We start from the raw sequence: 144,179 nt of genomic DNA, 5'->3' as shown, positions 1-144,179 counted from the left end.
GTCTGATTGGTATAGCACTAAATAAATAGATTAGTTTAGGGAGTATTGTCATCTTTATTATGTTCGCTCGGCCGATCCAAGAGCACTTAATATTTTTCCAATTATTTAAGTCTGACTTTATTTGTGTGGAGACTTTTTTATAATTTTGCTCATATAATTCCTGACTTTCCTTTGGTAGATAGATTCCCAAATATTTTATGGTATCAACAGTTATTCTGAATGGAATTTCTCTTTGTATCTCTTGCTGTTGGGTTTTGTTGGTGATGTATAAAAATGCTGAGGATTTATGGGGATTTATTTTGTAGCCAGCTACTTTGCTAAAATTATGAATTATTTCCAATAGCTTTTTGGTAGAATCTCTGGGGTTCTCTAGGTATACCATCATATCATCTGCAAAGAGTGATAGTTTGGTTTCCTCATTGCCTACTCTAATTCCTTTTATATCTTTCTCGACTCTTATTGCCGAGGCTAGTGTTTCTAATACGATATTAAATAATAATGGTGATAGTGGGCAACCTTGCTTCACTCCAGATCTTACTGGGAAAGGTTCCAGTTTTTCCCCATTGCATATGATGCTTACTGATGGTTTTAAATATATGCTCCTGACTATTTTAAGGAAAAGTCCATTTATTCCTATGCTCTCAAGTGTTTTTATTAGGAATGGATGTTGGATTTTATCAAATGCTTTTTCTGCATCTATTGAGATGATCATGTGGTTTTTGTTTGTTTGGTTATTGATATAGTCAATTATGTTAATAGTTTTCCTAATATTGAACCAGCCCTGCATTCCTGGTATAAATCCTACTTGGTCATAGTGTATTATCCTGGTGACAATTTTCTGTAATCTTTTTGCTAATATTTTATTTAAGATTTTAGCATCCATATTCATTAGGGAGATTGGTCTATAATTTTCTTTCTCTGTTTTCAGCCTACCTGGTTTAGGTATCAGTACCATATCTGTGTCATAAAAGGAGTTTGGTAGGACTCCTTCAATCCCTATTTTTTCAAATAGTTTATATAACATTGGAGTTAATTGTTCTTTAAATGTTTGGTAGAATTCACATGTAAATCCATCTGGTCCTGGGGATTTTTTCTTAGGGAGTTGATTGATAGTTTGTTCTATTTCTTTTTCTGAGATGGGACTGTTTAGGATATTTACTTCTTCCTCTGTTAGTTTGGGCAAGCTGTATTTTTGGAGGTATTTTTCTATTTCATTTAAGTTGTCGAATTTATTGGCATAAAGTTGGGCAAAGTAACTCCTAATTATTGCTCTAATTTCCTCTTCGTTAGTGGTGAGTTCTCCCTTTTCATTTTTAAGACTAACAATTTGATTTTCCTCTTTCCTTTTTTTAATCAGATTTACTAAGGGTTTGTCTATTTTGTTGGTTTTTTCATAGAACCAACTCTTAGTTTTATTAATCAATTCAATAGTTTTTTTACTTTCAATTTTATTGATCTCACCTTTTACTTTTAGAATTTCAAGTTTAGTGTTTGACTGGGGGTTTTTAATTTGTTCCTTTTCTAGCATTTTTAATTGCAAACCCAATTCATTGACCTTCTCTTTCTCTATTTTATACAAATAGGCCTCTAGAGATATGAAATTTCCCTTATTACCGCTTTGGCTGCATCCCATACATTTTGGTATGATGTCTCATTATTATCGTTTTCTTGGGTGAAGTTATTAATTATGTCTATGATTTGCTGTTTTACCCAATCATTCTTTAGTATGAGATTATTTAGTTTCCAATTATTTTTTGGTCTACTTCCCCCTGCTTTTTTGTTGAATGTAATTTTCATTGCATCGTGGTCTGAAAAGGATGCATTTACTATTTCTGCCTTACTACATTTGAGTTTGAGGTTTTTATGTCCTAATATATGGTCAATTTTTGTATAGGTTCCATGAACTGCTGAAAAGAAAGTGTATTCCCTTCTGTCTCCATTACATTTTCTCCAGAGATCTATCATATCTAGCTTTTCTAGTATTCTGTTTACCTCTTTGACTTCTTTCTTATTTATTTTCTGGTTTGATTTATCTAATTCTGAGAGTGCAAGGTTAAGATCTCCCACTATTATAGTTTTACTGTCTATTTCTTCTTGCAGCTCTCTTAGTTTCTCTTTTAGAATTTAGATGCTACCCCACTTGGTGCATATATGTTTAATATAGATAGTGCTTCATTATCCATGCTACCCTTTAGCAAGATATAGTGTCCTTCCTTATCTCTTTTAATTAGGTCAATTTTTGCTTTAGCTTGATCTGAGATCAGGATGGCTACCCCTGCTTTTTTGACTTCACCTGAAGCATAGTAGATTTTGCTCCAACCTTTTACCTTTAACCTGCATGTATCTCCCCGCTTCAGGTGTGTTTCCTGTAAACAACATATTGTAGGATTCTGGCTTTTAATCCATTCTGCTAACCGTTTCCTCTTTATGGGGGAGTTTACCCCGTTCACGTTTATGGTTAGAATGACCAATTCTGTATTGCTTGCCATCTTGTTAACCCCGGTTTATGCTTTCCTCCCTTCTTTCCCCTTTCCCCCCCTTCCAAGTAATAAGCTTGTGAGCACCCCTTGCTTCTCACAGCCCTCCCTTTTTAGTGTCCCTCCCCCCGCCTTAGAGTTCCTCCCCCTCTCTTACCCCTTTCCCTCCCAGTTCCCGTATTCCCTTCCACTTAGCTTATTCCTTCCCTTTCCACTTTTCCCTTCTCACTTTTCAATGAGATGGAGAAGTTTCACCATAGATTGAATATGTCTTAAGATTTTTCACTTAAAGCCAATTCTGAAGGCAGTAAGATACCCACTATATTCATCCCCCTCCATTCTTTCTCTCAGATATAATAGGTTTCCTATGCCTCTTCATGAGATGTACTACCCCCACTTTACCCTTTTTCTGGTACAATGTCCTTTCCACATCAATTTCTAGAACAAGGTATACATGTATTCTTTATACATCTATATAGTCAAAATATAGTTCCCAAGATTAATCTTTACCTTTTTAGATTTCTCTTGAGTTCTATATTTGTAGATCAAACTTTTTGTTAAGTTCTGGTTTTTTCATCAGAAATAGATGAAATTCGCTTACTTCGTTGAATGTCCATCTTCTTCCCTGGAAAAAGATGCTCATTCTTGCTGGGTAAGTTATTTTTGGTTGCATACCAAGTTCCTTAGCCTTTCGGAATATCATATTCCAGGCCCTTCGATCTTTTAATGTGGATGCTGCCAGATCCTGGGTGATCCTTATTGTGGCTCCTTGATACTTGAATTGGGTTTTTCTAGCCGCTTGCAATATTTTTTCTTTCACCTGAGGGTTCTGGCATTTGGCCACTATATTCCTTGGTGTTTTGATTTTAGGATCCCTTTCAGTGGGTGATCGATGAATCCTTTCAATGTTTATTTTTTCCTCTGTTCCTATGACTTCTGGGCAGTTCTCTTTGATGATTTCCTGGAAGACAGTGTCCAGGCTCTTTTTTTCATCATGTTTTTCTGGGAGTCCAATGATTCTCAGATTGTCTCTCCTGGATCTGTTTTCCAGGTCTGTTGTCTTCCCCAGAAGGTATTTCACATTTTTCTCCATTGTTTGATTTTTTTGGATTTGCTTGACTGATTCTTCTTGTCTCCTCGAGTCATTCAATTCCACTTGTTCAATTCTGATTTTCAGTGAAGTATTCTCTTCACTCACTTTTTTAAAATCTTTCTCTAATTGTCCAATTGAGTTCTTTTGTTCTGTGGAATTTTTTTCCATTTCGCCAATTTTGTTTTTTAGAGAGCTGTTTTCTGTTTCCAGTTCACTAATCCTATTTTTCAAGGATTTTACTTCTTTATCCACTCTCTCTTTAACTGACTTCTCCAGGCTCTTTTGCCAAGCCTCCCTCTCCTTTTCCCAAGCTTCCCTCTCCTTTTGCCAAGCCTCACTCTGCTTTCCCCATTTTTCTTCTAGCTCCCTTGTGAGAGCCTTTTTAATCACTTCTATGAGGTTCATCTGTGCTGAGGAATAGACGATCTCCTCCTTTGGGGAATCACCTGGGGACTGCCTGTTTTTAGTCTCCTCAGGATTTAGAGTCTGCTCTCTATCTGTGTAGAAGCTGTCTAGGGTTAAAGTCCTCTTCAGCTTCTTGCTCATTCTGTCTATTAATCAGAGACAAACTACCAAAGAAAAACAGAAAAAACTGGAGTCTTTCTTTGGGGGGGGGGCTGGGTGTGTTATCGAGCTTCCTCTACAGACTGCAGGGGGCAGCAGTGAGGCACTAGCAGGACTGTGCTGCGCCTGCGCTCTGAGATCCCAAAGCGTGCTGAGTCACTGAGGGGGGGGAAGGGGGGGGGCCAGGTCCTGAGAGAGTCCAGCTGTTTGCGGTTGTATTCTTCAGCCCCCGGTGTTTTTAGCTTCTCTGCTGGGCTGTTGACTTGCTGCAGGTTCCAAACCTGTAGCGAAGCTCTCCCCGCAGAGACAGCTACGATCACTCCCCACCCCCTCTCAGCTCTGCTCCCGTGCTCTCACTGCCGCTGCCCGCCGCCTGCGCCCGATCTAAAACCGCCCCAGCCCTCCAGTAAAGACAGACCTTTCTTGGCGGATCTCAAGGATGGCTTCTCTTGGTAACTATATGTGGGTTTTTTTCAGTCAAGCATTGATTCAGAGGCTTGTAATGAAGTGGATAGTGAGAGAAAGCGCGGAGCTTATGCAACTGTGAGCCTCCTCTCCGCCATCTTAACCGGAAGTCCCTCAATATTCCTAAAAGAAATGAAAATGAGAACTGTATGTTGGGAACTTTTCTGGTGGAAGTGTTCTGTGTCACGGAGGTGCTAATTAAAAGGATAAATATGTAGGACTTTCCAGCTTATGAGTCTAGCGAACTACAAATCTGGGTTCATTGGCTCCAGGTAAAGTTCTTGGGTAGAATTATGTCCGTTGGTAATACATCTGTTTTCTTTTTATGTCTCATTTGAATTTTTTTAAAAGTGCAGTTTTGTGTAAAAATCAAATTTTCTTTTTTTTTTCTTTTTTTTAATCCTTCTGATGGAAATTCTCTAGCAGTAATGGGTTTGGTAACAATCTTCAAAATTATTGTATGGTTTTAAAATTGTCAGATTTCTTTCAGGACAATTCTCTTCCACCTTGTTAATTCCACAGAAATAAATAATTTCTAACAATCTTATAAATAGGACCCTTCTCTAAAGGTACCAGTTATTCTTAATATTGTTACATAAAAGTCAGAAACTAATAGGATTATTAGTAGTAGTAGTATGTGAGGCAGCATGATGAAGTGGATAGAAGACTATCAGAAAGGCCTAAGTTCAAGCACTTTCTCTGGAACTTCATGTGACTATTGGCAAGTTATTTAAATTCTCATTGCTTCTTTCACTCAACAATTTGGAGTTGTTAAATGACAGATAAATTGTAATATATGTGCATGTGCATATATGTATACACTCATGTAAATATATGCATACATGAGAGGCAAAATGATATACTAAATCAAGAGATGGTCTTGGAGTCCAGAAGACTAAGATTCAAGTCTGTTTCTGATAGGTGAAATCAATTACCTTCTAAATATCTAATCAACTCTCTCATATTTTAAGTTTCAGAGATATTGAACTCCAGCAGTAGGAGTTTCCCTGTAATCAGTGAAATAAAAAATCCAGTCCCTAATCCTATAATACATATACATATACATCTATATTTTAACAAACACAAAGCATATTATAAATATATATGTATGCATGCATGTGTGTATATATGAATATATATATTCATATATACACATACATAAAACAATGATTGTGATAATATAAGGAAGCTTGGAACCATTGTTATGTTATTTTTTTCATTATTGTTAGTAAAAGACCAAACCCTCTACTTATGTCCTTGATTATATCCTCTTCCCTTTGCCTTTGGAACTTGCTTCATTTACCTTCTCTCCTTAACTACTGGTTGCTTTCCTGCTCTTTACAAATATTCCCAGGTCTTTGTAGTAAAAATAAATATTCATACCCTCTTTCCCTTTGTTCTTTCAACTCTCTTCTTTCTCCATCCGTCTGTCTCAAGAAATGGCATCTAAGCACACAAATGAAACTAATGACCCTTCAAAAAATATATTCAGTGCTTTCTGAATATCCCAGGAAGCTTTGCCATAGGAAAAAGGATTCTGGGCAAAGGTCAAAAATTCAGTTTCTCCATGACCTCTAATGTTTTTGGAGGTTCCAGAAATTATTTGCACAAATAGACATATTCACCTGCAAAGACAAAGAGAAAATGAATCTATATTTACTGAGAGCTTCAGAGAAACTCATGGAAAGAGGAGACTACTTTGCACCTTGAAACATGAAAGATGTGAATGTCTTAAATTTGCCTTGACTCATATATTACTAAAAACTGAGAATCTTTTTTAGGAAGGGGTGACCCAGAATAGCCCTAACTGCTTGAGTGTGCCAGAGCAGGTCTGTGGGGCTGTTTAAAGAAGAGCTAAGATATGTAGATTAGATCAAGGCATGTTGCCCTGGGGAGATCATTCTAAAGAACAGTAGTCTCCTTAAAATGTTAGCAGCATAAGAACAGTCTCAATGGACCTGAATAGTAGTGGAAGGAAGCCAACAAAGGTGAAACATGTTAGCAGAGGGTAGAGTTTCAGTAGATTACATCTGCAACAGCTTCTGGCAAGTTTCCCAGATTCAATGAACATAGTGAAAAGCACTGAAGCATATTGGATAAAGTGTTGGATAAGCAGAGAGAAGATCTGAATTCAAATCCCATCTCTAACACTTCCTAGTTATGTAACAATGGGCAAATCACTTTACCTCTGAGCCTCAGAAACCTCAACTGTCAACTGTCAAAAATGAGCAACTTGGACCAGACAACCTCTGTGATCCCAAATATCTCTAAATCCATGATCTAATAATCCATTTGAACTTCAATGACTGGAAGGGAGAGTGACTGTCTCACTTAAATACAATTCATATACAAGTCAAGACGTCATACTTCTAATGTACTGTTCTTCTATGAAAAAGAAAAATGGTCAACAACCCATGATCCAGATGATCTAGAGCTGAAATACATCAAAGACTCTGCACCATGCCAAAGAACAACAAGAGGGAAAGCCAAGAAGAATTTGCAGGAATTTCTGGGTGTAATATGAAACAAATTTTCACCTCAAATTATGTGCTTTTTAATTACTTTCCTCTACAAAATAGGGTATGAGCCATTCTGTATCGTCAGAAAGGGCTGAGTAATTTAATTCTTTCTATGCCAATACTTAATATTACTTAATATTAATTTTCCCCTATTAAATACTTCGTTTTTTGATTTAGGGTCTTTTGGTCTGTAGGAAAAGATTGCATTAAATCTGGATTCAAGCTACATATTTGCCTCTACATTGAACCAGTGTGATGAATACTATTACGATAATGTTGGTGGTGATGGTGGTGGTGGTGGTGGTGGTGATGGTGAGTGATAGTGGTTATCTGAAGATAGAAAGCAACCAAAAACAAAAAGAAAACAAAACAAACAAAAAAGAAAAATTACAATTGTTCATAATAACAAGATGAAATTAGACCACTGGGCTTTAAGAATTAGAACAAAATAAATAAACTTTGGAGGTTTAAAAGTGTTGCCCTGGTACTTGGTCAATTCCTCAAATCCCTGTGCCGGATCATTACATTTGCTAATTTGCAGTTTTAAATGACTAAGAAAGTGACAGATTACAGGACTACAAAAGTTAATTTACAAATCAAATTACATACTCACCTAGCAAATACTAAAGAACTCCAAGCTCTATCACCATACATTCATACTAACATTAATGATTTTGATGTATATTTAAATGTCATTTCATTTCAATAAACATTTTTAGAGGCCATCCAATATTTAAGAGTGCTGTTCTTTTGCATTGTATCCAATTAGAGCAACTTGATCAAAGCAATATTTTAACTGGCAAATAAAAGTGACTTTCACCAATGAAACATTCAGCTAATATTGTACTAGATAAATGACTTATAAAAGTCTATCTATTGAACTATTGCAGAATTAGAATAAGAATTAAAGTCTTAAAAGCAGAAACCAGGTCAATGCTACATCATCTCTAAATACAGCCCCAAGGGTCATAATCCAAGGATAGGTAAAGTATGAAAGTATATACTTTCACCACTTTCCCTCCTTAAAATGTAGCTAGGATTAATACTATTTTCACCAGCACAAAAAGAAAACTCTAAGGAGTTTTATTTTTTCTCTTTCAACATAAGCCAACTAATTTGCCAGTGAAAAAAATGACCTCTATTGCCTTAGTCTAATGGACAGATTTTCACAGTTTAAAATCCTGAATTTAGACAGTAGCATTTTGGGGGAGAACAGTTGTTTCTATTCTTTCTACTCTGAACTTGGCTTTTGAACACATGGATTGCTTCCTCTGCATTCTCACATTCATGCATTCCTTTTTTTCCATGAAAATAATTGTCATCCTATTCACCATTCCCACTAAAAATTACAGAAGTTTTCCTGAAGGATCCTAGATTCTAACTGAAGATTAAATAAGGAAAGAGTGAAGATCATTGTAAGCTGTAAAAATTCGATATCTACTGAATTGGTAGGTAAGGCTTGATTGGTAGCTAGAACTAAATATGTCATTCTAGCAAGTCTTGTACTAGCTGCCTCACAAGAGGATCTAGGTCATTAAATACTAATGATCCAAGTTTGGGAAGAGAGAAGTAATAGTGATTGAACAGAAGAATTGGGGGGGAAGGGATTATTATAGAAGGAATTTTTAATACATGGAAAGGAGGGAGGTGAAGGAAGGGTTGTTGCCCTCTTCAAATGTCTTCAGGAAGTGTGGATAAGCAAAAGTTAAAAGGTTATAAATCATTTCTTTATTTGTTTTTTTTTTCCTTTTGGAAGTTTGCACAGGTAGCCAAACAGTGAGGAAAAAACAGATTACTAATCCTTCTTAACCTCTTCTCCTACCTTAGGTAAAATATATGGGATTAGTACATGTTTCTAAGTATGCTTCTGTAAGAGATTATATTTAATTGATCTAATCTTACTTCTTGTAAAGACCAGTGATTGATCAAATCCTTTACACTTCCTTCTGTCCCATTATTCATGGCTTGAGAACATAAAGCAGCTATGAGAAACATACAGGAAGGATAATCTGTCCTAGCATAGAGCTGGGAAGCCAACCACATATTCTACTTTAAAGTTCCTTTAGGGCGCAGCCCCACATGGGGTTCTGAAACTGAATGTGGGGGAGGGTCATGAAATTTAGCAACAATAAAAGGTTTTTGAATGCAACAGCCAAAAATTAATTCAAAAACAAATATGTAATAAATCAAGTGCTTCTGGCAGTGTTTGCCCATGTTGCATTATGCAATTTCATTATATCCTTGGTTCTGAATACACAACATGCACATTTTGTCCTGTCCGTACACAAACAATGACCAATTCGAGGTGGGATCCTGTAAAAATTTCTCAGAAGAAAATGAGTCGTGAGTGAAAAAAAATTAAGAAGTTCTGCTTTCTTTGACCTACCTCCAATCCATCATTAGAGATCTATATGATTTTCTCTAACTGGGGGGTCTAATCACAAGCTATACATTTCTTTCTTAACTACACAGCAGGGCAGAATTACTACAAACTTGGGCATTTCAAAAGTCCTATCAAACCACAAGTCCAACCCATAGGAGCATCAAGTTTTACATATATGTCATGTTGTCCTGTATGACCTCAGAGATAAGAAATCAGTGTATTATCAATATAGACTTCTAAATGTTCTAAAGGATTCAATCTGTTTAATATCACAGACTAACTTGTTTACAATCACTTGGAGTATAGATTAATAAAAATTAATAATAATAGAGACCACTATCCCAAATTTTTTTACTCTCCAAGATGCCTAGAAAGGAAAAAGCTTTCAAAGTATAGAAACCTAACAGAGGAGACTAAAACCAAGTCAAAACAGGAGGCGGCACATATCTTTATTTCCCTGTGCTATTAGGGTTAAACTGAGGATGTTTTCAAGGGACATACAGAAGATGAAAATATCCTAATATTTTCATTCAACTATAAAAAACAATTAATTTTCTTATGCAATAGCCTAGAGAATACTCAATGTGATAGGGACTAAACCCCTGATTCCACTGGGATAGGGACTTCCAGATGAGAAATTTCCCTCTACTATTTCAGGTTGGATTCATTCTGACAACTTAGAATCCAAGTAAGTTGCTTAGAATTCTGAGAAGTTAAGTTGCTTGCCAAGGGTCACATAGGCAATATACAGCAAATTGGGACTTTCCTCATCTGGAAAATGAACTGGAGAAGGAAATGGCAAACCATTCCAGTATCTTTGCCAAGAAAACTCCAAATGGGGTCATGAGAAGTCAGACATTACTGAAACAACTGAACAGCAACTAAACTAAGAAGAGTTTTTACATATTTAATAATATAATAAGTTTATATTATTTAATAATAATAATTTTTAGACTATAGTTCACCAACTTCTATGCTAAACTACATTGTTAATCCAGAACATAAAAGAGAGTTGAATAATATAGCAAGATAGCAAATTATCCTAGTGATGAAGCACTAGCTTGAGAGAGTGGATTAGAATGTAAAAACTCAAAAAAGCATTCTCATAACCAGGAAGAGCTTTTTTATTTCTTGAAGTCAGAGGCTGACCATAATATGTCAATCACCCAAGTGTGGGCAAAGGGATATTATTTATGAGTTGGAAACTGGGAAGGAAAAAGGAAACAAGGGTGGAGTTTAGGGTGGGAAGATGCTAGTTGAAGGCCTTTTTACATCTACATCAACAAGCATATGATGGAAGTCCAGGAACAAGGAATCCTAATTAATATATGGTAACAAGAGTGCCTAACTCAGGAAGGTTACTATCAGACAAAGATAAGCTCTAGTGCACCTCCTCTGCAGGAGGGACAGTCCTTCAACTGTAGGGTCTTTGTCCCTGGTGGAAAGTTTGATTAATGGGAGCTAACAATGACCTCCTTTCTTGAGCTAAAGAAGTGCTCATTGTTTGGGTCCAGAAGCAAGTTAGCAAATCAGAATTTTGGATGACAACCCAGATTTCCTTTAAAGACAGCTTGGTAGAAGAACAATATCAGGCCCAACTAACTCCCTTTTATTCATATTCATTCTCCAAGGGTGGGCCACAAGTGATTGTGCTACATTCCTAAGGTAACACTGCCAAGCTAAGGTGGCTTGGGGTTTCTTGAAAAATATTGGAGTCTCTATTAATATTGGGTTTTTACGATATCATTCCCCAGGTCTGCACTACATCACTAGGACTTTTTTTCCAAATCCCATTGAAAAAGATAAGATTAATGAAATGATGATGATAATAATAATGGTAACCATTACAGCTCATAAAATATTTTAAAGTTTATCTCATTTAATCTGCACAAAAACCCTGTGTGACTTAAGTAGATACTTTTATTATCCCCAATTTTTAGAATGGAAATGTTGAAGCTTTAAGAAATAGACTAAAAACCATGAGAGAGATAAAGAGACAGACTAATTTTAAAGCTTTTTATTTTCAAAACACATGCATAACAAGAGAACTGTTCGGTTCTGCATACACATATTTTATCTAGGATATACTACAACATATTTAACATATATAGGACTGCTTGCCATTTAGGGGAGAGGATGGTGGGAGGGAGGGGAAAAATCGGAACAGAAGTGAGTGCAAGGGATAATGTTGTAAAAAATTTACCCTGGCATGGGTTCTGTCAATAAAAAGTTATTATAAAAGAAAAAAGACACATGCATAATTTTCAACATTCATCTTTGCAAAACCTTGTGTTCCAATTTTTTTACCTTCTTCCCTTTCACCCACCCCTTCCCCTAGACAGCAAATATTCCAATTTATGTTAAACAGGTACATTATTTCCACATATTTCCACAATTATGATGCTGCACAAGAAAAATCAGATCAAAAAGGGAAAAAAATGATAAAGAAAACAAAATGCAAGAAAACAAGAACAAAAAAAGTGAAAATACTATGTTGTGGTCCACACTTAGTCCCCATAGTCCTCTCTCTGGGTGCAGGTGGCAGAGAGAGAATATATTCTCCATTGTGCTAAGTTCTAGGGCACATACAAATACAAGCAAGCTAAACAGTACCCACCTCAAAGTACTTACATTCAAATGAGGGAAGAAATTTCATAAAGGGGAACTGTGAGAAGGAGCTAGGTAACATATGAGACAGATGGCTTATAAATGCATTGGATCCCTGATTCCTGGTCGGATAAGATAAAAGCCCAGCATTCGAGGGCCAGAGCTCAAAGTTGCTGGGGGGAAAAGAGAAAATGAGAAGGAGGAAAGGAAAAATGGAGGGAGGGAAGAAGAGATGAAAACCAAGCAACATGGTATGAAAATAGTCTTTTTTTTTTCTCTGAGAGAAGCTGAAAGCTTATTTATCAAAGCCCAATAGTCCCAAGGATAGAGTTCAAGTTTGGAGGGATTGATAGTGATGAGGATGATAATGAGATTGTACAGTCAGCATGATGAGAAAATAAAAGGTGAAATAATATTTACAAAGTCAAGTTAGCAAGGTCTGAGATAGAAATTCAATCCCACTCTGTTCTTCTGGCCTTTGCATCAAGAAATGGTATTTACAGTTAGGGAACAGTGGAGGGATAGGACACTGTAACTTTTTCTTTTTCTGCAGAAAGTAAATTAAACACAAAAAGAGCTCTCTGCACCATTCATAGACTTCCTGCCCCTTTCTTCTCTCCTTAGGCAAATCTATTTTTCACTGAGATAAAAATGACAATTAAAAATTAACTAAGCCACCTGGAGATCTTATGTTCATGTGTCTTCCTGACAGCAATAGGAAGAGCAGAGCTCATCTGGGAAGAGAGAAAGTGGAACTCGTTAGAGGCTGAGCTTGCTTCACTTCGAAAGGAAAATTACTACTCATTTAAAGCCTGTATAGTCCAAGTCAAGAACTCTCCAACAACCCTGGAAAGCATTCATTTATTTCTTTTCTTAGCAGTTCAAAATGTTCCTTGACAATGAACTTTAGTTTTTTCTATACACTCAATTGAGGGGACTTGTTTTAATTACTGCAGTCATTTTTTTTATCTTGTTAAAAAAAAAAAAAAGGACTATATGTATATTCTGAAGCTGGAACACAGATGGTTTAGCTTTCCCTGGATTTCATTTGCAAGTTCCCTTTCCTTTAACTGTCAAATACTATTCTACTGCCTGAGGAATCTTTCTAAGTATTTTTGTCACTCACCTAGATTTATTAGTTTCATGAGACAGTTGATTCTCCATAACGTGGAGAATTTTAATATATTAATATATTGTGGAAAAGACTGCTTCTTCATGTGAAAAATTAGACCATTTTTCTGTGTCCACAGAACTCTTAACACTTAATATTTTTAAAAATTATTTCTAGGCTCCTCTGCTCACTTTTTTGCAGAAATATGGCATTATGGGTATAGAACACTGTATGTAATATCAGACCTTTTCAATATGTTAGTTTTGCTGTTTTGTTCCTTCTTTTTATTATTTGTTATAAGTCAAGACTCCATAAAAGGCAGAAATAGGATAGAAAAAGGATAGGAAATACATTGAGAAATGTAGGTGATCTAAAAAGAAGACACATGTGTACACATATGTGTGTAGTTTTATTTATATACAATTATATATTTTTTATTTATTTGCATCAAAGTTCCCTATACAAGCAAGATCTTAGTTATAGAGGTTCTAGAGCTGGAAGAAACCTTAGAAGTAGTCTAGTCATACTTTCATTTCACAAAAAAGAAAAAAAACTGAAGATCAAAAAGAGGAGGTAACCAAATCACCAAGGTCATATAGTTATTAAAAGGCAGAGTCAAGATTTGAACCCATTTTCTAAGTCAAAATTCCTTTCTCTTTGCACTATGTGATGCTCATTTTCTCCACCTGAAAGACAGTTTAAAATACATTATACCATGGTCATTTTCCAAGCAAAGCTGTTATTTTCATGTCTCTTGCCTCCAAAGTAGATCATGAAATGAGAGTCCATCTGTAAAAGCTAAGGCATTTGTTTTCAGGAGAGAATGATCATTGGTCCCTGCACAGGTACTTATGCAGCTAATGACCTGAAGACTGAAGTGTAATTAAAGTCTTACACTCTGGAGATGCAAGCTAATATCTTTTTCTGTCTCTTCATTTATGTTCTACTCATTAAAACCTTACAGAGCATTGGCTCATTAATAATTGTGGAATACAAATGCCATGATATATAGTTGGTTTAATATATTACCTCACTTATGAAAGACTTCCAATACAAGGGTGACAAAGTGTATTACAGCTGTAGCCATGGTGTTCCTGTCAATAAGAAAAGTCAGACAGTGAAAATATCACTTTAATGTTAGTTCAGGTATTTGTCATTTATATGTCATGTTCAGACCTTTGACATGATATCAGATAAATAATGAATGTTGACTAGATTGGTCAACAATAAAATGTTGAAGGTCCACAAAAATCATACTGCATGGGTGGGATACTAGCATTCTGGAAAGAATGTTGAATTTAGAGTCAAAACAATTCATGTTTAATATTAGTTCTGTCATTCATTACCTCGTAATGAATCTGGGGCAGGCACTTAATTTCTCTGAACCTTTGAAAAAATTCTGTAAATGAGGAAATGGAACAAAGTGAGTTTATAATCCCTTCTTGCTCTAAACCCGTAATATATTCTTTTTTTAAAAAATAATTTTAATAACTTTTTATTTACAAATTATATATGGGTAATTTTACAGCATTGACAATTGCCGAACTTTTTGTTCCAATTTTTCCCCTCCCCTAGATGGCAGGATGATCAGTAGATGTTAAATATATTAAAGTATAAATTAGATATACAATAAATATAAGTGACCAAACCGTTATTTTGCTGTACAAAAAGAACCGGACTCTGAAATATTGTACAATTAGCCTGTGAAGGAAATCCAAAATGCGGGCAGGCAAAAATAGAGGGATTGGGAATTCAATGTAATGGTTTTTAATCATCTCCCAGAGTTCTTTCACCAGGCGTAGCTGGTTCAGTTCATCACTGCTCCATTGGAATTGGTTTGGTTCATCTCATTGTTGAAGATGGCCAGGTCCATCAGAATTGATCGTCATATAGTATTGTTGTTGAAGCATATAATGATCTCCTGGTCCTGCTCATTTCACTCAGCATCAGTTCATGTAAGTCTCTCCAGGTTTTTCTGAAATCATCCTGTTGGTCATTTCTTACAGAACAATAATATTCCATAATATTCATATACCACAATTTATTCAGCCATTCTCCAGTTGATGAGCATCCACTCAATTTCCAGTTTCTGGCCACTACAAAGAGGCCTGCCACAAACATTCTCACACATACAGGTCTTTTTCCCCTTCTTTAAAATCTCTTTGGGGTTTAAGCCCAGTAGTAACACTGCTGGATCAAAGGGTATGCACAGTCTGATAACTTTTTGAGCATAGTTCCATAATATATTCTTTTAAAAAGATTGATTTTATTTTGTATGAGTATCTCTAACACATAGAATTAACACAATACTTGTCACATGACAGGTACTTAATATATATTTGTTGAATGATTATTTGATTGATTGTTGAATATAGGATCCCATTAGAGAGTATAATAAAAGTTTCCCAAATTACCTGTAGACTTCATGGGAATTGTCTATCTTTGGGGCTTTCAAACATGTCCCTAGAGTGGTAAGGAAGAATCTCAAAACAAGTTCAGATAAGTGGTTATTGGGATAATGATCATTTGAGAAGGAAGGATATTGTTTTCAAGTACAGCCACAGAACACACACACACACGCACACGCACACACACACAGGGAAAAAGGTGTAAAGTCATCAACAGTATCTGCCCCCATGACTGTCTTCCCATTAATCAGCCAAATGTTGAAGTACATGGAAAATACCCAAAAATGGGAGACTCCCTGGGATAACCATAGAGAATAAAAATGCCTCTCTCTGAATGCCAACTGTAAACTCCCAGTGAACAATGAAGATATGGATAGCTTATATCCATCAGCAACAGATATCACTTTTTCTAGTGCTAAAATATCTTAAATAAACACTGACTCTGCATACTGGAATGATATACAAATCCTTTGCTACACATTCTACCCATGACCTACGCCTCTAGTTTCTTCCTGGTTGTTGGTGTGAATATAGAAAATGATAGCCTTACTGGCCAATTTTCCCTAAAACCTTTTGAGGAGATGGCATTACAGCCAAATGACTTGGACTAAGGTAGAAATTATTGAATAATGGCCACAATGATGGCATTACATAACAGTATTTTCAAAGTACTTTATGCATTTCTAGACTTTCTTTAATTGAACTTTATTCTATCCTTATATTGATTGTCATCCATACTGTTAATTCAGTTTGAATTTCCAAAAGAGAAATCTCTTTTTATTTTTTTCGGACAAACTAAAGTCTAGCCTAACCAATTCAAAATTGTATAAAGAATATGAGTCTCACTGGGTTCAGTTACTATGCTGCCCATCACCCCCTTATCAACACCCACCCACCCCCAGCTTTACCCCTCAATACACTCTGGCAAGGACTCTGGTATAAGAACTTGTGGTGCTCTCACTTTTTGAGGAGACTCACCAGGTCATAGTAATCTCCAATACTCAGTTATCCAAGAATGGACACAACAGAGACAAAAATAAGAATTGGACAATGTATTCATGAGCCTTGGACCATGTAAGAGGGGGCCATGACCTCTCCTCCATCCAGAAGTCCACAATAACTTTCTTTCTTCACTGAAAGAACAGTCATTTTGGTCTTTTGTTTCCTAGTCATTTCAGGCTCAGAAACAATAGAAAAGTCTTTCTTTACAGAGTCAAGAAGTAGTTATTATATGCTTACTTACTATGTGTTAAGCATTGGGAATACAAAGAAAAGCAAAATTAGTCCTTACCTTCAAGAAGCTAACTTTTTAATGGGAGGCACAATATGCTTTACTATTACATATGTTGAATAGATTTGGGGTTTTTTGTTTGTTTTCTCAATAGGAGAGATAGAAAGAGAAAAACAACAGAGAATGCAGACAGGTAAATAAAATAAAATTAATTTTTTACTTATAAAAACTTTATTTTGTATTTTATAAAATTTTATGACTTTTTAAAAAGTATCTCCTTTACCCATCATGTATATTCCATAGACACATGAACATCTTAGGCATCTTCCAAAGATTTCATTGACCAACCAACCAAATGACAAATGACAAACTTTTATTTCACACTGGCAAAGCCATTTTAACTCCACTCTGATTATAAACCTGTCTATCCATATTTCCAAAAAAACTTTGCAAACCTAGCATTGATGAATATATCAGTTAATTTTGGCACACAATTATATTCTCTTATCTATGATGGTCTGGAACCCAATTTTGATGGAGTAACAGAGAAGCAAAAGTAATAGATCTCACACTGTAGGAAATAGTCATGTGTTTTTCTGTAGGACTAACCAACATGTGTGGCAAATGCCATTTTCCTTGAATATGTTCTCTAGACATTCTCTGTGTCTGTTGAAATCTTTGATAACAAGTTGGTTGGTACCTTTTATGAAACTACTTGTACCAACTTCAGCCAATAAAAATGCCAAGGAATGTTTAGACTGGTGATTTAATAGTTTACAGATACCTGTGAAGTTGATGAAAAAAGCATTTTCTTGATTCCTACCTTAACAACCTGTGAAGATCTCATGACAAATTTCCTTTTTCCTCCACCAACCATATCTGGATTCTTTCCCCACATTATGTTGAATATTCAACTCAGCAATTTATCATACATATAGTTTCTTTCTCAGTCTGCCCATGCATGGCCAGTCTGATTGCTAAAGGAAATTCCATCATCCTTTTTGCTGTCTTCATCTTCCCAAGTTTCCTCTCTCTAGTATTTTATCCTCATCTGGGAATTTGACATGCTTCGTTCCCTTTTTTTATTGCCAAGCATGATGTCAAAGTAAATCGATTCTATTAGTACTTGCACATCACTTTTAATCTTTAGGTCTTTTATGCCTCTTTTAGCTTCATCAATATCAAATATCTTTTTTTTTCTTCTTTTTCTTTTGATTGAAAAAGTTTAAATCATCCAAATCATCAAGAGCATCTTTCTATTATCCCCTTCATTAGTTTTTACATCTTTGTATTGACTTGGGTTCAGTTTTCTTTTGTTTCTGAGTTGTTTCCTCTTTCATCCATCAAGAAAGTTGCTCCTTTTCCTTCTCCTCCTTTCTCCTTCTCCTTTTCTTTCCTCCCTCTCCTAAGGTTATTTGGCATTGCCTGTTCTTATTCCAACTTAATTCACCAAACATTTATTAAATACCATGGCTTGTTCTTGATGAAACAGTGTGATCTTTGAAATATCAAGATGCAAGTAGTAATTCAATATTGAAGAAAGGCAAATTTCCTGTCTTTTCAAAAAGGTAAGAAAAATGGACACTGTAAACTTATAAGCTAGTGAACTTGACTTTAACTCCTGTCAAAATTCTGAAATATATCATTAGAAGAATGGTTTGTGAATATGTTTTAAAAGAAATTAGGGTTACAACCAACCAACATTGTTTCATACTCCATTACATAGCCTTGTTTCTAGCATCTACATATTTTTAAAGATCAAAGTAGCTTGGTTATTTCCCTTTACATTCATATCTGTCTCTTTGACAATTTTCTTTTTCCTCCATATTGGAATTCTATCTATATGTGTCTTGGGAATCATATTCTCCAGAGTTCCTCTCCTCTTATTGACTTCTACAGTAAAATTTTATTTCATAAGATCATATCCCTCCTTCCTCTGAATCTTTGAAATCTCCTTTCCCCAAATCTATAGTTCAAGGCAGACAATGATCAGTTTTCCTTCCTTTTCCTGTTACAAATTCTAAGATGATACTTCTTCCCAAGTCTCCCATCTTTTGCATTCCAGAAACAGGTTTCTCTTTCTTGATGTATTTTCTTTACTTTTGGAAGAATAAAATTACCATTAATTCAAGCCAAGATATTACAAGCTGCTCTGCTTTTGACAGAAAGAGGACTCCAGCAGACGCACGGAGAATCAAAACCCCCTGCTAATATCATATCATTCCTCCTCATCTTCTACTTTTCCAACTCCTTATATTTTTCATCTTTTGGTATAGATGCTGTGTAGTATATTTGGATAACAATATCCTTCTATCTCTGCTTGCATTGAATTCTACCTAAATGTCATTCCTAGATTTCATCACATAAGTATTTCTTAAATTGTGATGTTATTATACCCCTTCTTTTAATTATCCTCTCAAGAGCCATATTGCCATCATAAATCTCATCTTACCACATCACTATAACTACAGAGTCAAATCTGCCTTTCTGCATAATTTTATATATTAATGTGTAAACATTCGAAGTTAAGGGTTTTATTGCTCGCTCTTTATTTGGACTTTTGTTTCCTGTAGGATTTTGTCTTCTTTTACCTGCCTCCAGCCTCACTTCTCAGAAATCTCTAGCCTTGGCTGTTCTGTGTATCCCTCCCTCATCCTTTCAAGCATTCCTTTACATGTTGTCTTCCCCCATTAAGGTGCTGAAGACTGACTGCCTTCCTTGTATTGATATCTCCAGTACTAAAGATAGTGCCCAACATATAACAAACCCTCAATAAATGCTTTATGTGTCTTTATATCTACCTATCTATCAATCATTTCTATTGTTCCAAAAATGAATTACTATAGTGTACCTAATTCTCTATGGTATCTGGTTGAGTAGATAAGCATAGGAAGCTTCCATTTAAAGTTCTTTTGATTTTACTTGTAAAGGATAGAGACTGGGCCTGGGATTTCCTGAATATAGGAATTCTCCATGTAAAAATTCCTCTCAGTGAAGGTCAGCATCTTCTCTGCAATGTAGTCTTAGAAAGCTACTAAGAAGGAAGTAAGGATCTTGCTTGGAATCAGAGTTAATATGTGTCAGAGGCAAGAATTGAGTCTTTTTTTTTCCCCTTGTTTTTGGATGGATGGGGCTCTCTGCTTACTCTGCCCTATTGTCTCTCAAGATTTCATGCAGACATTTACACGCCTTTGTTTTAGTACATTCCAACCCTGGACAGGAAACTATCATTCCAATATCTTGTAGTTCAGTAGTCTAAACTCCATTCCCAGATAATTTTTTTTGGCCAGTTATTCATTTTCCAAATCTTGTGTTCAGAATCCCTTGTCTTTAATCAGTAGCAGAGCTGAAAATATCTCCTATGTCCCTCTCCCTTCTCATTTGAAATCTAACACGGTCTTGAGTTTCTTTTCTGAGACTATAATCTTTAGCAATTAACTGGGGAGGGGAGAGGGGGAGATTTCTTTGTAGCAAGTTTCTCTGATTCATGCCCTATTTACAAGATATATAAGGAACTAATTCAAATTTATAAAAATAAGAGTCATTCCCCAATTAATAAATGGGCATAGGAGATAAATAAACAGTTTTTGAGTAGAGAAATTCTTGGGAAAAATTGCTCCAAATCACTAATATTTAGAAAAGGGAAAATTTAAACAATTCTGAAGTTCTACCTTACATCAATAAACTTGACAAAGATAACAAAAGATTAATGTTAAAAGTTGGAGGAGCTGGAGGGGGGGAGGGCAGGAGGCAGGAACTGGCATACCAGCATGCATTGTAAGTCAACTTGTGAATGGGTTCAAATATTCTGGGAAACAACTTGAAACTATACATGCATACACACAAAAAAAATTATTAAATAATGCGTGTTAAGCCATCTATATAATTCCTATAGGCCCATGCCCCAAAGAAATACCCCCAAAAGATGAAAATATCTTATTTGTGCAAAATATTTTAGCATTTCTTTTTGTGATAGTAAAAAATGGAAAATAATGAAATGGCTGAACAAATTGTGACATATGAATTTTGTGACATATGACTATTGTGCAGGAAAAAAATAAGGAAATGAATAATTCCAAAAAGAGATTGAAAGACTTCTCTGAACTGATATAGAATAAAGACCAGAAAAACAATTTATACTATAATGTCAAAATTTTTAAATAAATAGTTTTGAAGACTTTTATAAACTGAAAAAGAATGAAATGCATAGAACCAAGAGAATAATTTATTTAGTAGCAACATTGTAAAGATAAACAACTTTGAATTCTCATCTATATAATGACCATATATTACTCTAAAGGACCAATCATGTAACGTGCAATCTACCTCCTAACAGAGAGATAATAGAATCAGGAAACAGAATGAAACATATATATATATATATATATATATATATATATATATATATATATATATATATATATATATATATATATATATATATAGGACATGGCCAATGAAGAAATTTATTAGGCTTGATTATGCATATTGGTTATAAGAAAATTGTTTCCTCACCCCCTACCATGGGATAAGGGAGGAGGGGGGGAAGGGGAGAAAATAAATTTCTGTTAACTAAAAATACAACTCTCATTTTAAAAAATGTATTCCACCATTTACCCAAGTCTAATATTTATTGATTGATTCATTGATACTTGGATTTACTTTTTCTTACGAACAACAATGATAAGATATTCAAGTAGGGGATTGAAAGACTGAAAGCAGATAATGTTCTAATGCAATGATAGAAAATTCTGAACACTTTAACATCTTCATATTTCCCAAAATTTCAGTCTATGTTTTTGTTATGTTGATGGTATGTAATTAAAAGAATGATGTCTGACTCACCTCATTTTCACTCCAGTCTACTAACTTTTCCTCAGTAATCTAAACAACTTTAAAATATGAGCATGAATTTATAATTACTGTGGCAAAAAAAGTTAATTAACAAGCCACTTAATCATTCTTTCTGAGCCCTACTACATCAACTTTGGCTGTCATTTTCATTAATACACTCCAGTATTTATATTTCTCAAGACTGGAAAAGTACCATTAATGGACTGGAGAAGAAGAGATAATTTTCCTACTGAATAGTGTCTAGATGATAAAGTGCTCAGACTGTGGTAACAAACGAATGCAGCAACCTTTAAATCCTTTCCATATAGACAAATGAATGTATTTTTCATAATAATATTGCTGCAACTCCTGACAGGCTAGTGGATCATGGTGACTTTTCCTGTATGAGTCAGATTTACAATACTACATTGAAAAGAGAAAGATATGAAATGACAAGTCAATAAACAAGCTGAAATAATAGTGTTTGCACCACGTCATGTGTATGCTGCCAGCCTACAGATCATTCCAAAAATCATCGTGGGCAAATCTATTATAAGGCTGCTAGGAATCACTACTGGGTATATTGAGTTCTGGTCTCATCTGATTCCTGTTAATAATGTACAAAGGATGCTTCCCAGCCCCTAACTCAAAGATGAACATCTTATTTTTTAATTCCAGTGGTGCTGACATTTAAATCTGTTGCTCATGTAACAGCCCCATCCTAATTACAAAATCTCTTGTGCTTATTTTGTTTAAAGTCTTAATTACATGTTTAATCACAAGAGTTACAAACTACCCATGGCAAGATAGATGAAACAATCAGTGCACATAGAAAACAAATAACACAAACCATCATCTCATGGTGGCAATGTGCACAAAGCACTGAATTTGAAGTCAAAGATCAGAATCTTCATCTGTAAAATGAGGAACTTAGACTACATATTCACTGAGAAACCTCACAGATCTATAGTGTTATAAAGATGCAAACGTTAACCCAATTCAGAGAAAATGGAGGCTAATGACATATTTCTACTTTTTACCATCTCATCTGCATTTCTTACCAAGAAAAACCTAATACTTCTTTTCACTGAGGATATGAACAATGACTGAAATTAAATTCAGATGAAGGCAATTTAAGCAGAAGGCTATTAATTCCAAGGGTTTCCCAAAAGAGAGATTTACCAAAGTTTATAACCTCCTAAAAGGAGAATGAGGTTGTTGGTGTGAATATAGAAAATGATAGCCTTACTGGCCAATTTTCCCTAAAACCTTTTGAGGAGATGGCATTACAGCCAAATGACTTGGACTAAGGTAGAAATTATTGAATAATGGCCACAATGATGGCATTACATAACAGTATTTTCAAAGTACTTTATGCATTTCTAGACTTTCTTTAATTGAACTTTATTCTATCCTTATATTGATTGTCATCCATACTGTTAATTCAGTTTGAATTTCCAAAAGAGAAATCTCTTTATTTTTTTCGGACAAACTAAAGTCTAGCCTAACCAATTCAAGATTGTATAAAGAATATGAGTCTCACTGGGTTCAGTTACTATGCTGCCCATCACCCCCTTATCAACACCCACCCACCCCCAGCTTTACCCCTCAATACACTCTGGCAAGGACTCTGGTATAAGAACTTGTGGTGCTCTCACTTTTTGAGGAGACTCACCAGGTCATAGTAATCTCCAATACTCAGTTATCCAAGAATGGACACAACAGAGACAAAAATAAGAATTGGACAATGTATTCATGAGCCTTGGACCATGTAAGAGGGGGCCATGACCTCTCCTCCATCCAGAAGTCCACAATAACTTTCTTTCTTCACTGAAAGAACAGTCATTTTGGTCTTTTGTTTCCTAGTCATTTCGGTCTTTTGTTTCCTAGTCATTTCAGGCTCAGAAACAATAGAAAAGTCTTTCTTTACAGAGTCAAGAAGTAGTTATTATATGCTTACTTACTATGTGTTAAGCATTGGGAATACAAAGAAAAGCAAAATTAGTCCTTACCTTCAAGGAGCTAACTTTTTAATGGGAGGCACAATATGCTTTACTATTACATATGTTGAATAGATTTGGGGTTTTTTGTTTGTTTTCTCAATAGGAGAGATAGAAAGAGAAAAACAACAGAGAATGCAGACAGGTAAATAAAATAAAATTAATTTTTTACTTATAAAAACTTTATTTTGTATTTTATAAAATTTTATGACTTTTTAAAAAGTATCTCCTTTACCCATCATGTATATTCCATAGACACATGAACATCTTAGGCATCTTCCAAAGATTTCATTGACCAACCAACCAAATGACAAATGACAAACTTTTATTTCACACTGGCAAAGCCATTTTAACTCCACTCTGATTATAAACCTGTCTATCCATATTTCCAAAAAAACTTTGCAAACCTAGCATTGATGAATATATCAGTTAATTTTGGCACACAATTATATTCTCTTATCTATGATGGTCTGGAACCCAATTTTGATGGAGTAACAGAGAAGCAAAAGTAATAGATCTCACACTGTAGGAAATAGTCATGTGTTTTTCTGTAGGACTAACCAACATGTGTGGCAAATGCCATTTTCCTTGAATATGTTCTCTAGACATTCTCTGTGTCTGTTGAAATCTTTGATAACAAGTTGGTTGGTACCTTTTATGAAACTACTTGTACCAACTTCAGCCAATAAAAATGCCAAGGAATGTTTAGACTGGTGATTTAATAGTTTACAGATACCTGTGAAGTTGATGAAAAAAGCATTTTCTTGATTCCTACCTTAACAACCTGTGAAGATCTCATGACAAATTTCCTTTTTCCTCCACCAACCATATCTGGATTCTTTCCCCACATTATGTTGAATATTCAACTCAGCAATTTATCATACATATAGTTTCTTTCTCAGTCTGCCCATGCATGGCCAGTCTGATTGCTAAAGGAAATTCCATCATCCTTTTTGCTGTCTTCATCTTCCCAAGTTTCCTCTCTCTCTAGTATTTTATCCTCATCTGGGAATTTGACATGCTTCGTTCCCTTTTTTTATTGCCAAGCATGATGTCAAAGTAAATCGATTCTATTAGTACTTGCACATCACTTTTAATCTTTAGGTCTTTTATGCCTCTTTTAGCTTCATCAATATCAAATATCTTTTTTTTCTTCTTTTTCTTTTGATTGAAAAAGTTTAAATCATCCAAATCATCAAGAGCATCTTTCTATTATCCCCTTCATTAGTTTTTACATCTTTGGATTGACTTGGGTTCAGTTTTCTTTTGTTTCTGAGTTGTTTCCTCTTTCATCCATCAAGAAAGTTGCTCCTTTTCCTTCTCCTCCTTTCTCCTTCTCCTTTTCTTTCCTCCCTCTCCTAAGGTTATTTGGCATTGCCTGTTCTTATTCCAACTTAATTCACCAAACATTTATTAAATACCATGGCTTGTTCTTGATGAAACAGTGTGATCTTTGAAATATCAAGATGCAAGTAGTAATTCAATATTGAAGAAAGGCAAATTTCCTGTCTTTTCAAAAAGGTAAGAAAAATGGACACTGTAAACTTATAAGCTAGTGAACTTGACTTTAACTCCTGTCAAAATTCTGAAATATATCATTAGAAGAATGGTTTGTGAATATGTTTTAAAAGAAATTAGGGTTACAACCAACCAACATTGTTTCATACTCCATTACATAGCTTTGTTTCTAGCATCTACATATTTTTAAAGATCAAAGTAGCTTGGTTATTTCCCTTTACATTCATATCTGTCTCTTTGACAATTTTCTTTTTCCTCCATATTGGAATTCTATCTATATGTGTCTTGGGAATCATATTCTCCAGAGTTCCTCTCCTCTTATTGACTTCTACAGTAAAATTTTATTTCATAAGATCATATCCCTCCTTCCTCTGAATCTTTGAAATCTCCTTTCCCCAAATCTATAGTTCAAGGCAGACAATGATCAGTTTTCCTTCCTTTTCCTGTTACAAATTCTAAGATGATACTTCTTCCCAAGTCTCCCATCTTTTGCATTCCAGAAACAGGTTTCTCTTTCTTGATGTATTTTCTTTACTTTTGGAAGAATAAAATTACCATTAATTCAAGCCAAGATATTACAAGCTGCTCTGCTTTTGACAGAAAGAGGACTCCAGCAGATGCACGGAGAATCAAAACCCCCTGCTAATATCATATCATTCCTCCTCATCTTCTACTTTTCCAACTCCTTATATTTTTCATCTTTTGGTATAGATGCTGTGTAGTATATTTGGATAACAATATCCTTCTATCTCTGCTTGCATTGAATTCTACCTAAATGTCATTCCTAGATTTCATCACATAAGTATTTCTTAAATTGTGATGTTATTATACCCCTTCTTTTAATTATCCTCTCAAGAGCCATATTGCCATCATAAATCTCATCTTACCACATCACTATAACTACAGAGTCAAATCTGCCTTTCTGCATAATTTTATATATTAATGTGTAAACATTCGAAGTTAAGTGTTTTATTGCTCGCTCTTTATTTGGACTTTTGTTTCCTGTAGGATTTTGTCTTCTTTTACCTGCCTCCAGCCTCACTTCTCAGAAATCTCTAGCCTTGGCTGTTCTGTGTATCCCTCCCTCATCCTTTCAAGCATTCCTTTACATGTTGTCTTCCCCCATTAAGGTGCTGAAGACTGACTGCCTTCCTTGTATTGATATCTCCAGTACTAAAGATAGTGCCCAACATATAACAAACCCTCAATAAATGCTTTATGTGTCTTTATATCTACCTATCTATCAATCATTTCTATTGTTCCAAAAATGAATTACTATAGTGTACCTAATTCTCTATGGTATCTGGTTGAGTAGATAAGCATAGGAAGCTTCCATTTAAAGTTCTTTTGATTTTACTTGTAAAGGATAGAGACTGGGCCTGGGATTTCCTGAATATAGGAATTCTCCATGTAAAAATTCCTCTCAGTGAAGGTCAGCATCTTCTCTGCAATGTAGTCTTAGAAAGCTACTAAGAAGGAAGTAAGGATCTTGCTTGGAATCAGAGTTAATATGTGTCAGAGGCAAGAATTGAGTCTTTTTTTTTCCCCTTGTTTTTGGATGGATGGGGCTCTCTGCTTACTCTGCCCTATTGTCTCTCAAGATTTCATGCAGACATTTACACGCCTTTGTTTTAGTACATTCCAACCCTGGACAGGAAACTATCATTCCAATATCTTGTAGTTCAGTAGTCTAAACTCCATTCCCAGATAATTTTTTTTGGCCAGTTATTCATTTTCCAAATCTTGTGTTCAGAATCCCTTGTCTTTAATCAGTAGCAGAGCTGAAAATATCTCCTATGTCCCTCTCCCTTCTCATTTGAAATCTAACACGGTCTTGAGTTTCTTTTCTGAGACTATAATCTTTAGCAATTAACTGGGGAGGGGAGAGGGGGAGATTTCTTTGTAGCAAGTTTCTCTGATTCATGCCCTATTTACAAGATATATAAGGAACTAATTCAAATTTATAAAAATAAGAGTCATTCCCCAATTAATAAATGGGCATAGGAGATAAATAAACAGTTTTTGAGTAGAGAAATTCTTGGGAAAAATTGCTCCAAATCACTAATATTTAGAAAAGGGAAAATTTAAACAATTCTGAAGTTCTACCTTACATCAATAAACTTGACAAAGATAACAAAAGATTAATGTTAAAAGTTGGAGGAGCTGGAGGGGGGGAGGGCAGGAGGCAGGAACTGGCATACCAGCATGCATTGTAAGTCAACTTGTGAATGGGTTCAAATATTCTGGGAAACAACTTGAAACTATACATGCATACACACACAAAAAATTATTAAATAATGCGTGTTAAGCCATCTATATAATTCCTATAGGCCCATGCCCCAAAGAAATACCCCCAAAAGATGAAAATATCTTATTTGTGCAAAATATTTTAGCATTTCTTTTTGTGATAGTAAAAAATGGAAAATAATGGAATGGCTGAACAAATTGTGACATATGAATTTTGTGACATATGACTATTGTGCAGGAAAAAAATAAGGAAATGAATAATTCCAAAAAGAGATTGAAAGACTTCTCTGAACTGATATAGAATAAAGACCAGAAAAACAATTTATACTATAATGTCAAAATTTTTAAATAAATAGTTTTGAAGACTTTTATAAACTGAAAAAGAATGAAATGCATAGAACCAAGAGAATAATTTATTTAGTAGCAACATTGTAAAGATAAACAACTTTGAATTCTCATCTATATAATGACCATATATTACTCTAAAGGACCAATCATGTAACGTGCAATCTACCTCCTAATAGAGAGATAATAGAATCAGGAAACAGAATGAAACATATATATATATATATATATATATATATATATATATATATATATATGTATATATACATATATATATATATATATATATATATATATATATATATATAGGACATGGCCAATGAAGAAATTTATTAGGCTTGATTATGCATATTGGTTATAAGAAAATTGTTTCCTCACCCCCTACCATGGGATAAGGGAGGAGGGGGGGAAGGGGAGAAAATAAATTTCTGTTAACTAAAAATACAACTCTCATTTTAAAAAATGTATTCCACCATTTACCCAAGTCTAATATTTATTGATTGATTCATTGATACTTGGATTTACTTTTTCTTACGAACAACAATGATAAGATATTCAAGTAGGGGATTGAAAGACTGAAAGCAGATAATGTTCTAATGCAATGATAGAAAATTCTGAACACTTTAACATCTTCATATTTCCCAAAATTTCAGTCTATGTTTTTGTTATGTTGATGGTATGTAATTAAAAGAATGATGTCTGACTCACCTCATTTTCACTCCAGTCTACTAACTTTTCCTCAGTAATCTAAACAACTTTAAAATATGAGCATGAATTTATAATTACTGTGGCAAAAAAAGTTAATTAACAAGCCACTTAATCATTCTTTCTGAGCCCTACTACATCAACTTTGGCTGTCATTTTCATTAATACACTCCAGTGTTTATATTTCTCAAGACTGGAAAAGTACCATTAATGGACTGGAGAAGAAGAGATAATTTTCCTACTGAATAGTGTCTAGATGATAAAGTGCTCAGACTGTGGTAACAAACGAATGCAGCAACCTTTAAATCCTTTCCATATAGACAAATGAATGTATTTTTCATAATAATATTGCTGCAACTCCTGACAGGCTAGTGGATCATGGTGACTTTTCCTGTATGAGTCAGATTTACAATACTACATTGAAAAGAGAAAGATATGAAATGACAAGTCAATAAACAAGCTGAAATAATAGTGTTTGCACCACGTCATGTGTATGCTGCCAGCCTACAGATCATTCTAAAAATCATCGTGGGCAAATCTATTATAAGGCTGCTAGGAATCACTACTGGGTATGTTGAGTTCTGGTCTCATCTGATTCCTGTTAGTAATGTACAAAGGATGCTTCCCAGCCCCTAACTCAAAGATGAACATCTTATTTTTTAATTCCAGTGGTGCTGACATTTAAATCTGTTGCTCATGTAACAGCCCCATCCTAATTACAAAATCTCTTGTGCTTATTTTGTTTAAAGTCTTAATTACATGTTTAATCACAAGAGTTACAAACTACCCATGGCAAGACAGATGAAACAATCAGTGCACATAGAAAACAAATAACACAAACCATCATCTCATGGTGGCAATGTGCACAAAGCACTGAATTTGAAGTCAAAGATCAGAATCTTCATCTGTAAAATGAGGAACTTAGACTACATATTCACTGAGAAACCTCACAGATCTATAGTGTTATAAAGATGCAAAAGTGAACCCAATTCAGAGAAAATGGAGGCTAATGACATATTTCTACTTTTTACCATCTCATCTGCATTTCTTACCAAGAAAAACTTAATACTTCTTTTCACTGAGGATATGAACAATGACTGAAATTAAATTCAGATGAAGGCAATTTAAGCAGAAGGCTATTAATTCCAAGGGTTTCCCAAAAGAGAGATTTACCAAAGTTTATAACCTCCTAAAAGGAGAATGAGGTTGTTAATAGTGTTTAAAAAAAAAATCCTGCCACACTGCAATTGTCTCATCTTCTGTCAATTCTAATGCTTCTAGACTGATCAAGGAAGAAAATACTATTTTCTCAGTTTTAATTTTACTGGGATTTCTTTTCAATTTTAATATTTTCTATAACTTCCTCCTTGACTCTTGATGTGATCCTTGGTTCCTGAAGATTTGTGACAGTAAAACAATTTATACTATAATGTCAAAATTTTAAAATAAATTTTTATTTTGAATACAAATGAATACAAGTTACTGACCTATACAGTCAGTATATACTGACTGACATTTCAATTTATCAGGTCCTATGAAGTAGAAAAGGCTTCAAAGATAGTCATGGTGATGGACCTTATTTCTGTTGTCTAAGGACCAGCCTGAATAAGTGCTAAGGGGCTTGTCATCAAGTTAGTCACTAGTTACTGAATTTTTTTCAGCCACAGTAACTGACAAGGTTTAAGTGTATGGTAGTATAGGTGAATTCTTATCCTCATTATTCAAGCTATGTAAAAATTCCAAGGTCAATATGTTTTGATAATTAACTGACTTCAGAGCATTATTCTCAATACCCAAATGAATCTGGGAATTCTTCAATTTAGGAGTTCCTTCCAAATATTCAGATTGCAATCCATCCATGCTTTCTTTTAGTGTGTGACTTATCTATAGCCTCCCATATATTCCCCACAGTCCTCAACATCTGAAAGAAACTCTCAAAATCTAGTATAAGTGCATTATTTACTAGTGGTCCCGTATGGATAGAATGTTCTCCTTTTTCTGTCTTGCTTTCCCAAGCTTCTTTCAAGTCCCAGCTAAAATTCTACCGTCTAAGGAAGCCATTTCTGGTTCTTATTCTCATTTCTCCCCACTTTTAATCATTTCCAAGTTGTCACAAAGTAAGAGTATGATGAATACTTACTAACTGACTGAATTAAAGAAACAATCTTCATTTGATATTTTTTGTTTTAAGTATATCAAAAACATTTTTTATTAGTATCGTAAGCCATGACAAAGAAGGGATGAGTTGATCCACATGGTTGCTTCTTTCAGTCAAGTGAACCCTGATTAAAAAGAATTTTCATATATAATATAAAATACAGAAATAGTATATATACATGAAATGAAAAAGTAAATTCAACGGTAATTAGATTGGATCACAAGTTACTACAAAACATACATACATACATATATATGTATCTAGAAAGAAAAAACTCCCATCCATATTATTTGATATAAGAAGAAATCAGAATAGGATATATGATTCTCAGATATAGTTTTATAATACCACATAACTTTATTCCATCATAGTGATAATACAAATTGATAGGAACATTTTTTGAAAGTATAGGTCAGTAATTTGTATTCATAAAGGGCCTTGGTCAAATTATTTCGTTTTGAAATAACCTTCATTGTTTAAATTAAAGGCCCTCTGGGTCCTTAGACTTTCGTGCAATTTGCTAAAATTAAAAAACTTCCTTTCACATTAGGCAGTCCAAATCACAAGTGCATCCATGTGTCAAAAAATTTTTCCTATGTTAACCTCCCCCCAAAATATTAATACTCTTACAATTGGCAGGAGGTGGGAAGATAAAGGGAATACTCCTTTCTAAAAAAAAATTTTTTTTTGGTCCTAAACTGTTGTATGTAAGTGGACTTTCCAGTGTGTAAACCCCTTCTACCGGCAACTTGTTCATAGCTTATATTTTGAGAGAGTTGTCTATTGGATGACTTGCTCTGGGCCTCACAACCAGAATATGTCAAGACAAGATTTCAATTAAAAAATTTTTGGTTCCAAGGCTTGAGTTCTCTCTCCTACATTTCATTGCCTCTCTGAACAATACATACTGTAAAATATTTAATTCTATTTCAATGATTACTAATGAAATATCAGAGAAATGAATCAGAATCCATCCACTTCCCATATTTGGTTCGAAAAATTATTTTTTTTATTTTTTATTTTTCCCATTGGGGAGATGGATTTACAGTCATCCAAACCTCCTTGCCTTATCTCCTAACAAAGGAACTCTTTTAGTATTTTCAAGAAAGATGGATGAAATCAGAAATACAGCCTGTGAAAACAAAAGAAAACTAAATTAGCCCAGAAGGAGATTGGACTAATGGTATTTTTCTTCTTAACAACATGTTCTAAATACCTGTTAACCAGTCACAGAAACAATTTAAAAATGGGCCAGAAAAGATACCAACAGCAGGGACAACATAGCAAGGACACAACAGGGGTGTTGACACTCCCTTTTTCATTTTAAAATTGTTTAGTAAATATGTATAAATTGAAGAAACTTAGCCCTAGGGATGTACTGGTAAATATTAAAAAACCAGCATCACCCACTCACCCACTCATTCCCCCTCAAAAAAAAAAAACTACAGAAAAATGCATTAATTATTAACATTTTCTCTATCACTTTTAAGTCTAGAAAATCAACAAAACAATAAATCAAGCCCTAATTTGTAACACTTATCAATTTCTATATTGTAAACTCTACCATTAAAAATTTAACAATCAGCTCTCAGGAGTCAGTTCAAACTGACTCCACACATATCTGGTTTATCTTCAATTCATTGAAAGATGACAAATATGGAACTTGATCACATTTGATTTTGACTTTTCTGATGACAACTGCACTCTAAAGATCGTATTTATGATGAATTATTCTCCTAGATTTTTAAATCTGCCTTTCTAAATAGTTTGTTGGTGCATGGCTGAGACCAGATAATTGATTTAATCCAGACATTTATCTGGGGTTAGTGTTGCACAAAGTGGACATATAATGCGGCTAATTCTGGAGACATCTTTTATTTCCATCCAGTATTGATAACCCTTTGTAAATCACTCCTAGCTGGGCTCTGCTTCACTACTCTGCACTTAGATCATCAATAACTAGTGAGAATAAATAATCCCCTCCCCAATCCAGACTATAGCCCATTGTAATTTCATTGTTTATGTAACAAAGTCTGCCAATAAATGACTAGATTCATGATACTGGGCCAAATTTTATGAGTTGGCATTTGACTAAAGGCACAACTTTGCTTTTGCAAACCTGTCCAATCCATAGATTCATGTTCCAAAGCCTTCAATTTGGGGGTGATGTGATCAGATGCCAAATAAAGGATATTTAATAAACAAATCAATGAATATTTATTGAGTGCTTACTATTTATTAAGCACAAGTCCCAGGAAACTAGAAATATTTAGTCCAGAAAAGAGAAGATAGGAGAGAGACAAGAATCATATCAAAATGTGAGATCATTCTCATGTACAAAAAGAGTTAAACATTATATAAAAGCCTAACAAACTGGATTTTAGGCCAAATTCTAAAGAAAATTAGCTGGGTGATGCTGAACAAGTTCCTTCATGTTTCTAAGCATCATTTCATTTCTATAAAATGAAAGGAATTAGTCTTGATCAGAAGTTCTTAAGATACTCAAATAATGTTTGTAAATACATAAAATAGGGACAGAAAAGTGGTACAATGGGTAGAGCACTGAACTCAGTTCAAATCTACTTTCAGACATTTACCAACTGTGTGATCCTGGTTAAGTCATTTAATCCTGATTGCCTTAAAAAAAAAAAAAGCAAATGCACAAAATAAAATATGTAAGATTACAAAGAAAATTGATTAAGTTGAAATGTTTTGCTTTCCTTTTCATTCTCAGCACTAAGAACAGTAACTGGATAGAGTAGATTAGTAAAATGTTTGCTCACTAAATAAATAAATCCAATTCTATGATTTAGTTTGTATTTTTCTATTTTACAAATGAGGAAACTGAGGCTACAGACAGTTGAAGATGAAATGAGTTACTTAGTTGCATGGTTGGGAATGCAATAGTCATCAAAATGTATAGTCTAAATTAAGAGCCTTCAAACTAGATGATGCTTCAGGTTGTTTCCTCTTCTAAAAAATGTAAATTACTATGAGTATCAGTGAGAGTACATCTCTAGAGGGCAAAACTAGAACTAATTTATCATATAATACAAGGATTCCCAAAATGCAGTTTTAATTTTTAATAGCTTAAAACTACACTATAATTTTGAGGGGATACACTCCTGCCTATATTTCTAAAAGACAGGAACTAGTTTTTGGTATTCTTGTTTTGTTTTGGTGGTGGTGGTGATGGTGGTCAATCGATGTGCTGGTTAATATTGTCTTTGTATCCTTTCACCTAACATAATGTCCTGAACTAGTGATAAATGCTTGTTGAATTAAAAGCAACAGGAAGGCAGATTTTTATCTGATAAGTGGAAGAACTTTTTATCAATTAGCAATAACTAAAACTATAGAAAGTACTTCTTAAACTACTGACATTCCTAGAGTTGTGAAGGTAGAAATTCAAATATCATTTGCTTGCGAAGCTGGAGAGAAGATTCACGCATTGAGCAAGATCTTAGACTGTATTATGTTTTGGGTCTTCTCTTCCAATTCTGAGATCCTGTGATTCAAAGGAAAATTCTAATTTGTATTGCTAGTGTTTAACACAGTCGCTAGAATATAGCAGGTATTTAATAAATTTTTATTAAATTTAATCTTTGTCCTCAAAGAATTATCATCTACCTGGAGAGATGACATAACTATGTGAAACATTAACAAAGGGTATGTGGAATAAGTGCCAAGAGACATTCTCAAAGAGGAACTAGGGGTGATGCAGTAGCAAAAGACAAGGTAATAATGGGGAATTCATGGTTTAAAAAAAGAGAGAAAGTACTAGGTTCTCTATCTCCTTTGTTGATAGCTATGTATTTTTCCCTGGCCGATAGATCAGAAGGAAAATAAATATAAAATATCAGTTTGTCTTGCTTCCTTCCTTCTAAACCTTCCCAAAGCAGTCTCATGAGTCTTGGCCCTTCTCTCTAACTTACAGAAGATACCAAAGTAAAAAGAATACCAGGAAGAAGAGGAGAAGGAGAAACCTTAATCAATAATATTTTGACCAAAAAAGTGTCATTGCTGAGTTATGTAATTTGCTTACAGAAATGGAGCGGGGTTTATAATAGTGATTCAGGATCAAGTCATTGTCTCCAAAAATTACAAACATGTGAGAAGAAGATAAAATATATATCAATCCTGTCATGTTGTCTGCTACTGGAGTTGTGCCCAAAATGCCTTAAGTGAGAATGTAGAAGCATCACTTATATCCCAATACTTTTAATCACTTACGAAAAACAGACATTTTATCTGCCTGAATAATAGTCCATAGAATTTAAAAGTACACTATGACAGCAATGTGACTCAGCCCTTTCTTATTATGAATTCCATTAAATGAGAATAAAATTAGGAGTAGTAGTAATAGTAGTACTGCTATAATAGTAGTATAGTATTTGTAAAAGTAGTAGTAGTATAGTAGTTGTAATAGTAGTAGTAGTATAGTAGTAGTAGTAGTAGTGTAGTAGTGTAGTAATAGTATAGTAGTAATAGTAATAACAGTAGTAGTAGTATAGTAGTAGTAGTAGTATAGAATAGTAAGAGTAGTAGTAGTATAGTAGTCATAATAATAGTGCTAGTATAGTAGTAGTTGTAGTAGAGTAGTAGAGTAGAGTAGAGTAGAGTAGTAGTAGTAATAGTAGTACTAGTAGTACTAGTGTAGTAGTTAATAGTAATAATAGTAGTAGTAGTACTAGTGTAGTAGTATAGTATATGTAATAGTAGTAGTAGTACTAGTGTAGTAGTATAGTATATGTAATAGTAGTAGTAGTATAGTAGTAGTTGTGGTATAGTAGTAGTAGCAATAGTAGTAATACTAGTGTAGTAGTATAGTAGTTATAATAGTAGTAATATAGTAATAGTAATAGTAATATAAAAGCAATACTAATGTAGTAGTAGTAGTAGTAATATATAGTAATACTAGTATAGTAATAGTATAGTAGTAGTATAGTAGTAGTACTAGTGTAGTAATAATATAGTAGTAGTAGTAGTATAGTAGTAGTTGTAGTATGGTAGTAGTAATATAGTAGTGTAGTAGTAGTAGTAGTAGTATAGTGGTAGTACTAGTGTAGTAATAGGAGTAGTATAGTAGTTGTAATAGTAGTAGTAGTATAGTAGTAGTACTAGTGTAGTAGCTAGTAGTAATAATAGTAGTAGTAATAGTAGAAGTAGTACTAGTGTAGTAGTATAGTATATGTAATAGTAGTAATAGTATAGTAGTAGTTGTAGTATAGTAGCAGTACTAGTGTAGTAGTAGTAGTATAGTAGCAGTACTAGTGTACTAATAGTATAGTAGTATAGTAGTTGTAATAGTAGTAGCATAGTAGTAGTAGTATAGTAGCAGTACTAGTGTATTAATAGTATAGTAGTATAGTAGTTGTAATAGTAGTAGCATAGTAATAATAATAGTAGTAGCAGTAGTAGTAGTAGTAGTAGTAGTAGTAGTAGTAATAATGCTGGTGATAGTGGTGATAGTAATGATTAGAGAAAAAAATAGCAAACAACTCCAGTATTTTTGCCAAGAAAATCCCAAAAGGGGTCATGAAGGGTCAGACTCAATTGAAATGACTGAACAACAAAAATTATAATAATAATTTTTCTTACAATTATAATTGCACTTGACTAGCACTTTTAAGCTTTACAAACACTTTTACAGATCTTCTAATGAAATGTAAATCCCCTGAGGACTGATGTAAAGAGCTGAAACTCTTGAATAGGTGCACATGAATCAGAGAACAGAGCACTTAGGGTTAATTACCTATTGGACAATAACTCTATTAACATGTTTGGAATTTCTCTTATGACTAGTAGTATAGTATACTATAGGGTGGATTAGGGGATGGAGTGAGAGAAGCCAGAGTCACTTTGGAAGTGGACGAAGAGAAGGGAGGTTGTGGAGAACTTGTGGCAGTCTTGTCCATTCCCTTCACTTCTCCCCCTGAAGACCAAGGACTTTTACTTATCCTGATCCGGCTGATTCTGAGGCCTCCAGGGGGCTACCTCGGACTTCAAAGACAGGGAGTATTGTTTTGTTTTGTTTTGTTTTCCTTTTTATTCTCAATATCCAAAACAGTGACTGGATAGATATGGAGATTAGTAAACACTGGTTCAACAAATAAATAAATAATTTGATTTGATCTTCCACCTCTGTGACTTGAGCAGGGCATGTTTTGCTACCTTACAAATAAATAAACTGAGATACAGAGTGTTAAAGATGAAATCGGTTACTTAATTGCATTGTTGAGAATGCAGTAGAATAGAACTTCCCCTCTTACTCCATGTATCATAGTACAAGAGAAGATTCAAAAGATTCTCTGCCTTGCTAAGACAATTGGTCTGCCCTGCTCTCTATGGAAACAGCATCCTAAAGGACAGGCAAAGAAGTTCCTTATTTACTTTGAATATGGAATTTATGGATTCCTCAGGATGTTTACTTAGTGCTAAATAATCACCAGACTGAACATGACCTTTTAGAATTGGTCATAAGGAAAATATGAGGTGCTTATTCCAAAGAACTATGATGGAGAAAATAAATCATTAATGTTATTTCTATTCTTACTTCATTAAAGTCCTTCTCTGATGCCTCACTGTGCCCTTGAGGGGATTCTGGGTTACTGAAGGCTATATCTCTGGAAAAGCTTTAAATATAGGCCCAGAAATGGACTGCATATAGGAGTGTGCTGATAAATATTTAACAACCAGCTATTTAAGAAAAATACAAACTAAATACATTTTAAATTTTAATTTTATTAACATGTTTCCATCACTTTCTTAGGTACAGACAACCAACAGAGCACCATCAAGTCTTGATTTGTAATTTTTGTTGATTTCTCACTCAAATTTTAACAATGGATTCCCACATGGGCTCCAACCCACTTTTGAATCTGTTGCCTAAGGATCACCCAACAATAATAGCTAAATGTATATAGCACTTACTATGTGCCAGCCACTATGCTAAGTGATTTATAATTATAATCTCATTTGATCTTTAAAGCAACACTGGAACTTACAAATAAGGAAACCAAGGCAGACAGTTTAAGTGGCTTGCACATCATACAACTAGGAAATGCCTAAGGCCAGATTTAAACTCCCATCTCTGGGGCTCCAGGGTCAGTCTCCTATCCATTGCACCAATTAGTTACTTCATGAATTTTCCCAAGCCAAGTTCAGAGAGGCTAATTGCAAGTTGGCTGCACAGAAATGAATTTATCAAGTGAAATAATTCTCCAAAGTCATCTACTGAGTCATAGAGGGGTTGCCTTTTGAACCTGTGAAGAGGGTACCTACACTAATAAAATTATAGATCCTTGTAATAATGAAGAATTATCATTATTATTATTATTATGGGACAAAAAGAATCATTCACAATAAATTTTATATTACATGTATGTATGCATGTATATATTTATGTATATATTTAAACTCTCATTAAGATCAATGTCCACAAACATTAACAGTAGCCTGTAGGGGGACATGGTTTGGCCACGACTTTTCCCATATATCTATCACTTTAAGTTTTGGGTATAGCATGGATAATCCAACAACTACTAATAGTGATAATCTTGGATTTATGTGTGCTTCAGATTTGCAAAGCACTTTTTATATGCTCTCATTCTTACTGAGAAATAGGGACTGCTTTTATTGTCTTCATTTTACAGATGAGAAAGCTGAGCATAAAAGAGATTAAGTATCTTGTGTGAAATCATAGAGATTGGAAGTGTCTGAGGCAGGATTTGAACTCAGGTCTTCCTAATCCCAAGCCTAATATTTGCTCTATAATATCACGTAGTTGCCTAAAACAAAGGACAATGATGGATATGTACTTTATGAAAGCTAATTGATTGAAGAGGAGGAGAGAGAAAATCAAGGGAAGGGGAGAACTTATTAGTTAGTTGTATGACCTTGGATAAAGCATTTCACTTCTCAGTGACTCAATTTCCTCATTTACAAAATGTCCTAAGGCTCTTCTCAGGAATGTCCTAAGGTTCAAATGGGACAAATTGCATAAAGTGCTATGCAACCAGAAAAATATCCATGTATCATAGATATATCTACAAATATAAACTATTATTCAAACAAGAAATGGGAAGGAGAAGTAGAGAGGGAAAGAAGGTATTGTTGGAGAGCCAAAAGGAAAACTGAAGACCAGTTGTGTAACCTTCAGATTAATTTACTTGGTTGGTAGTGGTGGTTTGTCTTTTTTTTTTTTTAAACTAAATGCACATTAGAAAAACTAATAGTGCTATGCTAATAAATACTTATCAATTGATTGAGTGAAAACAAATTAAATCTTTTAAAAGTGCTCTCTGGGCTATACGCAAATCATTTGGCAATTGGCTACCTGTTGTGTCTCATTACTTGATTAAGTGAGGGAGACAGAAGTAAAATGCAAACTCACATGTCGCTTTATATCCTAAGATTCATTCTTCCCTTTTAGCCATGTAGCATATTCAATTATCTTATTCAATGAATAAAAAATTGTTTCCACCTTGAAAATAAATATTAGATACCAGGCATCACATTACAGAAAAATTAAATTACATCCTTGTTTTGCTTATTAAAAAGAGGTAGTTCTAAAGGTCTTTTTACATGCTGTACCTGTCATTCTCGATAGCCTACAATCAAATTTCCCTTTAAATTTTATCAAATAAACTCCCAAAGTCATAGAACAGGTAATAAAAGAGGTTATGACATACTGCTCGTATACAGCTAAATGTCTTTCATATATCTTTAAGTGTTATTAATCTCAGAATTAGTTTAGAATACATTAACCTTCATGGTAAATTAGATCAATCAAGAAAATGACTCAGAGGACCAGATCTGTCTTTTATTGTTGTTGCTCACATCCAACTATGTGCCAGGAATGAGGCTGAGGAGAGTGGGCAGAGTAATAGAGAATGACAAATAGAGAAAGAGTGTCTGCTCTAACCCACCCTTTGTGTGAAAGAGGAAACTTAGAACTAGAGAACTTCCCAGGATTATTCAGCTTGGGCGTCTTGAACGCAGGTCTTCTGGCTTCCCAGCACAGTGTTCTGTCAATTCCACTATGAATATACCCTGCTGTTCACTAAAGGAATCAAGTATATGTTAGTTAACATATCGCCTTTTTGAATGTCTCCCATTTGGGCATAGAGGCACATATGATATTATTAACGGATAGAAATAAGTTATGACTACCAGTAAGTAATAATTTTGTTGCTCAGTTGTATCAGACTCTTCACAACCCCATTTGGAGCAGTTTGCCATTTCCTTCTCCAGCTCATTTTACAGATGAGGAAACTGAGGCAAACAGGCTTAAGTGACTTGCCCAGGGTCACACAATGAGCAAATGCTAGAGGCCATTATGAATTTAGGAAGATGACTCTCTATCCACTGCACTATCAGCTGCCCATGGCACATAAGTATTTAACAAATGCTTATTAAATCGAAATGAAATGATATATTTTTAAAAGCCAAAGATAATTAAAGGAGAATGTACAGAGAGAAAATGTATACATATATATAATTATATATATGTATATTTGTGTGTGTGTATGCTATGAAGGACATTCAAAGGCATACAAGGAAAAACAAAAATGGAATTCCCTTCCTGCATGCTACATTGCTCTTAATGAAAAAAATCAGATAATTACAATAGCTCAGTGAAGTAAGGAAAAGGAAACCAATCCTATATAGGACAAGACTGAAAGTAGGATATTTAATTAATCTCTCCAATGATTTTTTAAGTTGTATGTGCTTTTGTATCTGTGGCTGTTTAAGAAGCTCAGGAGAAGGAAAAAAAAAAACCCAAATAGTTATCTATTAGAGCAATCACTTCTTTCCGAAAGATAAAATACTATATTATTTTGTTTATTCTCTAATATTTTTCAAATTAGAAAAATGTGTGAGTTGGGGCTCTGCCTTGCTTAACTATGTTTAAGACAAATAATCTGCTAATGATGGTGTTGCTATTAAACTTAGTGACTGACAGAGCATGCTGTAATTAAAAGTAAATTGGACATTTCCTTGAAATAAATCAGATTTTAATTGGCATCTTAATTGAAGGGATGTTAAATATAGTGGTAATATATCATTCTAGACTATGATCTTTAGGAAAAATTTCATACTAGTTATTTTTGCATGGAATCAGTAATGATAATTCAATTCTTTTGAGAATTTTTGTTTAATCCTCAAATGCCTGACTAGGTTTCCAGAGGTACAAGATAATAACACTAGAAATCTTCCTTTCCTCAGGTTTTCTCAATGGGGCCAACTGTGCTGATGACACTAAGTTCCTTCCATGGGGTTGAAAGACATTTGCGAAAGAAGGTCCATTGATGACTGACCTATATCAGTACTGTGTTAAAGATATATAGGCTACTCTTTCTACTTGTTTGCAATAAGGCATAAACCACAGGATCAGGAAGAGCCATGTTTCATGCCTGTTTCTTTCCATGACATTTCATCTTAAATCAGTCCTGCCACTCCAGCTGGGAAGCTGCAGCCTATTGCAAAAGAATTGTTCTTTGAAGTGGAAATACTTTCCCCATCACTCCCATCCAAGCCCAATACTCTCTCCTTGAAACCAAGGTAGTCAAGATAGATGGATGCTATTGCATTATGCTGGGTTTCTTATAAACACACTGCTAAATATTAGCCCCAAAGAACATTCTCAATTAAGGTTTAAGGGGCAAAGAGGTGGGAGAGGACCTTAAGTAAAATGACAAACTGATAACCTTGCTTTGGCAGCTCTTGATAATTTAGAATTCTAGTTAGCAGGAAAAATCCATGGCCTCACATGCCACACAGGGACAGAGAAACCAAAGAGTTTGCAAATCTTGGCTCCAGGGCAGCTCTGTCTATTTATCAGAGTGCAGGCCAGAACACTGAAGTCCTTGCGGAGATTTATATACCGCAGGGTCACAGGGATCCTAAAGCATAAGAGCGTTACCACTAATGAGTTCCTTCCCCCGCAGGACTTTGTCATTCCTTTCTAAGGGGCCATAAATTGCACTGATGGCTACCAGAGCACTTGGGCAAGGGACAGGTTGTCTGTTTTGGTCTCTAACTCTGTTGCTCAGTCGAACTTCCCCACTGTGTTTATCAGAGGATGTAGATATCATTGCAAATAGAATGGAAAGGGGTCAGTGGATATCTTTGGGGTCTCTCGTTTCCTCAACTGAAAAATGGGGATAACACCAGCACTGACCTCTTAGGATTATTGTCAGAACCAAAGGAGTTAAATTTGTTAATCTGTTAAATGCTTAGCACAATACCTAGCACATAGTTGATACTTAATAAAAGTTTATTCCCTCCTTCTCTGTTCCCATCACCAGCCATCCTAATTAGAGAAATGACTTTGAATGAAGTATGATGAAGTAGAAATAATATAATAGAATCAGAAAACTTACCCGAATACTTTGGTTCTGCCTGGATTTAACTATTTTCTACCTGTGTGATCTTGGATAATCACTTAACTCTTTGAGCTTCAGTTTCCTTTCATGTAAAATGAAGGGTTTGGACCAGATAACTTTTAAGGTTTCTTAGTGCTCTAAATTGATGTTCTTCCACACAAGCCTCTTTCACACAAGTCTCTGGTTCAAAAAAAAAAAAAAAGATGAAAATATTCAAATTCAGGGATGATTTGCAATAAAATGCAATTCTAGAAAAAAATATCCTATAGCAATGGATCTTGGTGCATTTTCATTGTGAAAAATGGAATTGAAGATTTAGAACTGGAAAGAAATTTAATTTGATCCCTCTTTTTTTAAGAGTGGTTCAAAAGAATGGCTTACTCAAAGTCACGCATGTCAGTCAGCAAAGCCTTTATTAAATGGCTTCAAACAATTCTGTTTATGGCCTAGAAACATTCTTGAGCCCCAATCCGGATAGAATTCCATGTTATCTTTGAAAAAACTAGCTTACCTAATATTTTAAAATACCATAACATTTTCATCTGTCCCAAGAAAGAAGCATGAAATGCTTCATGTAATCTATAATTATGGAATGCACAAATTATATACTTGAGAGGGAAGTGGCTGCTTTTAATTAAGGGAATTTTGACTCAATTTGCTTTAGTAGGAGTTGAGAATATACAGACTCTTGACAAGTGGGTTGGCATGTTCTTCTGACTCCCTGACCTCAACTCTGTAGGTCTCCTTTCCCCAGCTGTTCTGCCAAGGCAACAGAGAAGTTTCTAAATATAAGAGAACAAAGAAACGCAGCATGGAACAGGAGAAAGAAAGTAAGATTTGGAATCAGGGAGCCTGGGTTCAAATCTCAGCTCTGTTACTGTGACTCAGGCAAACATTTTAACTTCTCTGGGCCTTTCTTTCATCATCTCTATAATGAAGGATTTAGACTGACTGCAAGTGTCTTTTCCATCCCAGATTTATTAGTGAGCCATAAGAAATGATGAAATAGTCTCAAAGGCAACTAGGGAAGACTTGTATTCAGCTTATTTGATGAGTAGTGCAGTTATCTTCAAAGATCTATCAAAGTTTATCTACAACTTTGATTGGTCCAAGCTCCTCCCAAGATAAGCTGATCACTGAAAATCTCATTTTGCTGTTTAACTCACCCTTGGATACTTGGATATTTTCCAGTTCCCTTAGAGTCCAGTATCCTCTCCTCTGATTGGAGGACTAGAGAGTAGACCACTAAACGCTATCCAAAGCTTTCCTTTACAAAGTTTATTCCACTTTCCATCTGCATCTCTGCTTAGCTTGAACTGGGAGGAACCCTTTCCAGTTTCCTTTCATGTGCTTTCCAGCTTCTTGAGGTCTTTCTTTTTCTAATTTGTATCCCAGCCCTTAGCACATTCCCTCGCACATAATGGACACTTAATAAAATATTTGTTGAGTTGGATTGAGGGATGAGCTCTGGGAAATAGGGGTATCATTCTAAAGAAGCCATGATCTTACCCCAAGGAATATGTGATCTACCAGTTAGAATGTGGGAAAACAGATCTCATTTACTTTCCATATGACAGCCAAGTAAGATTTATCTCCGACACAACCACATGTATTCTATCTCTCAACATTCTATTTTTACTGTTCCAGTCTCAAAACTCACCTCTACCTGACCAGGTGTTGAACTGTCAGGGCAGCTATAAACCTAAACTCATCTCCACCTAAAGCAACTACACAGGACACACTGGGAAAATTATGGCCTGAGCTCCTGCTCTCCAGATCACCATCCAGATCCACCAGGCTTTGCACTTAGCAACAGTTCGCCCCTCTACCTTTTTATTTTGAATAAGTCCCACAGAATGAGCAGGCATGGGAATGGATTATGATATAGATTGTAGATATCATTTTAATACCTTTGGCTCCAAACCATCATCTTCCAAACTTCTTTGTTAAAGTCTAGGGCTCCATCCTCCTTGCACATATCCAAGTTCTCCACAACCTCCTTGTCCATTTTCATCTCCTCACTTTCCTTTGAATTACATAGTCAATTAGTTGCCAAATCTTGTGGGTTCTACTCCTATATTCCTTATCAGGCAGTCAATTAATTAAAAAATAAATGAATATTTAATAGAGTGCCTATTATATGCCAAGTGTGTGTTGTATGCTAGAGATAAAAATACAAAAAAATGAAGTAATCACTGTTCTCAAGGAGTTATTTGTATTGTTCATTTGCTTAAGTCATTTCTAACTCTTTGTGATCTCATTTTGGGGTTTTCTTGGAAAAAAAAAAACCTTGGCAAAAACTAGCCCATTTTATAGATAAAGAAACTGAGGCAAACAGGGCTAAGTGTCTTACCCAGAGTCACCCAACTAGAAAGTATCTGAGGCTTAATTTGAATTCAAAAAGACTGAGTCTTCCTGATCCCAAGACCAGTGCTCTATCCACCACTAGTTAAGCAAGGAGTTATACTTTCTTTCCTTTCTAATCACATATCCACCAACTAGTTCAGGCTCCTCATTTCTCACCTGGACTATTATAGTAGCTTCCTAATTTGATCTCTTCTTCAAACCTTGCCCCAGGCCAATCCAGCCTCCACACAGCTGCCAAAATGATTTTCCTAAAGTGCAGATCTGACCATGTCATTCAATTAATTCAATTAATTTCAGTAACTCCCTATGGAATAAAATATTATTTTTCTCTTTAGCTCATTTCTTTTTATTTTCCATTTTATATTATAAAATTATTAGTACATTGGTATGCATTTATTTTGCATATGCAATATACATATGCTGAGCGTATACTTCCAAGAGTTTTTCGTTAATTTTCATTAATATGGATTTATCATCAGAAAAGGTTCAAGACCACTAACATAGACCAACTTGAGCATTCTGGCAATACCCAATAACAGATTTCCCATTAATATTAGCAATCCTATCAAGAATTCCAGATGTTTGAATGCCTGGAGACTAAACTTGGGTTTTTTACCAGGAGACTGAAGTTTTAATAACATATTCCTCAGTAGGTGTCTGGAGTCCTGAATTTTGTAACTAGAGTGAGATATTATCTTTAAATTTAAATGAGTCCTTCCTAATGACCTCTTTTGCTGCCCAATATCTCTTCTTTTTTAATATTGTGTTATCTTGAATTTGCACTGCTAAAATAAACAAGCTGTTTCCTCAAAATGTCATAATGGTATTCATTTTATCAGATCTTCAGGAGCATTCTCTGTAGCAGTTCTTTTAATTAGGTCATGTGATAGTTTTACATTCAGCACTTCCCATATTATGTCTTTTATTTCCTCCAGAATTATGTTTTTTAAACTGATAAAAAAAATTCTCGGAAATGGACTGCTTACTGAATATTATTATAAAATTTCCCTTGCAAGTACCCCACTGTGCAAATATATTTATTGAGAATGTTATTATTATTGGTCAGGTTTATTGCCTCTACTCAGAGGTTTGTAAAATTCTATTGTTTTATTATTTACATAAATGACTCAATCCAATGATTTATTTTAAAAAGAGGGTTTGGGGTTTTGTTTTGTTTCAGTAGAAACATTCATGCAATGGGCTGAATGAATTCTCTTATTCTATGGTTTTTCTTTTCCCTTCAATTTAATTTTTTTGTATGTGCAATGAGTTGTCCAAGACATAAATCCTCAAGAAAAATTGGATAACAGCACTGAGACCTAAAAGAGTCTTTAATGATCATGCCATATAATCTATTCATGTTAGAGATTAGAATATTGATGACTAAGGAAAAAAAAGGAAATGACTTGTCTGAGGTTGCACAAGAACAGAATTGAAATTCAAATCCAAGTCCTCTGACTCCAGATCCAATGAGCATTTAAATTTCCCAAACCACAAATTCTCATGAGGGGATAAACCAGAAGTGTACAAAGCTGAGAATAGATAACTTTCATCCAGATCTTGTAGTTTCACATTCTAAATTTCCAAATCCTGAAATTAAGACTCTGAATACAAAGTTCTGTTTGTTCTAGTATAAGTACTGCCCAAAACACTCTTCTTTTAGAACCAGAACCAATACTTGTGGTGTTCTCTTCTTTTTTAAAATATATGATGATTCTCTCTGGGAGCAGGTTTCTCGGGGAGGTATCTGGAAGCAGCCTTAGTTTCCATTCAAAGTAATAATCACCCCAAATGCAGCCAGCTGATAAAATCCAAACGTTTATTTTCTCCTTCCAAGTCTTTTCTCTTTCCTTGAGCTCGGCAAGCTTTCTTAGAAGTTTTTCTCCCTCCTTGATAACAAGAGCTCTTGCAGCTTGTCTTTTAGCTCTTCCAGCTTCTGCCTCTAGCTCAACTCCAACTCGTGGCTTCTTAATCTCCAACTGATGCTCCCCTCTCAATCTTTTCAACTGAACTCTCCTGACTGAGCTCAGCTGTTTTTATGCTCTTTTAGAGGGAAAACTCAAAGGTTGACTCCTCCTCTGAGAATGGGATTATGGGAGATGTGAATTTGGATATCTCATACTGAAATCTCCCAAACGTGTGAACTAATGTATGAGCTAATGTGTGAACTCTCAAAGGTGTTAACTTAAGCATTGTTTCTATCAATATTAGTAACTTAACACTTTGTAAGGATTTGCTCTAATGTGTGAACCAATAAGCATTGTATCAATTCCATTGAGTTAACACTAGGATTCTAACAAATACTAATTGATATTATCACATAATGGTGTAAAGACAAACAACTGTGAGAGACTTAAGAACTCTAATCAATATAATGAGCAACCACAATTCCAGGGGATCAATGATGAATCAGAATACCCACCCACTTGTTGAAAGAGAAGTGATTCAAGGTACAGAATGAAATGTACTTTTTTTAAAACAAAGCCAGAATTGGAATTTAATTTTTTTCACTATATATATATATTTGTTACAATTTTTTTTTCTTTTTTTTCAATCAAGAGATACGGTAGGCAGTAGAAGGGAACTATGAATGAGGATACAAAATGAAAAAGTTAGTTAAAAGAAAAAGAAAAGAAAAAAGGGTTACTGAAGCATTTTAATGCACAGAAGAGAAGAAAGATTTGAAGGAAACATAGAAAAGGATAATAGCTTTGAAAGTTACATATCAAATTTATTACATATTTTAGCTGTACATAATAGATATTCATAATTTCATGGACAGTCTCTTTTTTGCCTGTTCTTTTTGTTCTGTTCTCTATAGCAATCTTTTTTTATTTGGTGTTTGTTAAATTTATATAAATCCTGGTCTAGGTAACCTGACCTTCTTGCTGTTCATTGAATGCAGCAGTCCATATCTGGTTTCCATACCTTTGCATTGGTTATTTCCCTTGTTTGAATTCATCATAGCTTTCATTACTGCCTCCCAAATCCATAATTTTCTACATGAGTCAACTCAAGTGCCACTACAAGAAGTCTTTTCTAAGCCTTACTCCTAGGATCTATTTCCCAAAATTATCTTATATCTATTTTGCACATACCTATGTATTGGGGAAAGGGGCAGCTAGATGACAAAATAGACAGTCTAGAGACGGGAAGACTCACCTTCCTGAATTCAAATCTGGCCATAGACACTAGCTATATGACCCTGAACAAGTCACTTAACCTTTTTGGCCTCAATTTCCTCTTCTGTAAAATGAGGTGGAATAAGAAATAGCAAAACACTCAAGTAATTTGCCAAGAAAACCCCAAATGGGATCATGAAGAGTTGGATATAATTGAAATGACTGAATGACAACAAGCATGTATATAATATATCCCCCTGACAGAATGCAAAATCTCTAAGGATAAGAAATAGTTCAATTTTTCCTACATTAACTTCAGCACTTAATATAGTGCCTGGTACACAGAAGAAACTTAGTAAGTATTTGCTGATTAATTGATTGTTTCTTTCATACTGGGTGCATTTAACATTGTTTTGGAAAAACTGTTTTGATATCCAATCATTTATAATGAAGACTCACTATAGATACTCTTTGTATCTTTTTATAATGAAAGAAGGAATTAATATTTCACCAGTTACAAATAAAGTCAAATTCCAATTGATTTTAATCTTCATGATGAAATTTACTAGTTATATGGACCATGGAATTATCAGTTGATTTCTCTGAGTCTTAATCTCCTTATCTGCAAAATGGGTATAATGAGGTATGAATGCATACCTTAAACTAGCTCCTAAAAGATATATCTAATATTCAGCCAATTGATATAGACTTTAGTAACATTCACTAAGATGGCATAGTACAAACAGTAGCTACAAAATATCCCTCCATAAACTCATAAATACACAAGTATCTGTGGGAAAAGTGAATTAACCTAAAAAGTATACTATTAGAAAGACATGTATTCAAGGAATAAATGCGTACTGCAATAACTTTTTCCTTCCTGTAATGTCCTCTCACTGTTTCCCCTCATTCCAATTTCTTTGTTAGTTTTCCTGACCCTTCTTCCTATTGGGCATGGTCTCTTCTGAAAGATGTATCTTCTGTAATATACCATTATCAATAGGAGAAGATAAAGAATTTTCTCTGCACCACAAAGAGCAATTCTCTCTCAAGAGCTAATAACTATGACATGGAAACTACCTTTTCAACTATTATATCTCATAGCTCTCAGAGCTATCTCCTGGATCATATGCCCTAGATAATGTCAACAATTTAAAGAACCATAAAGGGTCATGGCAGATTATTCAGTCAACTAATGGTTTAGTCACTTTCTATTTCAGCCTTTACCAAGGACTTCTTCACATCTGTTAAAAGGGAAATAAAATGTAAATACTTATTTACACCATTTAAAACCTTAACACTTCATTGTCTCTGTTACATGCCCTGTTACTTTCATCATTTCACCAACTGGGCTGGGAGGAAGTCAATTGATCAAGAAGGTACTGATCAATAACCCCACAGCATACTATTCCCCAGTTAAACATTTATTGTCCTATCAAAAATCATTGGCATGCTTTGGGCATATTTATTCTCATTCTCAATCCTGGATAGTTCTCTAGTAAGTGAAGGGAGCTTAGGTTATCCTTTCAAGTGTCTTCCTTCAGCACCTTGTTCCAAAGTATCAGAAAAATAGTGAGTCAAAGTTCTTAGAATATCTGAAAATTACATTTTTCAGGCCTATAATACATAGCTTGTGAGCCTGGAAATTACATTCTTCCCTAAATGTATGGTTTTACAATTCAATATATAAACATAATCTTAAATAATTATACTGAATTACAACTGTCTAACACTAGAAAGAGACAAATTTTTTAAAAGGAGAAAAAAAAGGAAAGGAAGAAAAAAATAGCTTATCCCCCTCCCAGTGAGAAAGCCTGGATTTAACAGATTTCTTAACAGAAATACAATTTAGTACAGATCTGTAGAGGACCAAATACCCAAGCTAGAAGAAGAGAGTAACTTCATAACAATTTTAAGTGGAAACTAAAAGGGAGGAATGGATTATCTATAAGGACTATATGAATATCCAAAAGAAATGAAGTAAAAAAAAAATTTAAATAAAGACACTGAAGGAAAGAATTAGGAGAATAAATAACATAATAGAAAGTGATAAATCTTATCCAAGTAATAGCCTTCTTGAAGACTAGAATGTACTTTAAAAAAAAATCAATGACTCTGTGAGACAGCAATAAATAAAACAAAATCAAAATATTGAAAAAATAGAAAAATGTGAAATATATGACATTTATAAAAATTGCCCTAGAAAACAAGTCAAGGAGAAATAATTTATAAACAATAGCACTCCTTGAAAACCACGATTTTTTTTTTTATTGAGATGCCATATGTCAAGAAATCAAAGAGGAAAACTTCCTGGATCTACAAGAATCAGAGGACAAAATGAAAATAGAAAGAATTCAGCAATCATCTTATTGGTGGGAATTTTTAAAGAGGAAAAGTCTGAGGAATGTCAAAGTCAAAATCCAGATCTCAAACAATAAGGAAAAAGTATGGAAAGTATCTAGAAAGAAGTTCAAGTGCCAAGGAACTACAGAATCAAACAAGACCTGACAACTACAACTATAAACAAGAAAAGATCTTAGGAAAGAATGTTTCAAAAAGTAAAAGATATAGACTAATAAACCAAGAGTAACTTTTCAAGGAAGCCTAGTATTATCCTATTGGAAAATAGACCTCTAATGGAAAAGAGAACTTCTAACCATTTCTGATGTAAAGTCTAGAGTTGAGTAGTAACTTTAAAATAAAAATAAAGAATTCGGAGAAATTTAGAAAAGTACATTTATTTGTGCAATTAGAAGAGGTTACATGAAGGTGTGTTGCTACCCCTCTAATGGGGAAAAAGAAACTGTTCCTTCAGAAACCTAATATATTCAAAGGATACTGAAAGGGTAAAAATTTTTAAAAAGCAGAGGAGCTAGAAAGGGTTGGGTGGAGGATAAGGACAAAAAATAGATTGGTTAAGTTCTTAAGAAAGAAAGCAAAAGAAAGGTAAAAAGACCATATTAATGCAGAAAAGTCAAAAAAGGGAGTGGAATTTGCTATTCTTATAGATGTGATATGAAAAGTACAAAACAAGGAGGAAAGGATGGGGAGTAAATATCAGATGAATCTCACTTATCAGAATTAGAAAAAAGTTGAAAACACATTTATATATAAAAAGACAGTTTGATGTAGAAATATTTCATGTTAAACAGGAAAATGAGTAGCAACAAGGAGCAGGGGTGTTGAGAAAGTATATAATCAAAAAAGGTATCATCACAAACAAACAAAAAACTCCTTCTTGATCCTCAAGACAGAATTTAAAAGGACTAACAAAAAGAAATTAATGAAAATCTGGGGTGGGGAAATAATTGTCAATTTAAGGGTAATAATTGCAATATATGAATGTAAAAGGAACATTATTTTGATTTAAGAAATAATAAGATATCAAAGAATCCCAGGAAATATGAATTCATGCAGAATGAAGTAGAACCAAAAGAACATTTATAGAATGACAACAATATTAATAATAAAAACAATTCTGATAGACTTAAGAATTTAATTACATGAATTGATGCTGAATGTAGTGATCAGAACCAAGACAACATCATATACAGTAATAAAAAGATTATGTGATAATCAACTGCAATGGACTTGGCTCTTTTCAACAATGAGATGATTTAAGGCAGTTCCAATAGACTTGAGATGGAAAATGCCATCTACATCCAGAGAGAGAACTCTGGAGAATGAAAATGGATCAAAGCATCGTATTTTCACCTTTTTGCTATTGTTTGCTTGCTTGTTTTTTTTTTCTTTCTCATGGTTTTTTCCCCTTTTGATCTGATTTTTTTTTTGTGTAGTATGATCAATATAGAAATGTTTAGAAAAATTTCACATGTTTAATTTATATTGGATTGCTTACTGTCTTGAGGACAGAGGAATGGAAGAGGAAGGGAGAAAAATGTGGAATGCAAAGTTTGGCAAAGGTGAATTTTGAAAATTATCTGTGCATGTATTTGAAAAAAACAAAATACTATTTTTTTAAAAAGAGGCTCTGGTCAAAATAATAACTGACCATAGTTAATCCCCAGAATGAAGCATTCTGATCACTTTCTGATAGAGGGGTGATGGAATTGAGGTACAAAAAGAGAGATACTTTTTTTTCTTTTTTTTTAAGTAAATCTGTTTTAGCTTTAACTTTGTCTTAGATCACTACCCCTGCTTTTTTTTTTACATACAATTTCTACTCCTGACATTTATTTTATCTTTGTGTTTCTTTCTCATTTTTATAACATTTCCTGAAAGCAACATGTTGGTTAGCTCAAATTTTTAATCTTCTAGACATACTTTTTTTGATGTGGACACTGGATTTATTTTCTTCAACAATGCAATTCATTACAAATTCTCTCCACCTCTGTCTCTATCTATCAATGTGTGAGAGTGTGTGTGTGTGTGTGTGCACCTCCCTATCTTAGAACTGCCGAGTTGGGGAGAAGAAAGGGATAGCAATATTAATAACATTCTAAAAGCCTGTTGGAATATTTTTAAATATACTGAAGAAATGATAAAGAAGTTTAGAAGGAATTACAGACAACTATGATAGTCTGACAGTATGAAAAATACTATATACTCTTTTTTAAGACAAAAGATATGAAATGGAGAATCATGGTTTCACATGCAACTCTTTCTTTTGTTCCACAGTATATTTAGAATTGGTCTTTTTATTTTAAATTTGTAATAAAAAATAAAATTTAGATTCTAAGAAAAATATTTTTAAATTAAAATGTAAGGTCCTATAGGAATGTCATTTATTATTATTATATAGGGTATTACTTGGAGAACTCTCATATATAGTCTTTAACTATAAAATAAATGATAGGAGAGATAATTTTTGAATATTTATAGGAAAATTTCCTAACAAAATGTTTTCTACTTAAGTAGAATAAATATCCTTCTAGGAAGCAATATGCATTTACTCCCATGAGCAACTCTAAGAGTAAGCCATTTCAAAAATATTTTCTGAGCTTCTATTTCCAGGTTTCAAAGACTATAGTAGTTATATTCTTTGCAAAATTTCTGCTAGGGCAAAATCATTTTGAGATCAACAAAAGAACAAACTTTGAATTTTTTTAATGTTCTCTAACCCTGGATTTCGCTATCTTCACACAAATCAAAGATGCAGATTTTAGGCAGAAGATGATTAATAAAATAATGAAGAAAGCAGTGACTGCCTTTATAAGAACACCAATCAATATGGACTATTCCTATTTAAAAGAACAGTTCAAATTTATGGGAAGAAAAAAGTAGACTTGGAAATAAGCAGCTATTCCAAAGGAAGGCTGAAATCTAACTCCTCATCCTCATGAGGCACTTGACATATTCCAAGAGTTAATGTATCCCTCCAGTGAGGAGGAGTACCTCACTTAAGCAATTTTATAGAATGGTAGATTGTCATGAAGAACTACTTAAATTCTTGTCAGGGTGTGAAGTACCTAATAAAGCTCAATATCAATAATCAGGGAAAGGGTAGCATAGTTGAGCTGACAGTTCTTGGCTCATTATGTTTTTGAAATGATCTGATGTGTCTTTTCATTTTATACATTGTTCAGCCAGCCAACTGCTGCTTCCATTCAGATTCCTAGACTTTTGTCAAAAATTATAGTTAGAGAGAGAGAGAGAGAGAGAGAGAGAGAGAGAGGTACACATCAATAATCAACACCAGCATCAGCAACAAGCATTTATTAAGCATTTAATTAAATACCTATCACATGCTAGATTCTGTACTAGTTGCTAGAAATACAAAAACAAAAATAAGAAATGCCTGCCCTTGAGGAGTTTAGGTTCTATTGGGACAAACAACATAAACACATCATATAAAAGGGAAAGAAAAGTTTGCCTGGACCATAGCACAGTATCTTTTTGGAGGGCCGAACCCTGGGGAAGTATATTTGAAACAAGTATTAACTCAGTGGAATTGATGACATGATGAGTCTCTAGTTCATATATACACTTAGTAGTTAGTATGTATGGTGAGGTAATAGTTCTCTTGTTCACACATATTTAGTATGCTGTAATGATATAATTGTAATAGGGTATTTAAGGGCTGAAAGGACAGGAAATGAGCCTTCCATCTTTGACCATCCTCCTGGTGGCTCTCCTGCCTTCATCACTTCTCCACTAAGATCAAGACTGGGACAGCACAGACTGTAAAGGAGGCAGACTGTGAAGGAGACAATAAAGTCTCTAGACTCTATTCTTGACTATCCTCGTGGTGTCTATCCTGCTGAATCCAAGGCCTGTCCGGAGGACCTGGAGAAAGCTAACCCAGACATTACATCTTTTCTTTGGCACAGTGATCTCTCATTGAGGCAATTCCCTTGACTAATATAATGTTCAACAACTTATAATCTTGGAAACAAAGAAAGAAAAAAAGATGGTAGCAAGGAAGGAAGGAAGGAAGGAAAGAAGAAAGGAAGGAAGGAAGGAAGGAAGGAAGGAAGGAAGGAAGCAAGGAAGGAAGGAAGCAAGGAAGGAAGGAAGGAAGGAAGGAAGGAAGGAAGGAAGGAAGGAAGGAAGGAAGAAGGAAGGAAAGAAGGAAGGAAGGAAGGAAAGAAGGAAGGAAAGAAGGAAGGAAGGAAGGAAAGAAGGAAGAATATTTGACCACTAGCATCATTCTGATGATTACATGAATACAGACATATACTAATTGCAGGCATGCAATAGGCTTATGAGTATGCATGATCATCTATATGTACATAATGCAATGTGTTTCCAAGGAAACTTATGTGCATATACATATATGATCAAAAATGAAATCTGTTCCTTGTAGGAAACCATTTATGGAAAATGCTAATATCAAAATTTAACTAAGTTCTTTCTCAGTCTATTCTGGCTTTACCTTACATTTTCTTTCAACAAATAAAATCAATGATTGCCTTTTTTGCCTGGAATCAATATTGTTCCAAGGAAGAAAGATATCTGTACATTATTGAATGCAAGTCTTAAGACTGTTAATGAAGACAGAGGACGAGTGACTTAAAAAAATATAGGAACCAAAAAAGAACTAAGACTGGATCCAGCTCCATCTCTAACTAGCTATGTGTCTTTAGACAAGCCAATTAATTTCCTTAATTTTTGGTTTCCTCAGATACAAAACAAATAAATATTTACCAAGTACTTGCTATTTATTAAGTATTGTGCCAAGTTCTAAGGAAGAAACAATGGAGAAAGAACTAGAAGTATTTAGCCCTAGAAAAGTGGATGCTTAGAGGGGAGGACACAATAATTGAAATACAATGAATTGTCAAGGGCTAAACATCTACAAGTCTAGCAACTTGTGTTCCAGAAGTAATTTGCAAGTTAGTTAGCTATGTCATCTTAGGTAAGCCTCTTCATGTTTCTAAACTTCTAACCTTCAATTTCCTCAGTAAATGAAAATCCACAGAGATCCAGGGTTCTTAATGTCTTTTTGTCATGGTCATCTTTAGGAATCTGGTAAAGCCTATGAACCCCTAATGTTTTAATATGTTAAATAAGAGACATAGTGTTATTAAAAAAAACTAATCACATTAGAATAAAGTTTTGGAATTTTTTCCCCATTCAAGTTCACAGATCTTCTACTTTCTATCTATGGACTCCTTGAGGTTCCATATTATTCTTGATGGACCTTGATGGACCTGTAACATAGAATACTATGTTCTAAAGGTCCCTTCTAGTTCTGATATTGTGTGTTCTAAGTTACCTCCCAGTTTGGGCATTCTATGATATCTTTATTTAAAAAAACTTTATTTAATTGCATTGTTTAGTATAATCCAATTAGGAACAATTAGGAACCCTATACTTGGGAGCTGTGTAAAAGAACACAGTGCCTAAGCTCTCAATCTGTTGATTTTTCTAGCAGTCCTAAAGCATAGTTAATGTGTTATAAAGAAAAGGATGCTGCATCTGGAATAAGAAGTTTGGGTTTTGAGCCCTGTCTCTGACAAATATTTATCAGATATGGTGACTTGGTGTCAAATACTTATTAGCCATGACACCTGATCACATTACTTCTTGGAGGGTCAGTTTTCTTTTGTGTAAAATAAACAAATATGGGGGCAGAGGCAGATAGACACAGAATGGAAAGGGGAGAGAGATTACTTACCCTTTCCACATCACAACTTTCCCCATTGCCATTTCTATATATTGTGGGCTAGCATAAAAAATAGCATAAAAAAAGAGGAAGGAGTTTTGCAGAAGATGCAAATAATACATGAAAATCAGTGTAAGACACAGAGCCTATGACTAAATATTTAACCCAAATTTCACAATAAAATACTATAAACAGTGTTAAGGGACAGGTTATTTCTCCAAGAGCATCCATAGCTGTGAATCATAACATCTGAAGGAGTTGCAAGGTAGCCTTTGCTGACACAGGTGTTGCAGACTGGGAATGAGATAAATTAGAGGCAGAGGGAAGAGGAGAGAGGTCAGACAATACAATAGCCTCTCAATGAGAGAGGTCAGAAAACAGCAACTACCTCTCAGCTTCCTTGTATCATCCTCTCACAAGAGGAAATCCATTCGGCAAGTCTGGGTTGGATTTCCAGTAGCCACTGTCAGATGGCTACCATATATTCCAGCAGCTCCTGTGAATTCTAATACCCATGAAAGAAAAGAAATTCAAATTTCTCTGGTATTTATACTCTTCTTTCAGTAAAGGCCAAAATTTTGGGGCAGGTTTTTCAGATTATGCCCCTAACCCCGGTGATGTGGAAGAAATACATTTTAAATTTTTTAATTTAATTTTTTTTAATTTAAAACTTCTGTGATCCCAGTAGCTGAAAATCATTCTCCCCCTCTCTATTCTATCCCACCCTTCCCATAATAGTCACTTTCTCATCTTTAAAAAAAAAAAAGCTATCCATATTGATACTGACAGATCTCTTGTGAAAAACTGTACTTACCTCAAGAGTTTATCTTATGAGATTCCTAATCCTTGTTGTATATGTAAGTGGGACAGGGATTTTTTGCTGTAGCAGCATGAATGGCCACAAAGCTATGAACTTGCTTCCTACAATATTTCTAGTATTTTCTGGATATTACTGATTCATCAGAGATATTTGTGTCATCAGAGTTTGCTAATGTAGGAACATGATAAGAGTGGACAAGATAAATAAAAAGGAGTGTGAGTATGTGTCCCCAAGCTCAGAAAGACTTGGTGGAAGCTGTTTAATATGTGAGGAGCACCCTGTTTGCACCCTGAATCAGGAAAAAGGTAAGGCAAATTCATTTGCTGTATTCACCTGGGACTAAGAACTGGAGACATTCCAAGGGGTGGGATCAGTCTTAGAAGTCTTGTAGTTGCCTGAATGATTCACTTGTGCAACACCAAAGTAGATACTAGGGAGCTATTTAAAGGAGTGAAAGGTCTTACACAGCTTGTGGCCCAAGTATTACGCTTGAAAGAGATTAAAATACATCCATGATGTGGCAGCAAGTAAAATTCCTGAAGAACAGTAGGAGAGCACCATAGAGGAGTGAAAAGCAAAAAAACAGAGAGAAGACTTGGAGTAAATGACAACTTTGGGAGCAGAGCTCATCAGTAGAGGTTTGAGCTTGCTGAACTCAGCAGGAGTGAATGCCATTCAAAATTAAGAAGCATCTGGTCTGGTGCCACACCAGCAAGCTAGCAAAAGGAAGAGCTAGAAATATTCTGGAAGAATTGCTTCTGTGGCACAAACCTGGTAAAGTATATTTCTAAAACCATTCCTCAACTTGCAAAGTTATTTTTCAAGAGATCTGTCACTTTCCTCCTGGAATAAGCTGGTAAGAGATTGTATCCATTTGAATTGGGTAGAGGATAGAGGGTTGAAAATAATTCTTTTGCTGAACTTACCCCTACTTTTATTTCATCATTTTGATCATTCCTTTCTAAAGTTTTTGATTTGTGGCCTATGAAAGAGGCATTCGTGACTGCATATCAAATCTAAATAGTTGTGTGATTACAGAGTTGAGTGAGTACCCATTGAGAATGCTTGTACTTTCTACAAATTTTGGTGATTTTTTTAATATGCTGTATTATTACTAATATAAATTCTATAAAGTATAACCCATTCCTATCTTGACTCCCATCACCCTTATTATTGCATCACCCTTATTATCTGTCATTATGTTCATCTTTTTGTTTTTAGAGATTCTACAGTTTGTTACTAAAGTTAAGTAGGAATATCATCTTGATTCTTGGTCTATTAGTAGTATTTTAAGGGCTTTAAAGTTCTTCCTTGAAATTTATTCCATTTCTGTAAATAACAAACAGTCCTATCTTTTATGCATAATTAATCATTTAGTAACCATCTTGAAGTTAGTGAAAAATTCACTCTAGTCAGTGAAATGATAAAAACATTGGAGAATGTTCTTTGATGATCTTTAAAGAAATCATCATTGACTAATAATATTGTATCTCAAAGGAACAGATCAAGGAGTGACAGGGAAATTACTTTTCAAGAGAAAAACAAGTAGTTTTGACATTTATAGAAGCCTTTTAAAAGGTTTGTAGCACTAGGAAAGGGGGGCAATTTAATTCCATTATTTCCAACTGATGTGTAAGTAGTCTCAATCAGATTTTTTTTTCAACTTTATAGAATGAAAAGGAACATGAAAGTTTTAAATTAAAAAAAGAAAGGGAAAAAAGCAAGGAAATAAAATGCAAGTGAAGACTGAAACAGAGAGAAGGACTAGCTATCTGATTTGATTGGTATAGGGAACTCCCAAGGGAGAAAATTACTTCTATTAATGCATGTCAAAACCTTCTCCTCAATTTATATTGTTGTTGCTCATTCTTCTCACTGAAAGAGAATCAATGGTATCATGATTTTGAGGTCAAGGTACATTGTGTTCAACTGTGGTTGATCAGTCCAATACAAGCTTGAAAAGCTTTACACAATTCAAGTACAAATAGTTCATTCGAAAAATAGGGATAGAAATGCCTCTAAATCTCCACATCTCACATTTCCTTTGGTGCTACTGCAATTCTGTTTTGTTCACATGGCACAGCACCTTCTTTGATGTGGGAATGACATGTTGAGCCATCCTATGCCAGTGTCTCCCATGTCTTGCAGTTGATACTAAAATTCTTCAAAGAGACCTTCAGAGTGTCCTTGTATCCCTCCTTCTGACCTCCCTCTGAGCTTTTGCCTTGTGTGAATTCTCTGTAAGATAGCCTTTTAGGTAAACATATGTTTAGATTTTGAATAACAGCCTTTCAGAGTTGTGCTCTCTGAAGTAGTCAAAAACAACTGAGATAATTCAGTTTGAGAAAGCATCTCAGTGTCTGGTACTTTATCATGCCAGTCTCAGAGAGTTGCCTATAGCACTAAAAGTTTAAATGATCAGGATCACACTGCCAGTATCCATCAAAGGTAAGATGTGAAGCGTAGCTTTCCTGTATCTAAGGAGTATTCTATTCATTATGTCATTCTGACTCTGGAATAAAATAGGTCTATCTATAGTAAGGTTTTTTTTATAAATTCATCCATCTAAGAACTATTTTCATTGTTAAATGCTAATTTTCTATAAGTAATAAAAACTGGTATCTTTCTGAACCTGTCTCTATCCATACAAATTTTGCCTAGTTAACAAGCATCTTTGATTTGTCTTCAGAATCTTTATACAAAGCAATAAACTGGATGTGGTTAAGGAATGGATAATAGAAAGCTACTATAAACCTATATTCTTTTGTTTCAGAGATGTTTAGCATGAAAGAAGAAAAAGCAACTAAATTGCACAGTGGATAGAGTGCTGAGTTTAGAGTCAGAAAGATGTGAGTTCAAACTCAAACTCAGATACTTAATAACTTTGTGGGTAGGGGAAAGTCACTTAATCTCTGTTTGCCTGAGTTTTCTCAAATAAAAAAATGGGGATAATACAGGAACATTGTGAAGATCAAATGGGATAATATTTGTAGAATTCTCAGTACCTGGCATGGTACATCATTGTTTGTCCTTCATTTTTGAAGGGGACCAATGACATTTTGGGGTGATACTTTCACTCACATGTGAATTGGATTTAAGTGAGGCAGACTTGCAATCTTCCCTTCTCTTCCAGAGCCATCAGAGTCCAATGGCAAGAGAAAAGTCAAAATGACTTCTCCAGAATGCAGTGGATGACCTTGGTGTCTTTGGTATCAGACCAATTTCTAAGTGCTATAGGGAGCCTACTTCAGCCATCTTCATGGCTATGGGAACAAGTTATTCTCATTTGCCATTCTGATGGAGGAGTATTCACATACTTGAGGCAGACATCCCTCTAACTTATCTATGGGTTTGAAGCCTTTGGGTCATCTTCAATCTGGTTTAGCCCTTCTACTGAGACATTTATCAAGGTGTAGTACTACTCATATTCTAGCTTCTTGGAGTCACAAGGTGAGATGTGAGGACTTCCAAGTCCTTTTCAAGGCTGTTCATCTATCTTTGTTGTCTACCTGGCACTCAACTTTCATGATATACAGTAGATACTATATAAATACTGATTTTCTTTCCCTTTCCTAGAAGCTATCTGACACCACCTAATAATGGAAGTCAATATTTAATGTTTGGTTTTTTTACTCATTCACTTTCAAAAAAATTCAGAATTGTGACCTAAAAAAAAGAAAGTCATTCAGTCTTGAGAAAAAAGAGGCTCAACATTTCTACCCTTAGAATTTATATTATGAAATTACCTTAGACTAAACTATAGTTTGGTTAATAAACTTCTTGAGTAAACTTGAAAATAGTACAGAATAGTACAGGATCCTAGTATCACTTAAAGAAGGTCAAGATCAACCATTTCTAACATGAAATTATTTGCCCAAATGTTTCATCACAAGAGAAGCCTGACAGTAATTTTCTCATTTCATAAAAATAGCATGATAGAGATTAAATCCTCACTACAGCACTGTAGTAAGCACTGGGGTAGAAATATAAGATAAGAAAAAGGAAAAAAATCCTTACCCTCAAGGACTTTCCCCACTAATGAGAGAAGATAACCCATAAAAAAAAAAAAAAGAGCTAGAAAATAAGGTATAAAAGTCCAAAGAGTAAGAACTAGAACAAACTAGAAGTCATAAGAGTATGGCCTGGGTACCTCCAAGAAATTAAGGTCATGATACTCTGGATCTTCTATCCAGATTAGTTTTAATTCTATACAGCAAACTTCCCCTACTATAAATTCTTCACTTCTTACCTCAATCCCAAGCTGCTAACTTGAGCCCTGAATGGGACCTCCTCCCTCAGCCTCCTTTCCCTTCTGATTGAAGGACTGGTGGGTAGTATACCAAAATCCTCCCAATACCTTCCTTTATAGAGGGCAAAAACTGGGCTCCCAAATATGGGAGGCATGGGCTGGGTACTTCAATGAAAAGATAATCATTCCACTTTGCATTTGCTCTTCTGCCTGCCATAGGACAAGATTCTTTTGCACCAAATACTTCCTGAAGTCCTGTCCCTCTCCATTCCCTCATTTTCCTGCCTCCTTTTGTATATAGTCTCTCCCTGCTTTAGATTGTAAATTCTTTAAAGGCAGGGATTATCTTTTATTTTATTCATTGTATCCTTAACTATGGGAAAACTGAAACACTAATACATTGTTGGTGGAGTTGTAAACTGATCCAATCATTCTGAAAAACAATATGGAACTAACTGTGCATACCCTTTGATCCAACAGTGTCTCTAATGGACTTGTATCCCAAAGAGATCATAATAAAGAGAAAAACATCCATATGTGCAAAGAAAGTTTGTAGCAGCCCTTTTTATTCTGACAAGGAACTGGAAACTGAGTAGATGCCCATCAATTGGTGAATGGCTGGATAAGTTATAGAATATGGATGTTATGGAATATTATTTTTCCATAAGAAATGATGAACAGGACGATTTCAGAAAAACCTGGAGAGACTTACATGAACTGATGTTAAGTGAAGTGAGTAGAACCAAGAGATTGTATAATATTATATGATGATCAATTCTGATGGATGTGGATCTTTTTAACAGTGAAGTGATTCAGGCCAGTTCCATTGGTCTTGTGATGAAAAGAGCCATCTACACCAGAGAGAGGACTGTGGGAGCTGAGTATAGATCACAACATAGTATATTTTCACTTTTTGCTGTTATTTGCTTGCATTTTGTTTTCTTTCTTTTTTTTTATCTGATTTTTCTTGTGCAGCCTAAAAATTGTGAAAATATGTATAGGAGAATTGCATATGTTTAACATATATTGGATTATTTGCCATCTAAGGGAAGAGGTGGAGGCAAGGAGGGGGGGGATTTGGAACACAAAGTTCTGAAAGGGTGAATTTTGAAAACTGTCTATGCATATATTTTTAAAATAAAAAGCTTTTAAAAAATGTATCCCTAACATTTGGCACAGTGCCTGGCACATAGTAAGTGCTTAATAAATGTTGGTTGGATTAGATTGAATTAATGGTCCATTGAGGACTCACAAATTATAAGGGCTGCAGGACAGAAGCATCTCCAGAGTGAGAAGGCTGCTGGAAAAGAGGTGGAAAAAATCCAGAAAGTGAGAAGTGGAGTAGCAATGCAATGAGCATGACCTAGGCACATCACAAAATGGTATACAAGAGTACTATAATTTGAGTCAAAGAACTTGGATGTGAAGTCTTGTTGTTTAATATTTGTATGATTTTGATCATCACCTAAACTTTTGGGGTATCTGTTTCCTTACATGTGAAATATGGAATTACATGATCTTAAAAGTACCTCCTAGCTCTAAAATGTATAATTCTATGATCTATGAAACGAACAGGTTAGTCTATGTGACTGTGAAGGTCCCTTTCGATTTTATATCCAATGAATTCTATTTTTACCCATATGCCCCTAAAAAAGTAGTTGTCATTTATATCTAAGTACAAAAAACTCCCAAACATTAAAAAAAACCTTGACTAGGAGAAAATTTTGTAGCTAAAGAGTCATAAGAAAATGTAGACTACTCAAAATATGAGTGGGACAATGAATGTATAGGAGAAATAAGTAGGAGTTAACAAATTTGCCTCTGAATATTGGCAAACTAACATATTCATAGTTGGCAAATAATGTGGGTTGTTTGTCATAGAAGAGGATTGATTGCAGCATTTTTCTTTCAAATCCAAATATTTTAAGAACACTTGAATTTCTCACTTGACAGAAGATCCTAGAGATCTGGAATGGTTAAGCAGAACTCAAAAATGTTCAGTTATTCAAACAGTCTCTGCCAGATTGCATGTGAATAACTTAGATTTGTAAAGCACATCAAAAAGCAGAAACTTAGAAGGAAGCACAGAAAGGCACAGATGCTTTGAAAATGATATATAACATCTATTAGATTTTTTTTATAAAACAGTGTGAAATGAAAACTCGTGGTTTTAAATTCATATATATTCACATATACTCTTATGTTGTGCTGTGTATATAGAAATGCTTTTTGTCTTTTTGTACTTAAGTTCAAAATGTATTATTTTTAAATTTTGATAAAAATAAATAAAATTAAAAGTGCAAACATTTTAGAAACATTATCCCATGTGATCTTTATAACATTCCTGAGAGGTGGATATTATTCTCATTTTACAGATAAAAAAAGGGGAACTTTAGAGAAATGATGTGAATTTACTAGTTACTAAACTAGTTATTGCCAGGAACAGTATTCAAACCCAGTCAAGAAGACTCTTAAGTTTAGCACTCTTTTTAACAAATACTTATTAACTACAATACCTTAAGGATGGGCACTAGTTTTAATGAAGATAGAAAACAAAGGGAAAAAAAACCATAGTATCTGACCTCAAGGAGCTTACATTCTATTATAGGTATTCAACATAAAAAGAGACCAATAAATGCAATTTGAAAGAACATCACAAGTTTTATACAAAAGGCAATAACTGAGATGTGCCTGGAAAAAGGTGAAATATTCTACCAAGTTGACATAAGATAGTTGATTCCAGGCTTGAGAAACAACCTGATGTTGGGATGGAATATCAAGTGTGGGAGAAGAGAAGAAGTAATTTCTTCGATGTTCTAGAATCACATCAGTGTTTAGGTCAAAAAAATCTCCACCATGGTCCTAGTCTGTTTATATTATAGATTTTATATTATGACTCAGGGATTTCATAGCCTTTTCTAGTAGAATAAAAACTTGGATTAGACCAAACAAACTAAAAAAAGAAAGGGGAGGAAAGGAGAGAGGAAACGGAAGAGGAGAGGAAGGTAGAGAAGACAGGTGAAGGGAGAGAAAAGAGGGGAGAGGGAAGAGGAAAGGAAAGGAAGGGAAGGGAGAGGAGCGAAGGGGAGAGAAAAGGAGAGCAAGGGAAAGGAAAGAAGGGGAGAGGATGGGAGGGGAAGTGGGAGTGTTTATTTTCTGAGAACCAATCTGACTTAATAAAAAAAAAAAAGGCTCATCACAAAAGAAGGGACTAACAGAGCATGACTTTTTTGGCTGCCTTTGGGATCTCAAACAAGCATAGGATCTTTGAGCCTCAATTTCTCTATCAATAAAATCAGAGGATTTGACAAGATAACCTGAGATCTCTTCCAACTTTAGGTCTGTGGGTCTGTGAGCCTAACAAAGCAACTTATGAAGCTGTCCAAATAGATGAAAACACGAATCACTGAAATATGGGAAAAGCAAACAAAATTCATTGTACATAGAGCCAGGAGTCAGTCAGGTCATCAGCAACCTTATGAAATATAGTAAGATATGCAACAAGGGACACTTTTAACATTAACTTGTAAATATGTACATGTTTTTATGACATAAAATTCCTCTGTGACCCAGAAGTATTTGCCTTGTAATAAATCAAATTGTATGTGTTAGCAATATAGGATCAAAGCTTTGTCAAAATTACATGTGCTAAAATGGAAGGTCAAACCTGTATGTGTTAACAATGCAGATTTAAAAGTTAGACAGTGAAACAAAAGCTGTAACTATAAATTTCAGCACCTGAGGCAAATTCAGTTAAAATAGAAGAAGGAAACATGATTATCCAAAGAGTGATCCTCTTAGCTATACAAGGCAAGGATAATGGAAGGAAAGGTACAAAAACAAGTATGAAATAACAGGAGAGGAAGTAGCCTATATCCTCTTCTTCTCCCAATATCTGCTGATTTGGGACCTCACTCTTCTTTCGGGATTTGGCTTTCACCCATCCAAATCCCCACACAAGTACTAGATGGTGAAAATTATGAGATGCACACAGTCTCCCGACTACAATGGAGGGAAGACTACCTACTCTGGGAGAAAGCATACTAGGCAAACCCTGAAAAATGTTGCCACCTGAGACAAAAACGCAGTTGCCTCCTCCCTAGTTATAGTTCTGGGCAAAACCATAACCAGCTTTTCATTAGGTAGGTACCAAAAGAGAGATGCGTGCAAGTTTCAATATTTCCTGTCTCATAGTTCCTGTTATAGAAATATAAATCCTGTGACTAGAGTGGTATTGATCCAGGTTATATTATACACCTTCTGAATATTAATCATGAAAAAGTGAAATGGGATCTCCTTAAAGAACCTAGATGCAATCTAAGGTAAAGAAAGAATCAGTACAAAGGTTTGTTGGAGCTCTCTGAGGTACCTAATTATCTTCTGATGGGTATTCTGTTTATCGTACATCCTTCTAAGCCCCCTTCTAGATAACAAGCTCTAACAGATCTGGCCCACACCGGAGGGACTTGAGTTGAATAGAATTGAGAATTCAAGCATTCAGCGTTAAAACCTCACCCCAAAAAAATTATAACCATTGTTTTTCCTTGTTAACAATAGTATCTGATGCCTTGGACTTTTATATCTAAAAGACCTATGGTAGGAAAATTCTTAAGAAGTTACATCTGTTCACTTCTTGTATCAGGAGGAGCCCAAAATAAAATGTGAAAATCTGTGACTTTATACTGTTTGGTGCTGATAATCTTTCCAAAGGACAAACCTCCAGCCTTTCCTGGGCCATTCTGGTTTTTATTGTGGCATAAGGTGCCTGAGAAAGGGGAAACATGGACTTCCACAATTTAATTGAAACTGAGAGTTTTATTAGTTTACCCTGAAGTGGTAATAAAAAATGGTCAATAGCAGATGGTTTTTCTCTGCTCTCTGATAGCACCTCTATACCCTGAGGTTAATAACTCACCCATTTTTGTTGACCTATTGACATCATGTCTCTAACTGCATTTATTTTCTCTTTAAAAAAACATTATAAAATGTTCAATATTTTGTTGTTTTTTTACTAGTGAAAAATCTCTGCATGATTTCCTTTTACTGAGCCATTTGTTTCTAAATTCTCCCAAACTTCAATGCATCATTGATCTTTCATTGATATGGTCATTTCCTCTCTTCACTGGTGTAGATTTGAACCCATTCCAATAGATTCTAAGTTCTTTGACTACATTTTTACTACATTTCTCCATTTGCCTTTAAATCCCTAGTTCCTGGTACGTACCTAGAACAGAGCAGGTGTTTGCACTGAATCATATCAATCAACAAGCATTTATTAAGTAGCTAATGATACAAAGACAAAAATGAAACAGTTCTTTCCCTCAATAAACTTACATTCTATTTGAAAAACAACAAATACATGTGTAGGGAAACAAATATAAAAAGCAAGGAAATTTGGGGGCAGTGAAAGGAATGGCATTAGTATCAGTGGGAAATCAGGAAAGGGCTGATATAAAAGGTTGTGCTTCACCTGAGCTTTGAAGGAAATTAAGGATGCTAAAAAATAAAAAAGGACTATATTCTAGGCTTGGAGGGACAACCTTTTCAAAGACACAGAGATGGGAAATGGAATGTTACATGAATTGCTGCAAGATGGCCAGATTAGCTGAATTAGTGGAAATAATGAGGGTCATAGAAGCATTTTTAAATGCATAGAAGAGAATAATTTTTTCAATGCTTGATAATTGAGAAAATAATTTGAAAATTAATTGAAAACATAAGGAAAGAAATTTTCAAGCCTTAAATAGAAAAAAAATTAAAGGAAACAAGCATATCTTTGAAAGTAACATGGGGGGGGCAGCTAGGTAGCACAGTAGATGGAGCACCAGCCCTGAAGTCAGGAGGACCTGAGTTCAAATCTGGCTTCAGACACTTAACATTTCCTAGCTGTGTGACCCTGGGCGAGTCACTTAACCCCAATTGCCTCAAAAAAAAAAAAAGTAACATGGGGAATTTATTATATACTCTCCAAAAAGAAGGATATACATAATAGAGATCAGCAGCTTCACATTGAAGTCTATTGTTTATGCTACTTTGTATATGAATATATTCTTTCTTGTTGTTGAAGGGAAATCATTAAATTTAGAATCTTGTAAAAAGTCAAATTGAAATTACTCCCAAAATAAACTCCGTAACTTTGACCTGACATTCAAGGCCCATGAAAAATATATTCCAACTGATGATCAGGAAAAAAAAATTGAACTTATCTCATACTAGCTGGTATTTAGATAGCACTTAAACGCTTACCGATAGCTTTAATTTTATTATCTCGTTTGAGAGGCATTATGGCAAAGTAAAAAGCTTGCTTTAAAGCCAGGAGGGCTTGGGTTCAAATACTTACCTTGATACATAAAGGTTGAAAGAGCCTGAAAAAAGCCACTTTTGGTACCCTGGGCATCTCTCTAAGTGTATAAGTTGCAAAGGTAGAAAGAGTTTCCTTTCATGGGAGTTTCCTATGCCACTGAAATCACAGTCCATTCCCCATTCCTGTAACATAAAAAGGTAGATAGATACATTACTATTGACATTAACCTAAGCACATTTAACATCAAGGAAAGTCATATATGCTGGAATCAGCAGTGGTGAGGATCACAATACAATAAACAAGAAATTAATTCACTGGACATGTAGATTCAATTAGGTGGTTCAGTGAATAGACTGCCAGACTTGGAGTCAGGAAGACTTATCTTCCTGAATTCAAACTAGCCTCAGACATTGCCTAGCTGTGGGACACTGGACAAGTCTTTTCCATACTTAACCCCTGTTTCCTTCAGTTTCCTCATCTATAAAATGAACTGGAGAAGGAAATGTCAAAGCACTTCAGTATCTTTGCCAAGAAAACTCCCCAAATTCTAAAAAAAACAAAAAAGACTCAATCCAGTTCCAAAGCAGAAATTGCCTTTCTTTCTCTTACTAATTTGACAGTTTGTGTTGCTGATGGGAAAAAAAAATTACTAGGTCAGCAAATGATAGATTCTGAATCCTTAATTCACATAAACAAACATTAGCAATGGAATGAGGTCTCTGTTTCACACTGAATAATAATTTCTACTATCTCTCTGATCAATGACAATTGCTTTAGCTACATCAAAATGTCATTATTAGAAAAGAATACTAGACATCATTTCAGGGTCAGGTAAAAGAGCTATTCAACCAAGCAGTCTGTCCTTATGGAAAAGTAAATATATGGAAGGTGTTTTGCAAAAGTGGCTTCAGTATGCATTCAGATTGCTCCTAACTTACAGCTAATAACCAACCCCATCACTTTCAAGGATGGGGAGACAGAGGTTCTTAAATACTATGAGGAAGCAGATGAATTAATTGTCAATTTCCCAGTTACTTGGCCACTTGATAGTTTTCTATTCAAACAAATCTTCCTTGATAACTAAATGATAAAGTTATTCATCATTTAGGTGAGGGAATTAAAAGAGAGTTTGAAGCTATCACTCTTTCCTTTTCTCTTTCCCTTCTTTCTCAACTTTTAAAATTTCATATTAGTCCTGGGGAAAATGTTATGGATTATCTAATTCAAGTCCTTAATTTTACAAAGGAGCAAACTCAGCTCCTGTAATTGGCGATTCTAGGGCCATAGTCTTCAAAGTTAGGACAATCATTCTAAGTAACATGGGGCATGATCCACGCACTTTATCAGAAAATCAGAAGTAGAAAATGGGTCATATCCTCTTCCTGCCCCCCACAATTCCCTATCATGAGATTGTCTCCAACATAACTACGCCACCTCCTAAATCCATTATTATTCAGTGCCCTTCCTCCCTGCCACCTTTGGCTGTACCTTTCAGGGATGTAACAATCTAATCTCTGGTCAGAAATCAACAGCAGATGTATAGGCAAAATTCCACTGAACCCCCAATATTGACACACCCTACCCCCCACATATCACCGTGGGCTTTGTGGCAGTTATTCTCACACAGCAGGTATAGAGTCTTGTTCTCAATCTCTTTTCATCTGGGGAATAGAAGGTAGGAATTTGTATCCCAGATCTAATCACATTTTCTCTCCCATCAAACCTTCTACCCCTTTTCCAAAATTCTGTTATTCGTGAAGTCACCTCCAACTTTCCAGTCATCCACGTTCAAAAGTCTGGTGCCATCCTTGACATCAAACTCTCCTCATCCCATAGATCTAATTAGTTGCCAAATCTTGTTGTTTCTGTCTCCACAATGTGCCTGGCTTCTAGTCCCTTCTCTTTAATCTCTCAGCCACTTCCCTAGTTTAGTTTGAACCTGGATCCACAAACAAACAAACAAGCAAAAGAAGTTATAAAAAATATTATAAAATAATGAAATAGGGTAAGCTATTAGGCAAGTTTAGAATTTGCTAATCAATCTTCCCTTGCAGTATCTGTATCAAGATAATCTCCTTTTCTCTTCTAAATAGTTTTTAAATACCTGAACTCATTCAGTTTTTCTAGTAGGAGCACTACCCCTTTGCCTGATGCTCTGAATTGATATTGCAGTACTTAGTGTCCTATGAAAATATAAAAATATTTTACAGAATTATTTCCCCCAAAAGAAGGGAAAGGGGAATGAGCATTTTTTTATTACAGCTTTTTATTTACAAAACATATGCATGGGTAATTTTTCAGCATTGACTCTTGCAAACCTTCTGTTCCAACTTTTCCCTCCTTCCCCCACCCCCTCCCCTAGATAGCAGGTAGTCCAATATGTGTTAAATATGTTAAAGTATATGTTAAATACAATATATGTATATGCATTTATACAGTTATCTTGCTGCACGAGAAAAATTGGATTTAGAAAGAAGGTAAAAATAACCTGAGGAGGAAAACAAAAATGCAAGCAAACAGTAACAGAAAGAGTGGAAATGCTATGTTGTAATCCACACTCATTTGCCATAGTTCTTTAGCTGGGTGTAGCTGGTTCTATTCATTACTGAACAATTGGAACTGATTTGGATCCTCTCATTGTTGAAGAGAGCCCCGTATATCAGAATTGGTCATCATGTAGTATTGTTGTTGCCATGTGTAATAATCTCCTGGTTCTGCTCATTTCACTCAGCATCAGTTCATGTAAGTCTCCCCAGGTCTCTCTGAAATCATCCTGCTGGTCATTTCTTACAGAACAATAACATTTCATAACATTCATGTATCACAACTTATTCAACCATCCGCCAACTGATGGGCATCCATTCAATTTCCAGTTTCTAGCCACCACAAAGAGAGCTGCCTCAAACATTTTTGCATATGTGGGTCCCTTTCCTTTAAGATCAATGAGCATTTATTTAATAGTCATTACATATCAGGTACTATGCTAAGTGTTTTACAAATATTATTTGATTTTCATGACAACCCTGTTATGTAGGTACTATTATGATCCCCATTTTACAATTGTAATTTGTAATTGTAATTACAATGAGGAAACTGAGGTCACACAGCTAGTATCACTGATTGACACTGAATTTTAACTTAATTCTTTCTTATCTAAGGTCCAAAATTATCCAATGTCCCTAGCTACTCCATATTTATGGTAGTTCTTTAGCAAAGGGCTATGCATTTTCCTCCATAAAGGCTTCATCTTAGCCAATGCAGGCCCAAGCCCTCTTGCCTTGGGTCTGGGCTAAATGGACCTGCTCAGTTGTACATACATACAGGATTACATTCTAAATGTCCGGGGTCACTGCCTCAGGATAGTATAAACTCTTCCCAATTCCCTCTTGAAAACAACTGGGGAAATAATCACTGACTCTCATGTCTTTTGACAGGCTGAATCCTATACTTAGAATGCTTTTCCTCCTCATTTTTATCTGAATCCATTGCTCCCTTTAAGGTTCACCTCAGATTACACTTCTTAATCAAATTCTTTCTTGATTTCCTCAATTGAGTATTCTTTCTATAAAATTACTTTATATATACTTCAAATATGTAATGCTTATTTTGTGTGTGTTGGGGTGGGGGTGGGGGTGAATTTATCGCATATCCACCACTCTCATTAAAATGTAAGCTACTTGAGGGAAGAGACTTGTTGGTTTTGTCCTTAGATCTCTACCCCAATCAAGAACTCTAAGGCCCTCATTACAAATATAAGCTCTCTGAATAGTCCTTCATTCGCCACCTGTTCAACTTCTGAATCAAAAGTGACAAACACCAGCCCTGAGATCCTATATTCTCAAGCTTTTAAAGAAATCTAGAGAATAGCTGACAGCTATCCCCCTCCCCCGACTCTGATTTCCAAGTTTTATACCATAATTACCCCATCTTCCCTTTTAAGCCTTATCCCCACTACCACAATATCTGACTTTGAGTTTCATAAGACACATCATCACAGTAAAGTATAGAAAGCACTGGATCAGGAATCATCACAAATCAATATTCTAGTCTTGATTCTTAGCACAAGACAATACCAAGGTTATCCTAAATAAATCAATTAACTTCTCTAACCTGGTTTCTTCACTGTAAAATGGGAATAATAGTTTCCCTGTAATTAAACCTAATTGGATTATTATGTTATTAAATAAGATAGTACATGCGGATACTCTTTGAAAATGGTTAAGTTGCGGTAATAATAACAGATAACATTTCTATAGCTCTTTAATATTTATAAAGTGTTTTATATTCTCAGGGAAGTAAGTACTATTATGGACATCCCTATTATAGGTAAGAAAACTAAAGCAGACAAGATAAGATCACCCACCCAAAGTAACATAGATAATAATTATCTCAGACTGGATTTGAATTCAGATCTTCTTGGCCCCAAAACTATTGTTTCATCCACTGCACCTAAATATCTCTAAGGTGTAGGAAAAATATAGAGCACAAAAATGAGAGATAACATGATTAAAAAAAAAAAAGATTAGACCAATTAAATGGTGCAGCAGATGGAGCACAGGGTTTGGAACAGGAAGAATCATCTTTCTGAATTCAAATTTGCCTCAAACACCAGCTATTCAACCCAGATCAAGTCAGTTCACTTGTTTGCCTCAGTTTCCTCATCTATAAAAATGAGCTGGAGAGGGAAATGTCAAACCATTCTAGTATTCTTGCCAAGAAAATATCAAATGGGGTCACAAAGAATCAGACATGATTGAAAAACAACTTAACAAAAAAGGAAAGAGTGTTAGATTTGTTGCTAAGAGGTAAATTATAGTTTAATATGAGGGAAAATGTCTTCACTGTTGGAGATACCAAAATGGAATGAGCTACCTCAAGAGGAAGGACTTATCTTCAGTGGAGACTGTCAAGAAAGGTCCAGATGGCCATTTTTAGGGGATGCTACAGAGAATATTCTTTTTCAGGTGAGGAGTTGATGGCCATTAAAGTTCTTTATCTATAACTCTAATTCTATAATTGTGTAATTATCTATCATCCTAATTCAGTTCCACTATATCTCTCTTGGGGTATAGCAATTAGAATATTAGTGTTCCAGCTCTGTACACATCACTATTTTGTACCAGGACAAGATTATAATCCTGATAATTAAGATGACTAAAACTATCAGAGCAGCTATATACCACATGGACAATTATTTCCATCATATTGATTGACTGTGGCTTTTATGTTTCACACTCACAGTTCTCATATGATTTTGCTCTTTGGGGTCCTTATACTGCCATTAGTGATTGAATAGGAAGGCGTGTTATTATCTTTCTGGGGGTCTCTATTGTATGGCATAATGGCTAGAAATCCATATTTTATACTTAGTCATTGTCTTGCATAGCTCACAGCTCTCATTAAGTGCATAATTTAAAAGTAGGTAAGTATTCAATTGTGTCCTATATAACAAGTAGAATTTGTTTTCTATATCCAAAATTGCCTTTGACTTCCCTCATCTGTCTTTGTAGCCTTTGATGAAGGTCTTAAACAAACCTAAGTTATTTATTAAGAACTATTCAGATTCTATGGATGTATCTAAATTTATTTTTAAAGTCCTTTCTCCAATGTTTCTTGCTGTGGCTTAGTCTCTTTGGTAAGTAGAACACTTAAAACTTTCATGGACAAACGTATTTGATGTGATATTTGATGAAACTAGTATAAACATATTTAGACTTATTTTAAAGGCCTTTGGAAACTAAGACATGAATTATTCATCAAGGTTACAAAAAAGCTTTGCTCATTACATGATATGACTTTGAAACCTTTGAAATGGTAGGATTCCAAACATTTCATTATTCTTTTCTCTAGAATCCCAAATCAGGTAAATAACAAAGTACCATTTATACACATGAATCTTTTTTTCTTTTGGGTCTGCTTTCACTTAATGAAAAGTTATGCAATTTTAGCTAGCTCAAATGACAAGTTTATCAATCAATCCATTTGTGCTAAGTACTGGAGGATGAAACAATCCCACCCCTCAAGGAGTTTTAATTCTCATGGGGGAAACAACACATACATAAAAAAGGTATATATAAAAGATACAAAAAAGAGAAAAGATTCTGGATCATTATGCCTTTTCAACCACAGAAGAAATAGAAAAATAGCTAAAAGGCAAAAAACATTTTAAAACAAATTTTAGTGGTTGAATTTTGTCTTTAATTTGCTTTAGTTTGTTCTTCCCCTCCTATTTCCCACTGGCAATTGCCAATTATACTTAGGGTCTGAAGGGTGACTACCATGGTCATTGTGAAGAAAAATCTAAGACGTGAAATGCAAAGTTGGACAAATGTCCATCTCGGCAATGCCCTTCTACCACCTAGATTCCCACTCCGTCCTCCCCCATCCCTCCAGGCACTTGGTCTTCTGAGTCCGGGAAAGCCCAAGTAGAAACAAGCAGTAGAAGCCACAGAGGGCTATTTGGACTTTACGTAAGTGCAAAGCCCACTAACCTTTGGGAGAGCTCTCTCAAAGCTGAATATGATATGGGTTAGTTTCAGTCGAGGTCCCCTTGCTAGGTCTGTTGTAAAGGACGTGCTTTTAAGGGTATAGGCTATGGCACCAAGGGCACCAGAGGTCCTTTCGGGAGGGCACAAGCCCTGCAGGAATATTCTTCTGCCGCTCAGAAACGAGCTCTCTCCCTTTGAAACAAGTCTGGATCTGTAAAGCTGGTAGCCCAGAGCAGGAACAGAAGGGTCCCCAAAGGCGATGACAACCTTCAAAAGCACCGGAGAAGGGACTTTGCCCGAGGCCATGGGGAGCGGGGAAAGCAGAAGCACCGAGCGAGGAAGGTGGTCCCTGCGCTAGGTCGGGGAAGGGGCGGTGGTGCGGCTGGGAAGCAGACACCGTCCGCAGAAACTAAAGACCAGACGAGGATTAGTGCCTGTAATGTGGGAGCCAGGGCACCGGGGGCTCGCGCCTTTCTGCTCCCCGCTGAGCCTCCCCGCAGGGGTTCCAGTTTGAGGTCCACCTCCTCAGGGATTCTTCCTGGACACTGCAGCCCCCGCCGGTCTCTCCCCACCTACTTCTTTTCTTATCTGCGCCCTTTAGAGAGTGCTTGGCAGAAAAGGCTTCTCTCAGAAAGGGGCGACCTGAGCAGAATCTTGAAGGAAGCCAGCCCCGCCACAGTCAGAATTGAGAAAGGAGAAAGGATTCCAGGAAGGAGGGGACAGCCAAGGCAAAGGGACGGAGATGGGACGCGGAACACCGGGTGTGAGGAACAGCAAGTAGATCTAGACTTCAAGGGTGTAAGAAAACTAAAGCTTTTCCCCTTGTGTCATGGCCAAAGCTCTGCCCCAGGTTTCCGTTCTGAGGCGACTCACGTTTGGACCTCTAACGGAGCTAACCTGTGCAGATTGGCCACTGGAGTCTTCTGCAGGAAACAAGCAGAGCAAGAGGTGTGAGGCTCCTCCCTCGGGGCTCCAGTCCGCCAGCCACCCCACCAAACATGCCCCTGACCGTTACCTTGACCGAGGCTGTTCTGCTGAGTTGGGTACTTGACCCTGGACAGGTCCCTAGGTTCCAAAGTCTGAAGAGTAGATGTATAGCTGTAGAAGAGCGAGTTCTCCCACCATTTTATTTCGTAGATTTGGCAACAAATGTCTTTAAGTGCACAATTCTATGGGAAAAGTATCCAAGGTAGGAAAGTCCTCTCCCACTCTGCTTCTTCACCCCGGATCACATAAAAAGCTGGGCTTTCTTAACCAAGGCCAACCCCTCTCCATGTCCTCTTTTCCTATGCTATCCTCTCCAGCACCTTGCCCCCTTTATCATTCCCACTCTTATCATTCTTTCTTCTTTCACTGTCTAATGGCTGTTTACTCCACTGCTACTCACACTCATCTCCCCTTATCCTTAAAAAAAAAAAAAAAAAAAAAATTAAATTTAAAAAAAAATCCCTTGATCTGTCTATTCATGCTTGTAATATAATGTTCTGCTCTCTTTCCTGGCTAAACTAAACTCCTTGAGAAAGTCATCTGCAATCAAAGTTCATTTCCTTTTCTCTCTTTTAACACCTGCAGCCTCGTTTCTGACTTCATCATTTACCTGACGCTGGTCTCTCCAGTTATCAACAGTTTCTTAATTGCTTAATCTACATGTCTTTTCTCAATTCTTTCTTGACCTCTCTTCGACATTGAGGCTGTTAATCATCTTTTTCTCCTTGACCTTCTCTCTTTCTGTTACACTACTCTCTACAAATTTTTCCATCTGTCTGAAAACACCTGTCTCCTTTCCTTGATCTTTATCCATGTTTTATCAGTTAATTTCAGGTGTCCCCAGTAGACTCTCTTTTCTTCTCCATTTATACTATTTTCCATGGCAATTTCATCCATTCTTATGGATTCAATCATCTATCTCATCTCCATGCAGATGATTCTCAGTTCAATTTATTAAGATCTAACTTGCTCTCATTTTACTAATCTGGACATGTAAAGGATTTCCACACCCATCTGAAACTCAGAATAACCAAAATCTATTATATTTTCTTCCATATCTTCTCTTCCACTATATTACTTAATACTGTTGAGGGCACCACAATCCTCCCAGTTGCCCAATATAAATATCATCATTGACTTCTCAATAATGCCCCAGAGATCCAAAAAGTTTCCATATCCTATTGTTTTTAACCTTCATATATTTCCTATGCAACCCCTTCTCTCCTCTGGCACTGCTATAACCCTGGTGCAGGCCTTCATCAGTTTATATTTGGGACTATTGCTGTAATTGCTATAATCTACTGGGTGATCTACCTGCCTAATCCCTCCCCACTCCAGTTAATCCCCCATTCAGATACCAAAATGATATTCCTAATGTGCAGATTTGATTATATTGTGTACACGTACACACACACACACACACACACACACACACACACACAAATATTAATGGTTTTCTATTGGAAGACCAAGTATAAAATCCTCTATTTAGCTTTTAAAGCCTTTAATAACATGGTCTCTTCTCCCTTTCCAGACTTCCAGCCACTTAACAATCCTAAACATTGTGCTATTCCCTGAAGATATTTCATCTCCTTAATGTGCATTTTCACTGGCTATCCTCCTACCAGGAATCCTTTTTTTCCTCATTTAAAAGTCCTGATTTCCCTGGTTCCCTTCAAGATTCAGTTTGAACCCTAATTTCTGCAAGAACCCTTTTAATTGCTTTTTTTTTTTTTTTTTTTTTTTGCAGGTAGCCTCCTCCACTAGATCATCAGCTGAGGACAAGGCCTCTTTTATCTTTGTATCCCCATCCTTGGCACCTAATGGGAACCTAATAGAGGCTTGTACGCTTGATTTAAAAGGCTTCAAGCAGACAAGCAACAATCTCTAAAGCTTGCCTTAGAGTGAACATATGAACATTTACTCAAGCTTTTGTACTCAATAGTTCACTTACTGGGAGATGCAGTGGTCTCTTCATTGTAGAAGAGAAGCCAGCAGCCCTTTTTGTAGTGGCTAGAAACTGGAAACTGAGTGGCTGCCCCTCAGTTGGAGAATATCTGAGTAAGTTATGGTATATGTGTTATGGGCCAGAACTCTGAACTTGAAACAAAGGATTCTTGCAGGGTACTAAGTCAATGGACTTGATAGAGACAATAGCTATCTAATTAACATAATTCAGTATGACTGATTTAGTCCTACAAGATGTTATGGGTCAGAACTTGAAACAAAGTACTAAGTGGAATTGATTTAGCATTGATTTAATCCTACAACGCTATGTTATATAAATATATATATATATATATACACATATATATTTATATATATATATAAACTATATATATATGGAAGATAAAGTTCTTCCAGAGAGCCCAAGAAAACCTCACCAGAGAACGTAACATATGAATGTCATGGAATATCATTGTTCTATAAGAAACAACCAGCAGATGATTTCAGAAAGGCCTGGAGAAACTTACATGAATTGATGCTGAGTGAAATGAGTAGAACCAGAGATCATTGTACATAGCAACAAGATATTGTGACGATCAATTCTGATGGACGTGGCTCTCTTCAATATTGAGATGATTGAGGCCAGTTTCAATGATCTTATGATGAAGAGAGCCATCTACACTCAGAGAGGCCTGTGGGAACTGAGTGTGGATCACAACATAGCATTTTCACTCTTGTTAGCTTGCATTTTATTTACTCATGTTTTCCTTTTTGATCTGATTTTTCTTGTGCAGCAAGATAACTATATAAATATGTATGCATATATTGGATTTAACATATTTTTAACATATATTGGATTACTTGCCATCTAAGGGAGAGGGGAAATTTTGGAACACAAGGTTTTGCAAGTGTCATTGTTGAAAAGTTATTCATGTATGTTTGGAAAATAAAACTTTTTTAAAAACGGTCTTTAAAAAAAGACATTTCTGTCATTTTATCTTCCATTAATGTCTGTAGACTCTCTCCCATGCCTGGAATGCTCTCCTTCCTCATCTTCCTCTCTTAAAATCCCTAGCTTCCTTGAAAGCTGTTTTTGTATCTTCTTTCAAGGCCCTTCTTGATTTCCAAGCTGTCAATCACCAGCCCCTGCCCCTTAAAAGGGTATACTTTGTATACACGTTTTCTCCCAGTAGCTAAGTCCTAGAGAACATGGACTTTTTCCCCCTTTTATCATAGTAAGGACTATATATGGAAGACTATTTCCATCTCTCCATTGCTTTTACATGTTTCTCGGAAATACCCTACCAAAGCTGAATTCATTCATCTCCTTGTTTCATCTTAAGTCAATTGTTTAAGAGTTGCTGTGGCCAAAGATTTTACCACTGCAGCTAAACTGGATAGGAGCTTTCTCTAGAACTGTATAGGACCATCACACAATCCATCACCAGGCTCACATCTGAAGTAAATCTAATTTGATAGGACCAGCTAAAGCTCATGTACCCCTCAGTTTCACTCTCCAACTCCCAATTATGTTTACAGAGATGTGTGTGTCTCACATACACACATATGTATATATATATATAGATATGTATGTATGTATATATGTGTGTATGTGTGTGTCTGTGAAGACCAAGTTAGCACCCTGGATACCTTAGAATCAGCCAGAGTGAGGATAAGTCAAAGTCCTTGATTTTTATTCTTTATCCAAGTGAGTGGAATGGACACAGGAATCTCCATCTTCCTCTCTGGGCCAGAAGTCACTCTTGCTTCTCTTACTCCACCCTCTAATCCTTCCTACCATTCTCTGATTATACCAACAGATCAAGCCAGCACAGGATAGTGGGGCGGGCCATTTTCCAAGCATATGCTAATAGAGTATTGTCCCATAAGTAATTAGCCTTAAATGCTTGGCTGTCCAAGTGCATCTGCTCAGTTTCAGCCCATTACATGTGTGTGTACTATAGCTTTAAACTTACCATCTGAAAATGTACAATTAGAGTCAGGATTCACATATATTTGTGTGTATACACACACACATGAAAGTTATGTGGAGGAAGATGGCAATTTACAATAGCAGGATTAAAAAGTATACATTTTATGCACCACTTGGACAAATCACCAATGAAATATATGCACACACATTTTACATATTTATGAGAAGAAACTCAAATATACATTTGTATTAGTAATATATAATCTTGATTTCTAAAGTAGGTCATTCAAACTCTCTAGGCCTTCATTTCTTTATCCACAAAAATATATATAAACCTATGCACCCCTCTCATTACACACACAGCCTACACATACAGACATAGACACAGACACAGACACACACGTATACACACACGCACATGGGAAAGCTGTTTCATGTAGAATTTTTTAACTGGTTAAGTTCAAAGAAGATAATGCAGAATAGTAGGAGTGCTGGCCTTGGAGTTAGGAATACATGGGTTCAAGCCCTACTTTAGACACAAACAGTTTGTTTTGGCAAGTCACAACTCCTTAGTGTCACAGGCAGCTCTTTAGGACTTTAAAGGTCAACTGAAGATCTTCATTAGTGGACAAAGTTTGCATCACGAGTTATTGACATAAGTGAAATCAAAGGTCTGGAACCAAAAGCACTTAGTAACATATAACATTAGAGCTAGAAGGGACCTTAAGAGTTCACCTAGACCAACCCTTCCGTTTTAGTAAAGAGCAAATCAGTTACCTAAGAGATGATTTGCCCAAATGATAGATACTGTGTATATGGTTTTTACTCTGCTCTTTTACTCCACTAACTCTGCATGTTTCCCTACTGTTCTTCAGAATAAATTCTCTTTAACTTAAGAAATTGGTAAATGAAAAAAAAAAAATCCTATAATAATGTCACTTGAAATTATTGGCAATTCAGGCAAGGAAAAAGAAATGACAAATTAAAACCTCAACTTCTAGTAAGCTGAAATCTGGGCTAGGTGATGAAAAAGATGGGGCTTTATTAATAAAAACAATTTCTTAAATGAGGAAGTTGACAGTTCTACTGACATCTTCCTGAAAAAAAAAAAAAAAAAAAAAGGAAAAAGAAAACCCAAACAAAAAACTACCGATATACGTGCAAAGAAAAAAAAAAAAAACTGACGGTATTATGTAACTTAATTCTTTCATTTTTCCAGTATTTCATTTTAAAATTGCAAAATAGTAAGACAGATAAATTATTTCTTTCTACACTGGTGAATTTCAACATAAACTCTTCACAATTTAGCTGTTAGATCTTTGACCCTTAGGACATCCATTGCTATTTTGGTAGCTATACAGCTCCTTTTACCTTCAAAAGATTATTGTTTTATTTTATGAACATCTTTCTACTTGTATATTTTTCAACTGTTTCAAGAAGACTACAGACAAATGTTAGTTTTTTGGTTTATTTGACAAATCTTCATTAAATTCCTCAAGAGGCAGCTTGCCTTGATGATAGTAAAAATGCTCTGAGTCAAAGTCTTGGGCTCTAGTGAGCCCAAGTTTTTGAGCACAAGAACTGGGAGACTCTGGGCAGATCACTAAACATTTTAGTGCTCCAGGAAACTGCAATATTGCAAACCAACTGCTGTTCTGCATTTGTAAAGAGAGTTCCCTTATTAGGAGTTCCATATATCAATGAAATCATAAGTCTGGACTCCAAAAAATTTTAAATGTAACAAAAAAAACACAGATTTATTTTTAGCCTTATAAACTTTCCTATGGCAGCAAGTGGCTATTTAATGGAAAATAATTCTATTATATATCAAAGTATTTAAATCAATATTTTGGCATGTCACTGCCATCTGCTGGAAAGTTAATAAAATGAAATTATCAAAATACCTGAGTTTCTTTCTGATTAGCTAAAGAGAAAAATGTGCTTTCTGATGTTCTTAAAAATGAGTTTATTTCTATTTGGAAATACCAGCAGGCTTTTAAACCTATATATTTCATTATTAACATTTATCAAATATTAAATGTAACATGTAAGAAATATTGGAATGATAATGTAGACCTTACACAGTGAGTTTAGAAGGAACTCAAATACACATTCTTACTATTATTGTGTAAACTTGGTTTCTAAGCTAGTAGGTCACTAAATCTCTCTAAGCCTTCATTTCCTCATCTGGAAAAAATGGAAGAGACTAAAGCAGATAGATCATCTGTAAGGTCTCTCACTGCCCCAACAGTCTATATTTTAAAGTCCTTCCATATGCATTGTAACTACTACTGTCTAATCTTAACTTTATTTATCCTTTTATTAAAAGATAGTACCTATTCAAAAAGGACACCAAATTAAGTTATTTTCTATAGTCAAACGAATACAGCAGAATAAGTGCATGGATCATACCTTTTTGATAATACTTTCATTGAGATGGAAGCATGGTTAATACAACTGGAAATCATATATATTAACCCCACTTTTTACAATCAATTTCTTCATCAGATGCATTCTTCACTATCATTACCCATATAGTGGGGATACCTAACACAAAGCATTCTCAATAGAAATAAAGTCACACAACTGTAATTAATCCTGTAAATGAAAATATGAAATTAAAAATTCTAAATGATAATATAGAAGCATACAAAGATTGCTTAACTGGCTTTAATAAACAGGACATAAGACCCTAATTTTGAAATTATTATGCAAAATACACAGATGTATATACTGCTTTTTTCTTTAAAAAATATAAAATAAATAAGCAAGACATGTGAAAATAGGCAAGTTTTCATTAAATAAAAAACTGAAATTTTTTAAAAGAAAAAATGTTGATTTGATTTCAACATCATATGAAGAATGGAAATCATTGTTACCAATATTCAATTTTATTAAACAAATAAAAAATTTATATTTAGAAAACTTTTAACTGTCATCTGCTTCAAGGTTTATGTTGCTCCCAAATTTTGCATATAACTGAACTTTCAAATCGGCTAACACTCGTTGGATTGATTCAACTCTGGATTCTAATGCTTCAATTTCATCTTGCAAATTTTTCTGGAAAAAGAGAAAATAACTAGTTAGCAGCAATTCCATTAAAATTTTTCATAGGCGATTTCTGAAAAATTATATCAGAGATAATATTTTAAAAACTTAAAAGTTAAGACTTATGAGAAGTAAATGAATAGCACAGCAATTTGGTAACTAAGTTAAAATATAGTCATCATTTTCAGAACCAAGAGCCTTGATATAAATTTTAGTGTTGGTTATATGCTTAAGTATTTCAGAAGTAAAGGTACATTAATTTTTATTATCAATTAACAAAAACAATGTGTAGAATTGTAATGCAAACACATACATACAAATATTCTCAATATACCTTTGCTTCTTCCAACATTTCTTGAGTTTCATCTTGAGAGTGGCTAATAAAAACATCACCGATTTGATAGGGAATCATTAAAGAATCTTCATCCATCATCATTATATCATCACAAGCATCTTCTAAATTTTGAAGCTGTTTCTATAAAGCCAAGAGAAAATGCCATTGAAAAGGAGAATTTTTAAATTAACTATTACAAATACAAGTAACTTTCATTTTGAGACATGAAGTTTCAGTTTATAGAAGATTATATTCCCCAAAATAATTAAAAATTAAATATGAAAATAAAATCTTAAATAATAAATTTTAAAGATGATTTTAAAAGAAAAACTTTACTCAAAATATCAATACCACAATTTCCTCTAGATTTCTACATTTAGTTTTTGAATTCACAGAATTAAAAAATATTTATCACTAAAATCACATTTATTTTTTTCAACTATGAAGCGTAATACTTTCCTAATACCTTTTTAACATCTATTTCTTCCTTCAGTTCTGTGATTCTACTAGTATTCCGTGCAAATTTGTTAATCTTTTGTTGGTCTTCAAAGGTAACATTGACATCTTCTGCAGCCTGAAAAACAAATTTTTATTTTTTCCATAAAAACACATGTTTAATAAGTGAAGAAATTATCTATTTCCTCCCCCTTTATTTGATAGGAAAGAATTAAAATAAGCAAATATTATTTGATCTATATTCAAGAATGGAGAATCAGATAAAAGTCCATCTTTAAAAAGTATTACAGGGGGCAGAAGAGATACATTTACACAAATAAGAAAAGACAAGATAATTTTGAGACAGGAGAAAGAATAAACAACTAGAAGAATGAGAAAAAGCTTCCCACAAAAACTTGTATTGAGTCTTGAAGGATTCAGCTAAGAGGCTGAAATAAAATGGGGGAAAACATGTTCCGAACATGAGGAACAAACTATGTAAAATTGTGAAGATGCAGGATCATAAAATAGAACCACAAGTTCAAAAAACACTAAGTCAATCCATTTGACTGGAATATATAAAGCACATAAAGGAAAATAACTAAATAAGTCTAGGAAGACAGCTTGGAATCAGACTGTGAAAGATTTTAAATGTCAAGCTGATAAGTTTATACTGTATTTTATCCTAGAGGCAATAAGGAACTACTTATAATTCTGAGCAGTGGTCATGCCTGTGCATTTGAAAGATTATTTTGACAGTTTTATGGATCAGAGATGGGACAGACTAGAAACAAGAAATCTATTAGGAAGTTACTGCAAAAGATCAGATATGAAAGTTAAAAGGGCTCTAAATTAATGTAGTGATTTGGGGGGAAAGAAGAGATATAAAAAAAGGTGGCACTGACGAAACAGGCAACTAAATGACAAAGTGGTTGAGGGAAAGGGAAAAGTCACAAATAACTTAAGAGACTTTGAAACTAGGTGACTAGAAAGATGCTGGTACCCTCAACAAAAAAGGAAATTTTGGAAATATAGATTTAGGAGGAAGAAGAGTCACTTGGACATGTTGCCAGGATTAAAATTTAGGAGAATAGGGCAAGAAATATAAATTTAGGAAAATATCACTAAACCTAAGAGAATTGATGAGATCAATAAGTAAGAATGAGTAGAGAGAAAACTGACAAAGATTAGAGGTAGGAAAAGAATAGGGTAAGAGCAACTTTTTTTAAAAATAGGGAATAGAGTATCCAGGAGGAGATGGCAGTTTCAAAAATTAAAAATATCAAGAATGATGAGACCTGAAGATAGGCTACTGATTTGGCAACTAAGAGACTGTGAGTAACTTTAGAAAGGGCAGTTTCAATCAAGTGGTGGAGTTGAAGTCAGCCTGCAAGAGATTAAAAAAGTGAGGTGAAGAAACATAGGCAAAGAACAGATTTTTTTTTCTTTCTATTGCCACCTGATAATAGCTTGAGAAGATGTGATGGTCAAGTGATTGTTTGATTGGTTTGATAAAGAGAGAAGATTTGTACATGTTTGTAGGCCACAAGGAAAGTAAAGAGATGAGACTAAAAATGAGAGAATGGGACCGAAGGAGCAAAATTTCATAAAGAATGGAAAGAACAAGGGAACAAGTAGGGAATCAGCCTTGACAAGAGCCACATTTGCCAAACACAAAGAGAGAAGGGGAATGAGGCACTGGGATTCTCAGATGTAGGTTGCGATCTAAAGGAGAAGAAAGCAGGGTATGATTCATGGATTCTTATTTTTCCTTTGTATTTGTTTCTTTTCTTTGTATTCCCAAGACTTAGCACAATGCCTGATAATTAGTAAGCACTTAGTAAATGCCTGTTAATTAATTTTTAATAAAGTAGGATGTGAGAGGAGGTAATTAAGAAAGGAAAAATAGATTTGGAATATCTAGTATCTAAATGAGGAGTAAAAAAGTCAGTCAGGTAAGAATCCCCCATGCAGCAGCAGAATCCCACTAAGATCAGAGAAAATAAATTTATATTAAGTTCAGTCAGCAGTTGTATGACACCTATTTCAGCTCACAAAAAGCAGAGAAAGTGAATGACAGCAGCAGCCCAGGGTTGGGCTTTAGTAAGATGTGAGATAATGTGATTCACAATGGTTGGATGAGGATGAAGCGGCAAAGCATTTAAAGGCAGAAGCCAATATAGTTAAACTATAAAGTCAAGCAAAGTGATGCCAGAGAAGAGGTGATGAAATGGGAAAGCAGGAAGGGGCAAAGTAACCAGAGATCACAGTAAAGCAGGACTATTTAGCAAGTGTTAGGAAGCTGTGACCAGAAAGAATTACAGGTTATCAGTGATATGAGATCAAGGATATGACCTTCTTGGTATGGGGTTAAAAGAAAAGGAAAGTATATGAATCATGGAGCTGAGGAGTTTGATGACTTTGGGAAGCCAGAAAACAGTAATATATACACTGAAGATATGACATGTGAGAGCAAAGGTTGAAGAAGATTGTAAACCATCTACTAAATGCTTCCAAGGATCTAGGAATTGGGAGATCAGCCAGTGGAATGAATCTCAAAAGAACCTGTTTGTTGATAAGGGCTGGTATTGGGGAAGATCGAAAATGGTAGTGAGAAATGTGCAATGTGTCCTAATCTCCTTGGAGGAGAGGGAGGAAAAAATGGGAGTATTCTGCACAAAAACACAATGTCTTTCGGAGAAATGCAATTAATTTGTTTTTGTCAATTCTACTCTTACCTGCCATGACTGCAGAATAACACTAATTAAATGTATATATTTATGAAAAACATTTATACTTTAAGATAATAGGTATAATAGTATGTACCAAGGGTAAACATATAATTGAAAGAATGTTAGATTTAGAGCAAAAGGTCCTAGGTGTGAACTCCCTTTCTGCTATATCCTATCTATGTGAGATCTTTGGAAAATCCTGAATTTCCCTGGCCTGTTTTTTTTTGGGTTTTTTTTTTGCCTTAAAATCAGGGGATGGAGTATCTGCCTTGATCTTCTCCAAGGTCTTTTCTAAGTCTGAATCTATGATTATCCATGATATATGTTTGTTACCTAAACATTTCATATTACTCTTCTTCATGCATTTTACAGTCCTACTCAATATTCTCCAAGCTCCCTGAACTGGACATTCCACCTCATGGTTCAGTGAAAATTCAGGTTATCCCCAATGCCTGGAATGTATTCTTTCCTTATTTCCACTTCTAAGAACTGCTGGATTCCTCACAGTTCTAGTTCAGACTTCATACCCTAACTGAATCCTTTCTTGACTCCCCAAGTTATTAGAGTATTTTTTTCCCCAAGTTACCTTGTATTCTGCTCTATATACAGGTTGCATCTCTTTCTATTAATAAGGAAATTAGCTATATACAAGTTGCATTCCTATAATAGAAGGTACTGAAGGGAAGGAAATGTTTCATTTTATCTGTACTGAGTCTAGCATATATTTTGCACATATTAAATAGGTACTTAATAAATTAACCATTACCAAGGGAAAATGTCTTTAAGTGTTTTATTTTTTCCCCAGTTGCATGTCAAACAAAATTTTTAGCATTCATTTTATAAGATTTTGAATTCCAAATTTTTTTCCTGTCTTCCTTCCCTCCCATTCCCTCTTGCAAAGATGGTAGATCATTCTATGTAGTTTATGCATTTCCATATAAGTCACAATTGTGAAAGAAGAAATAGATCAAAGGAAAAAAAAAAACATAAAAAAGAATAAAAAGTGAAAAAAAAATGTTTCAATCTGCATTCCAAGTCTATCAGTTCTTTTTCTGGTTACAAATAGCATTTTCCTTCCTGAGTCCTTTGTACTTGTCTTAGATCACTATATTTCTGAGAAGTCATCACATAATGTTAACTGATATTGTGAACAAGGTTGTCCTGGTTCTGCTCATCTCACTTTGCATCTGTTCCTACAAGTCTTTTATGGTTTTTCTGAAATCTGCTTGTTCATCATTTCTTACTGAACAATAGTATTTCATCATATTCATATACCACAGTTTTTTTATCCATTTCTCAAGAGATGAACATTCCCTCAATTTCCAAATTTTGCCACCATAAAAAAGAGCTGCTATAAATATTTTTACACATGCAGATTCTTTTCCTTTTTTTAATTACTTTTTTAGGATACAGACAAGGAAAATTTCTAACAAACAATGTGCAAAAAAAAAAAAAAAAAAAAAAAAAGTTTTTTTTCCTGAAAAGTCATTATAAACTTCAGATTTTTTCCCCCCACAGTTAAAAATGGTTACAAATGTTAGTTTCCTTGTTAACTACAAAGTATCAGTGATATATGTGTGTATACATATATTTATATATATATATATATATATATATATACACACACACACACACACACACACACACACACACATACACACATACTTTTGCTGTCCTATCTAGAAGATGTCACAAGACTTTTAACTCTAGTTTCTCCAGAAATTTGTTCAAGTTCTACACTTTCTCTTTTGTTTATCTTTTTCTTAGATTTATCCAAAACTGATGGGGGAATCCACTTAAGTGGATTCCCTTAAGTCAACCCACTATGGTATTACTACATCTTCTTGGACCACAGATGTTTTCTTTATGGAATTTAGATGTTATGGCCCTTGGTGCTCATGTTTATTACTGATGTTATTTTGTTGCCTGTGATTTGTTTCAGCATAATATAATGTGCTTGCTTATCTTTTTTTTTTTTTAATGTTTTTTGCTTTGTCTAATAGTATAGTAGCAACTCCAGCTTTTCTAGATTCACCTGTCAGTATTTTTTTTTCCCCCATTATCCAAAGTTTTATTTTGTGTATGTCTTAGTTTTAAAGGTTTTTTTTTTTTTTTTTTTTTTTAAATAAAAAACAGACTACAAATTCACAGCTAACCACAAATTCACAGGTTAGGTCACCTTTGGGATGCATCATGAGTTCTATTACTCTTTGCAGCACATTATTCCATTCCCTCCTCCTTTTTTCTAATCAATTCAGAATAATCTAGACCTTATTTGAATGTCCTTTCCTTTGGATTTTAATTATTTTTGTTCTCCTGATGAATTAAGGAACTTAGTATTTTTGATATGAATTGTTAAATTTAATCACCATGTGTTTAGAGTTCGAAATCTTTGCCTTTTTTTTTTTTTTCTGGAGGTGATTTGTGAATTCTTTCAACTGGAATTTCATTTTCTGCGGTTAGAATTTCTGGGAAGTTCTCTACTATTATTTCTTTCATTATGGTATTAAGGTTTATTTTAATTTTTTTTTGTTTTCAATTCTTATAGGTTGCCCTTCATTCCCGTGTATTTGCATTCATAATCTATTGCTTTTTATTGTTTCTTTTGTGAGGCTTACCATTGCAGATTCTAGTTTTTCCATTCTGCTCATTATTTCTGCTCTCTCACGTCTCAATTTTCTTATGTAAAGAACAACTTTCACAGGATCCTCTATCTCAAGTGTTGAATCATCTTCCTTTGCCTTGTAAAATACTTGTTCATAGATGCCTGAACCTACCTATCAGATCTGGAGGTCATTATTTCCTTCTCCTAACTGTTTTTCCTTTTAATGTATCTGTTTACGTGGACCGTCAAAAGTCTTTTTTCCCCTCTTACTTTCCTTATCAATCACTATTTGACTCCCTCCCCTAATATTGTGGTTTCCTTAGGAGATGGATCTCCAAAGCATCTTAGGGTCCTCCTCCATTGGGCAATGGTTCATGATTCATTTTTCACCAGCCTAAGTCTCTGTGCCAACTGACTTCTGGGTGATCAGAACTGACTTGAGTTGGTTGTTGGGCTTTTCCCCTCAGGCTTGGTGGTATAGTCCCTACACAAAAGACATCCTTTCCTGCTCACTTGTCATACCTCTCTACCTCAATTCTCTGTTTAAAGCTGTGAAAGCACTATTTTCCCCAGCACTGACAGGTCAGACCTTTGCAGTGCTGATCCTTTCAGGTAGCAAGCCCCAGCACATTGTTTCTGAAGAGCTATAGCCAAGTTGGCAATCCTAGCCTCAGCAAACTTCCGCAGCCGGGAGCCAGGGAGTCTCCAAAGCACTGGAAAGGGAGGAGGGGCCTAGGATTTAGGTGTTGGTTTTGTAGTAAACTATGTCATACCTTTTAATCTGGTTGGTAAAGTAGGAAGAGGAGAGACTGTGCAGATTGAGTTCAGGATCAATAAACTCAGTTCATGGTAGGGAGAGGGGGGGAAAGAGGGAAGCCCTGTTTGTAGTTGTTTTTTAACTTTTTGGATTCTGGGCTGAATGCAAACGGCTTTGTCTTTGGCACATATATTCTGTTTGGGAGAGGTCTGAGATATTGTGGGGATCAGAGAAAATGTCTAGTCCTTCACTTTATTATTCATGTGACCTGAAAGTTCTATAATATAATTTCTATGGGAAAATTTATTTTAAGCAATCTACTTACAAACAAGAAATTTTTTTTAAAAAACTGATTTTTTTTTTGAGGTTTTAATTTTCTTTTGTAGATATTCAGGGTAAAAAAGGAAAATGACCTATAGGTATAAAAAATAACAGCTCTCTTCTTAGGGCAAAAAAAAAAAAAAAAGGAAATTGAAGGGATGTCCATTAATTGGGGAATGGCATAATAAACTGTGGAATGTGTTTGTGATGGAATATTATTGTTCCATGGGAAATGATGAGCAGGCTGCTCTCAGAGAATAAAACAAAACAAAAACCTGGAAAGTCCTCCATGAACTCAAGCAAAGTGAAACTGTACTGTATTCATAGTAATTATAATGTTCTGGGATGACCAGCTGCAAATGACTTTTGCTATTCTCAGTAGTGCAATCATTCACAACTACTCTGAAGGATTTAAGATGAAAAATTCTATCCATACCCAGAGATGGAAATGATTGCTCTGAATATAGACTGAAGTGTTGTCGCACTAGAGTTTCTTCCCTCCCCTCCCTTCCCCTCTCCTCTCCTCTTCTCTCCTTCTCCTTCTCCTTTCTCTCAATTTTTTTGTTTTTATTTTCATTAGGGTGAGAGATCTATGTTTTCTTTCACAATTTGACTTTTATGGGAAAATGTTTTATATAACTTTGTGGGTGGAGATAAGGGAGGAACATTGAACTCAAAAAATTTAAAAACAAATGCAAAAAAAACTGTTTTGAATTTAGTTGGAGAAAAATACTAAATGAATAAAACTTTTTTCTTTTGTTAAACAATACATATCTAATTTGTAGCATTACAGCCTCCGCTCCCTCCAAAAAAGATAGTATAATTTCTAAGGGGCAAATAACTAAATCCAGAGTTCTTTTACTTAATCATTTAAGCAAGTACCTCTTCAACTATTTGTGAATGGAGGATGTGCCACAAGACACTGAGCTAGAGAAAAACTTAGAAATCATAGAATCATATATTTAAAGCATGAAGAGACCTTAAAAGCCATTTAGTCCAATCTCTCCATTTTACAAATGAAGAAATTGAAGTTCAAATAGATCAAATGCCTTGACTATAGTCACACAACTACTGAGTAGCAGAGCTGAGACTCAACTCTAGATCCACAGTTCTTTTCATTATACCATCTTTCTATTTCAGAATAGCATGTATGCTAATAAACCATTTTCAAAAGGAAATACACTGTTACTTGCAATAATGGATTTGTAATAACCCACAAATATTATTTCTCTTGGTCTCTTTTGATCAATTAGAATGTATTCATGAGACAATTGTTTACTTAGGGGTAAAGTCCATACTCACAAAAAATAGCTAAGTGGCCTATACACATATCATAATCACCTCAGTAACCTATTTCATGTGGATTCATGTCACAAAAATGCAGGAAATCAGTTACACCATCTAATTGATCAACCAAAAAGAAATGTAGAAATCTCTAATACTCAAGGAGTAAAAATGGATGAATACTTCCTATATGTTCATATATACTACATACTTATTTGTCATGACCTATCCCCTCAGCTTTGCACAGACAAGACCACATCTCTATCTTGCTATGGTGCACAAATATCCCATTTTCATGATCATGAACTTTGAAATTTCTTTATCTGATTATAATCTTTGATTGCTTTATCTTTCCTTCTGCCTTATGTTCCCTTAACCCTATTCTTTGCCTCAATGTAACATTTAACTTTTCTTTTCCCCACTCTTTTTTCTTTCCTTTCAATGAACCAATCCAACTTTATTCTATCCTGTATTCTCAAATCACTTGTCCCCAGTGCTCAACCTTGAATTACTCCCATTATCCAATGCCAAAGCTACTAACCTCATGTTGATGAAAGCAGCTAGAGATTAATCAATCTGTGCAGATTGAAACCACTACAATGTTATGTCACATAATCTCAATTAAGCCCTGAATGCAGCAAGGGAATCCTTTTATACCTCCTTAATATTCCATTCACCAAAGTGGTTTTTCCAAACCTTTTTTATCCTTCCTTAATTGTCCCATAGCTCCCCTCCCTCTATTCTCTCAACTAAGAATTTGCTTCATATTTCATTGAAAAAAAAAAAAAAAAAGTGGACATTTGATGAGAACTTCTCTTCTCCCTACTTCTTCATCTCAAATCACTGGGATATCTTCTTCTAGTCTGCTCTTTTACTCCTGGTCTCACATACAGAGGGTGACCCTCTCCTTGCCAAGGAAAACCTGTCTGTATACTTTCTTGTTACCATTCTATTTCAGTAGGCTGTTCCCTCTATCATCCTTACTCTCTATTCTTGAATCTTTCTGTCTTCTTGCTAGTTATTGCCCATAAATTCACATGTCTCCCTATCTTTAAAAAATCCTTACTTGATTTGTCCACCCTTGCTATCAATCATCCTCCAACTCTCCTCTCTTTTTCTGAATAAACTCCTTTTAGAATGCTGTCTATAAAAAAAAAAAAAAAAAAGAATGCTGTCTATACTTATTATTTCTACTTCCTTTCCTCTCACTCTTTTGATCTTCTGCAGTCTAGCTTCTGACCTGGTCTTTCAGCTGACTTTACTCTCTCCAAAGTTACCTAAGACCTTGTAAACAGCAAATCTACAGCATCATCCTTCTTGACCTCTCTGTCCCTTTGACACTGTTCATCACTTCTCCTTGACATTCTCTTCTAAGTTTCAATGACACATCTCTTCTGCTTTTCCTACCTGACAATTCCTTTTGTCTTCTTTGCTTGATATTTTTCCATTTCATACAAGCTAAGTGTTTTTTCAAGATACCCTACAAATCCTTTATTCTTTCTCTATTCTATTTCTTTTGGTGTTTTTGACCATTTTCATGGGTCAAATATATTCAATAATAGTAATAGAGAGCACTAATATAGCACCTTAATTTTTAAAAAGTGCTTTATAAAATTTCTCATGTTATCCATTTTGGAAAGAAGGAAACTTGCTTATTTGCACAGCTACTGAGTATAAAATTTCTCATGTTATCCATTTTGGAAAGAAGGAAACTTGCTTATTTGCACAGCTACTGAGTATATGAGATAGTTTTGAACTTATCTTTCTGAATCCAGGGCCAAAGTTCTCTTTATTGTACCACCTGGTTGCCTCAGTTGCTATACAGATGATTCTCAAATCTATATATCCAACCCTACAATCTCTCTTCTGTCCTCTAGTGGCACATCTGCAAATGATTCTTGGATATTTCATAGATGAACATATCCAAACAAATTATTCTCTATCTCTCAACCAACAAAATAAAACAATAAAAAAAAATTAAACCCCTTCTCCCCCTTCTAAATTCCTCATAACTATAGTATAACCATCAGTGTTAATGTCAACTTTACCTTCACAACTTCTCCTGTACACTTTCCTTTCTCTCTACTCTGACTCTGGTGCAGATCTATATTATTTCATACCCTGACTATTGCTATAGTCTTCTGGTGAGTCTCCCTCACCCTACTGTACCACACTGATCCATTCATCTACCAAAATGATTTTTCTAAAGCACAGATCAGAACATATAGTTCTCTTACTATTTAATAAATTCCAATAGCTCACTATTGCTTCTGCCAGATCAAATAAAAAATTCTGTTTGTCTTTTAATATCCTTCATACCATAATTCATTTCTAGACTTTTCTTAATTTATTTACCTCTTCTAAATATTCTCCAGTCCAGTCACCCTGGATTCCTTGCTCTTCCTCCACAAGACACTGCATCTTCCAACTTTGTGCATTTTCACTAGCTGTCCCAAGTTTTTTTTAATACTCTTCCTCTTCATCTATGCCTCCTAGATTCCCTGATCATCTCAGCTAAAACCTTTCTGCAAGAAGCCTTTGTTGGTCCCTCTTACTACTGCTGAAATTATCAGCAATATTTATTATTTCCACTTCATTTGTTTTCTCTCACTTCTGATCCTTTGCAGCTGCTTCAAGTTGGCAAATATGGAAATGTTTTAAAGGATTACATATATTTAACCTATATCAAATTACTTCTTCTTGGGGAGAGAGGAAGGAAAAAAATTTAGAACATAAAGTTTTACAAAAATGAATGTTGAAAATTATCTTTACATGTATTTGGAAAAATAAAACACTTGGGAAAAAAAGGTGAGTGGCTTGAGGACAGGGGCTAATTTTGGCTTTCTTTGTACCCCAGAACTCAGCATAATGCCTGGCCATATTAACTGTCTAATAAATGTCTTTTGTTTGCCTGCTTGCCAAAGATAATAGTACTCTTAAAAGAAATAAGAAAAGTATAGAAGGGGAAGAGATTTTGAGGGAAATGAATTCTATTTGGATGACAGATTTGAAATGTAGTTGGGTCTTCCAAGTCATAGTAAATTGCTGATTTAGGATTGGAGTTCAAGAGATGATTGTAGATACACAATAGGGTTAGTTTTAATATGTTAACAAGAACATGTACTAAGTACTTTTAGTCCTTTTATTACTACTGATCTTTATATATATATATGATCTCTCTCCAACTGGATTATACATTTCTCAGGCAGAGACAATGTCACAGAAACAAAACAAAAAAAATCTAAAAGCCAGGAATATTTGATATTATATAGTCTATAGGAAAAAAATCTAAAATCCAGGAATATTTGATATATATAGTCTATAGGACAAAATACTAAATGGTTTGCTCAAGGCCTCCAAATCCATTATTTTTAAGCCTCTTTAAACCTGCATTCTTAGGGCCCGGCATAATACCTTGTTCTGGATTTGTTGAAAACAGACTAAGCATAAGGACTAGCTCAGTACTTGCTGACAAAATAGAGTAAGCACAGAATTCTGACTGCCCACAAGTCAAGAGGTCTTTATTAAATGCCTACTACTGGATAAGTAGTATGATAAATAATGGGGATAAAAGAGAAAAGCAAAATCAGCCTTTCCTCTTAAGCTTACCATGAAACTGGAGAGACAAAAGACAAACAAAATATATACAGGATAAATTGGATATAAATACAGGGAGAAGTCAGTGAAGCCAGTAGGGAAAACATTCCATTATAGGTTAAGAGATAACCTAGAATATTCAATATACTAACAACTACATAGTGCTTTAATATTTTTCAATCAGTTGTTTTTCAGTTGTGTCCAAATCTTCACACCACTATTTGGGGTGTTTTGGTGCCTTCTTGGCAAAGATTACTAAAGTGACATGCCATTTCCTTCTCCGGTTCATTTGACAGATGAGGAAACTGAGGCAAACAAGGTTAAGTGACTTGTCGCAGGGTTACATAGTTATTAAATGTCTGAGGTCCCATCTGAACTCAGGTCTTCCTGACTCCAGGCCCAGTACTCTCTCCATTGTGCCTTCCTTCATTCCCCTTGGTTTTCCCCGATCCCTATTAGTAATCTCTCCTCTTTTGAGGTTATACAATTCATATCTACCACCCAATGGAAAACATGGTAGCTTTTGTCTATTAAACCTACAGATCGTTCCCTACCTTTTCTCAAGGAGACAATTTTTCTCTCCTCTGCATCTTCTGACCTCAAATTAAGGGACTTTAATATACATTTTCATTCTCTTTCAAATACCCTTATATTCCCCCCATTATGTTTTTCAACCTACTCACTTTACATGACTTTCATCCCATTCAGACATTACAGAGATGGTCATGGCCTTGATCTTGCCATCACCCACAAATGTACTGTCTCCATCTTCAAGAATTATAAAAATTCTCATATTTGACCAAAATCTACTAACTTTCCAGTTCTCCCTTTATTTTCCCTTACCAAACTCTACCCTTTTGTCTATTCCATGACCTCTATCTCCTCAACCTTCAGTTCTCTCCAAACCATCTCCCCTGCATCTGCCACTCTCCCTGTTTCCCTCAATTTAACTCCTTGGTGAACTAGTTCAACTTTATACTTTCATCTGAAAGTATATGCAATGACAAGTTCCCCTGATAACAACAAACTCCCCCAACAATCTTCAGTCTTAAAACCCTCCCATTGTGTACCACCTTCACTTTTACACATATGCTGCTGAATGATGGTGGAGAAAATCACTCAACCATTTTGATTGTATCTACCACAAATTTAGATCATACAGACATCCTAGGCCATCACCAATTCTAGGCAATCCTACTCTATCTATCTTATCAACTCACAATTCCACTCTCCAAAACATCTTCCAAATGTTTCATTTTTTCTCAAATCCCTCATAGCTCTTTCGTCCCCACACTCTCTCAGCTGAGAACCTTGTCTCAATAAAAAATACAAAGTGCTTTTGTGTTTTAGAGAACAAACTGAAGCCATCCACTGTGAACTTTCTCTTCTCTTTTTCATATCTCTCAAATATTTTCTGCCATTATCTCCTCCACACCTGTAAGGTGTGACATTAAAAGGAAACTTTCCTCCTTTCCAAGACCAACTCCTCTGGCTTGCAAAAGTGATGCCATTCCATTTAGTCTCCTCCAACATACTGCCCACTTTGTTATTCCCATTCTATCACTTATCTTCATCGGTTCCTGCCTATTGGCACCTTTCCTACTATTTATAAATCCCGTCCCTACTGTCTACAAACACGTGTTCATGTCTCCTTCACCCTTGAAAAATCCTAATTGGATCCTTCCATTCTATATATTTATTATATTTTCCTAAATCTTTTCTGTCCCTTCTGCTTGAAAAGATGATCAATAATAGATATCTCCACTTTCCTCTTACTATCTGACAATTAAAGTCCTTCACAACCTGGCTTCAGATAGCCTTTCCTGTTTTTTTATACATTCCTTTCCTTACCACACTCTAATTGGCCTCTCGATATTCTCATCGATAGTGTACAATTTCCTATCTCCCTGCCTTTGCAGAAGTTATCTGAACACACTTGAAATGCCCCATTTCCTCACCTCTGAGTTTATGTAAAACAACTCAAATGTCATTTCCAAATGACGTCTTTCCTGATGCTTACTACACATGTAATCTTAGACAAGTCACTTAACCAAGGGCCTCCATTCTCTGATCTGTAAAAGTAAAAGGGGCTAAATCAGATGGCCTCTGAAGTCCTTTCTAGCGCTGGATTTATGATGTCTCCTGACTTTTGCTTGTCCCTCAAAAACTGTCTTTTATTTTAAATCTAAATTGTATATGTTAAAAAGTTGGGTCTCCAACTCCCTCCCTCAAGCTCTTACTCCATATCCACCAAAATAATTACCAGTGATTTTTCCTTAAGTGTACAACTGACTACTCAACAAAGTCCAATGACTGCTGCCTATTGCCTCTAGGATAAAATATAAACTTATATGTTTAGTATTCTACAATTTAACACAACTCGGCCAAATCCCATATTCCCAACCTAAAAAGAAATTTCTCTCCTTCCTTCGTATTGCCATTCAAATAATCAACCTTCTCTCTGCTCCACACTTGGCACTACCACCTTCCATCTAACTCACTTCCTTCAAGAAATACCTCAAAAGCACCTTCAAAAGGCAATGCTTCTTAATACTCCCAACTGTCAGAGCAGAGTAAGTGTTCAATAAGTGCTTGCTGACTTATCTGTACATACTGTCTTCCTGGATACCTTATGAATCCTACTTCAATTTTTTGAAATTCAATTTTTTCTTTTTATATTCCAAGCACCTACACATACTGTATATTTACTGACATATTAGATATCAGGGTCAGAATTCAAATTCAGCCTATCAAATCTAAGTCCATCATTGTTTCTCATAACCCCACCTCACCAAAAAAAGGGAAAGTAATTCCTAACAGACTGAAATTGGGCTTCAAAGCTGGTGGTAATGTCCTTTTAAATGAGGTTCACAATTTGTGCCTAAATTTGTGCTTAACACAAAAGTCACTGATTGGTAGCTAAATTGAATACTGGCCTTCCTACTGAATCAGTCACCTCAGAAAATTAATTCACTTCCCCACTCTGGTATCAGTTTTGTTGTCTGCAAAATAAGCCTTGCGACACTATCAGGGGTCCTTATCCCAGGACCCAGTAAACAGGCAGACACAGAAACAATTAGTTTCTTTTGCCATCCTATATAAATTAGCACTAGTCCTGGAGTCAGAAGCCCTGAATTGAAATGAGGGCTCAGACACAGCTGTGTGAGCTCAGACAAATCACCTAGTCGGTGTCTACCTCGGTTTTCATGCCTGTGAAACGAGAGTAAGAATAGGAAGGACCTACCTCCTGAGGTTGCAGCGAGGTTGAAATAAGAAAATACTCGTTCAGCACCTCGCAAACTTTAAGGTGATACGTAAATGCCAATTACTGTTAATACCATCATGCTTATTACTTAGAAACATCAATCTAAGAATGGGCCCACGGATCCCACCAGACAGCCTGAGAGGTCCGAGACCCACCAAAGGATTAAGAGCGCGGGCTCTAGAGTACCACTACGGTGCTTGCGGCTCTTACACTCTTACGTCCCAAGGATCGTTTGAGATCTAAAACCTAAGAGTCTGAACGGTCCTGGGATAGGGGCGAATTGAGCCAACCCAGCTACCCGAAGAGAACTTGCCACACACTTCAAGGAAGTGTCGTCCCCACCACTTCCCAGATCCCCTCTCCCCCACTGCCCCGCGGTACTGCCACTGCACAGGCGCTCTAGGAGTTCTCCCCGTCCCTCCACTCAGTGAAGCTGCCCCTCCCCCCAAGGCCAGGCTGGGTCTTCAGGGAACCCCGAAGTCCACGAATGAGGATGGAAGGGGGAGCCCAAAGAGTCCTTACGTGGTCCCTGATTAATCACCGCGGCGCTGCCAGACACGCGACCCCGCACTGGCCCTAGGAGGAGCCCGTGCCTCAAGCCTAACGCCGCGGCCCCCCAGGCAAGGCAGGAGCGGGGGGGAGGGGAACGAGGCCGCTCCGGACGCGGGCCCCTAGGACGGAGGGCCACATCCAGTAAGCTGACCCTCCCCAGGAGCTTAGGTCCCGCCGCGTATCCCTCGCCGGCTCCAGCCGCCCGCAACCCCCAATTCCTAGGCCACCTAAGGTCCCGACACCTCAACCCAAAGCCTTAGACCCCCAGAGCGTCCCACTCACCGCCTTCTTCATGGTGGCGGCCATCTTGGGACTGGACCATCTCCGGCCTGGGGGAGGGGCACAAATCAACCCGGGCCCCTAATGTGGCTCCTTCTGGGATGCTTTCTGTGGGGAATCCCCCCTCCCAAAGTGGGAGGTTTCTCTACTCTCTTTTCTCTGCTCTACTATGCCTGCTTTTTAGCATCTAGGAACCGAAGGAGACGCTATAAACAAGAAAGCACTTGGTATCTTCCTCTTAAAGGAACAGGCCATCCTTAGTCTCCATCCTTTACTTAAAAGGGGTGTGGTGGGAAGGCTGCAGGCTACTCCTGAACGCGGAGAAAAGGGGAGGAGACCAGATGGAGCTGTCCAATGGGAGGAAGGGGGATTGTGACGCGTCAGTAGAACCCTCCCTGAGCGACCTGCAGTTTCTTAGCCTGGCTTCCCAGGAAAGCGACCTGTCTTAAATGAAGCACTACATCGGACCATCGTAGGCGCTTAATAAATGCACCTTGACCCACTGACTTGTTTCCTACGAGCAGTTTAAGCTTAAAGAGGTTATGGAAATTGCTACTCTCCTGCTCACATTCTGATTCAGGCTCTTAGCACTTCTCATCTGGGACTACCGCAGTAGCTCTTAATTTAAGCCAACTAATGCTTGCCTGAAGTCTCTCCCCGCTCCAGTCCACCCTCCACATTGCAAAGTCATTTTCCTCAAGTACACTTCTATGACAATAGGACACTACCATTACCACTACCATGGCTCCCTATTACCATTAAAAGTGTAAACTCCTCTGTCATGGAAAGCCCTTCACAATCTGTCTCTGACCTGTCCTTGCAGCTCTGTTAAACATTACTCTAATCTACAGCCAAACTGGCCCTTTTACTATTTTTCACACAGAGCAATCTCCTCCTGAGCCTTGCATAGCCTGTTCCCTTCATAACAGGAATGCACTCCCTATTTACGTTTTCCTTTTCACATTTCAACTTACCTTTAAAGCTTACCTCAAACATTGTCTTCCTCCTCAATGAGTTGTTTTCTTATCTCCCTCTAAATTTTCCCTTCTATCTCCCTCTACATTAACTTATGTTTATTTTATAGATATAGGTGTGTGATACAGTATTTCTGTTTTTGTGTTGCCAACTGCAACCTCATTGCTATGAGAGAGGTGGTTTAAGTATTTAAAAATTTTAAGAACGATGTTAAGAGATGTTTTCATATTCATAATTTCAAAATACATGGAATGAACATCTGTAAAAATATAGAGGCCAATCCAGAAGAAATCAGAAAAGAGGGGAAGGATGAAGTAAATCTCATTCCTGTACTGTCTGCTCCTGGAATGATCCCAAAATTTTTTTCAATGAATCCAGGGATTCTATAACACTCAAATTGTATTCAGTTACCAAAAAATACAATTGTTATGTTCACTTGCTTATAGTCTACCAAATATTTTAAAAGAGAAGAAAATGTCTGACATACAGGAGGCACTTAATAAATGCTCATTTGTTAATAAATTTATTATTGATCACAAAATCCTTGAAAGTGGGAAAAGATATTATCCTATAATCATTAATAAGATCTGAATTGCATGGTATTTTAAGATTTATAAAAGTGATACAAAACACTTTCAAGGGATCTCTTAAGAAATTTAGAATCAGTTGCATGACATGGGAGATAGTGGCACAGGACCACCCAGCATGGCATGCCCTCATTAGAGAAGGTGCTATGCTTTATGAGCAAAGCAGAATTGAATTAGTCCAAAAGAGATGTGAAATGTGCCAAATTAGAGAAACTACCCCAAATGTTCATATGGACTATTTGTGTCAGACTTGTGGCAGAGCATTTTAAGCTCATATTGATCAGCCACAGTTGGACACATTGCAACTCAACTCTAACATAATGATGCCATTTTTGTCTTCTTGGAGAACAATAGCAAATAACCAACCAATACAACACATGTTTTATTTCATGATGCCCTGAAAAGAATGCTAGATTTGGACCCAAGGATCTAAATTTAAATATCAGGTCTGCTACTAACTATTATGTGACATTTGGACAAACTATTTCATTCACTCTAGGTTTCAGTTTCCTCTTCTGTAAAATGAAGGAGTGGAATATGGTGAATTCTAAAGGCTCTTCCACCTCTAAATCTATGATCTCATCTGATTATTATATTCACTTATATGTAAAAGTTTATTTCTAGATCAGCCAAACAATAACAGTAGAAGGCAGTGTGGTATAATGGTAAGAGCACTTGTGTTGGAGTCCAGTCACTCAGGATACATACAACTAGAGTGACCTTGTCCAAATCAGTCATCTCTCTCAGCATTGGTTTTCCCCCTCTGGGGAATCAAATTATGGTTTTTGGGACCAATATATTTTTGCAAGGCTTAAAGATTCTGGACATATGAGCTACTGTTATTGAGTAGATCCACTATTCATCTGAGTTCTGCTTATCTCAGGCAGGTGGGCAGCACGATGAACAGAATGCTTGGAGTCAGAAGGAAACTCTTGCCTCAGACACTTGTTAGCTGTGTGACCCTGAGCCAGCCACGTAACCCTCAGTCTGCCTCAGTTTTCTCATCCGACACATATTAATTATGACTTTGGACAGATCACTTAATCTTTCCATGCTTTGGTCAAGCCTCTAGAACCATACATTTCAGAGCTGGCACCAGCTGCTTTTTTAGAGGAAGTTTCTTCGATTGGGATTTTCTTACACCAATAAAATCCCAGCTCCATTCCATATCTCAATGCCACATACAAACATTTATTATGTGTGTGTATATGTATGTATGTATGTGTATGTGTGTGTGTGTGTGTGTGTGTGTGTGTGTGTATAAATATATATAATTGTGCTAAGTTCGGGAAAAGATACCAAGAAACAAAGACCAAGGTTCCTCTTCCCCAAGAAGTATAAACTAAGAATTACAGATTTTGGTGGTTTGAACTTTCCTTCCACATATGCACAATGTAGATGGCTCTGAGCCAATGTAGAAAGTTAAATGAACTGTGGTCACAAATAAGAAGGATAAGAACCATTACCATTTATATAGTGCTTTAAGGTTTGAAAAGTATCTATTTTATCCCCACAATAATCTCGCAACTTTATTATAAGAATATAAGAGATATAAGATATAAGAGATAGAGATTGGACCTGTGATTTCACTTTTAAAAGAAACTCTTGAGTAATGAAACTCTGCCTGGCACTTTCACTGCAACTAATTAATAATAATAACAATAAATTACATATACATATTTATTTAAAATCTAGCCACAAATCCTTTGTTGACATGCCTCTCCAAACTCCAAGCTAGTCCTTGCAGGTTTATAAGTTAGTAGGCCTGCAAAACTCCTCTTGCTTACAAGGATCTGCCAGAAATTGATATTTTCTTAACAGAGTCTTTGAGTAACCAGAGTCACTTCTGCATTAAGTGACATACCACAGTAGGATTGGAGTGAAGAGAAAAGGCATGTACCCAGATAAAGAGAATAAGTTGTGTAATATTATAATTATTTTTTATCTAATTTGAACCCTAAAGTTAGTCTGCTTCAAAAAATACTACATGTGACTACAATACATTAATTTACTCAATGGATATGTCAAAATATATCAGTGCTTGTATTAATGAGAGAGGGATTGATATGTGTTTTTCTAATCCTTAGAATCTTAAGATTTAGGGCTAGAAACATCAAAAGATTATACAAACCACTTTTCAGGCAAATAGAGCAGTTTTATGGCAATTTTATATCTGAGTAATTAAGCCCTAAATTTGATGAAGTGGGAAATAAAATTAATCTCTTTTTTTTTCCAGTGCATAATTCTTTCCACAACATCTTGTTCATACCTCTCCCCATCTCACCTTTGAGATTCTGCAAACTTCTTTGATGAGAGCTTCTTTTCTCTAATCTCCTCCCTTAGCTTATTCCTCCTAAATTCCAAGAGATAAAAGAAAGGGAAAGAGGATTAGTTTCAAGCTAATTCAAAGTATAAACTATCCAAATGCAAAATATGCTATCATAAAATGACTTTGTCAGGCTCAAGCTGGATAATAGAAAAGAATGCAACTACTGTAATGAAGTATGACCAAGCAAAGAACTAGGTTGCAACATTGCATGTAAAATTTATGATTTTTAAGTGTATTAACATGAAACATGTATAAAGTAATCCTGCTACTAATTAGCATTAGTGAAGCCTACCTCAACTATAATTTTCCTGTAGAATGTACAGAAACTAGAGATTATATAGAGGAAATTTTAGGCCAATAAAAAAGAAAAGATTTTGTAATTCTAATTATTTAAAACAGAAATGTTGAAAGTTCACTCAGGGTTATTCACATTAGAATAACAATCAGTTTTATAATACCAGTACTCTTCTGTTGAAGTTATGTGGCTATAAGTCATGGAACACCAACACAATCTCAAAATATTCATAATTCCACATGACCCAAAGAACAATGGAAACAAAAACAATATGATGGTTTAAGGTACACTACCACATAGATGACTTAAATGTTAGACAGGACATAAAAAAAAAAAAAAAAAATCATCCAAAGTATTATTTCGGGAAGAATCACCTGCTAAAGTGAGGAATTAAAAATAGCCTCCATAAATGCTACATGGAAATATTAAAAGAAACATAGAGGAAGAATTCCAGTATACTGGGTAACTCCACTAGGGAGAATTTGTGGAAATATGTGGGAAGAAGTAGTTCAAAATGAGATAGGTTGGAGAAACTACAGTCTCCACCACTAGAGGGAGAATGTTCTTGTGAGATTACTGGATTACTTAGAGGGTGGACCAACCAGTCTCCATTATCTATTCAGGATAAAGGGAATAACCTTAAATTGGTTCAAGCATTGGTTAGCTAGTTCATACTATGCAAATAATTAGTTTTCCAAAGGACTAAGTCTTGATTTAACTGCCAAAGGATGTAGAAAAGGAAAGATTTTTCCTCCTCTTTCACTCACATTGATCCTCCATAATCTGCTGACATATTCTAATGTGGGGAGAATAAATGTTTTCTTTCAAAATCCTAACGTCTTCAGAAGTAACAAAGTGAGATTAAACACACACACACACACACACACACATACACACACACACACACACGATTTGGATTCATTCATTTTTGTTGGTTTTTAAAAGGAAAGAAAAGGGGAATACAATATGAAATAAATAAGAAAGCAGGGGAAGGACCTTACTATTTCACATAAATGGAATGCATGAGAAAAAATATATACTCATGGAAAAAAGGGTGAAGGTCATATACTTGTCATTACCTCATTTTTATCTTAACTGGATCAAAGAGTTAATGAAGGCATACTTGAAGTTGTATGCAATTACTTATGCCCCCCGCTTTGAGCATACACACACACACACAACACACACACACACACACACACACACAAGGTTTGATATAAAATTACATGAAAATCAACGGGAAAACAAATGGTGATAGGGAAAAGGGAAAAAGAAGGAGGGGGTAGGAAAGAAATAGTCACCAGCAAAATAAACCTCAGCTTTAAAAGGTTTGTTAAAATATAAGTATTAAAAAGAAAAAGAAAATACAAGGTCAAGGTTTGGGCTTCTTGAATAAAAGAAGAGCAGAGAATAGGAACATATCACTTCAATTATATATCAGACTAGAAATGCTAAAACACATAGGAATAAATACAAAATATTATAGATAGTATTATTTAAAACAAAAATCTATAATGGAGAAACACTAGAAGCCTTCTCAATAAGAACAGGATAAAACAAAGATGTTCAATGTCTACATTGGTATTTGATATAGTAATAAGGCAAAAAGAATTTGGGGGAATCAGAAGAGGCAAAGAAGAAACGAAATTATTGCATTTTGTAGATGATATAATAGTTTACTTAAGAAACTCTAGAAATTCAAATAAAACTAATTGAAATAATAGTACACTCATGTATTATTGGTGGACATATGAACTGGTCCAATCATTGTTGACTACATTTGGAAAGTATACTCAAAAAGTCACTAAGCCATGCATATTCTTTGATCTAATGATAACCACTAGCAGATAAATATCCCAAAGAGATCAATGAAAGAGAGAAGGTCTATGTGTACAATGATTTATATGAGTACTCTGTTGTACCAAAGAACAGAGGGGAAAAGTGATTACCCAGCAATTGAAGAATGGCTGAACAAATTTTGGCATATGAATGGAATGATGAAAAAAGTGGATTCAGAGATATATTGGAAGATTTGTATGAACTGATGAAGAAAGAAGTAAGCACAGCTAAAATGATATATAATCAACACAACATTATAACTGAAAATAACTTTGAAAGACTTAAGACCTCTGATCAATGTAATAACTAGTCACAACTTAATTTTTTCACTTTTTTATTTTAAACTTAAATATAAAATAAGAAAAAAATCATTGACATGAACACAGCAAAACATGAGAAGACTCAAAATAAAAAGCAATAAACTTTCATTTCAAGAAAGCCTGGATAATAAATACTACAAATTGTGTTCAGAGCTGTCCATCTTTTCTTTGCTTCCTTGTAGGCTTTTCTTTGTTCTTCCAGATGCAATAGAAAATCAATGACGAAGCATGTCTGCCACCTTTTGGTAGAAAAATGGATAGACTGGGGGTAGAATGAACACTTCAGATACAACCAAGATAAGACAAATTTGTTTGTATTAATGAAAAAAGAGGACTTTTTTGTGGGGGGCAGATGGGGGGAGAGAATTCCGAGAAGCAGGTAAAGATAGTGGTGCAAAAAAAAGGAAGAAAAGAAAGGTGCACAAATAAAATATTTAAAAATATGCAAAAACAAGTTCAGAAGGAGGTATGAAGAAAAAGAGTAATGCTGGTACTACCACATTAAATTTAAATACACACACTTGTATAATAATAAATATAATAACATTTACTAATAAAATAAAATAGTACATAAAATTATTGTCTCCTTTTTTCTGGTCTTTGTAAATTTTCATGGTTGCTGATAATTTTCTAATATTTAATAAGACAGTTAAAATAAAATAATGTGGTAAAGTAAATGGAATACTGGCCCTGGAAAAAGGAGGACCTGAGTTCAAATGCAGCCTTAGACACATATTAGCTATGTGACCCTGGGCAAGTTACAAAATCCCAATTCCTTCACACACACATCCAAAAAAATTTTTAAAAAAAGAAATAACTGAGGGGTGGGAGAAGAAAGATAGAGTCAAGTTTATGTTGTAAATGAAACAATTTATCTTTCTAGCAATGAATGTTCCATTGCAAAGTATTTGAAACAGTAATTATGGGCCTAATTCAGCCAGTTTCTCAGAGAAATTAGATTTCATTCACCTCTTTTTTTGTTGCCAATTATGTCCAATTCTTTGTGGCCCCATGTGGGTTGATTTAGCAAAGGCAGTTTGCCATCCCCTTCTCCAGCTCATTTTCCAGATGAATAAAACTGAGGCAAACAGGATTAAGTGACTTGTTCAGGTCACACAGTTAATAGTGTCTGAGGGCAGATTTGGTTTCAGGTCTTCCTATCTCTAGATACTGCATTCTATCCATTGTACTACCTAGCAGTCCCATACCTGCTTTTTTGGTCATTCATCATAATAGCCATGTGTACACTTTGTGTCTCTTAACTGGCTCACAACACGTTCTCATGATACGTTTTCATTGTTTTTAGTTTTTTTTAATCATAAAGACAACCAGAACTTTTCCATATTATCTTTCCTCAGGAATTCTTTTTTACATCCAAATTCTTTACTCCTCAAATCTCTATAGTTTTGATTGATAATGGAATAGTTGTATTCTTGTTTTTAAACTATCTTGAATCCTTCTATGCCTTGATTTTTTTCAGATTAAGGGAATCTAGAATTTCTGATGTGCTTTTGTTTTGTAAATTTTTTCCTGCAGATTTCTTTTTGATTGCCTTAAGTTGAAAATGCAAATAAAGTTTCCTGATGTGTGTATTAACTTCCAATGCCTTTATAAATCTTCAATAACTGTCACTTTTGTTTGTAGGATTATTTTTTTTGTTTGCTTTTGTTGAAAGAATTGGGGATATTTAGATTGGAGAAATGGGGGGGAGGGGAGGTATGATGACTGTCTTTAAATATCTGAAGAATAAAATATTTAATTTATTTGTTCCCTGAAGAAGCAGAACTAGAAGTAATGGGGTGAAGGGATATAATTAGATTCAATGTAAAAAGCAACATTCTAATGAGTAGATGTCTCCAAAAGTGGAATAAATGCCTCAGGAATAGTGAATAGCCCTTCATTGGAAGTCTGTTGTTGGAGATCTGATACCACTTCTTGAGAATTTTATAGGGATATTATGTTCAGTACTATGAGATCTTCCAAGGTTCCCTTAAATTCTGAAATCTTTTGATTTTGCGAAACATAGGACTATAGCTCATAGGGAGAGAGGGAAATAAAGATTTGGGAATCATACTCAGAGATAAAATTAAAATTGTGTGGCAGATGAGATGACTGATGGGAAAGATTTAGAAAGAAGAGGACTGATTATTTCCCAAGATGACTTGGGTATTACCTATATTGTGGAAGTCAGAGAGACAAAAACCAGCAAAGGAGGCAGAAGAAGCATGATTAGAGAGGCAGGAAGAGATCCAGGTAAGGATGATGACACAAGTAAAGGGAAGAGAGTTTCAAAAAAGAAAGAAAGAAAGAAAGAAAGAAAGAAGAAAGAAAGAAAGAAAGAAAGAAAGAAAGAAAGAAAGAAAGAAAGAAAGAAAGAAAGAAAGAAAGAAAGGAAGGAAGGAAGGAAGGAAGGAAGGAAGGAAGGAAGGAAGGAAGGAAGGAAGGAAGGAAGGAAGGAAGGAAGGAAAGAGGGAGGGAGGGAGAGGAAGGAAAGGAGGAAGAGGGAGGGAGGGAGGGAGGGAGAGAGAAGAGAGAGAGAGAGACAGAGAGACAGAGAGACAGAGAAAGGATGGTCATGCTGCCCTTAAATCAAAATACATGAATACTGAGGAAAAGATTTTGTGATTAGTAGGTCATTATGAATTTTGAAAGAGAACTTGCAGAATAACATTTATAGACTGTTTTACTTCAGGTGATTATTTTGTTTTGTTTTTTCTGTACTTGGGATTTTATCAGTTTAGGGAGGAAATGCCTTCTACCAGTACAGCTTCTCTGCATTTCAAAATCTTAAGAGATAATAAGTAATATATAGCTAAATGTCTGCTGGAAGTCTATTGTAAGAAAATAAATCCTCAAGACTTCCCCAATCCCCTCTAAAAAACCAACCACTAAAACTCATCTATATTAAGCCTCTAATAACTTCATAGCTCGTTCTCTACAGGTTCAAGTTGTACAAAGTTATTCATGCCCCTTTGAACTACATCATGTTCTAATGAGAAAGTGATTCTCTTTCCCTATGACTCTCCATCAGCAGCCCAGCCTCTTTCCACTGAGATTTTAGTATTTAGCCTTGGAACAAGAGTAATATATAGCTAAATGATTTAACCAGAATCACTCAACTAGACTGAAGTATCTCTTTCTCCAATAGCCTTTGCTGCCTCTCTAGACATGTTAGAAGTTATAAAGCAAGTTAAGATTTTAACTTATACTGAGATGTTATCCTAGGAAAATATTTCATAATCGTTATCTTTCTTTATCATAGTTTGAAAATAGCCAGTGGGATTGTATCAATGGATATAATGCCACTTAGTTCCTCTAATGGTAAAGATTGGGTCATAGAACCTCCTAATTAAAAAAATTATGATTAATTAATGATTGATGAATCACACATTCTGATAATGTGTATCATTTACACAGTGTATATAGAACAATGGATTGTATGAACTTCTGAGATTCCACTGTTTCATTCCATCATGCAGTGACAGTTCCATTCTATGTTACTATATCCATTTGGGTTGTATCTAAATAACAATGAGAAGACCTGTAAAGTCAGAAAAATTTCATGGTATATAATCCTATAGCAGTATCAAGGCTTCCTGGAATGACAACATGGGATACTGGTAACTATGGTAAATGAAAAATAAAGCCAATTTCCCCAAACTGATTTGGCATGTAAATTACAAAATTGTCCAGACAAGCTCTAGTTTAGTTTCTGTCACTGAGAGAAAATAAACTCATTACATTATTTCACAATTCAAAGTGAGTGGGTGTTTTGTGAAGACTATAGCATCTGCTCTTGTTCCAAGGCTATAGACTAAAATCTTGGTGGAAAGAAGCTGCTGGAGAGTCTCAGGGAAGGAGAATCACTTTCTCATTAGAACATGATTTATTTCAAAGGGGTATGAATAACTTTGTACAACAATTTGATACTTACAGAGAATAAACTATAAAGTTATTAGAGCCTTAAATATAAATGAATTTAGTTGGCTTTTTAGAGGGGGTTGGGGAAGTCTTGAGGATTTATTTTCTTTCAAAAGATTTCCAAGAGGTATGGCTTTAAACTTATTCTTTCTCTAGAAATATTTCTTAAGCCTTAATCTTTGCAAAATATACATGCACAGACTCATTGACTCTTCCAGATTGTTAAGTGTTTTTTATTTGGTTGGTTTTTTTGGAAGGAAAAAAAAGAATAATCTCCGACTATATAATCAAGGCCTCTCCCTGCAAACACATTTTATAAATCAAGTTAACAGTCATGTATTAAGCACCTACATGCCATACACTGTGCTAAGAGCCAGAGAATCAAAGAAAAGCAAAAAAAGATAGTCTCAACTATCTTTTTTGACTAAAGGTAATCATTCCCAAGGTGACTGATACTTTATTAAGATGACTAGAGAACAGTGTTTTCTCTGTGTGGGAGTAACTGATCTATCTGAGAATCAAACCCATAATCTTGGTTTTATTTATTCTAATAAATCAAACTAGCTAGCTCAGATATTTTGGGGAAAAAACCCTCTTAAAGAATGTTATCAACTCTTCAATATTATTTGACAGATTTATTCCATCACACATAAACTCTATTCCTAGAATATATTTTCTTTATATTTTCAACGATTTCCTCAGTGTTTTAACTTGGAGTCAAGAAGACCTAAACTAAAGGCCAGAGAATCAAAGAAAGGTAAAAAGACAATCTCAACTATCTTTTTTTGACTAAAGGTAATCATTCCCAAGGTGACTGATACTCTATTAAGATGACTGGAGAACAGTGTTTTCTCTGTGTAGAGTAACTGATCTATATGAGAATCAAACCTGTAATCTTGGTTGTATTTATTCTAATAAATCAAACTAGCTAGCTCAGATATTTGGGGGGAAAAACTCTTTTAAAAAATATGTTATCAGCTCTTCCATATTATTTGGCAGATTTATTCCATCACACATAAACTCTATGTCTAGAATATATTTTCTTTATATTTTCAGTGATTTCTTCAGTGTTTTAACTTGGAGTCAAGAAGACCTAGGTTGAAATTCTTGTCTTTATAAGATAATTTATCATCCTTCAATAAGAAAAAAAATTCTCAACTAACTGAATTAAAAATCAAATTTAAAATACTGTATTTTTTTTTTGCCATTTATATTTTTACTGTAAAATTCCATTCTCAAGCAGTGTCCTTTCTGTCCCTCTGACTCACATTGCTAAAGACCATCATATCTTTGCTCCTGTTCTTCCCTGCCCACTTTCCCTTCTGTCTTTCTCATCCTTGTAAAATTGTCAAATTGTACTTTTTCTTTGAAGTCTTTCCTGGTCTCTCCGATCTAAATCTATTGTACTTATTATCCATACTACCCAATTTAACACTTGAAATAGCCTTGGATTATAAATCAGAAAATTTGAGTTGAAGTTCTAGCTCTTTTATATGACTATGGGCAATTTAATTAATATTTCTTGATTTCACATTGGTAAAATTAAAGTTAGATGATCTGTAATATTCCTTCGAGTTCTAAATTTTATAATTCTAAGAATCATGATTATATAATTCTATATACTCATTTGTTTGCTTTTTGTTCAAAGTAGACATGCCACATTTCATAAACAAGATTGTAAGATCTCAGGGGGGATTTTGAAAGTATTTTATGATTCTTTTGTATATATCTGATCTTCCATGCTAGAAATTTAAGTCATAGTATATCAAACTAGAAGAGACATCAGAAAACATTTAATCTCCATTCCATTTTAGTGAATAAGGAAAATGAGGCCCAGGAAGGCAAATTAATTATTCAAAGTCATACAGGTAGTTAGTAGCAGAAATAATATTCAAACCAAGATTCTCTAATTCCAAATCTAGTGCTCATTCCTCTAGACCATGATGCATGGGAGGTTTGTACTGGTTGTATGGCTCTGTTCCAAGTACTCTTGCAGATACTTAATTCAAATACTAGTTGACCCTTAAGTTTTATTAAAAATCAGTTAATCAACAATTATTCCATAAATGGTTTCCACATGTTCTAAGCTCATTTCTGTGAAATAAAAATAAGTTTTGGCTCTTATATGAATTCCTTCTACCCATACGGCAATCCCCAATACTTCCACCAGAGGCCATTATATTTCCAGGATCCAGTATTTTCATATTATTTCTGTTATAACATTTCTAGTCATGGTAGGACATAGCAGAACCTATAGAATCATTGTGTAAAAACAATTTGTTTTTCTGAGTTCTTGCTTCATTTTTAATAAAGCAGCAAACAGAGAACCTTTCAAAATGGAACTATAGAATGGCTCTCTGTGAGCAATTTGCAATTATGCTCAAAAAGTTATCAAACTGTGCATACCCTTTGATCCAGCAGTGTTTCTACTGGGCTTATACCCCAAAGAGATACTAAAGAAAGGAAAGGGACCTGTATGTGCCAAAATGTTTGTGGCAGCCCTGTTTGTAGTAGCTAGAAGCTGGAAAATGAAAGGATGCCCATCAATTGGAGAATGGTTGAGTAAATTGTGGTATATGAACGTTATGCAATATTATTGTTCTGTAAGGAATGACCAGCAGGATGAATACAGAGAGGATTGGCGAGACTTACATGAACTGATGCTGAGTGAAATGAGCAGAACCAGGAGATCATTATATACCTCAACAACGATACTGTTTGAGGATGTATTCTGATGGAAGTGGATCTCTTCGATAAAGAGAGCCTTAATTGATCAAAGATGGACAGAAGCAGCTACACCCAGAGAAAGAACACTGGGAAATGAATATAAACTGCTTGCATTTTTGTTTTTCTTCCCAGGTTATTTATACCTTCTGAATTCAATTCTCCCTGTGCAACAAGAAAACTGTTCGATTCTGCACACATATATTGTATCTAGGATATACTGCAACCCATTCAACATGTAAAGGACTGCTTGCCATCTGGGGGAAGGGGTGGAGGGAGGGAGGGGAAAAATCGGAACAGAAATGAATGCAAGGGATAATGCTGTAAAAAAATTACCCTGGCATGCGTTCTATCAATAAAAAGTTATTTTAAAAAATGCTTATACAGTGCCTGTCACATAATGATCATTAAATAAATGTTAGCCATTAATAGTTAAAAAAAAATTGGCTCTCTGTGTCCTAGGATATAATTCTGATCTTGTCACTTTCCTGTTCAGAAAACTTCAGTGGCTTTTCATTGTATTTAGAACAAAATATAAATTCCTTACTTGGGCATTTAAGTTTCTCAACAATTAGGCTTCAGTCTTCCTTTCCAATCTTGTTTAACATTAATCCTTTACCCTAACTTCTACAATAACATTCCTTTCCTTTAAAAATTTGACTCTATCTCAGAATGCATTATTAGTTATTTCCCCAATTCTATCCTATATTTGTCTCTCCTCACCTCCCCTCCAATCCCCATGACTCTAGGCTTTTATATGAACTCCCATATTTGCAAATTTTGATATTTCCCTTTTTTTGAGCTTCAGCTCAAGTACCACCTCTCATATGAAGCCTCTCCTGATCCTCTCAGATGAAAGTGTTCTCTCGCTCTCTTTCTCTGTCCAAATTTTTCTAGAGCAATTAGCCCAGATCTCTCCTTTCCTTCTATCACATTCAATCTTGGATCATACTTCTGTTTGCAGGTTATATTTTTTCACTAGACTGAACATTTCTTGAGGGTAAGAGCTGCATGATACTTTCATCTTCATAAATTAGTACAAATTAATAACTTTTGAATGCACCAGGTACTTCTCAGAGACTATAAATTACAGAGAAGGCATCAATCTACATTTGTGGAAGATCCTCATTAGGAGTTCCCTAATCGATGAAATCATAGGCGCTCAGTCTAAAACAAAAAGTGTAGAGAGCTAGACTTGCAGCCAAGAATAATAACAGCTCACATTATATAAAACTTTAAGGATTAGAAAATGCTTTGCATGTATTATCTCATTTGATATAATTTGCTATTTTTTTATTATATCTATTTTACAGGTGAGGAAACAAAAGTAGGAAAAAGTATCATTCATTCTCAGAAGTACCAGAGGCTGGACTGGAACTCAGATCTATCCTGATTCCAGACTCACAATTGTATCCATTGTGCCACTGAGCCATCTGAGAAAACTTGGATTCAGGTTCTACCTCTGATACACAAAGGTTGCATGATATAGGGCAGATCATTTTATCTCCCAAGACCTTAGGTATTTCTAAAAATTTAAGTTACATAGAAGATTCTGATCTTCATTGAGTGAGGAATTTTTCTTATCTAAGAAGAGTTCCATATATTAATGAAATCATATATCTAGTTTTCATCTAAATATAAGATTTATAATATATGAATATCCATAAATGGTACATGGCATTTAATAGACACCCAATAAATGTTCATTGAGAATTTAATTGAACTTGAAGTTCTTTTTTAAATTAGACCTTAATTTACTCTGGTCTTTCTCTAATTTCCAAATCACAACCTCCTCAAAACAATTTTGAAATTGTCCTAAAAGAATTGTTTTTAATAGAAACCACAGTTAATCTAAACCGTAATGACAAACATAGCTCATATTTACCAAGCATTTTATAATTTGAAAAGGGCTTTCTCACAATAACCCTGTGAGGAAAGTGCAAGTTATTTGTCCATAGTCACATGGTCAATAGAATCTTCACAACTTAAATTTGAATACAGTTTTCTTCTTTAAATTTAAGACTTGTGACCTATAAATGTTACCTATGAAGAAGAACATTTCTAATCAGAATACTTTTTTTGAAATATAAATGCGGTTTAAGGAAAAAAATGAATAAAAAAATGAAATGACCAAATATTTGTAAGTAGTTGAAAGTTTGACAATATTAAGAACAAAAGTCCATCTGAAGGAATATTGCTTTGTCACAGAATATTGTAATTATTTCATGGGCTGGAATAAAATAATAATAATAGGTAATACTGGCAGGACAATTTAAGATTTGATAAGCAATACATCCACACATATGTCTATATATGAATATGTGTATACTATATATAATAAAAATAGATATTCTTACTTGATCTTCCTAACAAATGTGTACAGTAGACACTATTATTGACCCCATTTTAGGGGTGAGGAAACAGAAAAGATTTGCATAGGGCCATATAAGCTAGAAGTATCTGAGGCAGGATTCAAATATAATTTTTCCTGACTCCAAGTCCAGCATTCTATTCATTGGACCATTGATCTGCCTCATAAGAAACCTTAGCTTGTAGAAATCGTATAGTCACAGTTATAGATTCAAAATTAGAAGATTCATCTAGTCTAATGTCTATCTGACTAAACATATTCTTTACAACATCATAACAAGTAGACATTCATGCTCCGTAATGATGGGGAGCCCACTACCCAATGAAGGGTATAATTGTACACATTTAAATAGCTTTAGTTTCTAGGACGATTTTCCTTTTATTGAGCAAAACCTATAGCTTTGCAACTTCTCTCAATTTTTCCTAAATCTTCTCTTTAGGGAAAAATCAAAACAAGTCTAATGCCTCTTCCAGAGGACAAGATTTCAGATATTTTAAGAGAACCATAATTTATTTCCCCCCTGAGTCTTCAAGGGGGTTAAATACACTCCAGTTCTTTCAAATGATCCTGTTCTGGCATAGTTTACAATTTTCTCACCATCCTGGCTGTCCCCCTCTGAACTCAAACACTTTGTCATTGTCTAATCAAAGATGCAGCTCCTAGAACAGAATACAAAATTTGAGATGTGGTCTGATCAGGGCAGAGGACAGCGGGATTATCATCCTTGTCCCTCAGAGAACACTATCATTAGTACAATCTAAGATTATATTATCTCTTTGGCCTGTCACATCTATTGATTTATTGAGCGTATAGTCATAGAAAACTCTCAGATCCTACATGGAAATCATGGTCTAGCTATATTCCAATTGTTCTCACGTGTACAGTAATGAAGACTATAAAGCATTTCAGAGTTGGATTTTCCCCCTTCTTTTAAATTCACACATTCAACTGATTTGTGGCTTTACATTTAAGAATTACTGACATATAGTAAAATGGAAAAAGACCTTACTGTGGCTCCATGGACTAAGAGCATACGCAGAATCAAGCTAATTCCACAATAAATCAAATGACAGAAAAATAGATTCCTGAATAAGAATTCAGAGAAACTGTGGTGCTCACACTTTATTCCTCCTGTTGTCCTATTCTATTAGAAGCTTTATCTTGAGGGGAGCACATAAGAGAAAATGCAGCGCAGCAAGGAATGAGTTGTAGTTAGCAGGAAAGTAGTCAACAATCCTCCCCTCCCTCTCCCCCCTCCCCTCCTCCCCCCACATACACAAAACCTGCCTCAGGCAGTGGTGATAATAGGAGAGACAAATTGTCATTTGCAGATGCCTCTTGCTGTTTTCCCCTCCCCCATACTTTTACCTGCCTAGTATCTCACTAATCCCTCTTAGACTATTGCTTGATCTCCATTTCATGATTCCTCCCTAGCCTTCTGTATGGGTTGACAGTAATAAATTCTTTGACTAAATCTCTGCATAGCATCCTTGATGGTCACTTTATCTGGTCACCTTTAGAATTAGTGATGGAATATAGTCCAAGGGAAAGAGCACTGAATCTGCAACTACAGCATCTGGCTTCACATTCTTTGAGATCTCTTCTTGCCTTATATCTATGATCCCATAATATTATGATATTTCCTCCATCAGACAAATCTCATCCATATTGTGATAGGGATCCAACATTATTATTAGTCAGATGCTAACAAGTTTAAGAATAGCAAATGGCCAGCAAATTTGTTAAAAGTTACTCTCAAGGCTGGAGCAAAAGGTATGGCTTAGAATAGAGGTATTGTAAGATTCAGTATCATAATTAAAAATAAACATTTATTGCATGCCTAATGTGATCATGTCCAATTCTTTGTGACTCTATTTAGCATTTTCTTGGATATGACTAAAACAACTTGAAAAAATCACAAAAGCACTATAATTTCCAGTTATTATTGTTGTTCATAAAGTAGCATTCCACTTGGCCTTTGAAAATAAAATAATTAAAGAAAAATAAAATGGCCATGTTTCCCATGCTTATGCTTTCTATAACTATCTAGCATCTTAAGAGAAACCCGTTTTCAAAGACAATAATTAGTGACAAGTTCTGATATAAGGAAGGCAATTATCTTTGAGCTAGAAGGAGATGGGAATTACAGAGCAATTCAAATTCATCAATCATAAATTAGATGTTGGTAAGTCAGGAACTTCCTGTGTCACTGATAATATATTTAAACAGATTTTTTTAAATTCTAACTTATTGGATATGAGTTTCTCTTATTATCATATTGCAATCAGATTCTTTCACTCTAGTGAGTATTAGAATGTTCTTCGCTGGAAAACTTTAAAAAGAGATGAATTTTTTTTTTTCTTTCTGAGATGAATAAAAGTCTTCTTTGACTACAAGAGGATGAACTAGGTAACGTGTACATGTAATTTTTTTTCTTTGCTGAGGCAATTGGGGTTAAGTGACTTGCCCAGAGTCACACAGCTAGGAAGTGTTAAGTGTCTGAGGTCATATTTGAACTCAAGTCCTCCTGACTTTGGGGCTGGTCCTCTATCTTCTACACCACCTAGCTGCTCCTGGTTCTCTGATTCTTTAATAGAAAACCAATAATTTATTTGGGGTTCATAGTTTAAATTAACAAGTACAGGAAGCAACAAATTTAAATTACAAATTTATATTTTTGATGAGTTTCATATTAAGCAATATTCCTTTTATCATATCTCAAAAAAATTCTACCCTTGTTTCCAAGGTCTAAATATTTTCAAATATTTAGTACTGATGAAATGTTACTAATCTAAAGACTGTACTTCCTGCTGGGCAGCCTACACATATAAATTGAGATAACATTGTGCTTTAAAATGAAACAAATCAGAGTTGCTAGGCAGCAAGTGTGCCAGGCAAACACACACACACACACACACACACACACACACACACACACACACCACTTAAAAAATGCCAACTTATTTCCAAACCACCTTCATCTTTTAACACTTGCTTCTCTATAACATAATCTCAACTCAGCTTGGGAGCTAGAAGAGATATACCTTTGAGATCATCTACTCCAATACTCTCACCAAACATAAGAAAAGTGAGGATCAGAGAAGAGAGATTTGCCTAAAGTCACAAAGGGATCTGAACTCAAGATTTTTATTCCAATTTATTTTTCTTTCTTCTGCACCATATGGCCTCCAGGACTATACATCATTTGCTGGAAACAATAGCTAGTTAATATTTCTATGGTACTTAAAGTTTTGCAAAACATTTTTCAAGTATTATCTCATTTTATCCTCCCAACAATCCTGGGATTATTAGCTCCATTTTACAGATGAGGACACTGAGGCAAACAGGATTAAGTGACTTTCTCAGGGTCACAAAACTGCCAAGTGTATGCAGGATTTGATCTCAAGTTTTACTAATTTCAGATCAGCTTTCTAGTCATTGTGCCTCCTATTGGTGCACGCTGGTTCATACCTTCTCCTAGTCATTCTATAACCCCAGAATATAGCCAAGGTACATAATTACTCTTTCCTATTTCCAAAGCACTCAGAAGCAAACTATTCTCCACGGAGTACCAAAGCTACAGTATCTGTGTCATCATGGTAGGTAGGTAGATGAGGTCATCATCACTCACTGTTTTCAGTTTTTGTTTGCTTTTTTTCATATAAATTACCATGTTTTTGCCTATAGTGATTCAGAGAGCCTTCTGGGAAGGGATCTCTGGATTCTTTGCATGTTGCCTGATACTTTCCTACACCCTCTTAATGGCTAATCAAAGAACAAAGAATAACACTTGTGCTTGTCATGGCTAGTTTACATAGATGTTGGACAACATCGGAATTATGAAGGAGAATGTAAATAAGAACTCTGTGGATGACTGGGTAAATTTTCCTTCCTGGTTCTAATTAAACTCTTCTATCCAATTATAGTTGGCAAGGAAAATGTCAGAGAGTAATAAAATAGAAAAAAATAGTATTAATATTGGGCCAGATTATCTCTCCCTTGCCTCAGGCATTGAAGGGGTAGAAAGGTATATGCAGATATTCTATTTGGCAAGGGAAGTGAAAAAGTTGGTAGAAGCTCCTTGAGGACTATTTGTGACATTATACCACCTATATTCCCAAACTTTATATTTAATTACAAATGGGGCTAAAATATAGAGGAGTATTAGGTATTCTAAATCTCCTGTCAAATTAGCCAGTCAGTCTACTCCATAACAAGAACTAGAAGATAAATTCTAGAAGTCTGAGCTTATAAGAAACTCCAATTCTCTACCAGTAAATTGCAAAATAAGGTCCAATGGTGTCTCTTAAAATCTCTTACGTTTTTGAAGACAATAGGATGGCTGATTCTAATTACTATTATAGTAATAACGTAAATTTCTATAGCTTTTTAAAGGTTTAAAAAGTACTTTCCAAATGATAAACATGAAGTCAATAGAATAAGTATTATTATTTCATTTCACAGGTAAGGAAATCTGGGGATAAAAATAGTTCACCAGCATCAAATAGATAATAATCAAACATGATTCTTTGACTCCAAAACTAATCTCATTCTATTTCTATTTAATTCAACAAATATTAATTAGAGATGTATTTCTATCTAGGAGAAACTGATTACAAGTTTAAGTAACTTAGTAAAGTTAGACATACTCTTATGCAAGAAATAACCTGAGTCAATCCCTCTTCTTGCAAGAAAATTAAATGAGAGGATTTATTTATGAATTGAGAGTTTTGAAATCAATTCACTTATTTCACAAGCTCAGACAAGAGGAAGATATATGTATTTTGGCAAGATGAACTGATTGCATGTTATATAAGTAAAAGGGAAAGGTATGACACACCAGGACAAATTGTTCAAAATGAAATTGCATGAATTAATTGAACTCAATCAGAGAAAGACAAAGAGAGAGAAAAAGACTAAGATACAGAGAGAGAGAGAGAGAGAGAGAGAGAGAGAGAGAGAGAGAGAGAAAGAGAGAGAGAGAAACAAAGACAGAAACTGAGAGACAGAGAAAGATACACACAGAAAAAGAGAGGAAGAAGTAGAGGGAGGGAGGAGAGAGGGAAATCAGATTATGCCCTTGTCCTCTGTATTTGATGGTTGGACTCTGCCTCAAATTCCCTTCTGTTCTTTAGTCTAGTTTTTCTTCCAATCAGTTGTCAAACTGATCTACCTAAAATGCAGGTCTTACCAGAAAACTTATTGGCAGAGTGGAAAGAAATTAGTTTTGGAACCAAAGAAATTGGTGTGATTATTAGCTATTTGATTCTGGACGAGTTATTTCTAATTCCCTATTGTTACCAGAATGAAATATTAAATCCTCTGTTTGACTTTTATAATCTTTCAGAAGCTGAACCCTTCTCACCTTTCTAGTTTTCTTATATCTTACTCCTCCATGTACTATTCTTCAATCGGGTAATGCTGTTTCTCAAAGGATAATCCATCTTCTGAGTCCATCCACTTTCACTGGTAACCTCTTATATGTGGTACTCTCTCCCACCTTATCTCTACTTCCTGGCTCTCTGGTTTCCTTCAAGTTTCAGCTAAAATTTTACTTTCTGGGGCAGCTAGATAGCACAGTGGATAGATTAGACCAGAGTTTAAATCTGGCCTTACACATTTAATACTTAATAGCTGTGTGATCCTGGGCAAGTCAGTTAATCACAATTGCCTCTCCAAAAAAGCAACAATCCTAAAAGAAGTCTTTCCTAGGCTTCCTTTAACTCACTGCCTTCTCTCTGAAATTTTTCACAATTCATCCTTTATCTCGTTTGCATATAGTTGATTGCTTATGTCACACTCTCCCACCCCTGTTGTCCCATCATTGGACCATGAGTACCTTAAGAGCAGGTTCTATTTTATTTTTACTTTCTTTGTGTCAACAGCTCCAATATAGTTCCTGGCTCATAGTTGGCACTTAAAAAAATCAAGAACTGAAACGATGTTTCCATTCGTTATAATTTCAGTTTCTCAAATCTTAGATTTCATTTATCTAAATTATTACACAAAGTTGATCCACCATCACTACCACTCCACTCTACCTATTGTCAAAGCTTTCAGTGATGTTAAGAAGGCATTCATATCCAAAAACAAAAACATCTGCAACTACTGAAATGATAGCAAGAGACTTGTTACTTCCAAGGGAACATTTTAATAAAGGGATTGGGTTTTTGATAAAAATTTAGATTTGTATAACATTGTAAGGTTAGTGAATCCTAGATATGTATAGCATCCTAAGCACTTCCCAACTCCTCATTTTGAATCAGAGAGATAGCAACAATATCCACTATGATTATGATAATGAAATGCAAAAGTGGCTAAAAGGAATTCAAACTTTGAGCAAGTAAAAAATATAAATAATGATTTCAGAGAAAGTGAGATATACCTCTTGGGAGAGAGGAGGGACTACCAAGTAGAATGTTTTATACATTATCAGTTAGGTATTTTTGCTTGAATGGTTTTCTTCATTGCAAAGGAGGCTTTAATTTTGAAACTGGGGCAGGAATATTTCTAAAAATTATTGTGACATAAATGCAGCTAAGTGGTCCAGTAGATAAAGCACTGAGTTAGAAGCAGGAAGATTCATCTTCCTAAATTCATATCTGATACTTATTAGCTGTGTGACCATGGGCAAGTCCCTTAACACTGTTTACTTCAGTTTCCTTATCTGTAAAATGAACTAGGGAAGGGTAGGGCAAATCACTCTAGTATCTTTGTCAAGAAAACCCCAAACAAGGTCACAAAGAGTCAAACATGCCTGAAATGACTGAGTAACAAAAATAAAATGTACTAATGAAATTTACTTTTAAAATAATAAAATAAAATATCAAAAAAAAAAAAAAAAAGAATGAAAAGAATGATAGTCTAGGGATCCAGATGCCCTACATTTGGCACTGAGTTGTGCCACAGACTTCCCATCTGAGTTTGAACAAATCATTCCCTTCTCTAGACTTCAAAGTTCTTCCCTGTCAATAGAGAGAACTACATTATATGACCTCTAATTTTCAGGTTGTAATAATCTGCATTGTATGCCCTCTCAGCTCTTTGTTCTATGTTATAGTTATATGTCATGTAATTCCATTCGTTGTTCAGAATCCAAAATCAATGAACCAAATTCAAATATTTCATGTATGAAATAAACCAACTCCCAAGTTATATCTCATTGATTTTAATTCAAGTTTGAATATAAGTCCCACATAGCAAATTCATTCAAAAGAACTAGATAATGTTTGGAGTTTTGAGAAAGATTAGGGATAATTTATTCATGAAACCAAGAAGTGTTTCTTAGTTTAATGAGATACATATTTCACTTTCCAGGGTACTAGGGCTTTTTGGGGGGGAGTGAGGCATTTGAATTCTATAAAGGAACACTAGTAAGACAAGCAACCATGTGTTACTCATAATACTTCCCTACTCAGGTTACCTTTGGCTAACTAATCTAGCAGAGATATCTATATGGCTCCAGGGATAGGGTAAATGTCCAGATCCAGACATTTATTAGCTATTTGACCAGAGGAAACTCATTTAATCTGTTTCCTTCAGTTTCCTCAATTTTAAAATGGGGATAATAATAGTGATAAGGTATGAGAATTGGGGGTAAGAGATCTCCTCTGATAGATGTCACAGATCCTTTGTGAAAGAATTCACAAACCTGAAGTTTGTGGCAAAAGGAGATTTATTTACACTAAAAAGACAGCTTGCTAAGAAGACAACTTTTTTAGTGGACAAAAAATCCTGTTAGGACTTCTGCAAAGATGGGTTAACACTGAGAAGAAAAATATCTTCATCAGTGGGAAAATTCCTCTTAGGACTTCTGCAAAATGTCTGGGCATACAGAGCTAGATATATTGGGGCTGCTTTGATCTTTGGGGAGCTGGGGGCCAATTCTGGATGAATCTGAGAGAATGGTTTTCAATTCAATTCAATTCAAAATTGAATGAGATTACTTGGGAGTTTCCTTTATGGACAGAAGGGTATGCCCCTCCTAGAGGAGAGAGAATCACCCTTCCCCCACAGATTAAAGGGGACACAGTTCACATCAGGACCTTTCCAACTCTTCCCCCCAAAAGATCTCAGTTTATATCATCCCCTACTCAAGCAGTCCCCCCAAATTCATTTGAGGTAACAGGATGAAGGTCTCATCTTTTGTAGTTGCTTCAAGCTGACAAAGGTTGTAAAGCTCTCACTATATTTACTAGGAGGTTCAGGCCAGGAGGAAAGTGCAAGAGCTGAAGATAGCAGCAGCAGCATCTAGGAGATGTGGAGTGTCCCATGATGTTCAGGCTGAAGAAGTAGTTAGAAGTTTGCTTGGAGCCTGGAGGAAACAAATCTCAGGAGCAGATTAAAAGTGGAATGTTATCCAGGGTAGAAATGGTGACATTTGGGAATGGGGCCTTTGCAAAAAAAAAAAAAAAATGCATCAGGTCCCATCTGTGGGCTGCCCTGAGGATGCTGATGGCCCACCCAACAATACCCCCACTCCCCACTGATTTCCCTAGTTGAAAGGCTAAGAAGAGTTAACTCTGGCAGGAGCCACAAAATGACATCAAGAAAAGCCAGAGAGAAGATGCTAGGAGCAAAGTTCTCATGGTAAGAAAGGAAGGAGATTATAGTGAAAGAAGGACACAGACAATTTCACACTTCTTTCTCCAGAGTTTTCTCAGGAGTACTCTGAAATACCTGAGAAATAAAAGCTGGAGCGCTTGTAGCTTTGCAAGGAGCTAGGCAGGCTTAGGCGAGATATGATCTCTTTTAGCAAGGGCCTTGATACCTCCTGAGTCTTCTCAGTCCTGCAGGGAAAAGCTTCTACCCAATTAGCAAAGGTGTCAACAAAGATCAAAAGCTGCTTGAAACCAATCTCCCCCGGGTATGTGCCCCTTCCCTGAACAGGCTTTAAGAAAGGGGTAGTTTAGGGGTGTTTGTTCCGGTGGGCTTTAAGGAAGGTTGTAAGAATCAGAGAGCTGGGGGATCTAAGCCAAGGTAATGGGCTGTAACCCCAGCAGCTAGATCTGCAACCCTATTTCCCTTGGCTTGAAGTGAATCTCCCTTCTGATGTCCTTTATAAAAGATGAGTGAAACTTCTCTGGGTTTATGGACAGCCTGTAATAGCTGTAGAATTTCTCCTGCATATTTAATAGGAGAGTCAAAAGTCCCCTTTCTTTCCATACAGCCCCTTAAGCATGCAAAATATGAAAAGTATATTTGGAGTCTGTGTATATGTTCTCTCTCATTCCCTTCCCCATTTCCAAAGTTCTAGTTAGGTCAGTGAGTTCAGCTTTTGCTGCAGAAGTTCCAGGGGGCAATGGCTTAGCTTCTAGGGTGCTACTGAGAGTCATCACAGAATAACCTGCCTGCCTTTCCTATTATCAAGAAAACTTGACCCATCTGTAAACCATTCACCATCTGGGTTGTCAAAGGGAATGTCCTTTAAGTCAGGTCCACTAGAGTAGACAGAATCAAAAGCTTCCTCACAATTATGAATGATGTCACCTGACTGAGTGCTGTCAGGGAGCAGAGTGGCAGGGTTAAGAGTGTGACACACCCAGAGAGTCAGGCCAGGAGTGTCTAGTAGAAGAACCTGATATCTAGTAAACCTCGTACTAGCAGCCACTGATGCCCTTTGGCTTCTAAAATGCTCTAGTGCCCTGAGGTAAATTTTGAGGCTTCTTCTCTAAGGCACAAGAGCCATTCTAGGGAAACTGGACTCCTTTGAGAAATAGGTGACTAGTCGGGGATCTCTCAGGACCTCACCCTGGATAACACTGCAGTTAAGTGGCTCCAAGTCTCTTAACTCTTTAGCTAAAAGTTTGTGTTTAAGAAATTTCTCAATCCTGACTAAGGCTGGAGTGGCCCAAACAGAGGAATCTATTTTCTTCCAGATTTCAGAGGGACGATGGGAGGGCTTTGGGAGCAGCACAAAAAGACAGCTTGTTAAGAAGACAGCCTTCTTAGTGGGCAAGGTCCTGTTAGGAATATAGCAAAGCTGGGTTAACACTGAGAAGAAAATTATCTTCATCAGTGGGCAACATCCTGTTAGGACTTCTGCAAAATGTCTGGGCGTATATACAATGCTAGATATATTGGGACTCCTTCGATCTTTGGCCCCCGAGAAGGGGAAGGGTGTGCCCCTCCTAAAGGAGAGTTTGAAACCCTGAATCATCCTTTCCCCACAGATTAAAGGGGACACATTTTACATCAGAGCCTTTCTAACCCTTGCCCCACAAAGATCTCAGTTTCTATCAATAGCACCTCCCTCACAGGGTTGTTGAAAGGATGAAATGAGAGAATATCTATAAAGCATTTAGCACAGGGCCTGGCACATAATAGGCACATAATAAATACTTATTTCTTTTCTTCCAAGTAGGTTAAACCTGAAATAAAAGGAAACTGAATGTAAGAGTTATAAGGTATTTAGGATTGTTTAGGTCCCTATTCCTCTGAGATACTCCACCCTCCAGGTTACACCCATAGCCCTGGGGAATAAGTACAAAAGATTAGATGTACTCTGTGGATCTGTACTTCTAAAACTATTTCACAAGCTTCTGCCAGTGTCTTTACCTTTCAATTAAAATTTGAGGATGCATTTTGCTAAATAGCAAGATATTTACTGAAATGGCACGGTAAGAAAAGTCACAGTAAATCATTTTCCTGAAAAACTTAAAGCATGTTCTCCTATAAGTGCATATGGTATTAATGGGAAAAGTGAACAAACACAGAGGTTATAAATAGGGAGGGGCACATGTATCCAGGGTGCATAACAAAAGGGAACCATTAATACTTCTTCCATGGTGCAGGAATTCAAATGTCTCTGCATTGTCCTTGGTCTCAGTCTTAAGTTTTCTGCTAGACCCTCTCCTATTACCCATTGCTAAAAACTGGTCCATTGGAAAATGTTCTGAAGATTAGTGGTTACTGCTGTGTACTTTGAATTGGTTTCCACTTCCTCCAAGCTTCTAATTCAGCTGAAATTCTCCATGAGGGTATTGATATGTTTTGGAGTTTTTTAACCAACTCCTTCAGGAAGAGTAGGCACTTTTACCCTAAGAGCAGCAGAAGTCCTCTCAGTCCTACTTTCTTTGACTCTTGCCTCTAAGGTTTGCTTTCTCTTGAGCGGGTGATTCCAAAGCTCTTAAAAAAAAAAAAAAAAAGTCAAGTTAACAAGAAGTTAATGCCCTCAAACTTAGCCTTTTCTTTCCAGAAAATTTCCTGGCATGAGGCTGGATCCATTTAATCAGAGACCTTACTCAGGCATGTGGTAACTATTTAAAATAATTTTCAAATTTTTATCTCTGTAGATCAGGGCATAAATAGGCACTGATCATTTGTTCAAAAGTCACACAACAATTCCAGAGTCTTCCAGTTTTAACTTCCAAGTTCTTCCCACTTGATCACATAAATACATAGAAAAAAGTATAGAGGCAATTTATGCTTAGGAAGCAAGACTATTTTCTATGCTAAGGGCTCAATTAATTCCTGCTCTTTTCATTGAAAATATGGTCACTCAAAATCCAAAAGAGTTTTTTATTCCACATATTTATATCCATCAAATGGGCCATTCAAAATTTAAGAAAAACCAAGTCTGAAGAGGAATTAACCCTATATCATTACATTTGTTACACAAAACTCTGAAAATTTATAAGTCTGGCTATAAAGCCTCTTATTAAATTTATGTGCTATTGTTTTGAGAAACAAAGCAACTTATCAAACCTGAGACCCCATTCAATTCAATATTCTTGATTACTAGACCATGCAAGAGACTCCAAATCTGATAACAAAAATAATTAAAAATTAAAATAATGGAAATAATGGAAAAAATAAAGTAATAGAAATTGGTCTCTGAGACTTATACTCACAATTACTTTTCCTCACACAAGACACACTATCTCCCAGATTTGTGCATTTTCACTGGTTGTTCCCTGTGTTTTGAAATTTTTCCCTTCTCATTCATACTTCCTGACTTCTCTCAATTTTTTTCAAGTCCTTGATAAAATTATTCCTTCTGGAAGAGGCTTTTCCCAATTCCCCTTAATGCTCCTGCCTTGGTTTTTCTTTTTTTCTGTTGATTATCCACAATTTAATAGAAAGAGACAGACAACCAGAGACAGAAAAAGAAACAGAGACATAGGAAAGAGACAAAGAGAAAGAGACAAATAGAGGCAGAGAGAAAGAGACAGAAAGAGAGAAAGAGGAGAAATAGAAAGAGAGAGAGAGAGAGAGAGAGAGAGAGAGAGAGAGAGAAAGAGAAAGAGAGAGAGAGAGAGAGATTTTATATACTTTTTGTGTGAACTGCCTTTTGCCTTTCTTTATATGCTCAGTGCTCAGCACATTGTCTAATAGATAGTAGGTATATAATGAATGTTTATCAACTGACTGGTGTGCACATTCCCTCCCGAGGTAAAGCATAGGATAGAAATTTCCTCTGAAAAACTTATGATTGGGTAGGGAAACAGTCTTTGCATGTCGATACATGACGTAAGCAAATTGACAAGGGCTTCCCCATTTCTCCTCAAGATGTCTCTGGCAGCCATCATAGAGTTCTGCTCAAATCTTCCAGGACAAGTAAGACTTTGCTGAAGTCTCTTCTTTTGGTTCCAGAGTCAATGAGTTTCTAGAGGGACTTCTAGGTCTAAGGGCACTGTAGCCATGTCACTCTGACCACAGACCTTAACTCATCTCTCTACCTCATGGCAGTTTAAGATACATCTTAGGACTCCCTGGATGCCGATCTTGAACATCATTTCAGCTCCTTACTTCTTTGTTTACTCTTCATCCCCAAGAATCCCTTTTCCATACATCTTCTTTTCTCTTCTTTTTTGAGACTGTGTCTTTTTGAAAACTTCTTACTAACTAAAGTTTTTCAATAGAGATTCTTCCCACCAGGATCCCCTCTCCCCATTCTGTAACAAGATATACAGAATTCTAGAAAAGGTAGTCCAGGGGATTTCTCCCCATGAGTGGAATTGTCCAACTCCCTCTCCAAAATAAAATTTGTAGGAAATTGGGCCAAGGAGCATATATCTCTTTAGCCATGGTCACTACATGCAAATGAGGAAAGTGATTCCAAGAGAGAAGGGACTTATGCAAAGTCACTGTATTAAATGACCTAGGGAAAATAGAACCTCAATATGAATCCTAGATTTGACCTTCATCACCCCCCCCCCAGATTATTATACTAGTTGTATAATAATTATGTTTCAAATATCTCTTCTACTCAATACATTCCTCATCCTAATTCCAAGTAATATTATTAAAACACTGATCAGATTGTGTCACTCTACTGCTCAAGAAAGTCCAGTGGTTCCCTAGAATAAAATAAAACTTTTCCATTTGTCATTTAAAGCTCTCTATAACCTGGCTGGAACCTACCTTTCCAGGATTGTTGTACATTATGCAATCTACATACCAGTCAAATTGGCCTTCTAATTGTGCCTCACATGAGCCATCCCATTTCCCATCTCCTTGCCTTTGTATAAGCTGTCCCTATGTCTGAAATGCAGTCATTCCTCACCTTTGCCTTTTAGAATCCGTATTTTCCTTGAGAAATCAGCTCTCATCTATCTTCTACACAAAGCTAGTGCAACAAAACAAACATAACTTTGTTTTTATTTTGTATGGGTAGGTTTTTTTGCATATAATTTTATCTGAAAATGTTTCCTTAGAAAGAATGAACACTCATCTAGAGCTGTAATTTATTTTTGTGTTTCTATCCCCAGTGTCTACCACAGTGTAAGTACATAATAGGTATTTTAAGATGCTTGTCAATTTGTTGATGTCCTTTTCTAAAGCATATGTTATGAATTATTTTGTATTAAACCAATTTCTGTATTATTAGTGTTCCCTACTTGGTTGCAAGTTCCATAAATACAGAAATTGTTTCTTACCAAGAGACATACATAATGTTAAAACTGGAAGTGTCCTCAGAGATCATCTAGTGTAACCTGCTTTTACAAACGAGGGAGCTGAGACCCATAAATGTGAAATGATTTGCCTAAGGAAACATAACAGTCAGTTCATTATTGTTTGTTGCAACTAAAGCCTCTTGTATTCAGTGAAATGGAAGCCTGGTGAACATATCTGGAAAGGAAAGAAACAAAGGACAATAACATATAATCTAGTGAAGATGTTTTTAAGTTGGAGCTCATGAAATTGTTTCTAAAGAGAGATAGAGGGATAGGTAGATGAATGGATGGATGAATAGATGATTGAAGAATAGCTGATAGATGGATGGATGGATAGGCAAATAGATGACTATTTCGACATGAATGGGTTTTTTTGGTAATCCTATGTATTTTATTTTATGCATTTGAAAAGCATTATTCTGAGTCCTTAGGCATTAGTAGTTGCCCAAAGGGTTCATGGTACCAAAAAAAAAAAAAAAAGATTAAGAAATCCATCAAACACTGGGGATACAAAGAAAGGGAAAAAATAGTTCCTATCCTCAAAGAGCTCACAGTCTAAAGACATGTGGGAAAAGGACTAGAACATCTGGATTTGAATTCTGGTTCTGTTACACGCTTACCTGCGGGACTTCTAACAAGTCATTTCGCCTCTATTTCACCTCTGACTTTCATCATAAATGAGTGAAATAGAGTAAAAAATTCCAATTTTTCTCCCACTTCAGAATAAAGTTCAATCCTGTCATCTCTGGTATCAGTTCTCATCCTCAGAACCCCCTCCAGTAATCAGGGATTAGGCAAGGTCTCTGAAATTACTTCAGAAGCCTCAAGCTAGACCATGAAATGCATTCTTACACTCATAAGAACCTTCAAATGAAGGTATAGGATTGTGGGACAGATAGGTTAGAAAAGACCAGAAGAGTCAGGTTTGATTATATTATATTATATGCCCTCTGCCTTTGTTCTGACTATATATTCCACCATTTCTGATTGTTAAAATCTAATCCATTCCTTAGTGCCATTTTAAATGCAATTTCCTTCATGAAACTCTGATTCCCTCAATCAAAAAGGGGTGGGGGGGGATTTTTCTCCCTTTGTATTAGAGTATTTTGTTTGGATGTCTCTTGTGATATTTATTAAAGTCTAACTTCTACTATTTTATATTCTATAACTGATGTAACTTCTCTACAAGATCATTAGCTTCTAGAGGGCAGAAACCATGTTTTGTATTATTCACAATCAGCTCAATCACTATGCTATGCCCTACCAATAGAAGGTGGCCTAGAACAACATTTCGACATAGCAAATGCTTAATAAATGGTGGTTGGATGAGTGCAGGCAATTGTATTCAGCAAAACAAGGAGATTGGATTAGATCTCTAAGACATCCTCTAGATCTAAATTTATGGGCCTATAGAAATATGACCTTTTATATATTCTAGAACTCTGAGACTTTTAAATTTGATAGAATTTGGTGTGTTTATTTGTTTATTTTTAATTTAAGTTTTCAACATTTATTTATTTGTTTGTTTGTTTTTGCTGAGGCAATTGGGGTTAAGTGACTTGCCCAGGGTCATACAGCTAAAAAGTATTAAGTGTCTGAGGTCAGATTTGAACTCAGGTCCTTCTGACTTCAAGGCTGGTGCTCTATCCACTGTGCCACCTAGCTGCCCCTCAACTTTCATTTTATAAGATTTTGATTTCTATTTTTTCTTCCTCCCTACTTCCCCTCCCCCTTCCCCAAGATAGCAAACCATCTGATATAAGTTACAAGTACAATCATATTAAATACACTTTCACAATAGTCATGTTGTAAAAGAAGAATCAGAACAAAAGAGAAAAACCACAAGAAACAAAAAAAAAAGTGAAAATAGTAATGTTCCGATTTGCATTCACACGTCATAGTTCTTTCTCCGGAATAGATAGCCTCTTCTATCAATAGTCTTTTGGAATTATCTTAGATAATTATATAGATAAGGAGAGCTAAGTCTATCAAAGTTGATAGTTGCACAATGTTGTTTTCTGTGTACAATATTTTCCTGGTTCTGCTCACTTCACTTGGCATTTGCTATTTATTAGTATGATTTTCTTCACTGAGTATATTTGGATCTTTTTCTATCCTCCTTAACACCGTTGCAAGATTTATCTTATCAGTGCTGTACTCAGAAATAGCCTGAGTATTTACAAATATTTACAGATTGTTCTAGGTCAATTAGACCAACTGAGGTCCCAAACTTCAGTGAGAAGGTAAAGTAGAATGTGCCCCAAGAACTAGATTAGTGACTTTACATCTGAAATCACTAAGAACCTTTCTGAATTCTGAAGTTCTAATCACAGACTTAAGTTTTGATACAGAAAAGAAGCTAGTTTTGGAACCCTGTCAATTTCAGAATCTCCCAGCCCACTCTTCCTCATTCCAAAGAGGGGAAATGAAAATCAATACAATATAATTCAAATTAATTCTAGAAATAATTATTAAGCCTCTACTACTGTGTTTAAGACACTATATTATAGAATTAATGATTTATTAATGTTTGAAGTCACTTAGGTTTGATCAAAAAAAGATTGCTCTGTTAATAATTATTCTCTTTTGTTTTATTTTCACCACCTGAGGATGATTATTTTTTTTCACATATATTCAATATTAACTTTAAGGGATTTTAAGAATCCATCAGTTCCAAGTATTGGAAAATATGTATGACATATGATCCATCAAGATAGGGGAATCCTTAAGTAATTAGTCACTTAAGGATAGAGGGAGGTTAGTTTTGGTTTTAAAAACAAGTCAAATAATAAGTTGGATAATGTGGAAAGAACTTTGAATTTGAAGATCTTAATTCGAATCCTGCTCTATATTAGTGTTGTTGCCTCATTCTCTAAGCTCAGTCTCCCCATAAGCAAAATTAGGATGATTCTACTTGTTCTACATGTCTCTTAGAATTGTTGTGAGGAAAAGATATTTTAAATCTTGAAGCACTATATAAATAAAGAGGTATGTTTGTTCCTGGGCCATTCTCTCTGATTCCATGATCAATGGGGTATATGTCTGACATTTGCATCCCTCCATCTCTTTTCCCTTCCAACCTCTTTTTCCTCTGAATACAAGTGAAAAGATTTGGATCCTCACAACAATCTTGAAAATCATTGTTGAAAAGTTCATCTCAGGATTAAATAGATAAATAGGTAGATAGATAAATAAGAAAGATATATAGAAGAAAAATGTTGATATATAAAATTAGATATATCTTTGTATATATACAAATATATTATACATATACACATGAATTGTATGTTTATGTACATGTGCATGTGTGTATGCATATATATGCAAATATATGTGTGTATCCACAGTGACATAGGCCTAATTTTGAGCAATGTTAATGAATTCCATCCCCTGACTTCATCCAATGGTTCAAAGCCCTTCACTCCTTCCCAGTGATGAGGTTTAGATTTGGGGTACCCAAATGAAAATGAGGTCTAGTGGCAGGTTCGGGGTACAGGGAGTCAAATGGAGCTCCCCTGCAACCCCTTTGGATTTGGTGCAAGGGTAGGGAGTTAAATGAGGTCAAGATGGCGAGAGGAGGCACACAGCTGTGAAAGCTCCATGTTTTCTCTCACTATCCATTTCATTACAAGCCTCTGAATTAATGCTTGACTGAAAAAAAACCCATAAATAGTTACCAAGAGAAGCCATCCTTGAGATTCGCCAAGAAACGTCTGTTTTTGTGTGAGGGAGGGGATCGGGCACAGGCTGAGGGCAGGCAGCTGAGAGCACGGCAGGCAGTTCACAGCCAAGCAGATCGGAGCAGGGTGGGGTATGATCGCAGTCGTCTCTGCAGACGGAGCTTGGCTACAGGATTGCATACTTTTCCCTGGCAGTGGGTCAGCAGCCCAGCAGAGAAGCTAAAAACACTGGGGGTGAAGAATACAACCCCAAACAGCTGGAGTCTCTCGGGACCTGGCCACTCCTCCCCCACAGTGTCTCAGCACGCTCTCAGAGTCTCAGAGCGCAGGCACAGCACAGTCCTGCTAGTGCCTCACTGCTGCCCCCCCACAGTCTGTAGAGGAAGCTCAGTAACACCACCCAGCCCCTCCCCCCAAAAAAGCAGACTCCATTTAGGGGTTTTTTCTTTTTTTCTTTTTGCTAGTTTGTCTTCGATTCTTCTCTGACAAAATGAGCAAAAAATTGAAGAGGACTTTAACCCTTGACAGCTTCTATACAGATAGAGAGCAGACTCTAAACCCTGAGGAGACTAAAAACAGACAGTCTCCAGGTGAATCCCCAAGTATGGAAAGACAGGAGTATGGAAGACAGTCAGAGAGAATGTCCACAATCAAGGTAGTGTGGCTTGTTCCTGGAACAATTACAAGGTCAATGGCACTGTACTGAATAGTATATGAGGGTGGGAGTAGGTTACAAAGGGCTTTGAGTGCCAAAGAAATGATTTTGTATTTGATCCTGCAGGTGATAGGAGTCACTGGATTATATTGAGTAAAGACATGACATGATCAAACATGGATGATAGTGTCCTTAACAGTAATAAGGAAGGTGAAGGGGAGGAATAAATTTAGGAGGAGAAATGAGTTCAGTTTTAGACATGTTAATTTAAAATATCTACTGGACATCCTATTGGACTAGAAGAACCGCTGGGATTTCTTACAACTCTGATAATATAGGATGAAGCAATAAACTATTTTGAGCTCAAGATATTATCGAAACAAAATTAATTTTAATTCATTTAGTTGTTTAAAAAATAAAAATAATCAAGGGCAGCTAGATGGCACAGTGGCTAGAGCACCCGCCCTGAAATCAGGAGAACCTGAGTTCAAATTCGGCCTCATACACACAATATGTCTTAGCTGTGTAACTCTGGGCAAGTCACTTAGCCCCAGTTGCCTCATGAAAAATAAATAAATAAATAAATGAAAATAATCAGGAAATCAGACTTTAAGGATAAAGGAATTTATTATGAAATTCATAAAATACTGACAGGACAAGAATGACCAGTCTGAACATTCCTAGGTTAGAGAAACAGGGCATTAAGTTTATAATGAAGGTTAAATCTGATAAACAGATTTTTTTTTCTGCAAACAAATATATCTCTCAGAGATGCAAAGTTATTTAACAATCAATCAGGAAGTAAAGAAACAGTATTTGCTAAGAGGAAATGTGAATCACTGTAATAGAAGAACTGTATGTTCTAGATGTGTAAGTCCATGCTAGGTGCTGACTCACATTTTAAGAATTACAAACCAAATTTTTTCCACACTGTGACTCGGTGCAATATGCAAAACAAATATTATTATCCCCATCTTGGATAAGGAAATTGAGCTTCAAAAATATTCCAAAGTAACTTTGGGACCTTGGCAATTTCATTTGAGACTTCCAACAACCCTGAGTGGTGGATACTACACCACATTTTACAGATGAGAAAACTGAGGCTCAGGAAAGTAAAGTAACTTAGTCATGATCACACAATGAATAAGCACAAAAGAGGCTAGATTTGAATCCAGATTTTGCTTTGCTGTAACCTCTTTAAAACATCCAATATGACCTATTTTTTATAATATTTATTATACCTATTTCTCCTTGGGTAAGATGAAAAAATAATGTCTCTTGGGTGAACTGAATTATTTCAGTCCCAATGGGAGAACTCCTTCTCTGTATTTTGTCTGGAAAACCTGAGTGGTATACTAGTGTCTTGCCAGAAAACAGAATCACTTCCATTTGAATTGTCTTAGGAATATTCTGAAGATCATCTGGAAAGATATAGTACCAGATATGGGATCATCTCTGGAGCTGAATTGCCAAGTATTCAAATTCTACTACAAAAAACACAACTCTGATAGACCTGCCACATTGCCCGAATGCCAAGTATACATTTACTTAAAGGACTATTTTATTATATTTCTATGGGGAACTCATGCAAAGTAAATGCTCACATGGATGTAAAAAGAAGCAAAAAAAGGACACTTTCAAGGTCTTGTGGAAGAACATTATTATCAGTTGTAAGATATGAGAGATGCTGGCACCAGATCATTCTGCATGGCTTGTCCACATCAAAGAAGTCAATGAGCAAAGCAGAATTGCAGTATTTTAAAAGAAACATGAGATGGGTAAATTTAGAGACATCTCACTCCAAATGTTCATGGTTGACTATCCATGCCTAATTTGTAGTAGGGCCTTCCAAGTTCACATTGATCTGATCAGCCACAGTTGGACACACTGTATATTAAGCCCAACATTGTGATGTAATTTTGATCCTCTTCAAATATAAAGGATAATAATATCTGGCATATATTCTCCTATTGTATCTTCTCTAAGATTGAATTAAATGGATTAATTTGCTATGTATTTTCATTGTGGAATTGGTATTAGTTAGGAAAGAGGAAATAGAGCTTGAAGTTCTCCCTTCCCTAAAAAACAAACAACAACAACAAAAACTCTGGAATAACAATATCTAAGAGAGTGATATAATTCCAGCCTGGTTCTCCTTTTACTTTGAGGTGAAAAGTCTCTGGTTTTCTGCTTCCTATCCTGGCAGGTATTAGTCTCTTTTGGAAAAGGGGTTGGGGAAGAGAAGAAATTAAAAATATTTATTCTGCCCCACTTCTAGCCACACAAGGATAGCCCTTAATTCAGGTGTGTCTCTTTTTTTAGAGAAAGGCATGTAGAGTCTTTGCCTGTACGTAGCATCTTTTATGAAAATCCAGTTGGCCATAAAATTAGCTGGCATTTATGTAACCCTTTAAAATTGGCAAAATACTATTTCATTTGAGACTTCCAACAATCCTGAGTGGTGGGCACTACAGATATGTTTAACCACATTTTATAGATGAGAAAACTGAGGCTCAGGGAAGTAAAGTGACTTTGTCATGATCACACAAATAATAAGCACAGAAGAGGCTACATTTGAATTCAGAGATTTATGATTATGAATCCAGCAGTCTGTAGCAAAGCTTCTTAAACTGTGCGTTTACAATCCACATAACTGAATGTATCATGAAAAATTTGACTACAGTAAAAGGTATCAAATATTCCACCAAGATTTAATTCTTTATGTAAAAATAAATAAGCACATCCATCTTATTAGTATGCAACTTTGTTTTCATATTTAAGAAATGGTAAAAAAATTATATGCATAACAAAGAATTGTTCTAAAATAAATCTCTTTATGATTTATTATCAGCAAATGTTTGATTTGTACATGTATTTTGTACTTATATACCCAGGGTCATGTAAAAATTTCTCAGACAAAAAGGTGCTGCTAATGGAAAGAAGAATGGCTTGTCTACAGCCACCACATCACACTGAACTGGACATCAAAAGAAGCATTTGAACAAAAAAGTTTTAAAAAAAAGTTAAGCAGTATAGCAGAGAATGAGCATTTATATGGTGTTTACTGATGTGCCAAGCACATTTTAAAATATGATTTCATTTGATTTTCACAACAACCCTGTGTGATAAGGATAAATATTATTCCCATTTTACAATAGAGAAACTGAGGCAGATGGGTAAGTAACTTGCCCAGGATCATACAGTTAATAAATGACCAAGGTCATATTTGAACTCCAGTCTTCCTGACTTCAAGCCCAGCATTGTATCCATTGTACCATTTAACCTGCCAGAGAAAAAAGCCAAGGTGAGCAAAAGACATAGGTGCCATTATTGTACGTGACCTTTAATGCCAAGCATATCATGTTGGAGAAAATGCTAGACATGGAGTCAGGAAGTCCTGAGTTCAAATCCCAACTTTGAAACTTACTAGTCATATGGTTAGGGAAAATCATTCAATCTATGAGCCTCAATTTCCTCATCAGCAAAATGGAGATAGTAATACTGGTTTTGGTCATATCTACTTCACAAGATTGTTAGGAGGTTCAAATGAGAAAATATCTTTGTCTTTTGTAGTCTTTTATTTTAATAAATGTAACATGATTCCCCCCCCAAAAAAAAAAAAAGAAAAAAATTTTAAAAGAAAAAAAGCTAAGGGATTTCTCCTCCTCAATTAGAATGAGAATTTTCAGATTGTAAATTCAGTGTTCTTTCTTGCCTCCCCCCATCCCCACAAAGGACTGAATACTAAAGTTAGATTTCCTTCTTATTAATAGCAGATAAGAGCTACATGTGAAAGCAAGACACATTAACAAATCAAACCTAATTTATTTCAAATCCTGAACCTGAGGGTCTCTACTAAGTGATGTGTTATATTAAATTATTTATGGGTCATAATTTGCCAGTCTTCCTCAGGACTCTTCTTATTTATATGGGAAATAAAAATAGATTCAGGGATTTGAAGAGCAAATATGAAATAAAATGGAAAAAGCAAATTTAATACATAAGCTGACTGACCCTATTTTGTTTTCTTCTAAAAAGACAATTTCATACTGTTTGAATCTGGGGACAAGCTACTAAAGAACCAAGGAGAATTAACAAAGAAGAGTAGTGTTTAAGACCAATTATAGTACCTTGAAAAGAGTAGGACTTCAATAAATATGTGTTGACTCATTAAGAGCTGAAATGTATCTCGCGTATGTCAACTCTTTAAAAAACCACTGAAAGTCAAATCCTAGCATAGCTTTACAAACAAATCTTAAAGATTCCAAGTCCACATTTAGATTCTAGAATTTTGGCTCCTATAATGATTTGTTGCTATAGTCATTTCAGTTGTGTCTTCATAAACCTATTTGAGGTTTTCTTGGCAAAGACACTGGAGTCATTTGCCATTTACTTCTCCAACTCATTTTATATATTAAAAAAAAAAAAAAAAAAAAAAAAGGCAGAGTTAAGTGAGTTGCCTAGAATCACACAACTACTAAGTGTCAGAGGCTTGATTTGAACTCAAGTATTCCTGATTCCAAATCATGCACTCTATCCACCGTGCCATAGTAAATGCAATATTGTCCTATTGATGTTTTATTTTGAGAAGATATATGAAATGTAATCTCAAGACATGGTAGATATTTGGTATTTTGTAAATAATTATTGAATAGTTCTTTAACCTTTCCCTCTTCATTCTTTAGCATGGGATATAAAGACAGTGAATGGAAAGCTAGCTTCCAAGTGAGGAAAATCAGTCCTGCCTCTGATACATACAGTGTGGCTCTCATTGAGGTCCTTCGCTGATGTCCCAAGCTACTCAGAACTGTAAATTGCCCAACTGGTACCAATCCACATGTGTAAGAAGCTCCATATACTGAAGAAGTTGAAGGTCTGGCCAGAAAAAAAAATCATGGAAATTCCATGGTGGAGGCAAGTAGCTTGTGTTTGGATACTAGTTCTAACACTTATTAATAATGTAACCCTTGGCAAAGTCTGAGTCAGTTTCCTAATTGGCCAAATAGCAATAATAATATGCTACTTGCTTCACAGCTGTGTTGAAGGGAAAGTCAGGGCATTGTGGGTAGATCACTGATTGAATTCTAAGAAGTTGGGTTCAAATTCTGTATGCTACTTTCTATGGTAAATAATGACTACTTCCAATGTACATAAAGCTGCTTCCACTAGAATGTAAGCTTATTAAAATCAAGAATTTTCTTGATTTTTCCATGTTACTTTGCATGGAAATTTAATGTGTTTGCTGAATTGGATTGAAATTCATTCAAATAAGGACTTATTGTATGTTCCAGGTTTGAGTTATTTTAAGATCACACATAGTGAGAACTTGAGAACTTTCCCATCAAAAAAAAAAAAAAATCTGTGGCTGAGGTATAAAGATTAAATTAGAAAAATTAGAAAGGGGAAAAAAACACTTTTTCAATGGTAAAAGCAATCTTTAACTGCCTTGAGAAGGCAGTGTATACTCACCCAAGCATGAAAGTTCCCAAATTATATATCCTACCAATCTACACTAAGATTAGATTCTGGCTAATTATCTCTTGGTTGCTGTAAAACATCATTACTTAATATTGCATAAGAATCAGAGTCTAGTAAGTTGCATAGCTCAACTCAGTCAGTGGAAAAATTAGGTAATAAAATGTAGATAATGCCTGCTATCTAAAATATATAGCCATTAAAAGACAATTCAAAATATTCTGTGAACTTGATCTTTCTCTTCTTTTTTTTTTTTTTGCAAAGTAAAAAAATTGTTAGTAAAGCTCTGTTACCCTAGAACAGGTTATTGAAGCTCATTTTACTACCTACTTTTTTTATATCTCAACATATATATTCTCATTCTAACTAATTGTACACTGAAAGTGGCTAGGTGCTTTCCACTAGGGATCCTTTAGTTGCCAATATCATATCAAGATGTGTTCTTGTTGATTCATAGAATAGCTCTGGCAAAATATTATCAAAGCCCAATAAAACTTAATAAAAAGTCATCAGCCATAATATGAAGAGAGAAAGAACAAATTGTTTACATACAATAGACAAACAGAATGTTCTTTGAGCCTGAGGTTGTTGGGATCATTCTAGGATGGAATTTCCCAGTGTTTCAGGCTATAGGAAAAGCAGTGCAAGGCATAGTAGGACATGTTTGGATTGTTAGATTATCCTTATTCTGAATGTTTGAATCAGCTTAAACATTTTCTTTCAAGTAGAGTCTTTCTGGCAATTAAACAGAATTAATTTTCAGTGCAGGGAAAAAAAAATGTCACCTTCAAATTGGAAATAGCACGTTGGTGGAGCTACTGAATTGATCCAACTATTCTGAAAGCAATTTGCAATTAACCTTAGAATAACTAAAATGTCCCTAATCTTTGAACTGGAGATCTTATTGTTAAGAGTACATACACCCCAAGGAGATCAAAGCCAGAAAGAAGAGTTCTGCCAAATTTGTTATTAGCACCAATTTTGTGGTAATAAAGAAGTACTAGCAAAGTGTGTGTGTGTGTACATACACATAAAAGTATACATATGTGTGTATATACATGTATATATGTATGGGTGTGTATATATATATATACACACACATATACACATAGATGTTTATCAACAATGTTTAAAGAAATTGTGATTTATAGAATACTGTGGTTGTTCAGTTGTTTTTAGTTATGTCCAGCTCTTCATGGCCCCATCTTGAGGTTTTTTTGGCATTGATACTGGAGTAGTTTGCTGTTCCTTCAGCAGCTCATTTTATTACTGAAGAAACTAAGGCAACAAGATTAAATGACCTGCCCAGATAACAAGTGTCTAAGGGCAGTATTGACTCAAGATGAGTCTGCCTGACTCTACCACTGAACACTCTATCCACTTTGTCACATAGCTGCCCCACATGGAACATTATTGAGATATAAGAAATGATGAATGTGAAAAATTTAATGAAATAGGAAAGGAGCTATATAAACTGATGAAGCTGGAAGGAAACAGAATCAGGGTAACAACATACATGATGGTTACTTAGTAGAAAGAACAATTACTATGAAAATGAACAATGTTTCATTATAATAACCAATACTAACCCTGGAGAAAATTTGAGATAATGTATCTCCCTCCCCCTTTTGGGGGGAGAAGAGAAAGTATAAAATGGAATATTTCATATACTGTCAGTCAACATGTTAATTAGATTTCCTGAATTGTCTTTTTCCTCTGATCCATATACCTAGTAAATATCAGAGGATAGGCTTGAACCCAGCATACTAACTTTAATTCCTATACTTTATGTGTTCTAAAGGGCTTTACATAGTTTGTTTTTCTAAAAAATAAATAAATAAATAAAAATTTAAAAGCAGCTTATTTTTGTTGTATATATTGCTTTTATATCATCTTTCTTTCAGAATATAGTTTTTTCCCTTCCCCTACATAATCTCTTAGAGCAAATATTCAAAGGAAAAGATTTTAACACAATTCAGAAAAACTAATTAGCATGTTGAATGTGTCAACTGTTCTGGAGAGTAATTTGGAACCGTGCCCTAAGAGTAACAAAACCATGCATACCATTTGATCAAAGAATAATATTACTGTCTATATCCCAAAGAAATAAAAAAGGAAAAGGAAAAGGAATAGAAATATTTATTGCTGCTTTTTTAAGTGGTGGCAAAGAATTGGAAATTAAGGGAAGGTCCAATAATTGGGGAATGGCTGAACAAGTTGTATGAGATTGTGATGGAATATTGTTTTTCTAAAGGAAATGATGAGCAGCATATTTTCAGAAAAGTCCAGAAAGACATATATGAACTGATTCAAAGTGAAATGATCAGAATGAAAAGAACATTGTACACAGTAACAGATATATTATGTGATGAACTTCTGTGAATTATAGTTATTTTCCAGTAATACAATGATCTAAGACAATTCTGAAGGACTAATGAAAGGTATTGTCCACCTCTAAAGAAAAAGCTAGTGGCTTCTGAAAGTATATCAAAAATACTTTTTTATTTTCTTTTTCCTTTGGGTTTTTTTTTTTTTTTGGTCTGTTTTCTTTCATAGCAAGACTTACATGGATATGTATAACCTTTATCAAGTTGCTTGCCTTCTCAGTAAGAGAGGAGGGGAGGAAGAAAGAGAATTTGGAACTCAAAATTTGAGGAAAAAATTTACAATTGTTTTTACATGTAATTAGGGGAAAATAAAATATTAAATGAAAAATGAAAAAATTGTGATAGTCAGCTTTTTTATTTTCCTCTTGTTATTCATAGATCTAGACTTAAAGGTCATCTAGTCCAACTCCTATTTTTGAAAAAGGAGAAACTGAGGCTCAGTGATGTGAAACTACTTGTGCAGTGTCACACATGTAATAAGTGACAGAGCTGAGATTTAATGACAAGTTCTCTAGCTTCAGAACCAGCACTCTTTCCACCATTGTAAATTAATACTAGGCCAATGTTTGTTTTTTGTTTTTGCTATTTAACTGGCTATTTGACAGATCAATTAAGTATCTGATTCATAAGTACACATTTCTCCCCTATCTAAGCATTTTTATTTAACAAATAAGGTCATGTGAGTTAAAACCTTAGTAACCTTTAGTGCCACACAAATGAACTACTTAGAGGAAATCTGTTCCAGTATTCAGTTAGGTATTCCTTTTTACCAATAGAGACAACAATCATGGCCAAATATTAGCACTGGAGACTCTATGATCTTTGACTATTTTGATAATTTTATTTCTAAGAATGTCAATTCCATCTGAACAATTCTGTATGGTTTTCTACTTCTGTACAATATAAAAAAAATTCTTCCTGAACATGCTAATTTCCTCCCCATCATCACCTTAGACTCATTCTCATCATTCTCAACATCTTTCTCAAATTCATCTCATGTTATATAGCACTTTGAGATTTGCAAGTTGTTTTATAAATATTATTTCATTTGATCATCACAACAATCCTTTGAGACAATATTAGTAGTCCTATTTTACAGATGAAGAGACTGAGGCTAGAAAGTCAAAATACTTGCCCAGGGTTATTCATTCTGTTTTAGGCAAGATTCATATTCAAATTATCCTGATTCCAAGTTCACTATACACTTTATAACACAAATCTCTAATCTACCTGGACCTGTGAGATAAAAGTAATAATAAAAATAGCTCACATTTATTTACGCCTTATAAAACATTTTCCTTATGACACCAGTAAGGCAACCAGTTAAACAGTTATCATCCTCATTTTATAGATTAAGATCTTGAGGCTTAGAGAAGTTAGATGTCTTACTAAGGGTCATATATTACTTCTTGTGAGATTCAAGTATTCCTGAACTCCAGCTCCAGGACGTTCTTTTCACCATACCCTGATATTACAAATACTGTCCCTAATTTCTCTTGAGTTTCTTGGTTTTTTCCTCAGCAATTTTTTTTCACAATTTCTTAACTCTTTTGCCCTTCCCAAAAACAAAGAAGTTTATAGTTCAATGGAGTAATCAAAGATATGACTGAGAGAAGAAATTTGTATTATGGAAGTGAACATTTGAGAGAGTCATGAACAGCTTCAGTTTCTGAGTTCTTCCTCTTCTAGCTTCACCTAATCACAAAGCATCCACAGAGAATTATAGCTAAGTAGATAGATAGATTAGCTAGGTAGCTAGCTAGATACACACAAATATATATATACATATATATATTCACATGTATAAATAAACATATATGCACATAAATATTATGATTCTTCATATAAGTACTTCACATAAGGAAAAAGATGCCCCAAAACACATTTATATGATACTTTAAAGTTGGCAAATCACTTTATATGCATTATTTTATTTAAACGTCACAAAGCCAATGAAAACAAGCAACCCCAGTTATTATTATCCCCATTTTACAAATGAGGAAAGAGGCATTCAGAGAGTTAAAGTGATTTGTCTATGGTCACATAGCTAGGAAGTGTCAACAAAAAGATTTGAATATAATTCTTCCTAAATCCAAGCCAGTGATCAGCCCACTAAACCATGCTGTCTCTTGTTAAGATAAAACAACTGGAGGCTCTTCAGATTCATTTTAAAGGGACTGTTTTTGCATCTTTCTTCTGTACATGTTAGAGAAAAAATCCATTCCTTACAGTCATAACTGAACGTTTCCAAAGATTCCACATACAGGTTCCAGAGTGACCAACCTTTTCCTCTAAGCTTCCTCCCCCGCAAGGTCCCCACCCCACCACCAATTTCTCATCTGAGAGGTAAGTGGTGTGAAAGTTGTGGGATGAGTATAATTATCCTTTCTGGGATTCAATGGGATTTCCCAGAACAAAATAAAAAGTCGTAGCCTGTCTGAGTAATAGTGTTCAGCACTTATATAGCACTACAGGCTCTCTCTAATTAGTTAATCCCCACACTATCCCCATGAGGTAGGTAAGTGTTATTATTCTCTTTTTAAACTCGGGGGATCTGAGACATCCACATGTTGACTCACTGAGGTAAAGTAAAAAGAGAGAGACCGAGTCATAGAGGTTTTGTTTTTTGTTGTTGTTGTTGGGGTTTTTTTTGTTTGTTTGTTTTGTTTTCTGTTTTTATTTTTTAAGTTTCTGGGCCAGTGCTGAAACCAGTCATCTTGAATTTCTATGAACCTCCCTTATTTGTGGTATGACAGCTGTTTCAAAGGAAGTTGAAAGAGTAAGTCTCTTTTACTTCTTTAAAGAAACTTCACAGCTTGAGCTGGAAGATCCTTCATTTGATCTGAGATACTTTATTTCTCAAAAAAGACTTTTTTATATTACATTCCATGAGGCTAATAGTTAGGGAATGGCTGAGATTTACATAGTGATGTAATGTTCTTCCTGTGAGAAAAGATTTTTATTGTGAAATCTACAACTAGAATGCCACTTAGATATCCACTGGTACAACTCCCTCATTTTATTGCAGATGAAACTGAGATTTAGTAAGTAGCAAAACTAGGAATCAAGTTGATTGCTTCCCATTAAATCCAAGAGGCTTTCTCCTATGTCACACTACCCAACTAAGGTAAAGAAACATCTTATTGTTTCCAGATTTGTGTATTGAATTTGAAGTTTGCTTTTTTTTCCCTTTAAATTCAGATCCCTTTCCATTGTACAATTTTTTGTCATATTTTTCTGCAATTCATAAAACTTCTCTGAAGACCTGGAGAACAGAGATCTCTTTATTCAATTTATTTTTTTATTTCACACTTCGAATTTGAAAGAAAAGAGTAAAATCAAACAATAGCCCCTAACAATTTTTTTTTTAATGGAGGAGAGGAATAGAAATAAGTCCATATATAAGAATAAAGAAGCAATTAGGTGGCCCAGTAGATAGAGCACCACGCCTGGAGTCAGGAAGACCTGAGTTCAAATCCAGACTCCTTTACATACTAATTGTGTGACTCTGGACAGTTCACTTATTCCTGTTTGCCTCAGTCTCATCATTGTAAATGAGCTGGAGAATAAAATGGCAAATCACTACAGTACATTTGACAAGAAAACCCCAAATGGGGTCATGAAAAGTCAGACAAGACAGAATAATAACTACATATACAAATAATACTTATATGCAGGGAATGCAGAAACAGTCCCTTTAAAATGAACCTGAAGTGCCTCCAGTTGTTTTACTAAGAAGCAGCAAGGTATAGTGAGTTGATAACAGACTCTGGACCCAGGAAGAATTGTATTCAAATCCATTTGTTGACACTTACTAGCTATGTGGTCACAGACAACTCTCTGAATGTTCTTTCCTCATTTGTAAAATGGTAATAATAGCTAGGGTTGCTTGTTTGCATTGGCTTTGTGACATTTAAATAAAATAATGCATATAAAGTGATTTGCCAACTTTAAAGTATCATATAAATGTTTGTTTTTTAAATTATCAACAATACAAGACCTACATCATTTTCTGATAAGCTGGACTCAGTGTTAGGACAGTCACCAGAGACCCTATAGGCAAAGCCTGCATTTTTGAATTTATAAGACTAATAGTCCTTCCTCATCCAAAGAAGCATGTACATTGGACCACAGGTGTGGTTTTTGTTTTATCTTTTTATTTATAAGATTTCTTTAATGGCACAAGCTTACTTGATGTAAGGAAAAATGATAAAAACTGTAAGCAGAGGTCATCTACTGGATTCCAAATTTCTAAATGGCAGGGGTTAGCACCAGACTGTATCTTTATTGTATTTGCATTGCCCTCAGAACCTAGTACAGACAGAGCTTTATAAGAAGTAGTAGTGGATGTGTTTTTAAAATTAAATTTAAGTGGATGGGCAAGTTGGAGTTGGAGATGAAACAAAGGTTTTTAATTAAAGTTGTTTTAGCAACAACAACAACAAAAAAAAAAAAACCTTGAAAGTGAAATTTAAAAATATTTTGATTAAAAATAATTCAGAATTTTGCTCTAATTGCCTTGTAGGGGAAATAGTACCTTCCTCAGATATCCTGTAGAGACAACTGGTATGGAAGAAAGAGTGCTACCACTGGAGTTAGAAAATAGGTTATAGGATTTAGAGCTGGGGAGAATTTTGGCAAATACTTCTCATCTTTCATGAGTCTTACAAATAACAAATGCTTTAGCCACGGTAACACAACTATAAGAATGGAGACAGGTTTTGAATCCTGTTCTCATGACTCTAAGCCCAAGATTCTCTCCATTACAACAGGTCGCCGGCAAATGGCCTAAGACAAATCACTTCTCCCTACTGGACTGAGTGAATTCATCTATGAAATGAAGAAGTGGAACATCTCAATTTAGAGCTTTTTTTTTAAGTATGCTAATTTTTATTCTGGTTCAAATTGAAAGAATGGCAAACCTAGAAAACAAACAAAAAATCTACTTCCTGCCTAGGTAGGCAAGAAAGTATTTCCCATACCAGTTTCCTAACTTCGACTTTCCATTATCATCCATAAAGATACCAAAAAGTGGCTTGGCTCCTTGGGAAATCTGAAAAAAATGACTCTTCTGACCAGACCTTCCTCAGCAAGTTCATACAGAATTCTCAACAACAAAAACAAAAAGTCTTAAATAAAAGTAAAGCCTCACATATCTTGTAGGTGTGGAGTAGG

General features: G+C 35.3%; 1 protein-coding gene and 2 pseudogenes across 1 annotated transcript; all 3 read right to left on the bottom strand.

Annotated features, from left to right (window-relative positions):
- Positions 1 to 17,442: 17,442 nt before the first annotated feature.
- On the bottom strand, positions 17,443 to 18,202 carry LOC127546564 (eukaryotic translation initiation factor 2 subunit 2-like; annotated as a pseudogene).
- Positions 18,203 to 24,227: 6,025 nt separating this feature from the next.
- On the bottom strand, positions 24,228 to 24,988 carry LOC127546563 (eukaryotic translation initiation factor 2 subunit 2-like; annotated as a pseudogene).
- A 56,223-nt stretch (positions 24,989 to 81,211) lies between these two features.
- PFDN4 (prefoldin subunit 4) lies at positions 81,212 to 97,819 on the bottom strand. Its single transcript, XM_051976617.1, has 4 exons — positions 97,552 to 97,819; positions 82,188 to 82,295; positions 81,722 to 81,862; positions 81,212 to 81,399 (listed from the first exon to the last, which is right to left on the bottom strand). Exons 1-4 carry the CDS (start codon positions 97,573 to 97,575, stop codon positions 81,268 to 81,270), a joined length of 405 nt encoding a protein of 134 aa, XP_051832577.1. The 5' UTR covers positions 97,576 to 97,819; the 3' UTR covers positions 81,212 to 81,267.
- Between the last annotated feature and the right edge of the window lie 46,360 nt (positions 97,820 to 144,179).

The sequence above is a fragment of the Antechinus flavipes genome, chromosome 2 (genome assembly GCF_016432865.1).
Source record: "Antechinus flavipes isolate AdamAnt ecotype Samford, QLD, Australia chromosome 2, AdamAnt_v2, whole genome shotgun sequence".
In the NCBI taxonomy this organism is placed as follows: domain Eukaryota; kingdom Metazoa; phylum Chordata; class Mammalia; order Dasyuromorphia; family Dasyuridae; genus Antechinus; species Antechinus flavipes.
This window is presented reverse-complemented; position numbering and strand designations above follow the sequence as displayed.

What these genes read in the sequence shown, in the direction of transcription:
- PFDN4 (XM_051976617.1), bottom strand. Translation starts at nt 97,575, where the DNA reads ATGGCCGCCACCATGAAGAAGGCG. An exon ending in CCGCCACCATGAAGAAGGCG is followed by an intron (nt 82,296 to 97,551) that starts GTGAGTGGGACG and finishes TTTGTTTTTCAG; the next exon opens with GCTGCAGAAGATGTCAATGT. An exon ending in AAGAAATAGATGTTAAAAAG is followed by an intron (nt 81,863 to 82,187) that starts GTATTAGGAAAG and finishes TTGGCTTTATAG; the next exon opens with AAACAGCTTCAAAATTTAGA.